We start from the raw sequence: 144179 nt of genomic DNA, 5'->3' as shown, positions 1-144179 counted from the left end.
CTCCTCATATAGGCTCCTCCAATACCCAGTCTCCTCTCGAGCCCTGATGCAGTAGTCATATCCTGCTATTGAGTCACCCTGCTAAGTTGCCCTAGTAGTCTAGATGGTCTCCTCAGTGGTTGTATACAACTCGATAGCCCTATCCCTCTCATCCCTAGTCTCCCGCAGCTCCCTCCTCAGTCTTGCCACCTCTCTCTCCAGGTCCTCGATCTCATTGGTCTTTCCCTAGGTAATCTCCCTAAGTATAGTAATCTCATCCCCCTCCTCATCCCCTCCACCTCTAGCCTCCTCCATCCCCTCATCCCTCATCTCCTACTATGGGGAATCCTCTATTTGTCCCTATATCTATACTGCAACCTGCACTAGTTGTCCTCCTCTACTCGTCAGTGGCCTCGATGGTCTACCTGCCCTGTCTTGTCCTCCCTCTCCTCAGCCTCCATCTCCCCCTCAGCCTCCAACATCCCCTCCTTCTCTCCCTTGGACTACCTCCTAGCCCCCCTTCTCCTTTGACTCCTATGTCTTCCTCTATCTGTCTCCACCATACTCATCATCAATCCCTGGTGTTGGCTCACCTAGTCCTGTAAGTCATGGAAATAGATGTGCAAGGAAAAAAGCCTCATAATTGGCCATAATACCCACCTCTACCACATCCCTCAAAAGATCCCATGGAATTGGTACAAGGGACTGGAACATTGTAACTGCATTATCATATGACAAAATTCAACCCCAGTTTACTTGCTCCCGAACTATCCAAGCAAACTCTCCAGACCCTCGAGCCATCTATTTTACTCTCCCAAACTGCCTAGATATCCTATCCACCAGCTACCTATCCAAAATGTAGGGCATCAGACCAATCAAGTATCTGGTCCTAAAACAAAATGGCAACTCAGTCTCATCCTCTAGCCACACCTCATAGTCTAAGTATGGTCACCATATCACAATGTCAGTGTCATATATCACTCGTCAACAGTACTCCAACTTCCCTAGTCATGGATGAGAATTGATCATACCATACACATGTGCATAAGACTTCTCATGCCCTCTAAATCGGAAGTGCATTGGCTTGGTCACAACTATATACTCATAGGCCCAAATCTGTATTAGAGTCACCCCACAACCAATCCCACAACCACTGAGCTACACAAATAGTGTAGCTCATTATATAGGTGTGCTAATACACATGGTCCCCATGCAAACCTCATCGTCTAACATATGAGAATCTTCGGTGCTCTCCCCCATCTAGTAGCCAATACATGAATGACATAACAACCCGCTGATAATCCCTGTTATCACTACAACTAGTGCATACCCACTAGTGTACATAGCCTCCCAACTCAAGTGTCCTTCCATGATCTCCAGATCTAGATCCCCAAACATCTGTTGTAGAGCATCCACATCCCCATCGCAATCATAGATGACCATCTCTCCTATGATAGGTATCCTCAATATCTTGTACACATCCTCAAGAGTGATTGACATCTCGCTAGTTAGAAAATGAAAAGAGCACATCTCGAATTGCCATCCCTCTGCAAAAGCAGTCGGCAGTTCTATGTTTGCCCGAATCTCAAGCATGAACATGCTATGTCTCAAACCCATGGCCTCTATCACTATGTGATCATCCGGTGTCAGCTTTGGTCATAACCTCTACATCATACGAAATCTCTCCCATGATTCCAATTAAGCTACATACTCCTGCAATCATACCAAATCAATTGCATCAATCTTAGTAGTACTCATGTATGTCATATAGTGTTGTTTATCCTATCCTAGCCTAGTGGTGCTTATGTTTATCACATGGTACTTCTCATCAGGCTCTATCCTCGTAGTCCTTATGTCTATCACATGGTGCTACATCATATTAATGTATATGTTTATCACATTGCACTTAGTCTTTATCCTATCCTGCTAGAGCACTCACCAGATTTTATAATTTTGATGGCTTATTCTATATCTTCTTAGCATCTTATCCTTTCTAGGGGCACTTGTCTGAGTTTATCATCTCGACAGTTTATCCAATTGGTTGTGTATGTTTATCACATTGTTGCTAATTCTTGCCCTGATTTTACCCTATCCTAGTTGAGGCACTTGTCTGAGTGTATCCTCTTGATAATTTATCCAATTGAAAGTGTATGTTTATCACAAAAATGTTGATTTTAGCCTTCCCAGACACAAGCATTCCAAAGCCAAACCTATACGCACTATAACTACACAAACACAATTTTATCTTGCACACATGCGATTTGCACATATACATGGCGTTGTTCTGCAACATGCACATTAGAATATCCTATACGCGACCTAAAATCACAAATGCAAAAATACTTTGCATAAACATGATTATAATCATATACACAGTTTTATTTGACCTATATGTGTTGTCACATCATATACACACCCTAAACAGACATAGATGCATTCAAAACCCTAAGCATCGATTTTGCACTTTTGTCTAAACCTACATTCTAGCCTAATAAATGCACATTAAATGCAAAATCACCAAGCAAGTTTGAGGTACATACAGACTCGCCCATGTCTACATGCCACTCAAACCATCAGACTCAATCGAAGCGGTGTAGTTTCACTCCCATTTCTCCTCAACTTTTGACTGCTCTTCTAAGCTCTATGGATGTTCTCTGCTCTAATCTCTCAAGGGAAATGGATGAAAATGAGGATGTTTTCTCCCTTTGGCCGCTATATATAGGTTGTGAAACCCTAATTGGCTCTGCTTGCCTCCCACTGTCATTTTCTTGTACGTTGATCCTTCCTTTTCACCCGTCAAAACATGTCGTCTTATCCTTGTCCCTTCTAGCCTTTCTTTCTTTTCGAGAGATTGTTTGCAATTTTTTGAAAAAAATTTACCCAATCTCTAAAAGGCGACATGTCGTCTTCCTTACCTAGGGTAAATGTTGTATCCGTTAATCTTATCTTCTTCGAGCTAACACGACAAGATGCATTGTCTTAAAGAGGGGCAAAACGTAGACACCTAGAATTGTCCTAGCCTAATTAAACAAATATTTTATTTAGTTAATTATTTTATCCTAAGCCTTCTATTAATTAAATATATTTTTATTTATTTAATTAATTCATTTATCCTCTTCTAACCTTTCCTCATTTAAATAAATATTTTTATTTATTTAAATTGTCCTTTCCCTAAATTAAATAAATATTTTATTTATTTAATTGGTCTCACTTCTTCTATTAATTAAATAGATCTGTATTTTATTAATTGATTCACTAGCTTTTTCCCTCTATGACACTTGTCATTCATCTCTTAATTTGCCTCTAACCACCTCTCTAGTATTTTCTCATTTTATATACCTTGTTGGATATTGTTGTTGGTATGTTGCAAATATGTGCTCTAATGTTATCTGACAAATGTGTTGTCATTCATGTCAACATATTTTCTTTGTCTAGTGTAGTGATGCAGTAAACTTCAGTTAGTTGGTTTATGTTGTATATTGATGATCAGTGTTTGTGGATTAAAGGGTTTGTAGAGTGATATCTCTAGTTCATTCAGTGCAAGTGTCAGAGGTCTGCATGAAGATTTAAGTGAGTGATGAGTATCTGTGTTGTGGCCAATTTTTTTGTTGTTTAGTATTGCTAATGTTCAACATTTTGATCTACATTGCTCCGCATTATGATATCTTGGTTTGAGGATTTGGAATTATGTTTGGGATATTGATGTGTGTCCTCAATTCAAGTGGTTCATAGTTTGGAGCTCTGCAAGTGATTTTTCCAAGTTGACAGTCACTTTAGTTAATGTTCTTGAAGTTCGATATGATGATAATGATGATTCTAGTCATTTGTGTTGGTGTGGATGTTATTATGGTAATTCATGATGCTTGTGGATGTTTCTAAATCATGTGTTATTCATTTTGGTGGTTCACATTAATCGATGAGTACGTTATTGATGATTTTCTTCAGTTCGGTGGTGTTCTTCATGTTTTTGGCTGACATGATGATTGTAGCGTGTTATGGATGTTCGAGATATAATTATTGGAGGTGTTTCATATTCGACATGGTGATTTAGGTCCATGTTATGTCTTAGTCGACATTTTTTTGGTCCGCATGTGATATTGTAGCATGTATAGTTATATTTTTGTAATTGAGAGATATGTTTTGAGCCGTCCTTGATGATATTGATCCAAGGTTGATGTCTTGTATAAATAAATATATTATCATTGTAATTGAGTGTGTCATGGATGAGTGTATGTGCAAATAATGTATTGATCTTTTGGAGGCCGAGAAGAAGTGTGAGAAGAAGAACTTATATGTGCTTAACTAGAACTGGAACCAAGCATTAGGAGATGGTATTATATCAGTTCATGATCTTTTGAATGTAATCCAAATGTGTTTGTAAGATAGTGAGTCTTCCCAGGGTTGTTGCCCTTTGTTGTTTTTAAGCAGTGAGCTCTAGGCAGTGTGCCTGAATGCATGTACATTCCCCATTGTAATAATTCATATACTTCTAACAGGGTATCATCATATTTTGGGTAGGTTCCCACCGTGGTTTTTCCCTTGACTGGGTTTTCCACATCAAAAATCTTGGTTTTATGTGTGTTCATATTATTTAGTTGATTTATGCTTCCACTGTTAATTATCATATATGAGATTAAAGTAAGTTGTAAGTTTTAGTGACAACTGATTCACCCCCCCTCTCCATTGTGTGCCCTATTTTCATTAGTTGATATCAGAGCGAGTTCCTCCAAAGAATTTTAACAACTTGAGGTGATCTGGGATGACGACTTAAAAGAAGGAGAGTCTGAGATTTGATGGAACAAATTATTCTCTTTGGAAGAACCGAATGGAGTGTCACTTGAGATGCATTGGTGAAGATTACTAGAAAGTTACTAAAGCCAAATATATTATTCCTGCAAATGGTCCTTCAACTCCATATGAGATTAAGGAAGTTCAATACAATATCAGGGCTAAGGAAGCATTGTTGAGTACTCTGACTGATTCAGAAATGACAAATGTTATAGAATTGAAGACTGCTCATGAGATTGGGAAGAAGTTGGAAACCCTATATGAAGGTGCCAACTATGTGAAGATTGCTAAGTTGCAGAGTTTGAAAGGGAAGTATGAGATGTTGAAGATGGGAGAAGATGAAAACATTACTTCTTTCATCCAGAAGGTGAATGAACTAGTGTGCAATATCAGACGTGTCAGTGGAAAGTTGGAAGAATCAAATATTGTTGCTAAAGTTCTCAGATCCTTGCCTACATCCTACAAACATAAAGTTGCTGCTATGGACAAGATTCGAACCATGACTGATGTGAATAGAGACCTGTTTATTGGTAAGTTGTCATCTTTTGAATTGACTGAATTTGGTAATTCTCTTCCTTAGGTAGAATTTGCATTCAAAGCCACTGTTTCCGGAAAGGACAAGCAAAGCTTTGATTCAGGTGAAAGTTCTTCAAGAAGGATATCTAGATATGAGAAAGAGATGAAAGAAATTGAAGAAGAAGAGCGAGAGCTTAAGGAGCTAGAAGCGTTGATTTCTAGGAGATTGCCTAAGGGAGCCGATAAGTATGAAGGAAAGTTGCCTCTTAAATATTTTTCATGCAATAAGATAGGGAATTTTTCTTCAAGGTGTCCAAAAAGAGTTCCTAAGAAAACTTACAAGCCTAAATTTTAGAAGAGATGTTAGTATGCTTCTGATGAAGGTGTGATAGATGATGAATATAACAAAGGATATTTAAGTGATAATGAATGGGTGTTTATAGCTATTAAGGAAGATGATCCAATACCTACTAATTCTACTAGTTGCATTAATGAGGAAAGAGCTTTGGCTACACAAATTGAAGAAAAAGATTAGAATGGGAGATTGATAGCAGATGCTCTCATCATATGATAGGTGATAAAAAAAAGTTTGTGATCTTGGAAAAGTATGATGGTGGTGTTGTTAGGTTTGTTGATGACAAAGCTGGTATAATCCATGGTAGAGGTTTTATTTCTCTTAATGGTAAGCATAATATTGATGATCTCTTGTATGTAGAAGGGCTAAAGCATAATCTTCTGAGTGTTGGATAGATGGTTAACAAGGGATATGATATTCAACTCATGATTGGGAAGTGTAGAATCTTGAGTAGTTTTGAAATATCTCTTGGCTATTCTACTAAAAGAAAGGCCTATCGGTGCTATAATAAGAGATTGAGGAAGATAGTTGAGAGGGCTAATGTCAAAGTTGATGAAGGTAATGAGTATAAGCCTAGATGCTCTGAATATGATTCAGATGATAAGAATGATAAGAATGATAGTTCTGATAAAGGAAAGCCAGTTCAGACCAAGAACCAAGTTTAGATTGCTCTGGTGAATCCAATGAATCAAGGAGAAGGAACTAGTGCAAGCACTGAAGAAGAAGGTCAAGAGTCTAAAAAAAAAGAGAATCCTAAGAATCCCAGATATGTGAGATTAAATCATTCAGAAAACATATCATAGGAGATAAAAATAAAGGTGTTCAGACCAGGAGAAGAATTGCACAAGAGTATTGTTTGATTTCTAAGATTGAACCTAAGGATGAGAGTGAAGCATGTAAAGATGAACATTGGGTAAAACCGATGGAAGAAGAACTTAATCAAATTGAAAAGAATAATGCATGGATTCTGGTACCCAACCCAAACTGAAAGACAAAAATGTAATTGGAACTAAATGGGTTTTCTAGAATAAAATGAATGAGGAAGGTGAAGTTGTTAGGAATAAAGTAAGACTTGTTTGTAAAGGATATTCACAAATGGAAGGAATTGATTTTGAGGAGACTTTTCCTCTGGTAGAAAGAATTGAAGTTGTTAGATTATTTATTGCTTATGCTGCTTATAGGGATTTCAAGGTATATAAGATGGATGTCAAGTCGGCCTTTCTTAATGGTGAGTTGGAAGAGGATGTATACATAGAGCAACCAGATGGATTTCAATTGACTGATGAAAAAGATATGGTTTTTTGAGTGAAGAAATCATTGTATGGATTGAAGCAAGCCTCCAGAGCTTGGTATGCCAGATAGGATAAGTATCTATTGAAGATTGGATTCAATAAAGGTATTGTTGATAGTAATTTGTATTTCAAGATTAATAATGATAACATTTTGATTGTTGAAGTTTTTGTTGATGACATTATTTTTAGAGGTAATGATAGTCCATGCAAGAAGTTTGTTGATGAAACGCAAAATGAATTTGAAATGTCTATGATTGGTGAAATAAAATTCTTTTGGGATTACAAATTACTTGGTCAAAAAAAGGTTTCTTCATATCTCAGTCAAATTATGTGAAGGAATTATTGAAGAAGTTTTGATTAGATGATTCAAATCCAGTTGGTACTCCTATGGTGATCGAATGTAAGTTGACTAAGGATGGTGATTTCCCTAAAGTAAATCAGACCAGATACAAATCTATGATTGGTGGATTGTTATATTTGACTCGGACTAGATCGGATATCATGAATGTTGTTTGTCTTGTTGCTTGATTTCAAGCTGATCCTAAGGAATCTCATGTTGTTGTTGTTTAAAGAATCTTTAGATATCTGAAAGGAACTGTTGATTTTAGTTTATCATACCCTAAGGATAATGATTTTACTTTGAGTGTCATTACTGATGTTGATTGGGCAAGAGATGTTGATGATCGAAAGAGTACTAGTGGTGGTGCATTTTTCTTGGGTAAGAGATTGGTTTCATGGTTGAGTAAGAAGCGGAATTACATTTCTTTATCTACTATAGAGGCAAAACATATTGTTGTTGTTGACAATTATACTCAGGTTGTGTGGATGAAGCAGATGTTGAAGGATATTGGAATAGTGTATGATGGCCTATTGTTAGTTACTGTGATTATTCAAGTGCTATAAACATTTCTAAGAATCTGGTGTTGCATTCAAAGAGTAAGAATATATCTATCAAGTTTCATTTTCTGAGAGAGAAGGTAAATGAGAAAGAAATCAGGTTGGAATATATATGCACAAAGGAACAAATTGCGGATATTTTCATGAAGCCTTTGACTAAGGATACTTTTGAGTATCTCAAAGAGAAGCTAGGGGTGATTGCCCCTCTTGATCAGAACTAAGGTGCATTGGTATGCATCAGTCATGTGCATTTCATAGTCATATTTTGTGATCCAAATTGATGAGCGGTGGCTACTACTCAGGGGGAGTAGTCAAATGTTCAGATTTGTGTGATTCTCTGTTTGCAAATATGTGTCTTTGCCATTGATGTCAAAGGGGGAAAGATTCATGTGAAAATTTGTGTAATAATCTAAGGGGAAGAGATATTTGCATTGTGGGAGTGAGTTGAGATATTTGCATTGTGGGAGTGAGTTATCCGATTTCTTTGACAATGATTTTTTTCACATCATATGTTGCCATCAATTGCAAAGGGGGAGATTTTTGGATATTGTTGCTGGTATACTACAAATATGTGCTCTAATGTTATCTGACAAATGTGTTGTCATTGATGTTAACATATTTTCTTTGTCTAGTGCAGTGATGTAGTAAAGTTCAGTTAGTTGGTTTATGTTGTATATTGATGATCGGTGTTTGCGGATTAAAGGGTTTGTAGAGTGATATCTCTAGTTGATTCAGTGCAAGTGTCAGAGGTCTGCATGAAGATTTAAGTGAGTTATGAGTATCTATGTTGTGGCCAGTTTTTCTATTGTTTACTATTGCCAATGTTCAACATTTTGATCTACATTTCTCCGCATTATGATATCTTCATTTGAGGATTTTGAATTATGTTTGGTACATTGATGTGTGTCCTCAATTCAAGTGGTTCGTGGTTTGGAGATCTGCAAGTGATTTTTCCAAGTTAACAGTCAGCTTAGTTAATGTTCTTGGAGTTCGATATGATGATAATGATGATTCTAGTAATTTGTGTTGGTGTGGATGTTGTTATGGTAATTCATGATGCTTGTGGATGTTTCTAAATCATGTGTCATTCATGTTGGTGGTCTATGTTAATCGGTGAGTACGTTATTGATGATTTTCTTTAGTTCGGTGGTGTTCTTCATGTTGTTGGCTGACATGATGATTGTAGCGTGTTATGGATGTTTGAGATATAATTATTGGAGGTGTTTTATATTCGAGATGGTGATTTAGGTCGATGCTATGTCTTAGCCAACATTTTTTTGGTTGGCACGTGAGTTGTAGCATGTATAGTTATATTTTTATAATTGGGAGATATGTTTTGAGCCGACCTTGATGATATTGATCCAAGGTTGATGTCTTGTATAAATAAATGTAATATCATTGTAATTGAGTGTGTCATGGATGAGTGTATGTGCGAATAATGTATTGATCTTTCAGAGGCCGAGGCGAAGTGTGAGAAGAAGAAGTTATATGTGCTTAACCGGAACTATAACCAGGCATGAGGAGATGCTATTATATTAGTTCATGATCTTTTGAATATAATCCAAATGTGTTTGAAAGATAGTGAGTCTTCCCAGGGTTGTTGCCCTTTTTTATTTTTAAGTAGTGAGCTCTAGGCAGTGTGCCTGAATGCATGTTCATTCCCCATTGTAATATTTCATATACTTCTAACCGGGTATCATCATATTGTGGGTAGATTCCCACCATAGTTTTTCTCTTGACCAGATTTTCCACATCAAAAATCTTGGTTTTATGTATGTTCATGTTGTGTAGTTGATTTATGCTTCCACTATTAATTATCAGATCTAAGATTAAACTATGTTGTTGTAAGTTTTAGTGACAACTGATTCACCCCCCGTCTCAGTTGTCTACCCTATTTTCATCATACCTAGCCTCCAATCCTAGTTGACCATTTATCCTTCCACCTCTTAATCATGTCCTTCCATTTTCTAAGGTGTTATCTATATAAGAGGATTCATTCATCCTGTCATAACCCTAACAAGCAAATCAATCTTCCATGCGATCAAGCAATCAAGCATCTACACAACCAAAATCCATTCTTTGTTGAGCTCTTATGCATAATACAAAATCTTAGAGCAATTATATCAAGAAAGATAAATGGAGATAGGAAAAAATGGAGATCAAACCCTACTAATCATGTGAATGGTATAATATTTCATGTTTTTGATAGGTTGCATGTTTTAGGTTCTTCATTGGTGTATGGTGGATTTTTAATTGTAGAACTAGGGTTTTATGTGGTCGGATATTTGTCAGTTTCACAATAGTTTACATCCCATTTTTTCCATATACAGGTAGTGATCAAGAGAGTGGAGAGAGAGGGGAGAGAAAAAATAGGAGAGAGAGAGAGAGAAGAAGAGGAAGAGAGGGAGGGATAGAGATGGGGGTAAGCAGGGAAGGTTAGATACATAGGGAGAAATGGTGGGAGAGACATGGAGAAATAGAGGTAGGGAGAGAGTAAGGAGGAGGTGTGTAAAGAGAGAGGAGACATATAGTAGTGAGTAAAGGGAAAGAGAGAAAGGTAGAGAGGCAGTGCTAGATCTTGGGAGATAGAGGAGAGAGTGAGATAGAGAGAAATAGAAAGGGGACATAGAAAGAGTGATAGAGAGAGATCTATAGTTCTATATTTTTGGGGAGATAAAGAGAGAGAGATAGAAAGAGTGGGAGAATGTTGATGAGATCATGTTGAATACTCAAATTTGACTAAGTCTAAAAATTATATGATCTTCTAAAACCTATAATCTAGATTACAACTCCTAGAAAACTAAAACCACTCTCAAACATGTTGCCAATATATACATGAAATATAACTTAAATCTTTTTCCTTTCTTATACTTAAATGTTATATTTCATGTATATATTCTTCTTTGGGGACTAGGTATAACTTATGTACAAACTAGAACATTTTCCCATTCACAACATCTATAAAATATTTTAATGCAAAACATTTGGCAAGCGCCAAATTTGGCTCTCGCCAAATGCAAAAAGTGCATTTTTCACATTTGGCGAGCGCCAAATTTGGCGCTCACAAAATGTGAATAATACACTTTTTTGAATAGGGCAAGCACCATATTTGCACTTGCCAAATTGTTTGCATTGGAAAACACCAACTCTTTGGGTTGGATTTGCCTTGGGCATCCAACCCAAATGTTTGGACAACCATTTCATGCAAATGACACATTTTTACGAAAAGATAAAAAGTGGCACCTTTTTGGTACCATATCTTGGTGTACTTACCCCGTTACATGATTGATTTGGGTACTTGATAGATTGGGTGGTTGCTATGGCATAATCTAGACCTATTATGCTTTGATGATTGAGATAGACTAGTATTGTGATTTAGAATTGCCATATGATAGATGTGGATTTAAATGTTGATTTGAGTATTGATTGGAATGAGATAAATGATGTGTAGTGTCATAAAATTGTGACCCTTGCAATTTTTGACCGCATTTGGGTCTTTGCATTAGTGAACGAATCCCTAAGCCTGATCGGAGACCCGAAACATGCTCAAAACATCAAAAACTTGCATTTTCCACCATTCTGCACTGCCTATTGTCACTGTCTTTCCTAAATTAGGGTAGCGCCCATGTCCTAGCCCTATTTTGGGCCCCCTTTGGTCCTATCTTGCATTGGGCTTGTCAATTATTGAGCAGGAAAAGTTTTCCTATGTCGGCCTAAGATGGAAAATTAGCTAAACACCCCTAATTGGCAAGTACATAAGGAGAACTTCCCATCCTATTTTCATAAGTTCAATAAGAAAAATTAAGTTCAACAAGTTGATCATAAACCAAAAACAAGTGCAAGCATTCAAACATCCAAGCATTCAAACATTGAGCATTTCAAGTCTCCTTTTAAGGCTAGGTGTTGCATTCAAGTCAAGGATTCAACCATTGAAGAGGAGATTCCTATCAACACTCAAGACATCCTATTTCACATATCCTTTCAATCAAATTCATTAACATTTCAATTGCATCCCCTTCTTCAGGTGGATTTTACTTCAGACATTTACTTGCAGCATTTTTCAATCACTTGGTTAATTCCAAAATGGGGTTTGACCTGAAGGAAAATCCCCAATCCCAACAACATTTTCCTCTCTTTTATATGTGTAGGTTGCAGGTGTGCGGCTGTAATTGCAAATTTAGGCTTCTTTTTCAAAGACGGAAAAACCCTTTCCGGCGCGCAAATTTTTTAGAGGACCGAATGTAACTTTAACCCATTCCTTGCAAATTTTTCTCAAATTTGCAAGGAAGCTTCGCCTTGACATTTTACTACTAGTTCCAGGTGCACAACTTCATCTCACATCTCCATCTCAAGATATAATTGCTTCTTTGTCATTTCTGCACTTAGTCTCAATCTGCTTGATTCAACTAGTCTATTATAAAAGAGGGTTACTTTACTTTCCTAATACATTCCAAATTACCTCCAATTCACTTAGTATCCAATCTTTTTTCATTGGGATTGGATCTAGTGAATTCAACCGCTCTTTTAAATGTAATGTGTGTGAAAAATTGAAGGGAATCCTTTGTAAAACCGTCATCCCTCTTTTGAGGGGAGTAAAGCTTTCCACTTGATCTCCCCTCATCACTTTTCACCATATTACATTTTGGTCAACCCGACGTCTTACATGCTTTACATTGAAAATTATTGCATATTTTTCATTTACAAGTTTAATTTTCTTGCAATTTACAACACTTCGTGGTTAATTCATTCACAACCCTAGTTATTAAAATTGAAATTGAACTTGTATTTTTCCAAAATTGCTATCTATTGTCTTTGATCTGAAAATTGTATTGCTTGTCAAATTCAATTCTTTCATTGTCTTGTTCAATTTGCAAATCAAAATTACAAAATTAAGTCGTTAATTGTCAAAACCCTAATTTTCAAACATCAACTTGACTTTGGGCAGAAAATTGGATTTACATTTAACTTTCAGATTTGTGACTATTTTCAGACTTGTATTCTTGCCTAAAATTCAAATTTTCAATTTCCCTCCTTTTCCCAAAATTCAAAATTTCAAAATTCAGTGGTTAGGTCCTAAAACCCTAATTTTCAAATTTAATTGGATTTTGTGCAAATTTCAATCAAATTCAACCAATTTCGACTTTCTAAATATTATTTAAGGTGGCCCTATCCATTAGTTTTGACCTTTTTCAAAATTGCAATTCAATTTCTTATCTTTTTCAAAACCCTAATAGGGTCTTATTTTGACATTCAAACCTTAATTTCGCCTATCTAGAGATCGTAAAATCAATCAATTTTTTGGGTTTAGCTCTCAAATCATCGTAGCTTTCATCCCTAAAAATTTCCAAAAAAGTTGGGAGGACCGGTGCAACTTCAACCTGGTCCCTGGCTTTTTTCTTGAAATTTCAGGAGTGTTTTTTATTAAGGGAAAACAGGTTTTGAGGGGACGAGAAACCTCGTACACCAGGTTTTAAAGGGACTCGAAACCCTCATATTTTTTTAGGATCTAGAACCTACAAAGAAACTTCTGCCAGAAAGATAGGCAACTAAAATCAGCAGACTAAATCATCAAAACTGGCTAGTATCAGCCAAAAGCCAGCACTACCACAAATAGAAAAAAGCCAACACCAAACCTGTTGGCATCACAACCTAGAACACTAGATGAAGTTGATAGGCTGCCACATCCAATCATCAGAGATTTTCCAAGATCCCCTACCCATATTCAGAAAAATCAAGCAGCAAAAGGCTAGCCTGACCCTTAACCAAAAACAACCACAAACAACCACAAACTAAGCTGGATCCTTCAAAATTGTCAGCATCCAGAAAAAGATAAGCAAGAGGGTTTTGAAAGGCTCCCCTAACCTTCAGATTGGCTTTTACAATGGCTCCCAAAACCACCAAAAATTGAACCATAACATGGGGGTTTTGAAAGGCACCCCTAACCTTAGAAATGGGTTTTGAGGTGGCTCCCAAAACCACAGGTCTAACACCAGGACCCTCGAAGCCTCTGATAACCAAAACTCCAACAACAAAGTATCCATCCACCTCTATAGGATAGAAATACCTAGGCTGCATTACAACACCCAACTCCACCTCAATAGGAGGGAGGTTAACTCCAAAACTATTCATCTCCACTGACAGAGAAGGAAGGGCCACCTCAATAAGGAAAACTGAAGAGAACCCAAGTTTCAAAGAGAAGGCAGGCCTAGAGATCTTACAGGCAAAAACACAACTAGACGCAAGAGAATAACCCATCATCAAAACTTCCACCAAGCTCCAGGGCAGAACAAAATCCAAAAGAACTAATAGAAACCCCAAAGGGCCAACCAGATCAATCAAAAGAAATGGGGAAAGGGGACCTGGAAGCAAACAATGCATCCCTATCCTCATGGCCTTAAACCAGGGTTCCATAAAAGATAGTGCCACCATAAGAAGGAACGGAGCAACATCAAACAACAAATCCCATACCAAGGGAAGAAGATAACCCATGGGGAAGGGAGAGCGCATGAACCCTAGGAAAATCCCAAATGCAGAAGATACACCTGGGTCCCAAATAAAAGGGAGGGCCTTCTGAAAGATGCAAAAAATCAGACCACACCAAGCCCAAAGAAAACAAAAGCATCCTCTACGAAGAAGGACAACAGAGCCAAGGAGAGGAGCAAGGCAACCCAACCAACCAGGGTGGGTAGCCAACCCCAAAGGGGCACACCACCAAGCGTAGGACACACCAAGATCCCCATCACAACTACCATCAACAAGCTCTGAAAGAGGAAGCAGAGACCGGTGGCCCACAAAACAGGGACCAGGAGAGGCATCAACACCATCCGATACCCATGATAGACCAACATCTTCCACAACCACACCCACCTACTCAGCATATCCATCACCATCCCCCCCATCAGCCTCCCCTGCAGCTTCATCCTAGAGGAAACCCTAGTCGACAACTGTATTTAATTGCTTAAATCAAGAAAATTGCCTGATTTTGTCGAATTTTGATCCCTCTAAAATTTAAAAAACACTTCCCAATTTCAACATTACAACTTTCAAGGAAACGGTTAAAATTAAGTGGTTAATTATAATCTGCCCTAATTTTAAGATTTTAATTTTGACAATTTGAATTTTAAAATTAAGTGGTATCCCATTGGCCCTAATTTTAAATTTCAATCTTTCTTGGAGATTGTGTCATTTATTCTTTCCACAAAGTCTCAATTGTATAATCATCATTTTCTTGAATTTTGCATTATACAATTTTGCAAACTTTGTTCCCAAAATTCAAAATTAATATTCAAATTCCAAATTTTCCCTCTAGTGCATGAGTTTTACAACTATTAGTCCTATCTACACTATCCATGTTAGACGAAGCATTAGAATTAAGGCTTCCCTGTTGGCATATGCACACTCCAATGAGACATTGTATGTGATTGAAGGTTTTGTCATTGATGGCAACCTTGCAATCTTATTACACCAGAAAAATAGTGCACCGGCATCGGCAGATCACACTCTACACCGGCACTCAGGACACCGGCACCGGCACAAAAGAAAACAAGTATACCGGCACAGAGGCCGACATGATTTTTGTTATACAATATTTTGTTTATTATTGTAAGCCGACTTGGCAAATTGTAAAATGACTCTTATATATAAAGGAGATCATTGTAGACATTTGAAAAAGTAGTAGAAGCATTAAGGAAAATATTAGGCAGACCTAATGTGTGAAATATAGGTAAAAGGGTATATGTAAAGAACAGAGCAGGAACCGGTATTGAATCTGGCATTGAAGATGCTATTGTAAAACAGTATAAGTTATTGGATTAGTATAATCCTTATTTGTAAGTCAGTGTGACTTCCCATTGAGCAGTGAGCTCTAGGCAGTTGGCCTTCCTGTATGTGCAGGCCCCTATTGTAAGTAATATTCTCTTATTGGCCAATGAGTGAATATTGTGGGTCACAAATCCGACTGAGGTTTTTCTCACATTGGGTTTCCTCGTTAACATCTTGTGCTATGGTGTACTTTTCATGTGGATGATCTTGATTCTATTTATTGCATTATTTCTTGCATATCGGTATATTGTTATATTATGTTCTGCATGTTTTTGTAGTCACTCAAAATTGGTCATCACTCTTACATTGCTAACCTAATTCTTAGCATGTCTTTTATGTCACATTTGATTTTCATCATATGTTGGCATTGTGTCATTCCTCTGGTTTCAATTCATTTCAAATCCAACCCTCATCAATCTCGTTCAATCACATTTGGTCCTAAATCATTATAATTGGCATTTTTTTTGTTTCATTTTTAAATCATTCGAATTGGTATCATCTTGACAATTAGACTTAATTCCCTCTTTGTTGATAATTAATCAGTCATTAATTATCAACCTCAATATCAATTAATATTATCAAGTCATTATCAATCAATCTTATCAGTCTCTTATCAAAATCATTATCAATTTTGGGTCTTTTTCGATCCTTTGTCCTATTTTGTTGTCAAATTCAGTCAATTGTCATTAATTTTCATCAATTATTAGCCAATCAATCATCACTATTGGGACTTAATTCATCATTAGGGTTGGTATCTTAATTTATTCAAATCATTTCCCCTAGGTTAATTAATTTAATAATTAATTAATCCCCTTTCTTACTAACATGTCCCTTTTTGAATAAATAAATATATATTTATTTATTCACCATTTTTTTGTCCATGTCACAATTAATATTTTTTTTAATATTAATTGGCTAATTTGATTTTATGAGTGAAATTAATAATTATTAATTATTAATTTCCACCTCACTCAAATGTCTTCACTTAAGTGATTCACTTTCTAAAAAGTGAATCACTTGTCTCCTCTCTCAAAGGCAAAGTTTCCATTTTCAACCAAGTGTCAAAAATGGAATTGTCCTTCTAACTCATCTTCCACTTGCCATCAAAATGGCAATTTCCCAAGAGACTCCCCTTTGCATGCGATGTCGACCGTCAGATTGAATTGATCTCATCCGTCGAATTCTTGTCTCATCTCTCTCCAAATTCTATAAATTGGAGGCCTCTTTCAATCATTTGAGGGACCACGTCTCTAGTATCCTTACGCTATCATTTCTTGAATTATAATCTTGCTTGCATACACTTGCATTTTGGAGGTGAGATCCACAACAATTTGGAGGAGAAAGAGAAATAATGGAGGTCAAGGAATGAGCTCAAATATATGGTTTGCATAGTATAATAGTGTTTTTATTTCCTTCTTCTTTTGAATGTTTTGCTAGAATTATCATATACTAGGTTATGTTTGTGGTTGCATAGCTTATGATGTATTTGATGTTTTACAATATTTTTAGCTACAGTTTTAACTTAAGAAATTCTTATTACCGGTTAGATACTGATTCACCCCCCCCCCCTCTCAGTATCTGTGGGACCCCTAACAATTGGTATCAGAGTCTGGTCCTCTATTTTCATAAGCCTAACAACTTGAGGAAGATCTTGAAACCAGTAAAGATGGAAAATCTGATGAAGCAACCTGAAGGAGCTCTTACAGACTATGATGCAGAGAAATTGAAAAATATCAAATTAGAAGATGATTTAAGGGTAGCTTAGGATATCATTCAGGCACTTCAAGAAAATTTTACTGTTGCAAGAAATAAGAGAAGAGAACTTTGTGAAAAATTGCAAAATGAGAATGATGAAAAGGAATCACTTAATGATATGATAAGCAAGTTGAAACAAGAGATCATGACAACAAAAAATGAAATGTAGGATATGACTATGAGATTTTGCGAAGAGATTGAGGACAGGAAGAAGAATGAAGAAGAATTGACTAGAAGACTAAGTGATGCAGCAAATGAGAACACAAGACTTAGCTATGAAAATGACATGTTGAAGACAGATCTGATGCATACTCAGAATGACTCAAATGAACTGATGAGACAAAAAGAAATATTGGAAAGAGAACTGGAAACTGCAAATCAACACAAAGAAAAATTCAAGAAAAGCTCAGAGGAACTTGGTACCTTGCTGAAGAATAAAAAACCTAAAGGTGACACTTCTGGAATTGGCTTTGAAGTTGGTGAAAGCTCCGGTACTGCAAATACTCAGGATCACAGCAAACCGGTAAGACAACCTAATGCTTATAAATTCAATGGAAAATGCTTTAACTATAATAAGTATGGTCATAGAGCAAATGAATGTAGATCTAGGAATTATCAGAATATCAACACACCCACCGATCAATGTTCAAAATGCAACAAAGTTGGTCAAAACTTAGAAACTGCAAAATGAATGTGAGATGTTATGTTTGTGGAAGATTTGGACATTTATCAAATCAATGCAGAACACAAACCGGCATAGGTTATGGGAAAGCTATTCAGAAGAATAATGTAACTTGTTATGCATGTAACAAGATTGAGCATATTGCTAAATTTTGTAGAAGTAAAGGAACACTGGTAGACAACAAAAGTGCTAGCTTGAAAGGTAAAGAAAAAGTTGAAGAGGTTAAGCAAGAATTCTCAAAACAATAGATTAGAAAAGTTGATCTAAATATTGGGAATACTTCTCCACCGGTAGAACCAACCAATGCTTCACCGAAAGGACAAAGTGATGCTTCACTGGAAGGACAGAGCAGTGCTCCACCGGCAGGAAGTTCTTCATCTAATTGAAGAAAAATTTTCTTGAGGGTTTGGCAATCTATTGATACATGTGCTAATTATTCCCTCGGTTAGAGATAAGAAGTTGAAAATTATCTATTACCGGCAAACAATGTTAAGTGAATACTTAACCGGCATGCAATTAATGTGGTAGATGGCGAAAAGACATTATAAAAATAAGGTTTTGGCTCCATTTCATTTCACCGTGATTTCAAATTTTCAGAGAGCGCAAAGATTCCGAGCTAAGGTATTTCGAGCAAGAAGCAAGCACACTTCAAGCAATCATCCATCCAAGGCAATAAAAGGTATTTAATCATGGCATCCACCTCTGCAATTGAATACATAGCAAACCCTACTGTTGTTGAAGTAATAAAAAGACCTAGGCCCATATTTCAGTTAGTTCCCGAGATAGCAAAGAAGGATGATACCTTAGGTGCTTTTTCTCAAATTCCTAAGGGAGTTGTATATGCTGAAGACCCCAGAATGTACATCCACTACAACATTGAAGAGTTAGGAGATGAGGAAATCAAAACCATGTATAAAACCATGATAAGTGATAAGACTGGCAATGTTAAAGATGAACACAAGATTATTGAGACCCTAGGATTTACAGAAATCCTTAGCATTCCTGAATTTCCAAAGGATGTGATTAGGATAGTTTTAAGTAGGGTACATGGAGAATTTTTCTGGTTAGATGCAATCCATAAGATCACCAAGGAAGCTGTGAAAGATGTCACAGGGTTACCGACCACCGGTAAGAGACCAGATAAAAACAAGAAGGTTCCCAATGACCTAGTTATAGACCTAACTGGTGCAACATTCGACAAGAGGTCTCTAAGGGTTAATGATGTAAAAGATATCAATGTGAGATTCATCAATATGATATTAGGTTATAAAGCTACTCATGCTAATAGACTTAATTCAGTTTCAAGTTTATGCATTAAGAGTGCTTATTACATGGTCACAGATAATGCAAAAATTGACATATGTGAGTGGTTAAAGGATGAACTAATTGACAATGAAAGATCAAGAAGGACAAGAAAGGAACTTTTAGATTTGGAAATCTGTTAGTATGCCTAATGCTACACATAACAAAACAGGTTCCCGATATAGGTTATAAAGAACTTGGATATGACATACCGATAGGAAAACAATTGACTGAACTATTCAATAACATGGGTGAGAATAAGGAAAACAATATTCATGACTTTTTCCAAGCATTAAAGACCAAAATGAAGAAAAGAGTAAGGTTATCTCAGAAAATAGTAGACAAATACAAAGATGATATATGCTTTGTCATTAAAAAAGATGAAATTTGGATGGAAGCGGTCATCCCAAGGACAATTTGGGTAACTAAGATGGGCTATGAAACAAATGACCACATAGTTGAAACATATGCTAAAGCACTTTTGGAAGCCCCAAATGAACCTAAGGAAGAAGTATTTGGTAGTGCTAAGACTATAGAAAGCCAAATACAATCAAAGAAAAGAGTAAAGAAGGTTGAGGCATTTGTAAGGAAGGGGTCCAGACAAGCAAAAGCCATTAAGGAAGATGTATTGAAGAAAACCGGCATAACAGAGGAGGAGTTGGTAGCTCCACAACCTAAAACTCACCTATCACCGGTAGGTACTTCTTCGGAAGGTGACATGCCAGCAACTTTTAAAAGAGTTGTAAGAAAAAGAGATCCCTCACCGGCAACCACACCTTCACCTAGAAGAACAAGGCAAAAGCAACAAGCAATGAGATCCCCGGTTAGAAAGGCCACACCAAAGAAGAAACTGACACCTAAGAAGAAGAAAAGGACAAACAGAGACTTGGCCCCTCTTGATATACTGCTAAATAAAATCACAGAGGAAGGAAAACTGAAGAACATAGAGAAAATTTATGACACTCTAACAGCTGATGAGAAAGAGCAAGTTGAGAACAGTGTTATATTGCACATGGATATGTACAAGAAATTTTTGATGGAAGTAGTCAATGAAATTCCTGATGAATTATTCAAAAGGCTAGAGGCAAGAAGACAGGCAGTGATAGAATTAGATAAGAAAATAAAAATTGAGAAACTACTTGTTGTATATCCGGTAAACTCTCCACAAGAAATTGATGATTTAATTGCTCAAGCAAACCAGTCAGTATTCTCTACTGCACACCAGCATATTTCACTAATGGCAGGAAGAGTTAATGAAGTGACAAAGGAAACAGAAGATGGATGGGATATATTCCTGGTTGAGAAAGAAAAACAAGAAGAGTACAGGAATCCCAAACCTATAAAGGTATATCAGAAAGATAGAGACAAGGGGAAAGGTAAAGTTGGTGGACCACCAAGCATCAAAGTTAAAGACAACCTACCCCCACCGGTGAAAATAACAACAACTGAAGATCAATCGGCAGCTGAGAGTATGGATGTAGAGGATAACAATCCTAATTTTGAAGTCCTATATATTGTGAATGGTGATAATCAGAAGATCAACATAATAGTAGACAAAGATACAACTAATAAGTTAGATATGGCTAATGAGCCTCCGGTAGCAGGGGAAACAAAGAAACCGGCAGAAGATAAAGAGAAAAAGGTAGAGACTAAGTCACAGACTGAGACAATACAACATACAGAGAAACCAATAGAGCTAAAGGCTCCATAACAACATCAACCGGAACAGGTACATAAGGAAACAGTGCCACCAGTAACTAGTTAAATAGGAAAACTAGTGCTTAAAGAAATGCAGACACAAACTGACCTACCAAAGGTCAATACAAGCATGGTTACTTACACCGGTACTCAGATTGTTGGATCATCATCAGCATTCAAATCAACAAATGTGACTGAGGTATTACTTGATTCTATCAAGAAAATAACTGCCTGCAGCTCACAGGCTTACAAAGCAATTGATGATTCCATACCAATTTTGAAGGTAATAGATCCCAACTGTAATATAGATAATAAAGATTCCTTAGGACAATTGGATACATTGTGTAAATATATCTCATAAAACATTGAGAAAATAAAGAAAGAGTCTGTGAAGGATAAGGTAGAAATTGAAAAACAAAAATTCTTTGATGAGGAAATAAAGAAGTGTAATAGAGATTTTGACACACTTCTATCGGAACTCTATAATTTGTTGAAAGAATACAAAAATCTGTATAAAGATACCTGTAAAACAAACTTTTTGACTGTAGATATTGACAATAAAATGTGCAAGGCATGGGATGAGATAAATAAACTTGCAGACATCTTTGTCAACTCACCTGATACACTATCAGTTTTTGAAGAGAATATAGAAAATTTTGAGGAAGAACTGCTCAAATTGGAAAGAGAGAAAGAAAGAATAATAAATAAGGCAAAACATTTGAGATCTAAACTAAGTCCAAGATTGGACTATTTAGCATCTCTGCGGAAGGAAATTTCTGAGGCATTAACACAGGGAAGCAAAACACTGGCAGAGCATTTGCAGCATCTCACCCGTACAGCGAAGAGAACTGAGACAGCAATAAAAGATAGTAAGAAGTTTATGGATAGTATAAACTTAATTTTGGGAGATCTTTTTCAGATTACAACTACCCAGCTACAAGGTTGAGGTTATGGATAGATGAAACTACAAAACTCTACTAACATCTTGACAACCTTTGTCATTGATGCCAAAGGGGGAGTAGTGGGATGAGAAAATTCAAAACACAGAAATCATATGCTCAGGGGGAGCTCTCACATTTTTGGTAAACATTTTTTTTTTGTAACATTTTTGGATACTTTTTGAAATTTCTCATGAGTGTTGCCATCAATGCCAAAGGGGGAGATTGTTGGCATATGCACACTCCAATGAGACATTGTATGTGATTGAAGGTTTTGTCATTTATGGCAACCTTGCAATCCTATTACACCGACAAGATAGTGCACTGGCATCAGTAGATCACACTCTACACCAGCACTCAGGACACCGGCACAGAGGCCTACAGGATTTTTGTTATACAATATTTTGTTTATTATTGTAAGCCGACTTGGCAAATTGTAAAATGACTCTTATATATAAAGGAGATCATTGTAGACATTTGAAAAAGTAGTAGAAGCATTAAGGAAAATATTAGGCAGACCTAATGTGTGAAATATAGGTAAAAGGGTATATGTAAAGAACAGAGCAGGAACTGGTACTGAATCTGGCATCGAAGATGCTATTGTAAAATAGTACAAGTTATTGGATTAGTATAATCCTTATTTGTAAGTCAATGTGACTTCCCATTGAGCAGTGAGCTCTAGGCAGTTGGCCTTCCTGCATGTGCAGGCCCCTATTGTAAGTAATATTCTCTTATTGGCCAGTGAGTGAATATTGTGGGTCACAAATCCCACCGAGGTTTTTCCCACACCGGTTTTCCTCGTTAACATATTGTGTTATGGTGTACTTTTCATATGGATGATCTTGATTCTATTTATTGCATTATTTCTTGCATACTGGTACACTATTATATTATGTTCTGCATGTTTTAACTTAAGAAATTCTTATTACCGGTTAGATACTGATTCACCCCCCCCCTCTTAGTATCTGTGGGACCCCTAACATTCCCAAGGTTTAATTCTCGACGAGATGGAGCCTAATTTGGGTGACTTCTACAATGAGGATATTTCTAATTCTTCCCATCCAAATAACATCTCTATTTACCCAATTGATGATTCCCATGATGAAGAAGAAGCTTTGACTAGAATTTCCATAGATCAACTTTCAAAATTGGACAATAAATTTGACAACTTCCAACAATGGATGTCCCAAGAATATCCTAATAGGAATCTCTTCCATTAATTGAAGACTTAAAATGCATGATTCAAAGTGATAAGAATGGAATTAATATATTGCGTGGTATTGCTCACATTGTTGATTCTAATGTTATGCCTATGAAGAGTTGTGTTGAGAACTTAGGTTATTCACAACCTTCTACACAAATCAATCATTCTATTCCTTTGAGCACTTCTATGGCTATTATTCCTACTTTCACTTCAAAGATCATGGCTACTTCAACTCAAAATGTCATACCTGCAACCATTAGTCATGGGGGTAATCCCTCTTCTTCATTCAATCCTCCATCTTTATCTATGCCTTCAATGAGTATTCCTATTGTCTCTCAACTAATCAATGTGACACAACGGGGCAATTCATCCAATCATTTTACTCCTCCTTTTAGTGTCCCATTCCCTACTCAATCATCACCTATGCCTAATTACCATAGTGTCCCACCACCTTACTCTCAATCAATGCCTTATTTCAATAACATCACACCACCTTCTCAATCAAACATGTCTAACATAAATCCCTCAACCGAAGCAACCATTAATAACCTTTCTCAAATTGTTTCTTCATTGCAACAACAAATTACTTCTATGAGTCAATCCAAGTTTATTGTGCCCACATATGATGTTGTGAGCCCACTTGCTCCTGATATTGTTAGAGTTGTCCCTCCTAAACATGTTGAAGTCCCTTAATTGGAACTCTACAATGGAAAAGGTGATCCTTTAACACATGTCGAAACATTCCAAACTTTGTGTATTGACTTTGCTTACGATCAAAGATTGTTTGCCAAATTGTTTACAAGAACATTAAGAGATAAGGCTTTACAATGGTATTGCTCTTTGCCTTCTTATTCTATTACTTCTTTTCAACAATTAGCCAATGCTTTTATTCAACAATTTCAAAACAACATAGGTCCCAAAATTACTTTGACTAATTTAATACATTGTGTAGTCACATAAATCTGTCCACTTAATTAAATGAATACTTAGTATTTATTTGATTATTTAACCATCAATTCATAATTAATTAAATTAATATTTAATTAATTCATCTTAACCCTCTTCTCCTATTAATTAAATAAATTATTCAATTTATTTGATTTAATTCACTTAACCAAATTCAGACCATTAATTAAATAAATAAATCATATTTATTTAATTAAATCTTCTCTCACATTTAAATAAATTAATATTTATTTAAAACCCCCAAAATCCCACCTCTCACATTTAAATAAATAAATCATTTATTTAAAATCACCTTTATCCTCCACCCACTTGCATTTTCCTACAAATACAAGTTGCACAATTATTTTAAATAAATAATTTATTTAAATCACCTTTATCCTCCACCCACTTGTATTTTCCTACAAAAGCAAGTTGCACAACTATTTTAAATAAATTATTTATTTAAAATCCTATTTATCCTCACCCACTTGAAACCTTTAATGGTTTCCCTTAAAGTATTCAAACTTGATGGCTTCCTTCTATAATCTTCTTAAGACTTTAATGGTTTTCCTTAAAGTCTTCAAGCCTTTAATGGTTTCCCTCAAAGTCTTCAAGCATTTTAAATGCTTTATCTTCTTTTTCTCATTTAAATAAATTAATATTTATTTAAATATTTATCCAAATTCAACTTACACCATTTAATTGAAATAAATGATTTTATTTTAATTGAAAATACCAAAATTTCTCCCACTTGCATTTTCCTACAAAATCCACTTGTATGCCTAAACCCCTTCTAGATTCTTCTAAACCCTTCCTAATTAGCCTAATCCATCCCCTAAATATTGTCACATTCCTAAGCAAATTGGAGTCACTTCTCAAAGACTCCAAAGTCTTTGAAAAGCAATTAATGCTTTGTGTGTTCAACAAATTAACCCTCAAAGTCTTGGATAACCTTTGAAAGCTTTCAACCTTCAACCACTTAATCCCCAAAGTCTCCAATAACCATTAATGGTTACCTCAAACCCTCCCACATGGTTAAAACATTTGTTTTGACTCAACCTCTACCCAACCCAAAGGTCTCATCAAGCCTTTAATGCTTTGACCATGATTATCTCTTAATCATTTGCACAAAGGTTTATCCTTGGATTAACTCTTAATCCAATGGGTAATCTTAATTTAGACTTGACCCTTACCTTCTAGATAACCATGAGGTCTTCTCAGGCCTTTAAATGTCTCCAACCTCTTCTCTCAATCCAATCCTATGTTGACACTTGTCACCATTTTATTGGTGCCAATTGTGCACATGGATCCCCAACTTTCAAACTTGGCCCTTGATTAAACCATTCAATCTTAACCCTTCATTTCCCCATTTCTTCTATAAATAGAACCCTTCTCCTCAAGCAAAAAAAGAAGCATTTTAGAGTATTGTTGTTATACTGGCATTAGCATAGAGCTTTTTCATAGCATCACTATCTACTCTTGCATAGTATTTGCTTATCATATTCAACCATCTTGAATCTCCATATGGCATCCATGGCTAGTGCTAAAAGCTGAGAGCTACACTCATTTGGGACTTGGAGAGGAGAGAAACAAGGGAGAAGCATCAAAAGGCATCATGGAAGCATCTTAGGGAGGCTCTTCTCCTTTCTTTTATTTTGTTAAACTTCTTTCATGCTTTTTGAAATCTCTCTTGATATGTTTGGAATGGTTTTTAGTTCTTTGTTTTGTTTTTATGGTTGAAACTAACTTATTAACATTGAACTTTGTTGTTGCCTTGTCCCCATTTCCATGACATCACATTGTAAACAAGGTGTTAAAGAAAAAGTGACTGATTTCATTAGTAGATACAAGTATGAGAAGGTACACTTGACGTGTGAATGTTTCAGTAACTACAAGTATAGTGCATCGATTCCACCTGGCTTCATAGGTCTTAGCATGCCCATATACCTAACGGTGGTTAATAGGAGATAACACACTAGCCAAATGCCTAAGCCAAAACCTATCATCCCTTAATAAGGGAAATTTCCTTGATTTTATTAAATTATATTATTTTATTATTTGAACCCCAACTACCATAGTAAGTAGCTTTTGAAAAACCTAATCATCATGTTTAGTCATCTCGTAATGACTATTTGTGCATAGTCAATCGATTGAGATATGTTGCCATTTATTGCATGCTCTAATGGTAATTTTATATCATTGAAGTAATCTAATATTTTGAGATATGTTGCCATTTATTGCATGCCCTTTCTATTGCCGCAAGAGTAGGAGTGCATGGACTGTCATCATTTACATTTCCTCCAAGGGTTTCTTCGAACTCATTGATATTTTCCTCCTCTTCCTCTTCAATTTCTTGTTGTCTAGACCTGGACCTAGTATGAGCCATTGTGTTTACAAGTTTTTTTTGTTTTTTTTTGTTGAAGTTGGGTGAAAATGATGATGAGTTGTTTATGAAATGAAAGATTTATGGTTGATGTGGTGTGTTGCATATGGATCTTTAGCACTTTAGAGGTAAATGTGACCAAAGTTTTCTTTTTGTTTTGCTTGTTGTGTTTGATTGACAAAGTTTGATGTGATAAGGTTTAGAGAAATCTAAGATGTTTTACGGACTTAACTACCTAGTAATGAGAGGATGCACTCATAGACTAGTTTTAACCTGCGTAGATATGTATCTTAGGATGAGCTTATCCTAGATGTAGAGACACTCTAAAAAGTGATTTGTTGTGTTTGATTCAAGCAATTTTGAAAATAGAACTTAGGACAGAAACCTCTTGAGTGTGTTGAGAGTTGGGATGGAGTTGATGAGATATGGATATGAGAATGGATGGAATGTTTAACCTCAATAAAAGCTTTGTGTCACATATGGGACAAATTCTTCCTCTTCTTTTTTGGGAGTTGGTGGCATTTCTCGAGCTACGTTGTATGTGATACAAATGTTTGGAAAGAAGTCGGGGTTGATCTTGCCTCCTTGGTTTTTGTGATAACTTAAAGCTCTATATTGCATAAAAGTGCAGCGGTTTAATGACTCTTGATCAAATTCGTTTGATTTTCCTTGAAGATAAAGACGCATGTGACGTAGAAAAGCACTATGAGAGACAAAGATTTGTCTATTAAGATAGAAAAATTTCCTCCTTTTGATAAGAGCCTTTGAGCTCAATGGTCTTTTCTTTAAGTTGATGTGTTGATGAAGATTCTTCTTTCTCAAGATGTGAAGAATGGTCATATAGTTTGATACTCTTGCTTTTTGTTTTTGATCTTTTTGAAAATGTTTGTGTTGGATGAATACTTGTTTTGAATTTTGGATTTTAGGATGTTTCTTTGACAAGAAAACAAAGCAAGCACACAAACACAAGAATGTTGCCTCAAAAGGCACAAATAAGTATGGGTCTAGATCAACCCAATCCTTGGACTTTTTATGACCCTTTCTTTTAAGTTTATTTTAAGGTGTTTTTCCAAAGCCTGAAGTCGGCTCAATTTGCACTGGTCTTGACACAAAATGAAAACACTTCAAACACTTTTTATCCCTAAAGTCAAATGGCCAGTTGCGATAAATTCAGCCCACATCTTGATATTTCTTCAACTTTGATACTACATACCTTATGAATACCACCATAGCAGGTAAGGATGTGATATACTAAGTCTTGCATGAGCATAACAAATAGATGATCCCTATGGCGGGGCAGACATCACTTTCATCAAGCCACAAGTGAATTTTCATAAAGCTATGTTTCTACTCAAGAAAATATGTATGGTGAGTATCTTGGGAGCAAAACCATCTATGCTCTTGCACTAAATTGTATCACAAATATCCTCAATCAATAGAACGGGTGGGCTACTACTTAAAGGTGTTTAGTAATTTTCGATATCTTTGGACATAAGTTCATTCTGCAGTGACTCACTTAAGAGCCTTGTAACTTGTGGTGGGGCCCATTTGTCCTTTCGGCAAGTTACACTGTACGAACAACTATACCCAAGGCTACAACTTTCGCTCTCACCTGATTTCTATAGCGGCTCGAAGGATTTACCGCGCGAGGTCATTCCCAAGAGTGATGTGTCTCTTGGCAGGCCTCTCTTGAAAAGATAAAACTTGAGTGTTACTAACACTTTTCTCTTGCACCTAGGACCATGAAAGCCAAGGGAGAGGATAGTGTGTGTTAGAAGTAGGACCACTCAACAAACTTTGCACAAGTGTGCCCATCACAAAAAGTACTTGTTCTTTTTAACTGATTTTCATTGCAATTTGATCTAACTATTTGGAGATGTTGCTCCAACAATCATGGTGTTCTTTTTAACTTTCAAAGGCAAAATGTGTTTGTAAACTAGGAACTTGAAATCCTGGTCAACTGAATTGAAAAACACGTTTTTGCTTGAAGTAAAATCGCTTGCAAAATGAGACAAATGGATTGTTCCTTTTATTTTGCACCAGAATTTGAAGTGTGGATTGTGAGTTTTACTTAAGTTTGATGCAATAAAGGAAATTTTTTTTGTCTTGTTTTAAGCACCAAAATGAGAGTGTATCCTAACTTGCAATAAATGAATTTGTTCAATTTTATAGCACCAAAACAGGTTTTGTCCTAACTTGAAAGAAATGAAAATTTGTTTGTTCAATTTTATAGCACCAAATGTAAAATTCTCATTTTTTAAACAAGTAAATGAAGTTAGTTTAGACCTGCACAAGGAACAAGTGGTTAGTAAAATCCAAAATAGGGAGGGCTTCCACAAGCCTAAGAAAAATTACTTTTCGATTACATGGTCTATTTTATACAATGTTATGTTACAATAGTGTCATTTTGTGTGCAAACAGAAGCGCTATTTAACACAAACGCGCTAATACGAAGACAATGACGCTAAAGAAAAATTCTAACAGTAAAGACAAAAGCACTAAAACGATCACAAATGCGCCAAAACAATCAAAAAAACGCTAAATAAAGGTCAATAGAACCAAACTTGAGATAATAGCGCTATTGTAAAAACAATAGCACTAGAATGTCAAGTTGCAATAGCGCTACAACATGATCAAAAGCGCGACCTGTGTGTCAAGTTTAACATGCAAACAAGTTAGTTGTGTTTTTTTTAAAAATATTTTTGGGTGTTTGGATTCATGTCGGGTTCACCAAATGATGCTCTGCAAAAAGGGTTAGAAAATTTGTTCGAGGACAACACACACAAAAGACCAAAAACGTTAGTGTTATCAACAAAAGATTATTCTAAACAGGCATATCAAAAGAGATACTAAAAGCATGAGAGAATATTTAACTAGGAAAGTAAATATGATGAGGCATCTCCAAATACCTCCTAACATGCTTTTAGCTCCTTCTCCTTTGTTCATCTCCTCTCCAAGTTCAAAACTAGTGTAGCTCTCAACAGTTTTTTGCACTATGGATGCTTATGGAGGTTTGAGATTGAAGTATTTACTCTAAATATGAATAAAAAGTTAATTCTAGATGCTATGATGCTAAGATGATTTATTTTAAACCAAGATGACAAGATATTAGTGATTTATGCTAAATGCTCTCTAAAATTCTCTATAACTTAGATGCATACAAGTTTTCAAGATCTGGATTATAAAGAAATGGGCTCTATTTATAGGGAAAATGGAGAAATGGATGGTTGAGATTGAATAATCTCAACAAAGGTCAAGATTGAATGATATTCAATCCATGTGATGGCTTTCAACCCAATCCCGGGATGACAAGTGTCCATATGAGATAGGTTGAGAGGAGAGGGAATAAGCATTAAATGCTTGACGTGACTTGAGAATTAACTTGGGAGTTAAGGTCAAGGTTAGGTTGAATGAATAAATTATTTATTCAAAGAATAAAACTTTTATCCAATGGATAAACTCTTATGCAAAGGCAAAAGGGATAACCATGGTCAAAGCAATAAATGCTTGAGGAGACACATGAGTGCAAGTTGAAATAACCATAAATGGTTATGTAAGAGCCATAAATGGTCATGTAAGAGCCATTAGTGGTTTTGGAAGACTTTGGAGGTTAAATTGTTGAACACACAAAGCATTTAATGATTTTCAAATACTTTGAAGTCTTTGAGAAGTGACTTCAAGTTGCTTAGGATTGTGACAATAATTAGGGGATGGATTAGGCTAATTAGGAAGGGGTTAGAAGAATCTAGAAAGGGGTTTAGGAATGCAAGTGGATTTGGTGGGTGAGGGAAAATAGGATTTTTATTTAAAATAAATTAATTTATTTCAATAAATGTGTGCAAGTTGCATTTGTAGGAAAATGCAAGTGGGCGGGGATTTACGATTTAAATAAATGTTTTATTTAATTTATTTAAAAGAGGAAAAGGGGATTAAATGAAATAAATATGATTTATCCATTTAATTGATTTTGTGAATTTGGTGTAATGAATTAATTAAAATAAATTGAATAATTTATTTAATTAATAGGAGAATGTTTGAAAGTGGATTAATTAAATATTAATTTAATTAACTAGTGGCTAATGGATTTTTAATCAAATAAATAGGGAATATTCATTTAATTAAACTGGACAGATTTATATGACTACATTTGCCCCTCTTTGAAACGGTGCGTTTTTTCGCGTCATTTCAAAGAAAAAAAAATAAGGTGTGAAGAAATGCCTCATAAAATATTAATTTAATGGGTGGTATGCCCCCTTGAGAAATGGGCCGATAAATTTTGAAAAATCAAGCAATTTCTCGAAAAAGAACGAAAATTGGCAGGGTGATAGAAGAGAAGAAGTTAGCAATACTGGTGAAAAATAGAAGAAATCGGGGATAAAATGGAGAAATGGGAGGCTCGAAAAGTTCACGGGGACTATGGTGGTGAGCGGGGGAAAGTTAGGGGTACGGTGAAGGGTTTATATGAGGAGAAAGGGGTGAAAACAGGTTCATTTGTTACCGCGACCATAGTGAATTTAGACCTCTAATAGTGACATTTTGGAGGAGCAAGCAGTAGTCAGGATGTCGGTACCAGTAGCAGAGCGCCGATTTGAGCAAGTCCGATGATTCCAGCGGTCAGATGACTATGGACTAGCGGTATGCAAATTTGAAATTTTGAATTTTATGCATTTTTTATGTGTTTGTTGCTGAGTCCAAGTTGAGTCGAGACAATAGCACTAAAACTATGCTTTGGCATTGTTGTCCAATTGATTATCGCTATTGTAGTCTTTTGAGCGCTTTTGTTAGTTTTAGCACTTTTGAATAGTTAGTATAGTGCTATTGTTGTTTGAGTGCTTTTGTATGATTGATTGAGCGCTTTTGCTATGGAGTAGCGCTTTTACATAGATAGTATAGCGCTATTATTGTTTGAGCGCTATGGTCTAGTTGGTTGAGCGCTTTTAATGCCAAACAGCGCTATTGCATAAATATTGTAGCACTTTTGTAGTTTAAGCGCTGTGGGATAGATGATTGAGCGCTTTTGCTAGGAGATTAGTGCTTTTGGATGGAATGAGTATTTTTGTTAGGCGATTAGCGCTTTTGTGTAGAAAGATAGATGCCCTAGTGTTTTGATCAGATAATCTTTGGATGCCAATGATGAATGGAAGGAGATGTGGAGTGAGAGTTGTTTTGAACCATAGCAACCCTGATGAGACTTAGGTCATTAGGATAAATGCCTGTTGAAGTCTAGGTGTGCCATGATTGCTTACCTATTGAAACCCAAAGATACTTGATCAAAGTATCTATTGATAGTCTAGGTTTAAACTTTAGAAAGTTTGAAACAAAACAACTGATGATGATGGTTGATGCACTTGTGTAGGAGGATCTGCACATCTTACAGTTGCACAAGAGACATCCCGCCACACAGGGGCTGCGTGATCAGCTGATAGAGGTCGAGATTGATTGCATTGCAGCAACTAGGTTGTACGACATTATGCATATGCCCATGATTCGGATGAATCACGGTTTGAATACAGTCTTGGCAGAGCGCTGGCACAGTGAGACATGCACGTTTCACTTGGCGTAGGGGGAGATGATGGTGACATTAGAGGATGTATAGCGCATCCTGCATATTCTGATTCAAGGGGAGTTGGTCACCTATGACAGAGCGTGGGGTATCTTGGCGGTACAGAGATTTTTTGATGAGGATGTCTATATTGATGATCGCTCCATAGCCTGGGAGGATATCGCTGCTTTGTACGAGCCATTACCAGCAATGTTGTCAGGGATTTTTGGGGGGCTACTGTGTCCTGATAGACGATCACATGGTCTGGACGTTGGTTGGGGGCAGGTTATTGAGCAGATGATGACAGAGGGGACCCGATTTGCTTGGGGACCGTGCGTGCTAGCACACTTGTATGAGGAGCTGCATGAGGTAGTGTACCGCGGGAGGGGCTCCTTGGCAGTGGGAGTGACACTATTGCATATATGAGCATGGGAGCACTTACCAGTTACTCGACCAGTGAGTCTTAGATTCCAGGCAGTTGACCAGCCCTATGTATTTATGTATAGCGGTATGATGAGTCAACCCCACCTGGGGAAGTTAGAGTGGTGGTGGCGGGCGCTGGATGACATGGATGCAGTTATTTGGAGACTGTATATAGAGTGCGAGCCTTGAGAGGATGATGCGGAGGCATTGCCGTATGTATTTATGACCTGATTCCTCATTGGGAGGACATGCTACCATGTAGAGAGACAGGTGTCAAGCAGACTTATGAGATAGATTGGACGGCAACGGGGAGTGCCTAGGGGATCAGGGGAGTATGTGAGGGTGGTACGAGAGAGATATGCATGGGGGCCAGTACTACCCTATGATCAGGCATTGGCGGAGTTCTGGATGTTATAGGCGAGGCCATGGGATATACGATCAAGAGTGGTAGATGCAGGGGTATCAGAGGAGTATACACAGTATATGGTAGCTCATTTGATTCCTCGGATATCAGATCCGACAGAGCCGATTCCCGATTTTGAGGAGGAGAGGGGACGAAAATGGAGGAGGAGAGGAGGTCGAGGACCAATGGGAGATGGAGGAGGTAGAGGGGATGGTGGTGATGGAGGAGGTGGCGGTGGAGGAGGAGGAGGGGGGATGGTGGAGGTGGTGGAGGTGGCGGAGGAGGTTCTTTAGGTGGTCGAGTCCAGCAGAGAGGGAGAGGCAGTTTGCCACTACGGATATCACAGGGACCGTTGATGTCGGGAAGAGTCAGATTAGGTGGTCGATGTATGGAGAGGGAGATACCGATGGATAGAGGGGAGGGAGCCATTGGAGAGGGAGCTACAGGTGAGGCACCTATGGATATAGGAGAGGGAGTGACAAGAGGTGGTGATCTTCAGGATCGTCTGATATTACATTTGCAAACTTGACCGATAGCAGCTGAGACACAGGTGGAGGATCTGGAGGCGGAGGTTGTAGCTAGAGATGTCCAGGTATTTGCATGAGAGTCAGAGCTGACTATAGTGATGCGGGAGAGGGATAGTGCAGTGGAGAGATTAGTGGAGCTGCAGGAGAGAGTCTGGGTTGGAGTAGGAGCACAAGGTCCTACTAGGGAGGTGATGAGGGAGATCCGACGAGCACAGGCTGAGATAGAGTATTGGCGGGGATTATTTGAGCGGGTGGTGCCAACTAGTCAGCGAGCACTGAGCTATTCACAGATGCGGCAAGCCAGATCAGAGCGGTCTCAGAGGGTGCAGAGCAGTGGGGGTGTGATGGGTCCTCTGCAGAGAGACAGGTCAAAGGGTGTAGGAGCTAGTGGGGGTTTGATGGGTCCTCCATGGAGATATAGATCGGATGGTGCAAGGACTAGTGGGGGAGCAGGTGGTGGTGGTTGTGCAGCATCTGGTCAGAGTGGCATCTGAGAGAGCATTTTGTATTTTTTGATATTGTCATTTTGGACTATGTCTTGGATGGCTCTTGGTAGCCAATTTTGTAGACTTCATTGTACTCTGATACATGAGATGATATATGTGAGGAGATCCCATATTTTTGTGATGATATGTAATTTGATGACATGTTATGGATGTTTATGCTTGATGGTGATTTCCTGATTTATGCTTTAGATGGAAATTTGTTTTATGCTATATGTATATGTTTATGAGATGATTCCTATATGCATGTTTTTATGATGATTTATTCTTACATGATGTTTATTTGTATTATGTTGGATGCTAACATGTGGATGCATGTTAACATATGGGTGCTTTTGATGGTTTGTGGGATAGAATGCCTGAGGTATGCAATGTCATGATGCTTATGTATGCATAACAAAATGATGATTTACGATGGTATAGATAGTAGTTTGTACTTTATATTAGCACAATGATGGGATAATGATATGCAATGATGTTAATGTAATGCTTTTGAATGAATGATTTATTTATGTATATGCATCTAGATGATTAAAAATAGATGTAACATGGATAAACAAATGTAAAGTACAAATATTTAAATGATGATTTCTAAATGAATGTATATGCTAAAATGTATGAACCAATGTTTGATACAAATGGTTTTTATGATTCTAAATGCCCAAATATGATGTAGTAAAATGATAATGTGATGATAATGTAACTTATGGTTAATAAAATAACTGCACCATAATGCAATTAAGAGGGATAATAAATGCAATCTAATGAATCCTAAGTGAGATAAAATGGATGAATGAATGCATTTTAACTAATGAAGAGATAAATGAAGGTATGCAATTTATGGAAACCTAAACAAATGTATGATATATAAGTGTGGAAATGATGATAAATGATGATAACTAACAGATGTTTAAATGAATGTATGAGTAATGAGTAATCATGATCGGAAATGTAGAATAAGTATAATTATCTATGCAAATAAATCTAAATGTCATGAGTGTAATAATGAAATGATATAATGATACTAATGCAAGTAAATGAGAATGAACTATATGTGGTAAGTGCAACTAAATGATAATAAATGCATGCTAATGAATGGCTAAAGAATAATGCAAATGCGACTAAAATGTAATGATGATGGGATGATGATAGATGAATGCAAGGTTTTTTTAGACTTTGCATGATGCATGTGATGATGTATCAGAGTACTCTGTCGCGATTGTATCCAAAAACCAGCTCAATTTTTGCAGAACTGCTCATTTTTAACTTTGTTCACACTTGGCATACAAAATTATGTAAATAAATGAGTAAATGGATGGACGATATGCAACGGAATGCAATATAAATAGATGAGATGAAATGACGATCCATAGTGCTTTATTTTTCATCATCGAGCTTTTAAAATGCTGCAAGAAAATACAAGCAACTTGACATAATGATTCAAGATGACTAGAGTATTCCTTAAATGGATTTTGATATAACAAGTTAATACAAACTGTATGCGGGAAAAGCGGGTCGATAGAACTCAAAATGTGAAAAACAGAGCTCTAGGAAGCCTTGCTCACACACCCACAGGACTTCTTGGTGCAAGCTATGGAGTCATGAAGTATGACTCAGCTTCCCAAGGTTGGTTCCATGGTTCTCTATCTTACATGATCCCTCAAACCAATGTTTTTGCTCTCAGATCACTGAGCAAAATGGTTTAGGGATGACAAATGCAAGAAAGAGGGATGCTTTTGTTGATTTTAAGATGAAATGCATCCTAAGCTATGCATGATCCTATAAGTGCAATAAGCTAGTTATAAGATGACAAGATTAGTAACAAGACTATCCTAGCATGCTATATTAGTCTATGTTTAAGGTAAGTGATAAGGAAAATACTCTAAACATGCATATATAGATTAATTCCTATTGAAAAGAAAGGCTAAATGATGAGCACAAAAATGATATTCAAATCTTGGATAGATTTTAGTATAAGTATGATGCTAAAGACTTGGATGATGAAAATGGAGGAATGAGAGCTCTATTTATAGCAAAAATAGGGCAATGGATGGTCAAGATTGAAAGAGTTAATCAAGGGTTGAGTTTGAAAGTTGGGAATCCATGTTTACAATTGGCACCAATGAAATGGTGACAATTGTCAACATAAGGTTGGTTGAGAGGAGATGTAAGAAGCATTAAATGCTTGAGAAGATCTCATGGTTATCCTGGGGGTTAAGGGTTAAGGTTAAGTTAAGATTACCCATTGGACAAAGCTTTTATCCAAAGGATAAATTCTTGTGCAAAGGTTTAAGGATAACCATGGTCAAAGCAATAAATGCTTGATGAGACCCCCAGGTTACATGGAGGTTGAGTTTATGGAAATTCTTTAACCATGTAAGAGGGTTGAGTTAACCATTAATGGTTATGAAAAATTTGGGGACAAATTTGCAAGAGTCCTTCCAAATTTGTGGGTATTCAACAAGTTAGCTTGTTGAATGGATAAAGGTTTTAATGCCTTTTGAAGACTTTACTCCAAATTTGAGAAGTGAACTCCTCAAATTTAGGGAAAAGGGATAATGGATGGGTTTGGGTTAATTGATTAGGATTAGATGGATTCTAGAAGAAATTAGGAAGAGGGTTAGGATGCAAGTGGGAGATGTAGGATTTTGCAAGTGGATGAAGGGATAATAGGATTTAATTGAATAAAATGAATTTAATTCAATTTGGTTGTAATTGGGGAAATTAAATAAATTAGATTTATTCAATTTATTCAATTTAGGATAACTATTTTAATTAAATTTGAATTTAATTAAAAAGTGGATAGGGGATTTAATTAAATAAAATGATTTATTCTATTAAATGATAAAAAGAGGCCTAGTGAATTTAATTGAGTAATTTACTTAATTAAATAGAGGAATGTGGGTTATTAAAATTGGATTTAATTAAATAGAGAAATGAACATAAAATATTCATTTAGGAATATGGTCATTTTTATACGTCTACACAAACAACTTGATATAATGGGTCAAGTTGACCTTAGTATTGCTTGCGGAACAGACAAGGATCATCTCCTTTCATGCATGACTTGGATCGTCCTCCTTGATCTTGGGTTGATCATATCCTGCGACAAGTTCATACCGTAATAAAAGACAAAAACATTTATCCAATTTGGATGAGGTAGAAGGAACCAAAGAAAGAGCATTGTACCTGTAAGCAGATAGTATATATAAAAAGAATAAAGAATATGGATCCTTAGTAATGGTTCATGCTCATATGGTCGAGGTATACGTTGTAGTCAGCAAGCCATAGTGATCTATGACTGCATTTTGCATAAGATCACGTAGCTTAGTGAACTTCCCACGTAGACACCATTAGGACATGCCCCAGAACTTCATCGGAAGAAATCGCAGAAGATACACAAACAATGTTGTAGGAACCTAATATATATAAACGAATGAATAACCCATAAATCAACCAGGTATTTTGATAGCTTAAAACAAAATTTTCTTGTCAAATAAAATGTCATCTTGTCTTTGTTTTGGTAAGGAAGGATGCATCCTTGTTGAAGACAGTTTGAGTTTTGATTGTTTTGGTTGATGTGATAAGTGTTCATCATTTGAGTTTTTCACAATGTTTGCTTGGTATCTGCTTTGAAAAAAAAGTATGTACAATGTGCTACCATGTTTTTGTTTGTCTTGATGTTTTATCATGTTTTTGGATTTTGTGAGATAGTTTTGAATGTTTTTGGTATTTTGTGATTGTTTTTCACTGTTTTGGTATTTTGTGAGACGATTTTCCAATGTTTTTGGATTTTGAACGAAGAATCAATGAATCACAAGTAATGCAAAATCCACTTCCATCAAATATGCTAAAGATGTTGCCCCCAATTTTAGGCATGACTCTAAAAAAGTGAGATGCAAGATACATGAAGTACTATCCTTAATTGTAGATCAATGACAAGCCATGGTTTGGATGGATGGATGAGCGAATGAAATGAATGTGATCGCAACAAGTCTAAAAGACAATGGAGCCATAGCTGCTACGAGTAGCGCCTGTTTGCCAGGTTTTCGCCATCATACTTACCCAAGATGCCACCAGAGTGGTTGTTCACCGTTTGGATGCATGATGTTTCTTTACTATTTTGATGTTTTTGTATTTTCTTCAGGTCATTTATCTGAATGTTTTTGTTGTTTTTGTTGGTATGTATGGGACCCTGATGCTTTGTGCAACTTATGTATAAAACCTTTTGAGGTGCATGATGTTGATCGGATCTGCTAGTGGTTCTCCTTCTGATGTAGCCAACTGATATGCCCCAGACCCAAATTCAGTAGTGATAACATATGGACCTAGCTAGCTTGATTCAAACTTTCCCTGATGTTTGCGGTTGGGTTGGTTATGAGGATTTTCTTGAAGAACAAGATCACCTACCTCAAATGTACGAGGTCTAACTCGATGATTATAGCTTTTGCTCATGCGCTACTGATAGGCCTTGAGGTGATTGTATGTAGCTTGTCGCTTCTCATCGAGTAGCTCTAAGTCTTGAAGACAAGATACTCTGTATGCTTCATCATCGATGAGATTGTGCAAGGAAACCCGTAGTGATGGTATCTCAACCTCGATAGGTAAAATAGCCTATGCGCCATAGACTAGTGAGTAGGGAGTTGCACCTGTAGGGGTTCGAATGCTAGTTCAATATGCCCATAGTGCTAGATTCAATTGTACGTGCCAATCACGACCGGCATCATTGACTATCTTCTTGAGGATTCTTAATATGTTCTTGTTTGATGCTTCAGCCTGACCATTTCCTTGTGGGTAATAGGGAGTGGAAAAGTGGTGTTGGATGTGAAATATCTCATAGAGTTCACGGACATCCTGATTTTTGAAAGGAAGACCGTCATCTGTGATGATGGACATGGGTACACCATACTGGCAGATGATGTAATTGAGGATTAATGAGGCGATCTGCTTGCCGGTGACTTGGGTAAGTGGAATAGCTTCGATCCACTTTGTGGAGTACTCGGTGGCGGTAATGATGAATTTGTGTCTGTTGGATGAAGATGGATGAATTTTACCCACAAGGTCTAGGCCCCATTGACAAAAAGGCCATGGTGTTGTGATTGGTTTTAATTCCTGTGCCGGTGCATGTATCAGGTCTCCATGAACTTGGCATTTCTTGCACTTTCTGACAAAATAGTAGAAGTCTTTTTCCATAGATGGCCAGTAGTATCCAGTGCACAGGAGTTTCTTGGCTAGTGACAGACCGCTTGCATGAGTTCTACAAATTCTTTCATGTACCTCTTCCAAGGCCTTTTTTATCTCATCCTGTTCCAAACATCAAAGGAGAGTACCATCAAGACTGCGTCAGTATAGGGTTTCAGCAATAATGGTATATCGAGCGGTTTGGCAAATGAAGGTTTTACGTTGGTTATTCGATTGGTTAGGAGGAAGGGTGTGATCGCGGAGGTAGGTGTAAAATTCACCATACCATGGGGATTTGGAACTGATAAGGTGACATATCATCTCAGATTCAGGGATATTATAAGCAAGAATCCAAAGCTGTTCTACCAAGAACTCGTAGCGTGTTGAATTTTGTGGAAGATCTAGGAGAGATGCAATGGTAGTCATAGCGTCAACAGCTCGATTATGATCTCTTGGTATTTCCTCAAAGGTGATAGTAGTAAATGATGCCTTTAATTTGTCCACCATGTGCTTGTATGGCATGAGTTTGTCATCCTTAGTCTGATATTCATCAGTTGCTTGTCGAATGACTAGTTGGGAGTCACCATATATCTGTAGTTCTTGTAACTTCCATTGTATAGTGAGCCTGAGTCCTATGATCAAGGCCTCATATTCAGCTATGTTGTTTGTGTATGGAAATGTAAGCCTGTAAGACTTCGGGATGCTATCACCTTGAGGTGTGACAAACAAAATGCCTGCCCCCGAGCCATGTTTAGTGTATGAACCATCAAAGTATAATTTTCATGGTTGTGTTGTTGTGATCATGAATATCTCCTCATCTAGAAAATTGGAAATGAGGGGATGATCGCCTATGAGTGGAGCATCGGCCAACTGGTCTGCAATAACTTGACCTTTGATAGCTTTACGGTCCACATACTCAATGTCGAATTCACTTAGAATCATCACCCATTTGGCCAAGCGGTCTGCCAATGTTGCTTTACTGAGTAAGTACTTGAGTGGATCAATCTTTGCAATGAGCTGTACTTTGTGTGTCAATAGATAGTGCCTGAGTTTAAGGGCTGCCAAGATTACTGCTAGGCAAGCTCGCTCAATAGGTGTGTAATTGAGTTCATAGCCAACGAGTGTGTGAGAAATATAGTAAACAACACACTCTTTCCCTTCTGCATTGTGTTGTGCCAATAGTACACCCAATGTTGTACTTGTTGCTGAAATATAGAGTAATAGAGGTCTGCTCTGATCTAGTGGGATCAGCAATGGTGTATTCATGAGATAGTCTTTAAGCATCTGGAATGCTTGCTGGCATCTGGTATCCCATTGAAAGCGGATGTTTTTGTGTAACAGGTGTGTAAAGTGGTGACACTTATCTGCCAGTTGTGTAATGAATCTTCGAATTGATTGAAGTTTGCCTTGTAATGTCCTTAGCTGACTAATGTTCTTTGGAGGTGGCATGTCTATGATTTCTTTGACCTTTGCTGGATCGACCTCAATGCCTTTACTTGAGACAATGTATCCTAGAATCTTCCTGGAGGTTACTCCAAAGACACATTTCTTTGGATTGAGTCGAACATGATATTGTTCCAGTCTATCAAATATTTTATCTAATATGTCTAGATGACCTTCTCTTGTGAGTGATTTTGCTAGTAAGTCATCAACATAATCTTCCATTATAGTATGCATCATGTCATGGAAGATGGTGGTCATTGCTCATTGATAGGTCGCTCCTGCATTCTTGAGACCGAAAGGCATTACATTCCAGTAGTATGTGCCCCATGGACATGTGAAGGTTGTCTTATGTTGATCCTCTGGTGCGATCTTTATCTAATTGTATCCTGAAAAGCCATCCATGAGTGAAAGCATGGCATGTCCTGTTGTTAGGTCCACTACTATGTCGATGTTTGGTAGGGGGAATTCATCTTTAGGACATGCTTTGTTCAGATCTTTGAAGTTAGTACAAATACGGATGCCCCCATTTGGCTTGCCGACAGGCACAATATTGGATATCTAATCTGCATAATCAATTGGTCTAATAAAACCAACATCCAGGAGTTTCTTAAGTTCTGCTTTGACTAGTACTGCAATCTGAGGATGCATCTTGCAAAGCTTCTGTTTGAAAGGTTTGGCTCCTTCTGCTACAGTGAGGTGATGCATGACTAAATCAGGATCAAGCCCAAGCATGTCTGCATATGACCATGCAAAGTTGATCTAATGCTTCTAGAAGAACTCTACAAATTTAGGTAGTTCCTCTGGAGTTAGAAGAGATGCCAGATGTATGTGGTGAGGAGTTTCAGGAGTCCCCACGTTGTATTCTTTTGTTTCCTCGATGAGAATCGTTGAACGTTCTTGTTGTGTACTAGCAAGGAGAATGTCAAACCTTTCATCCTTCGGTGCCTCAAAGAGGTTTTCACCGTTGGATACGCTCTTTCTTTTTACTTTTGTTGGATCAAACAGTGCCACTGTGTGGTTTTCACTAGAAGATCCATGTTTTATTATTATATTTTTGCAGCTAAAAGGTTTGGCATCCGCCCCAAAGTATGCTATGCTATTAAGTTCTATGGTGAATCCAACTTTGTGATCCCCGCTTGGTAAGTAATAAAAAGTCAATGATCGCCTCATCATTTTGGAAATGGTCAAGACATGGGGGATTAGGTTGGTTCCATTCAATGAGTTCAGGATGGATAATGAGCATTGATTAGGTTAAGTTCGTTAGATGTGTCAATGAGGGTCAAGACATTGTGGTGAAGGTCGTTGATGGTACTCTCCCTATCAGAATCAAGCGTAGGATGTGAAGTAGGGTCTGTGGAAGACGTTTCTAGCTCAAGAACCCAAGAGGTCTTTATCTGTGCTTCTCCGTAAATAGGGATGTCTTTGTGAGGTGGAGGTGGTGATGTGTCTTCCTCATCTGAAGTATTAAGCCGGATGGAATCAAATTCTCATTTATGTGAGTCAGTTTTTGAGTCGCTTTCCAGTAACCGGTTACTGTACCATACTGGGATGTCGTTTGAGTTAAACATTGTAGGTGTGACTGGTTTATGTACCTATATAGATAAAATAATTGGTGCTGCAGGAAGGATTATGGGGATCAACGAATCCGATACGGGGAGTATGGGCAGTGTTGACTCTGTGGTTTCTGCTGGAATTGCTGGTGTCGTAGATACTGGTGTGGGTTCCGATACAGTTGTTGCTGCTAACAATGATATTGATGTTATTGCTATTGCTGATGGGATCAGTGGTTTGATTGGTGGGATGATGGGTATTATAGATGGTCATGCTGGGATTTTTAGCCTCAATGGGGCAGTTGTGATGGTGTTTGATGTTGCTTTTATAATCAAAGGTGACCTCTTTGTAATAGGCTGATAGAGAGGTTTGTTGGGTTTTCCTTTAAATCGTAGCTTAGGAAGGATCTCCTTTTGAAATCCTAGGCCTGTATTATCCTTGGGCTTCAATTCCGGCTGCAGCGGTTCATGTCGTCCTTACTTGCAAGGTCCCAAAGCACTCTGACCATCGTAACCCATTCTTTGCATAATGAGAAGGCCTTTATTTATCATAATGAGAAGGCCCGTAGACACCTAAATTTGTCATGTCTAATTAAATAAATATCTTTATTTATTTAATTATTTTATCCTAATTCTTCTATTAATTAAATAAATATTTATTTATTTAATTAATTCATTTATCCTCTTCTAGCCTTATTTCTCATTTAAATAAATACATTTATTTATTTAAATTATCCTTTTCTTGAATTAAATAAATATTTTATTTATTTAATTGATCTCATTTCTTCTATTAATTAAATAAATCTTTATTTATTTAATTAATTCATTAACCTTTTCTACCTATGACACATGTCATTCATCTCTTAATTCCTACACTACCTACCCTCTTATTATTTTATTATTTTCTCTACCTACCCTCTAATCATAACCGACCATTTATCTTTTACACCTCTTAATCTTATCCCTCCATTTCATATAGTGTCTTCTATATAAGAGGATACTTCCTTCATTATCAAACCCTAATCAAACTATGCATCTTGACTGATCATTCGACTACACTACGCCTTTGAACTTTCATATGGGATCCTACTTGCAACCACATTTCCGTTCTTTATTGAGCTCTTGTGCACATATAAAATCTAAGAGCAAATATATCAAGCAAGATCAATGGAGATAGGAAGAATGGAGATCCAAACTCTATTGGACATGTGATGTTATAATCTTTGTGATTTCATTTGATTTGCATTGTCTTAGGTAATCTTCATATGTTATGGTGGATCTTTGTTGTTGCTAGGCTAGGGTTTTGTGGTTGAATTCATTTAGTCTTTCAATATTATTGTTAATCCACTTTCACCATATACATTTTGGCACGCCCTGTGGGACATGGATTTTTGTTAGATCTGTGTTTTTTTGCAGATTTTTCTAACCCTATATTGTTGTTTTGTAAAACAATTTGGAGAATAACCTTGTGCAGCTAGGGTTTTGGACACAAAATCAAGATCTTGAAGAGATTTGATCATATCTCACAAACGGATTAGAAATTTTGCACCAAATTATTTTTGCAAGTTGAAGAGAGTATCAAGAGCTTGCAAAGAAAAATTCAGATCTGTTCGAGCATATTTTAATTTTCTATGATTTTTTTATGAATTTTCATAAAAAAATAATTTTGAGAGAAAATGAGTGGATTTTTTGGATTTTCTTACATTTTTTGAAATCTCTCATAATTATACACAGGATCTATTCTTTGTGATTTTAATTTTGATGCAAAATATTTCCCTAAAATTTGGATCTTTAAAAATTAGGGTTTTTCCTTATTTTGATCAGATCTCACAAACGACTTTGAATTTTAGCATCCAATTTTTTTTGAAAGTCAAGAAAATTATCAGAAGTATTTAGTAAAAATTTCAGATTTTTTGGATCAAAATTTCATTTTATATGAATTTTTTATGGTTTTTCATAAAAAATTAATTTTGAGAGCAAATTAGTGAATTTTTTGGATTTTCTTATAGTTTTTGAAATATCTTAGAAGTATACATAGGAGCTATTCTTTGTGATTTTAAATTTGATGCAAAATCATTCCTCAAAAATTAGATCTTTGAAAATTAGGGTTTTACATTATTTTACTCATATCTCACAAACTGCTTGGATTTGTTGTAAAAAAAAATTTATGCAGGTTTGGAAGACCATCAGGACTCTCTAGTACAAATTTCAGATTTTTTGGATTGATTTTGCATTTTATATGATTTTTTTATGATTATTCATAAAAAATTAATTTTTGGAGCAAATTAGCAAATTTTTTGGATTTTCTTACATTTCTGGAAATCTCTTGAAATTTTACAAGTGGTCTTTTTTTATGATGAATCAGATCTTTGAATTGGTCAACAAAATGCATTGTTGAAGGCCCCTATTTTACAAAGTCTTTTGGATCTAAAATTTACCTAACTTGTATGCTTGCAGGAAGGGGTGATCATTTGAAACAATCCAAACTACTAACAAATCTTTGTTGCAAGACCTTAGTAAGGGTTTTTTATCTTTATTGTGTGCCTTGTTCTCATAGACTAGCAAACACTTCAATTGGTGCACTAAAATTGAACCATTGTCTTTTGTGTCTTGAGCAATAGGCTCTTTTTGTTTCATCTTTAAAGGGCCTGTCTCCCCGTGTGGTCATTAGGACTACTAGTGAGGAGAGAACGACCCAAGTGGTAGCGAGGAAAACCCACCTCTTCCAAACCACTATAAACAACTGTATTCATGGTGAAAACTATGGATAACATGTGCTGATTAGTTCATACTGACACTATGTCTCCCCATAAACCCGTTTCATCAAATTTATTTGATCAGTTGTAGGGCGTAACTCCTACCGGCTGGGAGCCTTCTGTATTTATAGAGCTGAAAGTGCCATATGTATGGCCACATGAGCGGATGCCCTTACTAGCACCTTTTTATTTTAGAAGCCAAAATCTTTCTAGTTGTTGGGGCAGGAGGTCGAACCTCTGGTAGCGGCCCACACACATACGGTTCTTAGTAGAGATACAAAGTTCGCCACGGGGAGTTTTCGTGGGGACTGATGCTTGGCTGCCCTGAGAAGTGAGTGTCGAGGGTGGAGCCAGTGGGGTCAAGCATCTAAGTATCCACTCTGAATAGCATAGCCTCGGGGGAAACTCCATGTGGGATCAACAACTATTGTCCTAGCCAACCATAAAAATTGTGCTTGTCTTATTTTAAACAATCAAACATTAAAGATCAAACATCAAAACATTGTGTCTTTAGTGTCTTCAAGTGTATGCAAAACATTTTTACATCAAACAACACACTTTTCCTTGAGTCATTTTGAGTCTAAACACTTGCAAACATTGATTCTTCATCAACATTGTGTCATCTTGTCATGAAAAATAGTCAAAAATTCAGATTTGGTCACAACAAACAACTTCACAAATTGGAAAAATTTATAGTCCAACAAACAAGAGCAATCAGTTTCAAAATTCTTGAGTTTCCTAAGATATCTCTTTAGGTTTTCATCTAGCATTCAGCCTATCTTTGGGTCTCACAAAGTCCATCATTGCTTTACACCTTACATTACATTCACATTTGTCTAAACTTGAGTCAAAAGGTCACTTGTCTGTCCTCATCATACTTTGTCAACACACTACATACAACAACATTTTGCTAAGTGGTCCCTCATCAAGGTCTATAACCTTTGGGTCTCATTTGGTCTTACTTAGAGTCAAGGTCAACTTACCTCATCAAAAGAAACTATCATCTCTTTGGAAGTCACACCTACTCTACTACATACATACTTAGTCTTACACTTTGGACATTGCAAGTAAACTCAGATTCATTTACATTCCATCCAACTCTTGGTCTTCCATACTCTTTCCATTTTCATCTAGTTTCTCAAATCTTGGTCAATACCTAGTTCATGGTTGAAACTCGTTCCCAAAAATCTAGGAGAGAAGCTAAAGAGGCTCAAGAGTCCGCAAACATGAGTGCCTATGAGTATGACAGTGATATCTTTTTCAATTCTGATCATACTACATTACCTGACATGGATGCCTATAGATACATTCCAAATGTTGAAAACATTGACACTACAAACAATAATGATACGCACAATGACAATATGGACAACATTTCAATACATTCAGTAGAAGTGGAAGACACCATTATGAATCCCCATTTCAATCGATTGGTTGAGGAAATAATGAGGAGAGATAGACAATATTTCTTACAAGTGATGGCACAAAGTGGAGCCAAGATCCCTCATGATTTTGACATGTCTCAAATAATGGAAACTTGACCTTTGCAACAAACTCACTCCAACATGGATCAAAGGAGGCCTAATAGTGGAGGCAATAGAGGACCACATCTTGTGCCTGAATCACCATCATCTTTGTTTCAAAAACCAGAGCTCCCATACACACATGGTCAAGCATATGATACTTACCTTCGCAGACCATTATGGAAGTCTTATGCAGAAAAATATGCTCAATCACATACCAATGCTAAGGATCAACCACCAAAACAATTGGATATTCAAAGGCATGCTCAAAATTTGGACACAAGGAAACCCCACATCAAATTGGGGGCAACACACTAGAACAAACTCATGACATTCCTATAGAGTATGGTATACATGGACAAAACAGATATTCTATTCCTCACCATGACTCTATACCAAGTGGTCCATATACGCATCATCATTATAGACCTCCTGCATATGAACATGTGTATGATCAATATCATCCATATATGCAACATGCTCCTCCTCCACCCGGTGGTTCAAGCATGGGATATGGTCTAAGAAGTCGATCTCCACCTAAGAGCAATTTGGAATAGAAAATCAGGGACTTACAAAAGAAAATGGAGGACATAAATACACCGAAGCCAACATACACAATGAGAGACATATGTCCTTATCCATTTGACAAGAGCATTTCAATGCCTCCTTTTCCTACACACTTTGTGACACCTAAGTTTGATAAGTATAGAGGAAAAGGGGATCCTAAGGCACACATAAGACAGTTTTTCATAGCTTGCATTGAGGTAGCAGCAAAAGAGACATATTTGATGAGATTATTCCCACAAAGCTTAGGTGATCAAGCTATGGAATGGTCCTCCCAACTTCCACTTGGAATTAAGTCATGGGGTGACTTAGCAGAGGCATTTATCCAACATTTCTCCTATAACATAGAGATAGACATATCAGTCACTACTTTGTGCAACACCAAGCAAAAAGATGGAGAGTCTTTTTCATCATTTTTACAAAGATGGAGGAATCTAGCCAGCAGATGCTCTTGTGAAATTCCACAAAAACAAATGGTAGAAATGTTCACCCAAAATGTTAACAAAGACATTGGTTATGACCTAAGAAAAGCTTGTTTGTCCACCTTCAAGGACGTTAATTGAACAAGGAGTCATCAAGATATTCAAGGAAAACAAAGATAACTTTAAAGGGAAAGATAAGCCAAGATTTTGGAACAAAAACAAGAACACAGTCAATGATGGTGTTGTGGATGCCAATACAATGCGACCCAAAATCATTTTTTCGGGATCAAGCTCTACAAATAATCAAGTGAATACTCAAACAACTTCCAGATCATGAAGGAAGTACACCCCATTGGGAGAACCACTTGAGTTAGTTTTCAAGAAACTAGTGGCAAACAAAGTAATCACTATTCTAGATTTTCCTCCATATGAACCAAAGGTTAAACCAAATTGGTGGAATGATGATGAATATTGTGAATTTCATAAGAGCAAGGGTCATAAGACGGGAAATTGTCATCGACTGAAGAACATCATACAAGATCTCATTGATAGAGGTGACATTGAAATTGAAGGACACTCATCCAACCAAGAACATGAGATGTTTAAGGAACCATTCCCAAAGCATGACAAGGGAAAAGCTGCAACCACAGATGACCAAACCAACTATACCAGAGCATCTTATAACTATGATTCAACTATCAATCACATTTCAATGGATAATTATGTCTCTACCATTATCATCGAGGACAAAACACCTGAAAAATCTACCCAAAGACCCAAAATTGTCCTAAAAGGCATTGGATCTTCTTCCGAACCTACCTCTGAATGTCATGTTACAACCCATCGAGGTAAATTCACTTTGCAAGGTTCTCTAGCTAAAAACACCGCTTCCTCATCGACCAAGCCTGAGTATGACCTTGTAGAACAGTTAGGGAAGACACCCATGCTAATCTCCATCATTGAGCTTTTACGCATATCCCCCGCACATAAAGCAATTCTTGACAAAATCTTGAGAGACACTTCTATCCCTACTAATCTAAATGTGGACCAGTTTCAAGCCATGGTGGGATACCTTTCCATTCCACACTCCCTTACATTCATAGAAGCTGACGATGCCTCTGTGAGCCAACCACATAATGCACCTTTACACATTGAAGCTTTCCTACATAAACATCGAATAAAATGAGTCTTGATAGATGGAGGAGCAGGTTTGAACATTTGTACATTGAGAACTGTTAAACAATTGGGATATTCTGACAAAGTTGTGAATTCTACAAACAAAATTACCATCAAGGCATATGATGATGAAGAGCGTTCATCCAAAGGCACAATCACCTTACCTTTCAGAGTTGGGCCAGTTACAAAGGATGTGGTTTGTCAAGTCCTAGACTTAGATCTCACATACAAGATATTGCTAGGACATCCATGGATTCATGAGATGAGCGCAGTCCCATCTACATACCATCAATGCATTAAGTTTCCACACAATGGAGTTGAAGTGACCATCAAAGCTGACCCAAATCCATTTATATATTGCAACAATCTCCAATCTAGATCAGAAATAACAATACCAGTCAATCGAGAGGCTATTCCTTCTTTAGCATATGTTGATCCAGAATCCCTGAAAGCTTCTACATCAAAACAAGCAGAGATCAAAGAAAAGATCAAGATTAGAGACCTGGGATGTGGTGAGTATATTTTTCATGTTGATCAACTCCCACTATCTCCTAAGGTATTTAGTCAACATGAACAATCTATAAACAATTTGCAAGGAATTGGGTGTGAAGCACCTAGTGTTGTGGCTACTAAGTCTGAATACAAATCTCCTCTAGTGGTGCAAGCATCTCTTGATATCAATAATCCTAAGAGTGGTTCCAACAAAGAATCTATTGAGCATATCACCAACCCTATTGAGAACTCACATAGTTTACCATTCCATCCACTCATTCCATTTTCACTCCACTTCCAGACTTGGATCAACAAGAATCACAAAAGCCCTTAGTCATTAGGGATAAAGAATCAAGCTTTGAAAAGAAAAATCTAAAAGTCAAAAATAAAGAAAAGTGCTTTAGTCCAAGTAAAAATCAAAAGTTATTGGACTCTAAAAAAATCAAAGTCAAGGATAAAAATCCTATGAAAATAAAAGAACAAGAGTTGATCTCCCCTAATATCAAAATAACTGGGGGCAAAAGTTCTAAAATTTCAAGTCAAAAAGCATACTTTTTTATCCTAAGTCTCCATCATGTTATCCTACTTTCACTTCTTTTCACAATTATAAGACTTCATCACTCATCCACTTGTTCCACACATCCATCCCCTTTTGGCGATACATCATGGACCTTTAATGGAGGTTCCTTGAAGCACTTTGTTATCAGGGATGCCCAAACTTCTTCATGTGACACACATACGGGCCTGTGTAGTCCACACACTAGTAATTCTATCTCAATTTCTTCATCAAGGAAGACAGTCACTCGAGCTACACATCATTTAGTCAAGGAATGACGTAGCTGCAATCATAAGATAAAGCCTCACACATTCGAGGTGGGTGACTTAGTTCTCAAAGAAAATCCTAAAAATCAGCAAGACAGAGAGAAGAAGGGCAAGTTCGAACCAAATTGGCTTGGTCCTTACATCATCACAACAGCATATGGATCTGGTGCATATCAGCTCTCAACCGCAGAGGGTGAACCTTTGGAAGATCCTATCAACAGCATGCACCTTTGCAGGTTTTACGCATAGCTCTTCAAAGTATCCTAATTCAAAAATACAAAAAAAATCAAAAAAATTCAAAAATACAAAAAAATCATAAAACATAAAAATTCGTTACTTGGTGAAAACCTAGCAAACAGGCACCTTGTGACACAAAAAATTTGAAAAATCAAAAAGTAAAGAAAAAAAAAACATTTTTCATCCAACGGTGAAAACCACTTCGGTGGCGCCCTGGGCAAGTACCATGGTGAAAACTGGGTCACCAGCGCCATGCATAGAGACATTGCTCCTCCCTCCTTCAGGATTCCATTTCATCCTTCACTTTGCACACACTCACAGCCTATCTATCCACAATAAACTTTACACATTCCCATCATGGCTTTTATTGATCTACCCAAGATTGGTTCACCATTCATAATAAACGTTCCTTTTCATCCCTTTCCATCCATAATAAATCAGCTCCTATATGTGGCTAAGGCAAATCCTACATCTAGTGATGGGTGTGGAACTAAGAGCATCACTTGTTTCTGAGGAGTACGGTTTCTTCCAACTTTCTTCAGTCTATCCATGCACAATGCACAATAAAGCAACATTTGCATCGTCAGTCCGCAATAAAGTTTCGTCTTCTCCGCAATAAAGTATCAGTTTCATGGATTCAGCCAGTTTCAGATGAGACACAACAGCAACAATGGGCTTCAACAAATCAAATCTTTCAACAAACTCAGACAACATTATGGTTCAGTGCTATCTATCCTTTTTGTGAAAGTAAACATTGTGACCACAATCAAATAAGACTTATACAAGTGACAAGAGACACTAAACTTGAGGACTCCAGTGGATGTTGGTGTCGAGTCTTGGTTTTCTTTGATTTTATCTTTTGGTGACATGTCTTTTAGCTTTTCTAGGATGTCTCTGACTAGAGATTCTATCTCCAGGATGTCTTTGACTAGAAAGGTGAGGATGGGGTATCGTCACCTATTTTCTTTTGTTGTCTGCAGATTGTCTCTTAGTAATGTTGTGACTTGTCCAAGGATATGAGGACACTGAGAGTCTAGTATGAACTAGGGAATTCCTTGTTTACAATTGTCTTATCTCCATGCAAACGGGTACAATGACTTTCTGGGTCGAACATATGCCTCGATTGTCATAACCTACTTGCCATAATAAAGCTCAATGATGATAATAGACAAGAAGCTCTTTTCACTTTCATATCTTCTATCTTTCATCCCCCTTTCTTGATTGACTTTCATCATCCTTCTTGAGTCCATGTAGCCTACTATCACATGATTGAGTATAATGACGCACCAAAAACATTTACATTTTATGTAGTTGCACTTGCATTATCACATGTTAGCATTTCATACATACATATAGATATCACAATTGCATCACATCCTGCATACCACACATGTTAGCACATCTTACATTTTCATCATGTAAATAGTTATTTGCATTATCATATTCATTTGCATTTCATACATTCACATTTGCATTGGCATAACATATTCAAAACATAAAAGAACAAAAATATTGCATTCCATCATGTACATATTTGCATCCATATCATAAGCATCACATAAGAACATACATCACATAGGTACATATGCATATAGCTACGGCAAAGATGAATCATCTCATATATATGATCATAAATGTCATGATACAATGATGTCAAAATACATATGGCTACAGCCAACCCTCGTGTCGCCCTATCCGGACACAAGAACCTACTGATCACTCCTCCTAGTATTACTGGTAGTGCTAATCCTGTCCATGTCATGGTATCCCATGCCACGTGTCCAACCCTCATCTCAATTCGGGATCCTGAAACACTCGTCTCAGAGCATCCCTGTCTCCATCTCGATCATAGGGTACTAATGACCCATCGATCGGTATCCACAGTATCATGTATACATCCTCCAAGGTGACTGTCATCTCACCCATCGGCAAATGAAATGTACATGTCTCTGAGTGCCACCTCTCAGCCAGTGCAGTCAGCAACCCCATGTTCGCTCAAAACTTAGGCACATACAAGATGTATCTCAGACCCATAGCCTCAATAGCAGCTTGGTCCTCGAATGTCAGCTCTGGTCATAATCTCTATGTCGACGGGAATCTCTCTCGTGACTCTAGCATAGGCAAATACTCCTGCAGTCAAGCAAAGCAATCATGTCAGTCAAAGTGACACTCACTGTTCATCACAAAGTGTTGCTTCTATTCTAGTGACACTCACTGTTCATCACAAAGTGTTGCTTCTATTCTAGTGACACTCACTGTTCATCACAAAGTGTTGCTATTTTTTCCTAGTGGTACTCCTTGTTCATCACAAAGTACTACGTGTTTTTGCACTCACTGTTCATCACAAAGTGTTGTTCATATTAGCACTCCCTGTTCGTCACAAAGTGTTGCTCATATTTGCACTCACTGTTCATCATAAAGTGTTGTTCATATTAGCACTCCTTGTTCATCACAAAGTGTTGTTCATATTTGTACTCCCTGTTCATCACAAAGTACTATGTCTTGGTGCTCATTGTTCATCACAAAGTGCCTCGATCTATCCTAGTCTTCCCTAGAGGACTTGCTTGAGTGTATCCTCTCAGCAGCTTATCCAATCGATAGTGTATGTTCATCACAGAACTGTCGATTCGACCTTGAAGACATAAATGTGCCTTCATTACATAAACGCACTTGCATACTTCCCAGATGCGCCTGGCACAAACACAGACGCGCCTAAGTGTTTTTTTGACCTTGTTTGACATACCTAAAATGCATTTATTGCACTACCTAGCATGCATTTATGACAACATTTATTGCGACAAAGTACAAGGAGGTTTTGTGGTACCTACCGACTCTCCTGCATCGGCTGGCCTCTGAAATCAGCGAACACGATCGAATCTATGCACCAATGCCATCGCTGCTGACTGTTGTTGCTCTATTCTCTCTCTGCACTCTGATCTCTTAGATGTGTGGATGACAATGAGGATGTATTCCCCTCATGGTCTATTTTATAGACTACCTTGGCCCTTGCCCTAGCCCTAGCTCTCGTTTCCCGAGTCAGTCTTCATTATCTCGTGACTCTGTCACTCTATCCTATCCGGTCAGTCAATTCTAGCCTTTATTTCTTATCGAGAGATTGTCTGCGATCTTTCCAGACATTTTCATCCAATCTCTTGAGGGGGCATATTATTCCCATCTTGGGGCAACTTTGTATCAGTTCATCTTATCTTCTTTGAAACAACGCGACAAGCTGCATTGTCTCAAAGAGGGGCAAAATGTAGACACCTAAAATTGTCATGTCTAATTAAATAAATATCTTTATTTAATTAATTATTTTATCCTAATTCTTCTATTAATTAAATAAATATTTATTTATTTATTTCATTCATTTATCCTCTTCTAGCCTTATTTCTCATTTAAATAAATACATTTATTTATTTAAATTATCCTTTTCCTGAATTAAATAAATATTTTTTTTTTAATTGATCCCACTTCTTCTATTAATTAAATAAATCTTTATTTATTTAATTAATTCATTAACCTTTTCTACCTATGGCACATGTCATTCATCTCTTAATTCCTACACTACCCACCCTCTTATTATTTTATTATTTTCTCTACCTACCCTCTAATCATAGCCGACCATTTATCTTTTACACCTCTCAATCTTATCCCTCCATTTCATATAGTGTCTTCTATATAAGAGGATACTTCTTTCATTATCAAACCCTAATCAAACTATGCATCTTGACTGATCATTCGACTACACTACGCCTTTGAACTTTCATATGGGATCCTACTTGCAACCACATTTTCGTTCTTTGTTGAGCTCTTGTGCACATATAAAATCTAAGAGCAAATATATCAAGCAAGATCAATGGAGATAGGAAGAATGGAGATCCAAACTCTATTGGACATGTGATGGTATAATCTTTGTGATTTCATTTGATTTGCATTGTCTTAGGTAATCTTCATATGTTATGGTGGATCTTTGTTGTTGTTAGGCTAGGGTTTTGTGGTTGAATTCATTTAGTCTTTCAATATTATTGTTAATCCACTTTCACCACATACAAGAGGTTTGTTGGGTTTTCCTTTAAATTGTAGCTTAGGAAGGATCTCCTTATGAAAGCCTAGGCCTGTATTATCCTTGGGCTTCAATTCTGGCTGCAGTGGTTCATGTCGTCCTTGCTTGCAAGGTCCCAAAGCACTCTGACCATCGTAACCCATTCTTTGCATAATGAGAAGGCCTTTGCCATACTGATCTGTGGGAAGCTTAGCTTGCAGAATATTGGTGGTGATGGGATCTTTATAGATCCATTCTACTAAGTCCTCATCTTTGCTCTCTTCTTCTTGACTCTTTCCCAGGATGAAAGGCGTCAAAGTACATGCTGGCTTGATCAGTGGTTGTTGAAGTAACCGCTGAGGTTTACCATGTGTTCTAGGAGAAGTGGGCATTTGTCCCACACAAAAGAGTTGACTCAAATTGTATTCCCCAGGACCTTCCTCTGTTATTTTCATCTTAAGCTTTTCTTGCTTGGGTATAGTGGTGTTTGAACTGGAAAGAGAGGCTGGACTTATGTATGAGGTGGATGAGATGGCTTCTCTATTGTTGGGAACGGTAATCTCTAGTTGATGACTTATATTATGAAAATATGCAAAGGGATTTGTATCGCTTAGGATTGTGATCTCTACACCATTATGTGGGAACTTGATACACTGATGGTAGGTGGATGGAACAACTTGCATGGTGTGTATCCAAGGTCTTCCTAACAATAGATTGTATGGCAGAGGAAGGTCCAGGACTTGACAGATAATGTGTTTCACCATAGGGCCCACTCGGATTGTTAGTACCACAACTCCTTTGGATGAACGCTCGACATCATCATAGGCTTTGATTGTGATCTTCTTGTGGGGATCCACTGATTCAATTGCATATCCCAAAGCTGTGACTAATTGTAGAGTACAAATATTTAGGCCTGGTCCATTGTCGATCAAGACTCGCTTGATCCTATGCTGGTTGATAAACCCTTCAATGTGGGGTGAGGTGTTATGAGGTTGCTGGAAGAATGTGTTGTCACTTTCAAAGAAAGTGAGACAAGGTGATGACCTTAGATTTCTGACCATGGCTTGGAAATGATCTGTATTTAGGTTTGCAAGGACTGACGCCTCTTGGAGAGCTTGATCCAAGATTGTTTTATGGGATGGAGATAGGCACAATAGCTCTAAGATAGATATTAGTGTGGGCATTTTGTCTAACTATTCCACAAGATTATACTGCTTTGGGATAGATGGGGTGTCTTGTGGAGCTGCTTTTATGGTAATCTTGCTGCGGTGTGTAACAACATTGCAAGTGGAACTGGGATTTTTGATGGTTATAGTTGCAATCTGTTCGTTGGCATCATATAGGTGATTCACAGTATAATTATACACGGCTTGCATATAATTGGTGGTATCTGTGTTTCTCCCTGAAGTGGAAGGACCCCTTTGATCTTGTGATGGAAGTGGAATTTTAAACATAAGATGATCATTGTTTGTTGTTTTTGGGTCATGTCCTTTGATTTCGATTTCACCTCGTTCAATAAGACCTGAATAAGATCTTTCAATCTATGAAAATTGCTTGTCTTATGCCCTCTCCCTTGATGGAAATCACTATGTTCAGTATCCCTCCACCACGAAGGTTTGACTTGAGGTTCATAATTTGATGTTTTGGGTAGGGTTACCAGATTTTGAGAAACCAGTTATCGTAATACTGTTTCAATGCGTTCCCCTAAGGGAGTGTATGTTCACTTTGGTTTTTGTTGACGTGGTCTGGGTTCATCCTGAGATGTGATGTGGTCTTGATTTGGAGGAGCAACTATGTTAGTCTGAGGTGGGGGATTCTGTCCTGCAAATCGAACTACAGGTTGTGCACTTTTGATAGTTCTTGCATCCACAACCTCGTCATTGATGATATTTTTGTTTTTGTTCCAAAAGCTTGGTTTGTCACTATTGAAGCATGGACGAGGGCCATCCTTTGGTTCATTGAAGATTTTGATAAGTCCTTTCTTGATGAGAGCCCGCTTACATTTTAAGCCTTTTGTGATCATGTCATTGAAAGAGTCTGTGTCTTTTACATCTAGGTGAAATTTCATTTCTTCATTTAAGTTGGAAATAAACATTTCCACAAGTTCTTGTTCAAGTAATTGAAGAGAACGTCTACTAGACATTTGATGCCATCGTTGCAAAAAGACTGAAAATAGTTCACTTGGTTTTTGTTTAGTGTTACATAGATCAGCCATGGTGATATCACGTTCAATATTGTGTGAGTAATGTGCCAAGAATTTCTGGACTAACTCTTCAAATGTCCTAATGCCACCTGGTAATCGGGAAAACCATGATGTGGTTGTTCCTCCCAAGCTTTGGGGAAAAAGGTGCATTAGGTATGTATCCTCATATGCCACTTCGAGGCAAGCTGAATGGAATTCTCTAACATGATCACAAGGATCTCCTTTTCCTATATATTTTTCAAACTTGGGTGTTTCGAACCCTCGTGGAAAAGGTGGCATATGAAGATTCCTATCAAAGGGATAGGGACAAATGTCATTGAGTGAAACTTGATTAGTTTTCACACCACTATGAAGTTGTTGGGCGAGATTTTTGACTTGTTGCCGCAACATATCTATTTCATTTGGAGGAGGAGGTGGTGGATTACCTTGATGAAGGTTGTATCTGATGTGTTCTCTACCTCTTTCATCCTCATTATGACTTTGGCGTTCTGATGCTTGTCTTAGTTTTGCAACATCAAAGTCAGAGGGTAGTTTGGCTCCTCCTTGAGCAAGTTTTAAAAAGTGAGCATCAACATTACTCTTGAGTATCTGATCAAAAAGCCTATTGAAGAGAGGGTTGTGTTGTGCTCTTTCTATTGCCGCAGGAGGAGGAGTGCCTGGATCATCATCATTTACGTTTCCTCCAAGGACTTCTTGGAACTCATTGATATTTTCCTCCTCGTCCTCTTCAATTTCTTGTTGTCTAGACCTGGACATGGTATGAGCCATTGTGTTTACAAGTTTGTTTGTTTTGTTGAAGTTGGGTGAAAATGATGATGAGTTGTTGATGAAATGAAAGATTTATTGTTGCTATGGTGTGTTGCATATGGATCTTTAGCACTTTAGAGGTAAATGTGACCAAATTTTTCTTTTTGTTTTTCTTGTTGTGTTTGATTGACAAAGTTTGATGTGATAAGGTTTAGAGAAATCTGAGATGTTTTCTAGACTTAACTACCTAGTAATGAGAGGATGCACTCATAGACTAGTTTTAACCGGCGTAGATATGTCTCTTAGGATGAGCTTATCCTAGATGTAGGGACACTCTAAAAAGTGATTTGTTGTGCTTGATTCAAGCAATTTTGAAAATAGAACTTAGGACATAAACCTCTTGAGTGTGTTGAGAGTTGGGATGGAGTTGATGAGATATGGATATGAGAATGGATGGAATGTTTAACCTCAATAAAAGCTTTGTGTCACATATGGGACAAATTCTTCCTCTTCTCTTTCAGGAGTTGGTGGCATTTCTCGATCTACGTTGTATGTGATACAAATGTCTGGAAAGAAGTCAGGGTTGATCTTGCCTCCTTGGTTTTTGTGATAACTTAAAGCTCTATATTGCATAAAAGTGCAGCGGTTTAATGACTCTTGATCAAATTCGTTTGATTTTCCTTGAAGATAAAGACGCATGTGACGTAGAAAAGCTCCATGAGAGACAAAGATTTGTCTATTAAGATAGAAGAATTTCCTCCTTTTGATAATATCCTTTGAGCTCAATGGTCTTTTCTTTAAGTTGATGTATTGATGAAGATTCTTCTTTCTCAAGCTGTGAAGAATGGTCATATAGTTTGATACTCTTGCTTTTTGTTTTTTATCTTTTTGGAAATGTTTGTGTTGGGTGAATACTTGTTTTGAATTTTGGATTTTAGGATGTTTCTTTGACAAGAAAACAAAGCAAGCACACAAACACAAGAATGTTGCCTCAAAAGGCACAAATAAGTATGGGTCTAGATCAACCCAATCCTTGGACTTTTTATGACCCTTTCTTTTAAGTTTATTTTAAGGTGTTTTTCCAAAGCCTGAAGTCGGCTCAATTTGCACTGGTCTTGACTCAAAATGAAAACACTTCAAACACTTTTTATCCCTAGGGTCAAATGGCCAGTTGCGATAAATTCAACCCACATCTTGATATTTCTTCGACTTTGGTACTACATACCTTATGAATCTCGTCGTAGCAGGTAAGGATGTGATATACTAAGTCTTGCACGAGTATAACAAATAGATGATCCCTATGATGGGGGAGTCATCACTTTCATCAAGCCACAAGTGACTTTTCAAAAAGCTATGTTTCTACTCAAGAAAATATGTATGGTGAGTATCTTGGGAGCAAAACCATCTATGCTTTTGCACTGAATTGTATCACAAATATCCTCAATCAATAGAACGGGTGGGCTACTACTTAAAGGTGTTTAGTAATTTTTGATGTCTTTGGACATAAGTTCATTATGCAATGACTCACTTAAGAGCCTTGTAACTTGTGGTGGGGCCCATTTGTCCTTTCGGCAAGTTACACTATAGGAACAGCTATACCCAAGGCTACAACTTTCGCTCTCACCTGATTTCTATAGCGGCTTGAAGGATTTACCGCGCGAGATCGTTCCCAAGAGTGATGTGTCTCTTGGTAGGCCTCTCTTAAAAAGATAAAACTCGAGTGTTACTAAGACTTTTCTCTTGCACCTAGGACCACGAAAGCCAAGGGAGAGGATAGTGTGTGTTAGAAGTAGGACCACTCGACAAACTTTGCACAAGTGTGCCAATCATGAAAAGCACTTGGTCTTTTTAACTGATTTTCATTGCAATTTGATCTAACTATTTGGAGATGTTGCTCCAACAATCATGGTGTTCTTTTTAACTTTCAAAGGCAAAATGTGTTTGTAAACTAGGAACTTGAAATCTTGGTCAACTGAATTGAAAAACACGTTTTTGCTTGAAGTAAAATCGCTTGCAAAATGAGACAAATGGATTGTTCCTTTTATTTTGCACCAAAATTTGAAGTGTAGATTGTGAGTTTTACTTAAGTTTGATGCAATAAAGGAAATTTGTTTTTGTCTTGTTTTAAGCACCAAAAGGAGAGTGTATCCTAACTTGCAATAAATGAATTTGTTCAATTTTATAGCACCAAAACAGTTTTTATCCTAACTTGCAAGAAATGAAAATTTTTTTGTTCAATTTTATAGCACCAAATGTAAAATTCTCATTATTTAAACAAGTAAATGAAGTTAGTTTAGACCTGCAAAAGGAACAAGTGGTTAGTAAAATCCAAAATAGGGAGGGCTTCCACAAGCCTAAGAAAAATTACTTTTCAGTTACATGGTCTGTTTTATACAACGTTCTGTTACAATAGTGTCATTCTGTGTGCAAACAAAAACACTATTTAACACAAACGCGCTAATACGAAGACAACAATGCTAAAAGAAAAAGACTGACAACAAAGACAAAAGCACTGAAATGATCACAAATGCGCTGAAACGATCACAAATGCGCCAAAACAATCACAAAAGCGCTAAATAAAGGTCAATAGCGCCAAACTTGAGACAATAGCACTATTGTAAAAACAATAGCGCTAGAATGTCAATTTGCAATAACGCTACAATGTGATCAAAAGCACTAAAGCGCGACCTGTGTGTCAAGTTCAACATGCAAACAAGTTAATTGTGTTTTTTTTAAAAATGTTTTTGGGTGTTTGGATCCACGTCGTGTTCACCAAATGATGCTCTGCAAAAAGGGTTAGAAAATCTGTTTGAGGACAACACACACACAAGAGCAAAAATGTTAGTGTTAGCAACAAAAAATTATTCTAAATAGGCATATCAAAAGAGATACTAAAAGCATGAGAGAATATTTAACTAGGAAAGTAAATATAATGAGGCATCTCCAAATAACTCCTAACATGCTCTTAGCTCCTTCTCCTTTGTTCCTCTCCTCTCCAAGTTCCAAACTAGTGTAGCTCTCAACAGCTTTTTGCACTATGGATGCTTATGGAGGTTTGAAATTGAAGTATTTACTCTAAATATGAATAAAAAGTTAATACTAGATGCTATGATGCTAAGATGATTTGTTTTAAACCAAGATGACAAGATATTAGTGATTTATGCTAAATGCTCTCTAAAATTCTCTATAACTTAGATGCATACAAGTTTTCAAGATCTGGATTATAAAGGAATGGACTCTATTTACAGGGAAAATGGAGAAATGGATGGTTGAGATTGAATAATCTCAACAAAGGTCAAGATTGAATGATATTCAATCCATGTGATAGCTTTCAACCCAATCCCGGGATGACAAGTGTCCATATGAGATAGGTTGAGAGGAGAGGGAATAAGCATTAAATGCTTGACGTGACTTGAGAGTTAACTTGGGAGTTAAGGTCAAGGTTAGGTTGAATGAATAAATTATTTATTCAAAGAATAAAACTTTTATCCAATGGATAAACTCTTGTGCAAAGGCAAAAGGGATAACCATGGTCAAAGCAATAAATGCTTGAGGAGACACATGAGTGCAAGTTGAAATAACCATAAATGGTTATGTAAGAGCCATAAATGGTCATGTAAGAGCCATTAGTGGTTTTGGAAGACTTTGGAGGTTAAATTGTTGAACACACAAAGCATTTAATGATTTTCAAATACTTTGAAGTCTTTGAGAAGTGACTTCAAGTTGCTTAGGATTGTGACAATAATTAGGGGATGGATTAGGCTAATTAGGAAGGGGTTAGAAGAATCTAGAAAGGGGTTTAGGAATGCAAGTGGATTTGGTGGGTGAGGGAAAATAGGATTTTTATTTAAAATAAATTAATTTATTTCAATAAATGTGTGCAAGTTGCATTTGTAGGAAAATGCAAGTGGGCGGGGGATTTATGATTTAAATAAATGTTTTATTTAATTTATTTAAAAGAGGAAAAGGGGATTAAATGAAATAAATATGATTTATCCATTTAATTGATTTTGTGAATTTGGTGTAATGAATTAATTAAAATAAATTGAATAATTTATTTAATTAATAGGAGAATGTTTGAAAGTGGATTAATTAAATATTAATTTAATTAACTGATGGCTAGTGGATTTTTAATCAAATAAATAGGGAATACTCATTTAATTAAATTGGACAGATTTATGTGACTACAGTATGGTTTTCATATGGGGTTATGATGTTAAAATTTTATGGGAAGGGTATAACAGCTTTTTGAATGCATTGGTATGATGTGAAATTGATGTAAATCATTAGGTATTTATGTATTTAGCTTGGTCAATTAATCCCTTGAGTGTTTAGATTGATTCAATTTGATTTTTATCCCTTTTGAGTCTATTAGGATAGCCCAACACATCTGACACCCAGAAGTATGCTTCTGATTAGCAAAAGTGCACATATGATAGACAGAAATGCGCATTTGATATCCTGATGAGCTTTTGAAGCATTCTAATGCATTTTTTATATTTTGATGTAATTTTGATTATATGGTGTTAGTACCCTCAAATTTTCTCAAATTTTGAGAATCTAATAGGAAGGTCTAAGTCATGTTCCTACAAAAAGTCAAATCTCCTGTTGCCAGGTATGTTTTATTTTATCGGTGACTTCTTGTTCTAGTTATCTTTGCCTCAAGATTTTGCTTTTATAGGTTTCTCATCATTTGAATTGTCCCTAGAATTATAGTGTACCCTCTTGGTTGGTCATGTTCTCAAAAGGTCCCCGATATGGGCTGGAATAATTTGAGAGTTTCATCAAAATTCTTGTCTGATGTGGCAATGTGAATGTTTTATGGAGTATAACTCAGGACTTAGTGAGGGGAGAAAAGATTCTTTGCAGAGCCCCGAGTAATTGTGTGCCCAGACAATCAGTGAGGTGTTCTAAGAATTTAAGCTGAGAGGTTGAAAAGACATTGCAACTCGGGCCTCGGTGAAGTAAATTTAGTATCTGAGCGATCCCCGACTTGTCTTCAAACTAGCATGAACTCAGCAGGGGACTTTTGGGAACCTCACCGAGATCCTGAGTTATTCATGCTTTGAATAAATATCTAGAGGTTTATGGTAAAGTAGTGATGAGTCTAAAAGGCTTGAAACTTGTTGTGAAGGATTTCTTTCCCTAATCAAGTGTTCGAGTAGGCAGTAGGTAAGGTAGTGTGATGAACTGGAAATAATGTATCATCTTGGAATTCATAGGTGGCATTGACTCGTTAGGAGGAAGAGTAGGATAGAATAGCTAGAAATTAAGCATGGAGTTGTTATTCTATGCAGGTGATTTGTGTGAATACAAATAATTAACCACGCCATCAGAATTGCAAAATTATCCTAGTAGAGTTGTAAAAGTCCAAAAAACATCGGTGTAACAACTGTTGAATTATGTGCAGATGTCAAAAAATCAAAGTCATCATGGACATCTCACACAAGTTTCATGATGTAGAAAAGCCAAAAAGGTTGATTGACAACAGTTAACGTCATAAGAAGATAAGATCAAATGTGTGTTTGGTGGTTGGCCATCACCTTTTAATGTTTTAAGCAAAGTGTTCAATCAAAGAAGCATGATAATGTTACATATATGCATAGTATCATGAGGGAAAACTTATGTTTGTCAAATTGTGCTCAGAAGGTTGCAAGATGAAGACAATAGAAGTTATAGTCACATCCTTGCCCAAGAGAACATGTCTGCAACAAATTGTATTGCTGAGAATTTACGAAAATCTTGAAGGAAAGAACATCAAGGGTTTACCTTGTATCCAAATGGGTATTGAAAATGCATACGGTTGCCAGAGAGGAATAAGAAGCTCAAAGTGCAGTTGCAATACTTGCTTGCAACTTGCAAATTATTTTGATCTCTTCAGCAACCAACATTTCCCCTCCAAGTGAGAGAACTATGGAGGCAATGAAGGGTGGGAATGCTAAATATGTGGGTTTGGAGCCATACAAACCTACTTGTTAGGAGTTCTCAAATTTCTCCCCTGCCAGGATGAGTAATGGGAATTACTCATCTTGGTTGTCTCCACATCAATAACCACCCATGGTTGCTGGCAATTCAGTTCACCGGGTGGTTGATTTTCATGCAAGCTCTTTGACCTTGGCACTGAAGCTTTCATGTATCACCAACCGGGAAGTTTCACTTCAAGACAAAGAAGAGGCAATAGACTTTATTGGGTCATACTTTTGCAAATGGGCTAATCAGGTAAAAGGAATTGGACACATGTAAGCAACCTAAAGCTTGTTGCATTCCTTGTTGTATAAAAGGAATACCAAGGTTGTAAAAAGGATTCTAAAAAACAAATCTATATTCTGGGTGGGTAGAAGCAGGGCTCTACTAATATAGGGTTTATAGTAGTCTCACAAAGAAGGAGGACCTTCTTTCCATATTATGAATTTCAATTAGCAATGGATATAATGCTTAAATATTATAGAGATTGTCTCCATTTGTATTTTCAAAGTTTATATGAATTAATATATTAAGGATATTTTGGTTCAACCTAGTATTTCCTATCAATGTGTGATTATGTTAATGGTTTCCTTCAAGGAAGGAACTAAATTTTGTTTACATGTTGCAATGAATTCTGGAATTGCAAAATGGATTAATAAGAATGGTTTATTTAATAAACAGATGGAGTCATATTAATGTCAAGCATTAATATTTCAAAATCTCCCTAATTAGAATTGTTTTACAATGTGGGTTTATCTTCTTAATTTGTGGGTGTGACTTTGTTCCCTTGGACATGCACTGGACTACAAAATATTACCTAGGGTTGTTTTCAAAAGAATCTTTTGAAATAATCTCTCTCTCTCTCTCTCTCTCTCTCTCTCTCTCTCTCTCTCTCTCTCTCTCTCTCTCTCTCTCTCTCTCTCTCTCTCTCTCTCTCTCTCTCTCTCTCTCTCTCTCTCTCTCTCTTTAAGAAGCATGAAGGGAAGATTTCAGCATGCATGCTTGGTATTTTCTTGTACCCTTTAAGTGATGCATGTATTAATTTCTTAGTCGAATCTCAAATCTTACAAGATTAAAAGTATGTGCAGAGTAATTGTGAAGGATCCCCCCGCAACTGAGAAACATCTACCAATTGTGAGCTTGCATGATTGCAACAGATTTAAAACCATATAGGGTATGAAAGCTTGAGATAGGAATACCCTCCTAAGTTAGGTAGAGCTAGAAGTGAAGAAGGCTTGATAAGGCCTTATCGTGTTGTTTTTTCTTGTCTTTAACCTGTCGACAATGCAAATTGTATACTGAGTTTAGTTTCCTAGCTTAAGGCTAAAATTTTCCTTAGGGTTGGAGGTAACAAGAAAAATCGTCAACAAAAATGGCAACTCTGTTGGGGACAACCCAAAATCTCTAGTTGATAACTTGTTTAATCCATTGAAAAGAAGAGTCCAGAAGTTGAGGAATTTGAAAGTCTATTTCAGATCTGAAGTTTTAGCCTGGAAGGGTTTTACTGCAACTCAATTGAGAATATTTGTGTGACTCTGTTGTTGATAAAAAACCTAGAATGAATAAATTGAAGCTTTAAATGGCTCTCTGTTGTTTAGAGATTATTCCTCTATAAGGAGGTGATGAGTCTAAGTGAAGGAATTAATGGAAGTATGTAAAAGGTTCTAGATCTAACATACTTTTAGTCAAAGAAAGATAATATGATAACTGCTGCAAATCTACTAGGTATTCTCATAATTATTAAAAGAATGATGTTATACTTAGTAGTTATGGGAATGTAGGATGTTAAACGTTCCCTTTAAGTGATTTTAGCACGAAAAATAGGGTTGAATAGTCAGTAGTTCTTTAAGAGCTTCTCATGTGTTTAATTGTATTCATTATATAGGGAGAAGTAAATTAGTTCCATCAATTTGTGTTTATTAAAAGGGGATCTTAGTTGTTGTTGTTGTATGTAATGTAGTGTAACGGTGAAAATGGGAGGAGGGATCAAGTGGAAAGCTTTACCCTCCTCAAGGATGCAGTGAAATTTTCACAAAGGATCCATCTTCAACCTCTTTCACACATTACATTTAAAAAGAGGGGGGTTGAATTCACTAGATCCAATATCAATGGAGAGAGACCGAATGCAAAGTGAATTGGTAATAAATTTGGAAAGTAAAAGTAACCCCTCTTTTAGAATGGATAGGATGAATTAAGTGAATTGAGACTAAGTGTAAAGACAACAAAGAAATGATTATAACTTGAGACAGAAATGCGGGATGAAGTTGTGCACCTAGAATTAGCAATAAAATGTCGAGATGGAGCTCCCCTGTAAATTTGAGCGAAATTTGTCAAGACCGTGTTGAAAGTGTACTCGGTCCTCCAAAAAACCCGCGTGCCGAAAAGGGTTTTTTCGTCTAAAAAAATGAAGCTTAAATCTGCAAATATAGTTGCACACTTGCAACCTACACATAGTTTAGAGGGAAATGTTGTTGGGATTGGGGGTTTGCCTTCAGGTCAAACCCCGGTTTTGGAATTAACCAAATGATGAAAAGTACTTGTAAGTAAATGAAATTAAATGACTGAAATAGAATTAACCTGAAGAGAGGATGCAATTGAAATGTTGATGGAGTTGTTTGAAAGGATATGTAGAATTGAATGCTTCGAATGTTGATAGGGATCTCCTCTTCAATGGTTGAATCCTTAACTTGAATGCAACACCTAGCCTTGAAAGGAGACTTGAGATGCTCAATGCTTGAATGCAATTTCGCTTAGGATCACAATTTTCACTTGTTTGTCCAATTTTTTCTTATTGAACCTATCTTGTACTCATCCAACTTATCCAAATGTGAGGAGAAAATGCATCTTATGTACTTGCCAATTAGGGTTTATCACTAATTTTTCGTCTTAGGCTGACATAGAAAACCTTTTCCCAGTTCCCATTGACAAGCCCAATGCAGGATTTGAGTGGAGGGGGCCCAAAATAGGGCAAGGACAAGGGCACCATGCCCCCTGGGGATAGGGGTGCCATGCCCATGTCCTGCCCTAATCCAAGACAGGAAGTGCAAGATGCGAGAAAATGCATGTTTCAGGAGGTGCAAGCATGTCTCAGGTCTCCAATCAAGCTTAGGGATTCGCTTCGCCAATGTGAAGACCCAAATACGGTCGAAAATTGCAAGGTTGCAATTTTATGACGTTACATTTAGCCCCCACTTTAGCGGGAGTATAAGCGTACGCCAATACTACCGGTAAAGTACAAGGAAACAAGATTGAAAGACTTTCACCACGTCAAGGAGGCAAGATACACCAAGCCCCCAGTGGACTAAGGATCTTACAACTTCAAAAGTAAAAGGGAAGATCGAGAAGGAGAGAACCATGATGTAAGTAGTAAGGTTCCCCTCACTATGAGTCAAGAAAAAGAAAAGATACCAAAAAATTACAAAGTAAGGTCAAGTTCACTAAGTAACTTTAAGTATCAAGAAGGAAAATATGAGCGGAGTGTATGCCCCCATGTTAAAGCGATTGCACATGCCTTATCGGGAGTGATTTATTTAAGGTAGGATACACCCAAGAGAGAGAGAGATAGAGAGAGAGAGAGAGAAGAAGAAGCACGTTATCGCAAGGATTTAGCCCCCAATCAAGGAATAAACCCAAGGAGAATGAACACAAAACACAAAGCATGAGGTAGTTTCGCTTTCCTCGGGGTCAATATTGTAATACCCTAAAAATGGTCATCTAAACCATGAGCCCCTAATCTCGACAATGTCACCAAGGTCCTAACCAAAAGAAATTAAATAAATCTTGAGCAATAAATTAATTCTTTAATCATCAAATGTCACATGGCAAATTAATCAATAACTCGATATTAATTAAATATTTATTTAATTAATTGATCATTCCAAGTAAATCATTTTAAACAATTATCTTATTTATTTTAATTAAATATCCTAGCATATTTAATTAAATAAATCAATTTGCCATAAATCTTCAATAAAGGAAACAAATCAAGAAAGAGGAATTGGAAATTATGAGCACAAATCTTCAAAAATGGAAATAAATCAGAAAAAGGAATTAATTGACCAAGAAAGAATTAAAATTTGAGAAAAGAAATCAATTGGAGATAATCTTGAAAAAAACAAATTAAAAATTGATGAATAATCTCAAAGAAAGCAATTAAAACAATTAAATATTAAAATTGAATGAAATAGAGAATAAATCAGTTTTTCCTGATTTAATATTAATTTTAGTTCAATTTCCTTTAAAACTGAGAAAAGTATCCAATCACATCAATTCACCTGGATTGTGCTTCCTCTTGGAAAATCTTGACCACTCATCATCATTTGATCTTAGCCTTTGGTTTCTTTCTGAATTTTCTATAAATTCAGGCTCTCATCTCTCATTCAAAAGATCCTAGAGGCTAGAGAATATATTGTTATTATACTATTTTTTCTCTAGGTTCATTGAGAACATTGCATGTTAATTGTTTCATATTGATTAAATCATTTAGCTTAATATTGCTTAAATCTTGTTAGATCAATATTGCATCCATCTAGCTTAATATCATGCTCATATAGATTAAAATCCTTCGTCTTGGTGTAGTCTAGTCATTGGTATTGCTTATACAAATCTGAGAGCAATCTTATACTTGCATCTTTTAGAAGGCAATGGGTTGATTTGTTATGGTTTTAATTTTCATGATTATATCTGTTTAACCATGCATGTAATGACTTGATTGAAGTGTCGTGTCTTGTAGATACAGATTCTAAATCCACTTTTCACACACACAAATATGTTGTATGATAACTCATGTATATCATCATTCCCCAAAGAAAGGAAACTGCCTTGGAAGAAAGGGAACACAGGTGTCTTTCGAGTCAACATGAAAGAGACCAAAAGAGATCTCAATGATTTGCATCATCCTCAAGTAGACATTACTAGGAACAACAAATAGAAGAACAATTATACACATAGAAGAATGGTCACAAAAGAGCAAGAAAAGAGAGAGAGGTAGAGGATCTACAGTGCTAATGTAGCTAGTCTAGCACGACATCCACCTCCCGATCTTTCTGATCACTATTTTTGGAAGGCAGGAAACACGCCAGAGGAGTGACATCGAGCACAACAGATGGAGCTCACACAAGATTCAAACAAGGACTATGCTCATGTACTAAGTCACTTTGTTAGATTCTAGAAGATATGATTAAGGCTTTTCAAAATTTTGCAGATAAATGCTTGTCAATATCAACATATTCATATTCACTATCAGAAGCATTAGGAGTTGTATTACCATCATGAATAAAATTTTCACCTATTTCTTCATCAAGATTTATAGAAAGAGGAGCTCTAACATGACTAGAAGTAAAACCATCACATGTTTTTTGCAACTTATGATTTGGAGATTTAGGTTCAACATCTTGTTTAGGAGAAAAGGGAATCATGTCAATTGTTGGTGTTTTGGGAGACTAAATAGTTTGAGGAACAACTTCACGAGCTCTAGCATGACGTTTTCATCAGCGATCTCTCGCACAATGATTCCGTCGAGTCTTAATGGAAGGCTGAGAAGAAGGAGGAATATTTGTTGAAGGAAAAATATTCTTATCTTTGGTAGTTGGAGGTTTAGGTTGAGGTCTCTTAGGTTGAACAAGAGGAGAGGCATGTCTCTTCTCTCTATAAGAGCAAGGAGGCGGAACTACACCATATAAAGGAGGAATGTTTGGTGTAGGAAGGAGACCAAGTCCACCATGAGGAGGAGGTACAGGTCTATTATTGTTCTTCTTAGGATAAGGCATAGTTTCATCCATAGGAATAGGTTGGGAATCTTCCTTAGGAGGAAGATTAGTTCTATCCGTTAGAGGAAGAACTTCATCTTCAAGAATGATGGGAATATCAAGTGTTGGAGTTCAAGGTTGGCTTAAGGATAAGATCATATCTTTCTTCCATTTCTGATAAGATTGAAAGAGAGCATCGCTTCTCGGTGGAAGAGATTGAAATTGTTTAGGCAAAAAGAAATCAATAGGAACACCTGGGCTTCTTTCGGTTGGTCGAAATAAGCTATGGTTAACAGTTATGATCTCTGTATTGTGGGGAAATTTCAAACACTTATGGATTGGAGAAGCAATAGCCTTCATGGAAGATAGCCAAGGGTAGCTTGACTTCATATGAAATTATTCAGATGAAGAAATGACAACAAAGTTGACATCCAAAGATTTAGTGTGGACCTCAATAGGGAGTGTGATAGAACCAATGGTAGGACAAGAAAACACATAAAATAACTTAATGACCACATTAGTATCATCATAGATTGGATTATGCAAACGCAAAGTGAAAAGATACTCCTCAGTGATAACATTAACCATGCAGGAGGGATCGATAAGCACACCACCACAAGGTTTATCTTGAATCTTCGCAACTATATAAAGGTCCATCGAGTCCTCTAATGGTCTTGCTAGGATCAAATGCGATACATGAATCCTTAGGTGTTTCTTGTTTCTCTACCATATTCACCAAATTTGGAACCGTGGTAGTAAGGTCAGAGGGAGAGAAAGAGCTATGTTCAGTCTCAATCACGTTAGAGGTGTGAGAAGGTAAAGGATAAGTAAAAATCTTAAGATTTTGATTAGGAGGAGATACTGATTTGTTTCTCATATCATTCACACCTACTACAAATATAGTATTATTATCAATCAGATCTTGAATCTTACTTTTTAATGCAAAATGTTTCTCAGTATCATGACCAGGTTGATGATGAAATTGACAAAAAGAATTATTGTTAAAGTATGGTGAGGCTGCCTTAGAAGGGTCAACTGGTTTTATTGGAGGAAGGTTGATAACATTTATTTGTAACAATTGAGACATAGTGCTATGTAAAGATTCATTCAAAGGAGTAAATTGTCTTTCTCTTCTGAAAATTTTAGAAATAGGAGGCACACCTGTTGTAGCATTCACATTGTTGTTGTTGATGGTGTCATTAAATTTGATGAAGCCTTTATTCGGTTTGAACTTCACAAATGGTTGTTGAGCACTCTCGCCCTTATCACTCGAAGCCATAAGAGTAGATTGCTCCAGTTGACTCACAGTTAGTTGATAATTGTGAAGTGTTGCGCACAACTGCGGAAAGGAAGTAAACTCATAAAGGAGAAGTTTGTCCCTAATTTATTTTTGCAAATTAAAAATGAAAATTCTTTGAATATCATTATCAGGATCTAAAAAATAAATTTGAGAATACAAATGCTTATATCTACCAATGAAATCAATCACTTTTTCTTTAACACCTTGTTTACAATGTATTAAATCGGTCAAAGTGATTTTAGGACCTATGTTGTTTTGAAATTGTTGAATAAAAGCATTTGCTAATTGTTGAAAAGAAGTAATAGAATAGGAAGGCAAAGAGAAATACCATTGTAAAGCCTTATCTCTTAGTGTTCTAGTAAACAACTTGGTAAGTAATCTTTGATCATATGCAAAGTCAGTACAAAAAGTTTGAAATGTTTTGACATGTGTTAAAGGATCACCTTTTCCATTATAAAGTTCCAAATGAGGGACTTCAACATGTTTAGGAGGGACAACTCTAACAAATTCAAGAGAAAGTGGGCTCGCAACATCAAATGTGGGCACACTAAACTTGGATTGACTCATAGAAGCAATTTGTTGTTGCAATGATGACACAATTTGAGCAAGATTATTAATGGTTACTTCAGTTGAAGAATTTATGTTAGACATGTTTGATTGAGAAGGTGGTGTGATGTTATTGAAAGAAGGCATTAATTGAGAATAGGGTGGTGGAACACTATGGTAAGTAGGCATAGGTGACGATTGAGTAGGAAATGTAACACTAAAAGGAGGTATAGAATGATTGAATAAATTGCCCCCTTGTGTCACATTAAGTGGTTGAGAGACAATATGAATACTCATGGAAGGCATAGATAAAGATGGAGGATTTAATGAAGAAGAGAGATTGCCCCATGACTAATGGTTGTAGGTATGACTTTTTGAGTTGATGTAGCCATGATGTTTGAAGTGAAAGTAGGAATGCTAGTCATTGAAGTGGTCAAAGGAATAGAATGATTGATTTGTGTAGGAAGTTGTGAATAATCTAAGTTCTCAGCACAAATCTTTATAGGCATGACATTAGAATCTACAATATGGGCAATGCCACACAATATATCAATTCCATTCTTATCACTTTAAATCATGTGTTTTAGACATTCAATTAAAGGAAGAGCTTCACTACTAGGATATTTTTGGGACATCCATTGTTTAAAGTTGTCAAATTGATTGTCTAATTTTTAAAGTTGATCTATGGAAACTCTATTCAAACCTTCTTCTTCATCATTGGAATCATCAATTGGGTAAACATGGATGTTATTAGGATGAGAATAATTAGCATTATTCTCATTGAATAAGTCACCCAAATTAGGCTCCATCTCTTCGTGAATTAAACCTGGGGAAGCCTTAATTCTAATGCTTCGTCTAATGGGGATAGTAGAGGTAGGACTAATAGTGGTAAAACTCATGCACTAGAGGGAAAATTTGAATTTGAGTTTTGAACTTGGGGAACAAAGTTTGCAAAATTGAATAATGCACAAGTGATGATTATACAATTTGAACTTTGTTGAAAGAAGAAATGACACAATTTCCAAAATAATGATTTAAAATTTTAAAATTAGGGCCTATGGGATACCACTTAACTTTAAAATTAAAATTGACAAAATTATGAAAATCAGGGCAGATTAAAATTAACCACTTAATTTTAAAAAAATTCTTGAAAGTTGTGATGTTGAATTTGTGAAGTATTTTTAATTTTAGAGGGATCAAAATTTGACAAAATCAGCCAGTTTTATGGATTTAAGCAATTAAATACAGTATAACAGTCTCCTGAAATTTTGGGAAAAAAGCCAGAGACCATGTTGAAGTTGCACACAGTCCGCCCAACTTTTTCGGAATTTTTTCAGGGATGAAAGCTATGATGATTTTAAAGCTAATGTAAAAAAATGGTTGATTTTACGTAGTTTAGATATGTGAAATGAAGGTTTGAATGTGAAAATAAGACCCTATTAGGGTTTTGAAAAAAGATAAGAAATTGAATTGCAAATTTGAAAAAGGTCAAACCTAATGGATAAGGCCACCTTGGATAATGTTTTGAAAACTGAAATTGGTTGAATTTGATTGAATTTTATACAAAATCCAAGTGAATTTGAAAATTAGGGTTTTAGGACCTAACCACTGAATTTTTAAATTTTGAATTTTGGAAAAGGGAGGGAAGTTGAAAATTTGAATATTAGGCAAGAAAACAAAACTGAAAATAGTTCTAAATCTGAAATATAAATCCAATGTTTGCACAAATTCAAGTTAATTTTTGAAAATTAGGGTTTTAACCATTAACCACTTAATTTTGTAAAATTGATTTGCAAATTGAATAGGACAAATAAGAAATTGAATTTAATGCAATTTTCAAATCTAAAACAATAGATTTTTTTTGCAAAACACAAGTTCAATTCCACTTTTAACAACTAGGGTTTTGAATGAATTAACCACTAAGTTCTGTAAGAAAATTAAACTTGTAAATGAAAAATATGCAATAATGTGAAATGTCAAGAATGTAAGACATCGTGTTCACCAAAATTTAATGGCAAAAATGGGAGGAGGGGATCAAGTGTAATTCTTTACCCTCCTCGAGAATGGAGTGAAAGTTTCACAAAGGATCCATCTTCAACCTATTTCACGCATTACATTTAAAAGAGGGGGGTTGAACTCACTAGATCCAATATTAATGGAGAGAGACTGAATGCCAAGTGAATTGGTAATAAATTTGGAAAGTAAAAGTAACCCCTCTTTTAGAATGGATAGGATGAATTAAGTGAATTGAGACTAAGTGTAAAGACAACAAAGAAATGATTATAACTTGAGACAGAAATGCGGGATGAAGTTGTGCACCTGGAATTAGCAGTAAAATGTCGAGACAAAGCTCCCCTGTATATTTGAGCGAAAGTTGTCAGGATCGTGTTGAAAGAGTACTCGGTCCTCCGAAAAATCCACTCGCCAAAAAGGGTTTTTCTGTCTCTAAAAATGAAGCTTAAATATGCAAATACCACACCTACAACCTACACATAGAAAAGAGAGGAAATGTTGTTGGGATTGGGGGTTTGCCTTCAAGTCAAACCTTAGTTTTGGAATTAACCAAATGATGAAAAGTACTTGCAAGTAAATGAAAGTAAATGAGTGAAATAGAATTAACTTGAAGAGAGGATGCAATTGAAATGTTGATAGAGTTGTTTGAAACGATATGTAGAATTGAATGCTTCGAATGTTGATAGGGATCTCCTCTTCAATGGTTGAATCCTTGACTTGAATGCAACACCTAGCCTTGAAAGGAGATTTGAGATGCTCAATGCTTGAATGCAATTTTGCTTAGCATCACAATTTCCACTTGTTTGTCCATTTTTTGCTTATTGAACCTATCTTGTACTCATCCAACTTATCCAAATGAGAGGGGAAAATGCATCTTATGTACTTGTCAATTAGGGTATATCACTGATTTTTCATCTTAGGCCAACATAGAAAACCTTTTCCTGCTTCCCATTGACAAGACCAATGCAGGATTTGAGTGGAGAGGGCCCAAAATAGGGCAAGGATAAGGGCACCACGTCCCTGTCCTACCCTAATACAGGACATGAAGTGCAGGAGGAAAGTGCAAGATGTGAAGAAATGCATGTTTCGAGAGGTGCAAGCATGTCTTGAGTCTCCAATCAGGCTTGGGGATTTGCTTTGCCAATGTGAAGACCCAAATGAGGTCAAAAATTGCAAGGTCATGGTTTTATGACGTTACATGTAGATCGAGAGAGTAAGTATATAGATGTGCAACAACACATATCAGGCTACAAGATAGTATAATTTTTTTAAAAAGAGCATAAAGGATGTAGTGGCAACATATAGGTTTTGTCACCAGTGGCCTAAATCTACTTGTATTGACCAATGTAATTTGGAATCAAGGTTTCACCAATTACAATAATAAAACCACTAACTATCCAAATTAACCAAACATTAAAAGAGGGGTGAATCCAATAGATCTAGCCACAATCCAAATAAGGAAAAGGGCTAAAATTATGATTAGATTCACTGGTTATTGTTAGTTACCCTATTTCTTAGTTGAAATTGGAAGGTAATTATGAAATTAGGATATAATAATGAATAACTAAAGCAACTTGGCAAAAACAAACTGCTACAGATATCCCATGGAGCCATAAATTAAGATCTGGGCAAAAGAAGATGTTTAGAACTTGTTCCCAGAAGTTTGGCCTTATTTTTCAGGACCAGGTAGTACAAATTTTGCTTGGTCCTCTAAATTTCGCTTCATCAAAAGCTGAACTTGTTCATTGCTGACAACTTTATCGAAATCCCTGAGCAGAGCTCCCAAGCTTATTCCCTGCACACAGAAAGATAAGAAAGATGTTGTGGATAGGGTTTTGCCTTAGGTCAAACCTCAATTTAGGAATTAACCTTGAAATTGAAATAGTAATTGAAATAGAAATTATAGAAAGATGCTTTCCTTTTGAGGGAAAGACCCAGATCTGAAATGAAATGCTTGTAATTGAAATGTATACCTTGTTGAAGCTTGCTTGAATCCTCATACAAGGGTTTTAAGGTTTCATATAGAATGTCTTCAAATAAGGTTAATCCTGGGTGCCATCTTGAATGCATAAACTTGACTTCACTTCTTCTCCAATGCTTGATGAATGTCTAATTGCTTGCTCACTTGAATTGAATTTAGGATCTTGAATGAGGCACTTAGAAGATTAGGTTTCAAATGAGAGGGGTAGACCTCCTTTTATACTTGACTGGCTGAAAACTAATTGAATTTTTGGAGTAGGCCGATAAGAGATCAAATTTCCTGGTCATCTAAGATGACCATTATGAAGACCAAAAATGGGCCCTAATTAAGAGGACCAAGGTGCCCAACACCTTGGTCCTAACAATCAAGACTCATTCTTGGAGGGAAGGTAGGGAAGAAGATGGAAATGCAAGATTGCAGGGGGTGTGAGTAGAATTAGAATAGCCATCAGGCATCAAAAGTCAAAGCACTAAGGTGAGGTCTAAGTGAGGATGAAATTGTATGCGGATATAATTTATAATGTTACATTGCTAAAGATATTAAGGAACAAATAGATATCATATGATAATTTTTTTATAATTATCTAGTAATATAGACTTGAAGAAGGATGTCAATGGTAACGGAAGGCTTTGGATAGAAAATTTGTACATGCAATTAAATCTATTGACTAATCAGAAGGATAAGATTAAGAAACAATGTTAGGAATTGCATGCGAAAAATATCAATTATATGTAGATAAATATTAACACAAGAATGAAAAACACAGAAATAATAACAACGATGCTTGACAATATTTAACGTGGTTCACCCAATCTCAGGCTACATCCACCAAACAGAGAGTCAAATATTATTATCCAATAAATCAAAACCGATTACAACCAACAATCCCTTGCAACTCAATACCGCTGTAAAATGCTATAAAATGCTATAAAATACTCTATCGAAAACTCCTAACCCTTAGCCTTTTATCAAGACTTATGTCGGTTACAAAATTAGAGTTACAACATGTCAACCAATAGAAAAATAACACCCGATGCCTTTATAAAATAATAATAAGTCTTTTTGGCCTGGCTAAGGGGCGCTGCCCCTTGACCCTACCTTGGGTGCGCTGCCCCCAAACCCTCGTCGAAAAATATGGGGGGAAACTGTGTCGATAGAAGTAGGGAAAATTTAACCTTCAAGTTTGATTAGGCTCCATATAACAACAAATAGTTCAGTCATTTGAGAGGTATTGTGGACTTACAACTCACCAGCATGGTGAGACTTCTTGAAGACTCTCAAAAGTTCGGTGAGGTAGTAAAGGTTCCATATAGTTGTAGCAACGTAGAGGGTCATCTTTTGAAGATTGAAATTCAGTACAACATTTTAGCCTCTGCAAAAGAAGATTGGAAGACCACTTGGTCTCAACTAAAGTTCGTTCACAAGGGCATCATGCCCCCGACTATGCAAGCTCCTTAGATTTTACCGATAAGACATTTTGTTCCTATACAGTTATATGAGGATGAGTAAAAGATTATTAGAGTACAGTTTTGAGCTTTCATTTTTATTCATACCCTAAGGGGGAGTTGTTATAGATAGGGGGAGAAATTTTGCAGAGAGAATGATTTTGTACAATGAGGTGGAGTTGCCCTTTGTCCCTGATGTCAAAGGGGGAGATGTATAGTGGTGTTTGGGAGAGATATACTAGTGTTTTGGTGGTTGCGCAAGTGTTGCCATCAATGAAAAAGGGGGAGATTATTGCAAATATGTTTTTATGTTGTCATTGATGTCAACCAAGGTCTGGAAAATGGTCTAGAAGTTTATAATCAATGGTGTTATATCAAGTGTCTACTCAAAGGTTCATATTGATCTATGGAGATTGACGAAGGTGACACTAGATGATATATCCATTTGTATTATGGCCATTTCAGAGTATTGAAGATAAATTCAAGTGTCTGTAGTAGATTTTGACTAAGTGTGATTATTTCATTGAATATGCTAGGTTTATCTTTCTGGTCCACTTTGTGTCGCATTGTTTCATCTTTTGTTTGTGGTTGTAATATGATGTTGGTGGATGTAAAAGAATATTATATCCAAGGTCTCATGTTCTCATTTGATCCACATCTGATTTGGTGTTGGTCTAAGTGTCAGTTCTATAGTAGCAATGTACCTATTTCCAGGAATTCTTTGTATTCCTTAGTTTCCTAATGTTTTTGGTGTTGTGTTTCTCTAATGTAGTTTTGTGAATGTTATGTGATGTACTATGTTGTACATCCACAACTTTTGTGGAGGTTTATGTTGTATTTTGAGAATATTTGAATAGGTTGCATTATCAATTCTATCCTCTAAAACCGACTTGAGTATTTTTGGTCTGTGTGGTAGTGTGCGGAGTTGACGTTAATGATTTGGGAGTAATAGGAAGGTGTGTTGAAATGGTGTGATTCTTCACACATATTGTTTCCCTTTTGTATTACTTTGGAGAGTATTTTGGCCTGTCTGTTTATACTCTACACATTACATCTATTTAGGCCAACCTAATTGATGTATTTTCTTTGTGTGGATGATATATAAAGGATTAGATATTTTGGAGGATGGTGTGTGCATGCATGAGTTGATTGTGAAGTTGTATATGGTGTATGGTGTGATTGTGAAGGTGCTCCATTACAGATGAGCAATGATGAATTTAGTTTCAGATGCTTAACACCGTGAACTATAATTAACATTTCAGAGGATGTGCTTCTACTTAGTTCAACAATAATTACTCTTTGTTATTAGATCTATTATATCTTAACTTAAAGGATTGATCTTTAGTGTTTTTCATATCCATTATATCTTTTCCTAAGGTTGTGTGCCTTGGCATGCAAGTCCAGATTAGGAGCAGTGATCTTCCTTGTCTTAGAGCCTAAAACTTTGTAATCAATTTTCATATAGTGAGATAGTTTTCATCGTGGTTTTTCCCTCATTGGGTTTTCCATGTTGGTGTTATTTAGATGAGAGGGGGGGGGGTCAATCAGATAACCTCAATTGTTATTTTTCCAATCAGATTCAACCTCGATAGCATTTACTTGATATGCAACTTATGACTGTAAATCATTCAAACTCATAAATAGATAAACATTGAACATTAATCACATTTGACACCAGATTTAATGTGGAAACCCTAATAGGGGAAAACCACTGTGGGATTTCAGACCCACAAGAAAATATACTCTTCTAGAGTATGCTTGGTTAAAAGCAAATCCTATTAAAGATTACATACACATTGCTAGATGTGACCCGGTTAAGGGATTTCCCTAAGATCTGTTAGAATCTTCACTTTTTTAGAAGTGACCTTGTCAAAGGATTTCAAACACTCATTCAGAATGTTACCTTCCTAGAGGTTTTACAAATAAGACTGTTAAGTCTACTCGATTAAGAGATTTCATGTCACTTGCAAACATAAATAACAGTAATAAAATATATCTGCAACTTCACATCTAAAATGTTAAAGCAGATTCTATGTGCTCAATATGCTCAAGATAATCTTGTCATAAGACTTATCTTTCTCCTTGTTGGGCTTCTCAATCTATTCGTCAATCAGATCTTCAATCTTCTGTACTCGATAATCACCTCTGTAGCATCACTGTGCTTCAGTTTGCCCGCGCTCTTGTTCTTCAACTACTCTTTATTTATAAGCAATTCCCAACCGCTTAATCTCCTTAATCACATTTCCCATGATTAATCTTAGCCATCAGATCTTCAAACTTGACTAGGTTCATTGTATCCTTCAATCTAAAAAATGTTTTATCTTGCCTTGAAACTTGTATCCTTCCTTGGTACTTGTGCTCAGTTAGGACTGTTCAATCTATGTTGTAGATCTTACTCTTGAATTTTAATTGTCGTTGATCCTTAACAAACTTCTTGCACGACATTCCTATCTTCAATAAACCTCTAGCTCATTGGCATCATTCATTAAATAATGTATACACTTTATTTAATGCATTATGTTACTGCTTGGTTGATACTCGGTTAACACTGAACTTTACTCAGTAGACAGTCTCTTCTCGATGACTTTTTCATTCATTAACCGACATCGGTAACCTTGGAGTTTACCGACTAGCTCCTTGCTCGGTAAAATAGAATAGTATCAAACCTTTACTCATTTTATTTCATGAAATCTTTTCCCCTTCTAGTTCAGTCTTGAATACATATATATAGGATATCAAAACAATCAAAACATCATAATCTCATCACTATCAAACTCGGTAATAGTTGCCGATTGAATAACTTATTGCTCCCCTTCATTTTCACATTCTTTCTGTATCAATTATTGACATCTTTATACTCATCAAAACATACATTTTAAGATATGGCAACATCATACTGAATTAGAAAATCAATTGCTTGACATCAATGACAAAATAATAATATTAAGACAGTAATCATCCTTTATCAATTATATCATTCATCTCCAACAACCTTCTCAATATCATCAACCATCAAACTTATTGTAATGCCAACAATCTCCCAGATTATTGTAATGCCAACAATCTCCCCCTTTGGCATTGATGGCAATACCAACTTGATTTATTCCAATCTCTTTAATCTTCTCCTGTTATCCTTGAACTGTAAACAATAATCTCTCTATTGTAACCTTTTCCTATTTGATAATCTTCTCCCCCTTTGACAACAATGCCTAAAGGAAGACTGATCCATAATTACTCCCTCTGTGAAGTAATTTCCTGGCAATTAAAACATATACAAATGTATCTCGGTCAGAGCAACTTGTCTTCATTCACTATATCATGCACAACTTTAGACATCCTTCTGAAGTGTGTAAATCAGCACCAACTTACAAATAGTATTCTTTGGAGTCATAGAATTGATGTTGTCACCAAACTCTGTCAGTGAGTGCTAGATAGGGGTAGGACCCCTAACTTACTTATGAGATACTCATAAGTGTCCCTTGGCAGTGTCTTTGTGAAGATGTTTGTGTTTTGTTCCTTTGTGCTAACATATTCCAGTGCAACATTCTTTTCTTTAACTTCTTCTCTAAGATAATGATACTTTATAGAGATATGTTTTGTCTTAGAGTGCATTACTAGATTTTTTGAAATGTTAATAGCACTTGTATTATCACAAAATATAGTTACTGGCCCGGTAACTGTCTCATTCATTCCTTCCAACAGTTGTTTGATCCATGCTATATTGGTACAATTCAATGTTGCAGTGACATATTCAACTTCAGTTGTTGACTGTGAAATGCATCCTTGTTTCTTGCTAAGCCAACTTACTAGTCTTTCTCCCAAAAAGAAAGCTCCACCGCTTGTGCTTTTTCTGTCATCAATATTGCCTGCCTAGTCAGCATCAGTATAGACTTTTAAGTCAAAATCATTCCTCTTTTCATATAGTAGACCATAATCTTCAGTGCCTCTCAAATATCTGAAAATTCTCTTAACTGTTGACGTATGAGTTTCTTTGGGATTTGCAGAAAATCTTGCAGCTATACCTATTGCATGTGCAATATCAGGTTTGTTGTGAACTACATATTGCAACTTTCCAATCATAGATCGGTAAAGTGTCTCATCAACAGATGCAGATTCATCATTCTTTGATAGTTTACAATTAGTAGTCATAGGAGTACTTACAGGTTTAGAATCCTCCATTCCAAATTTCTTCAAGATTTCCTTTATATACTTGGATTGAGTAATAAAAATCCCATTTTTCATTTGCAGAATTTGTAAACCTATAAAATACTTTATCTAACCAATTAATGACATCTCAAATTCTTTGCACATTTCATTTCCAAAGTTCTTACATAAAGAATCATTTCCACAAAAAATAATATCATCAACAAATATGGCTGACATCAATATTCCTTTCTCATCATTCTTCATATACATGTTGATGTTCTCACTAGTCCTTATAAATCCAATCTTTAATAAGTAAGAGTGCAACCTTTCATACCATGCTCTAGGTGCTTGCTTTAGACCATATAGAGCTTTGTTCAACTTACATACCTAATCTCTATCCTTCTCTTCAATAAATCCTTCAGGTTGTTCAATATAGACTTCTTCTTCTATTATACCATTCAAAAATGTAGATTTAACATCCATTTGATATACCTTCAAATTTGTGTAAGCAGCATATGCCAACAATGTTCTTACTCCTTCAAGTCTTGCTACAGGTGAAAAAGTTTCTCCATAGTCTATTCCTTCTTCTTGAGCATAACCTTTGCAAACTAGCCTTGCTTTATTCCGAATGACCTCGTCTTTTTCATTTAGCTTATTCCTGAAAATCCACTTTGTACCGATTACATTTTTCTCTTCTGGTCTTGGAACTAGTGTCCATGTTTCATTTTTCTTGATTTGATCAATCTCTTCTATCTTAGCATTCACCCAATCTTCATTGCTTAATGCTTCTCTTACTATCCTCGGTTCAATTTCAGATATTAGACATGTGTTGTGTCTCAGTTTGTTCCTTGTTATTACTGAAGCATCCTTATCTCCTATAATCTGACTTGATGCATGATTTCTTCTGACATATTTTGCTAAAATAGGCTCGGTAGGCTTTGGATGATCTTCTTCATCACTCAGTAACTGATTATTTCTTCATTGGCTTTCTCGGTAAAACTGGTCGGTTGTACATAGACAAACTCTTCATAATCTTCTGGTTCTTTGGAGTTTCCTTCATCATTCCTTTTTGCAAATTCATCAATTTTCACATTTGCACTTTCCACAATTTTGTTAGATGATTTGATCAGACATTTAAATGCTTTACTCCTAGAGGGATAACCAAGAAATGTTCCTTCCTTGCTTTTCTGATCAAATTTTCCATTTCTATCATCTTTGTGAACATAACATCTACTTCCAAATATTTTAAAATAACTTACATTTGGTTTCTTGTCATACCAGATTTCATAAGGTGTCTTCATAGTTCCTTTCTTCAGTTGTACTCGGTTCAAGGTGTAAACTGCAGTGCTTATTGCTTCTCTCCAAAATATTTGAGGTACACTCTTTTCAATCATCAAAGTTCTGGCACAATCTACAATTGATCTGTTTCTTTTTTCAGCTATTCCATTTTGCTGTGGTGTCCTTGGTGCTGACACTTGTCTCTTTATACCATGATCATTGCAATATAAGTTAAATTCATCAAAAATAAATTCTCTTCCTCTATCAGATCTAAGACATTTCAACTGTCTTCCTGTTTCTTTTTCAACTCTTGCCTTATACCATTTGAACATTTGAAAAGCTTCTGATTTCTCTTTTAGAAGCATAACTGACATCATCCTTGAGTAATCATCCACAAATAATATGAAGTATTTATCACCATAGTAACTTTGAACTTTCATAGGACCACAAAGATCAGTGTGTACAAGATCTAAAATTCCTTTAGAAGTGTAAGACTTACTTGTAAAGCTTGATTTTGTCATCTTACCCATCTGGCATCCTCGGCATATTGCATTCTCAGGTTTTTCCAAGCTCGGTAGACCTCTTACATGATGCTTCTTACTTATTTTGATCAGATTATCAAAATTTACATGACAAAACCTTTTATGCCATAACCAGGTATCTTCTATTTTTGCATACAGACAATTGTTCCTAGTTGAGTCAAGGTGAAATGTATTACCTCTTGTTTGAGTCCTGGTAGCAGCCAACTTTCCATGTTTGTCATGAACTTTGACAATTCCTTTATGAAATTCTATTCAGTATCATGTATTATTTAGTCGTGCTACACTCAACAAATTGTATTTCAGACCTTCAACCCAATATACATCATCACATTTAGCATTGTCAAGAAGTGTAATAGAACCTTTACCTTTCACAGGACATGGTGCATCATTACCAAATCTTACATAACCTCCATCATAATCTTCTAATTTAACAAACTTGTGTTTATCACCTGTCATGTGATGTGAGCATCCACTATCTATGATCCAAGAATCATTTTTATTTATGTGTGATATTAAGGCTATTTCTTCATACCTTTCTTCATCTGATCCATCTTTGATAACCACATATACAACTTCCTCAGTCTCAGTCTCATCAGATTTATCACTATTGGATTCCTCATCAGCTACTAGGCATGTCTTTCTTTCTCTCCTTTTGAAGTCTCGATGTCTTCTGTATTGGTTGTCTTTCTGTCTGTCATCTCGGTAATCTTTCTTTTCATCATCTTTTTCAGGACAATTAGAAGCCATATGTCCAATTTTATCACAGTTAAAACATTTTAAAGGTAACTTCCCTTTATACTTACCTTTTCCTCTCGGTAACCTTCTAGCCAATAATGCTTCAAACTCTTCTTTCTTTCTGATTTCCTCATATAGTTTGTGTACTTCTTCCATGTTTTTGCGAAATCTCTCACTTGCTCCATTGTGATTTCCTTCAGCATACTTAGTCATTCTATCATTGTAATCTTCAGATTCACTGAGATGAAAAGAATTGAATGTAGATTCAACTTTGTTTACCGAAGACCCACTGTTATCAAAATTACTTAACTCAAAAGCATGTAGCTTACCGATAGTAGCATCCAAGGAGACTGGCATGTTTGGTACAGACCTCAATTCATTTATTGTAGAGACTCTAATGGCATAAGCAGGTAGAAGTGTTCTCAACAACTTACTTGTTACATCCTTTTCTTCAATAGTTCCTCCTACTCCTTTGATTTGATTGACAGTTTCCTTTAACCTTGTACTATATTGGATTATGTTCTCACCTTCATTCATTCTCATCGATTCAAGTTGTCCTCTTAGACTGTTTGCTTTTTCTCTTTGAACATGTTCATCTCCATCATACACAGATGTGAGCTTATTCCACATTGCTTTGGCATCATTACAACCTTCTAGATTATTAAACTCTGAGTTGGTCAAAGCTGATGTGATTTCTATCATTGCTTGAATGTGTTCTTTCTTTGCCTTTATTTCTTCCATTGTCATAGGGTAGGTGCTAGGTGCACTGTAATCATTCTCCAGATAATATGTTGCATATTCTCCAATTCCTGATAAGTGCTGCTTCATCCTTTTCTGCCATGTGGTGAAACTTGACTTGTTCAGCTTTGGTGCATCCCTTTTATACATCTTTGGATCTTGCCTCAAGTTCCTTTAAACTTTTTCTTCCGGAGTCCAAACTCTGATACCAATTGTTAGTTAGATGAGAGGGGGGGTGAATCAGATAACCTTAATTGTTATTTTTCCAATCAGATTCAACCTCGGTACCATTTACTTGATATCCAACTTATGACTGTAAATCATTCAAACTCATAAATAGATAAACATGAAACATTAATCACATTTGACACCAGATTTAACGTGGAAACCCTAATAGGGAAAAACCACTGTGGGATTTCAGACCCACAAGAAAATATACTCTTCTAGAGTATGTTTGGTTAAAAGCAAATCCTGTTAAAGATTACATACACATTGCTAGATGTGACCCGGTTAAGGGATTTTCCTTAGATCTGTTAGAATATTCACTTTGTTAGAAGTGACCTTGTCAAAGGATTTCAAACACTCATTCAAAATGTTACCTTCCAAGAGGTTTTACAAATAAGACTGTTAAGTCTACTCGGTTAAGAGATTTCCTGTCACTTGCAAACATAAATAACAGTAATAAAATATATATGCAACTTCACATCTAAAATGTTAAAGCAGATTCTATGTGCTCAACATGCTCAAGATAATCTTGTCATAAGACTTATCTTTCTCCTTGTTGGGCTTCTCAATCTATTCTTCAATCAGATCTTCAATCTTCTGTACTCGGTAATCACCTCTGTAGCATCACTGTGCTTCAGTTTGCTCGCGCTCTTGTTCTTCAACTACTCTTTATTTATAAGCAATTCCCAACCGCTTAATCTCCTTAATCACATTTCCCATGATTAATCTTAGCCATCAGATCTTCAAACTTGACTAGGTTCATTGTATCCTTCAATCTGAAAAATGTTTTATCTTGCCTTGAAACTTGTATCATTCCTTGGTACTTGTGCTCGGTTAGGACCGTTCAATCTATGTTGTAGATCTTACTCTTGAATTTTAATTGTCGTTGATCCTTAACAAACTTCTTGCACGACATTCCTATCTTCAATAAACCTCCAGCTCATTGGCATCCTTCATTAAATAATGTATACACTTTATTTAATGCATTCTGTTACTGCTTGGTTGATACTCGGTTAACACTGAACTTTACTCGGTGGACATTCTCTTCTCGGTGACTTTTTCATTCATTAACCAACATCGGTAACCTAGGAGTTTACCGACTAGCTCCTTGCTCGGTAAAATATAATAGTATCAAACCTTTACTCATTTTATTTCATGAAATCTTTTCCCCTTCTAGTTCAGTCTTGAATACATATATATAGGATATCAAAACAATCAAAACATCATAATCTCATCACTATCAAACTCGGTAATAGTTGCCGATTGAATAACTTATTGCTCCCCTTCATTTTCACATTCTTTCTATATCAATTACTGACATCTTTATACTCATCAAAACATACATTTTAAGATATGGCAACATCATACTGAATTAGAAAATCAATTGCTTGACATCAATGACAAAATAATAATATTAAGACAGTAATCATCCTTTATCAATTATATCATTCATCTCCAACAACCTTCTCAATATCATCAACCATCAAACTTATTGTAATGCCAATAATATCCCAATTTGTTGTAATGCCAACAGTTGGTGTCCTTATGTGAATTTTCTTTTGTTTTCAATTGTTTACTTTTGATCATATGATAGTTTAAATGAATGTTGAATGAATGGTTAAGTTTTAATATATGTTGATTCACCCCCCCTCTCAGCATCCAAAAGTGTTCAACACATTTCTCCCCCTGTAATTTAGTTGTTGTCACTATTGTCCTCAGTAGTAAGAAATGCATCTCGATCACAACTCAAAAATACATAATTAATAATTGAAAAAACTGACATTGAACATATTTGGTCTTCATAATATCTCTATTTTATTTTTACTTCATCTATATCTTTTCATTCCCTTAATTATTAGATATCTCTTTATTTTAAATTTAAATTAACAACTAATTTAAAAAGAAACACGTTGCCAATCAAAATTATGACAAGAACACATATTAAATTTAGATTCAAAAATATAATTGTTTTTATATTTAATAAATAATAATAATAATAGGAAGTTGCTTTTTAATTTAGATTTGTTTCTTTTAAATATAGATTTAAACATATATTTTTTGTATTTAATAAATAATAATAATAGAAAGTTTCTTTTTTAATTTAGATTTTAGTCTTTAACTTATTTTTAAATTAGCTGTTATCTAGTCATAATAAATATAGGAAGTTGCTTTTTGATTTAGATTTTAGTCTTTAACTTATTTTTAAATTATCCACTATCTAGTCATTAAAATTACATGGAAAAAATAGCTGGGTGGGTGCCATTGTAGTGTTATGCCTCTTAGCATAATTAAATGGTTAAATAGGAGGGGACAATTATAAAATAAAAAATATTTGAAAATCAATTTTGACTTACATTTAATTAAATACTAAATTATTTTTTAATTAAATAGATAAAGAGATAATTATTAAATGATCATCAATCAAAATGTGATAAATGAAAATTAATAAATGATGTATTAAAAGAATAGTTAAAGAGAAATATTTTAGTGTCTATATAAATCACTAGCATGAACTAAATACAACGCGGTGAGACACATTGACCACATCATTGATCCAAAATTCATACTATTATGACATTAATTTGGAACTATTGAAATTCACAACTATATGCATTTTAAAATCTCTATCCTCCTACTTGACAAAAATAATTATTATTTCGAAAACTTTATCTCCTCTAAATATACAAACTAATCAAGAACCAAACCTAATGCCTCTCTTATTTTTTTAATCATCATGAATGTTATATTTTGCATTAAATTCAAGACTTTGCATATTGTGAGGTTCAAACATAAAAGATAGTGAACAAGCCATCAACATACCAATGCAAGGTTGTTTGGTAATTTTCATACACCAATTTACATAGCTTTGTATTATGTCCTCTTATTGTTAAATGCATAGAAAACCTTTGCAAACAAGAATGCAATATGGATATCACATTGCAATTATTAGTGTGACCATGTGAAAAAAGTAGCTTGTTTGGAAGTGAGAGCAACTAATGCGATCAAATGTGGGTGAGGTTAAGACTTGATTGCAGGATGCTCCACTATAATGTTTGCTAACTGCCCTACTTCTTTCACACATTTTTGGAGGGAACTTATCAATGAACTTCTTTTGTGCAACATTCACATTTTAGACTTGCACATTAGTCCACCTTAATCCTTTTTCCTTTGCTTCTTTTTTTTGTCGGGTGGGGATTTTTTCAGCTTCTCAATCCAAGGAATGCCCATCATGACATGTTAGGTCATCCACATGGTATTTTGTTTCTTCTGTCTGTAAGAACTCATTATAAGAAGTTATACTAAATTGGAACTTTTTACTAGGCTCTTTAACACATTGAACATTTAATTGATCTGTTGTTGTTTTAATACCATCTTGTATACCATTATAGCAGTGTCTCAATGGAAGGAATGACTCCCATTCAATACTATATACTAGTAAATCTTCATAACATTCAACAATCTAGGTTACAAAATGAATGAGGTTAGGCTATTAGTCCTCAATTAACATGGACACTAAAAATTCAAAGTCAAGTGTTTGAATCATATACTCAAAATAAAATCTAAAAACTATTTAGACATAGAGAAGTAAAATTAAATACATTCATATCCATATCTCAATTATTTTATATTTTGATTTTTACATAAGGGAAAGGATCCAACAGTTGTCCATGTACTAATAACTATTATGTTCTTGCCTATCTCGTAAAAAAAAATTAAAAAATGTTCTTGCCCATCCACCCCCTCATAAAAATAAAATAAAAATGTTGTTGTCCATCTAAACCCCCCAATTACTATCTTTGAAAAAACCAAAACATGATAATTAGAAGTCCACTAAATATTCTACATGTACCAATAACTTCTAATTACTTTAAAAAAATATATATTAGATAAATTGTGCAATTTTTTTGATGTTTGAAACATACAATAATTAGAACGAAACGTCTATGAATAGGTATTATCTAATATCACTCTAAATAACCAATCCTCTACTCCTATAACACTATTTTTTTTATAATAAAACTGATCACTGCAAGTAAGGAAAAAATACAAATAAAGGAAAATAAAATAAAATATAAAAGTGATGTTCGAGAACTTAGAACTGAGTGGACAGCTACTTGATCCGTCTATAGCTACCATGACCCTTACGCTTCCTTTAGATGCAAATGCCTGTATTTATTGAACTTCAAAAAAACGCTGGAGCTCGGTAAATACAAAAAAACCTGTTGAACGCCTGGAAACAAATTTTAACTCTTCGTTGAAGACCGGAAGACCAATATTTTCACGTAAAACAATTCGAAAGTCTTTCTCGGGCTCAAGATTACAGGAGCTCTAAAAGTCCCATTTTTTGGTAGCTCTTAACCCCCTATATTTCTACATCTAATTCTAAGCAGCAGCTGCAGGGAGGATTGATTTTGGTTCGTCAGATTTTAAAAAATTCTTTGGTAGGGTTTCGTAATATTTCTCTTTCAAACTGTCTTTTTTTCTCATCGACATCGTTGACAGCACGACGCAATTTCTGCAGAATCTTGAGGTAAGTTACTTCGCATGGTTTCAGTGACTCTTTATTTTGGGAATCTACACGCAGCCGGATCAATTGTTTGGTGTGTTTCATATCATTCTAAAACAATTCTGTCGTTACATGTTAAATGAGGATATTGAATATTTGGTTTTATTTATAGTTGTTTTCACATATGATATCATTGTAATACCCAGTGTTAGATCGGGATTTGTTTCTTTACGTAGAGGTATTGATGTAGGAAGAAAAATAAAAAAATCCTCCTGCCTGAAACCTCAAACTCAAACACAAAGCACTAAAAGAAACAGAGACTCTCTGTTTATGAATTGCCACAATTAAATACAGTTCTATTTACATCAAACTCAATCATCAGATAATTCATTTACAACTAAGCCCTTTACACTGGCTTCTCAATGCTGCACTCCATGCTCTACAGTCATTTCACAGCCCGTCAAACTATTCTTGGATCGCCTCTTTAGGTCAGTGCCCACACACCACTCTCAGTCGATACCTCTTCTCTCTTATATGCGGATCCTGTGTCTTTTATCTCCCTCGACCCCTCACATTCTGCCATTGTACATCGATTTACATACTCTTCTTCATCGATTCTTTTTCACATTAATTTGTCTACTTCTTGGGTTAATATCACCCATACCTCCCTCGGGTTACTTCTATCGTCCACTCTTCGTTTTAACTTCTCATTGCAATTATGTTATTTTTGCTCATTATACAATTGAATTGTAATCGATCCCCTTCCTGTAGCGTTTCATTTTTTTACTTTGCCAAATGAATGCCTTGACCCTTCATTGACCCCTTTGGTTGTTTGTTTTCCTTGTTCCATCCATGCTAGGGAATTGAATCGTATTCCATGAGATGATATCGGTTGAGGCATTTTGTTGAAGTTCACGTGCCTTGTCTAATTCCCTTTCCATCATGCCTTGGTGGTCGTTCATTCCCTGTTTCAATGTTTCCATTTTGCAACGGGCAGGAAGGATATTGTCGGGGGCTATGGAATTTGGTTCTACGTCCGACAATCTGATCAGCAAATTTATTTTGTGTATATCCTACAGTCACTGCAGTCCAAGAGATTGCATCTCTTTAAGGCATTTTATCAAACAATTCACATATATCATGACTCTGCTTCCACACATGTCGCGTGGATGCTAGCTCCAAAGCTCCTTCAACATTCAACACACATCAAAGCTTCTTCTACAGGTGGCGTGAAAGTGCTAAACCACTAATCATTTAACCCAGTGTTGTCCACACCATCGTATCTTAGTATTGTCAGACCAAGCCGTGGAGATAACATATTTAGCAAGGGTTATGCAAAAGTATCAAAGTTGACTGTGTGTTTCATTTGGGATGCGAGTGACTTTGTTTTATATTGTCCTCAGGCCAAGTGTCACTTGATCCATCATTAGAACTAGCACAAACTTTGCAAAGCTAAAAGAGAGATGCCCAAATGAACCAAAACTAAAACTTGAAGCAAACAAACTAAAATAAATTATCTTTTTTTGGTGGTGCTGATCGCGGATGCACCCGGGTGCTCTTGCACTAGGTATTTTACTATGAGATTAATTTTAACTATTTTTTATGGTTCTAAATTTTTGCTTATTTTGTTTTCCTTGTTCTTGAGGTTATTTTGTGAAAATTATCCCGATTCTTGTTTGATTTGGGGATTTGGGGTGGTGTAGGCGAGGAGGTTAGCCTATAGGATGAACTAAGTCCAAATAGGGTGAATGGAATCTTAATGGGACAACAAGAGTGTAAAGATGAAGGGTGGAGAATACATAGTATAACAGACTATTGGAGCTCAATATGCTAATGTACAAAACCTTCTCTTTTGCATCACCTTTTTGTCTTTAATTATTACTGATGATCTCATCAAGCTTCTCATACCATTGTCATTGCACATAGTAAATAAACCAATTCTAATACCTAAAATTATTCCATTGCACTCTCCACATATTCTGGAAAAGGGTTTTTGTCATCTCTAATCAATTAGGAGACATAGGACTACTAGTATCTAAATCCTCTCTTTTTTATGCTTGTATTTGTTAGGAAACAATCAAGTATTAAGGAAGGTCATAGGTCTTACTGTTGAACCTTACATTGAAGGGAGACCTACACATAATTACACAAGGCAAGGTGACTTCAATTGTGAAGTTAGTTGGATCTCTTGTTTTTGTAAACTATTGAATGAATTAATGAAATGATCAAACGATCAAGCCTCATCCGGTACCCAACCCGGTTAACTCAGCCACGCCCAAGGTGGGTCCCTTGCGGAGCTCCGCATGGCCTCGGAGGATTAGTCTCGCCTTATCTCGCCCCGCCTTGACCCCAACTTGGCAAAAAGTAAGACCAAGGTAAGGCAAGTTGGGCGCTGGGCTCGGTTGTGGGGATACCTCCTATGGGTAACAAAATAAAAATAAAAATAAAAATAAAATGATCAAACAATCATTTAAAGAATTGCAAAAGCGATGTTTGTAAAAGAAACAATTGTAAATTAGAAACTATCTAATATTTACATTATGTTACAATATTGACCATTTATAATAAATAATCAAGATATTATTCTAATACCCTCCCTTAATTGTCAATCTATCAACTACACCAAGTTGCCCCCTAATTTTTACAAACTTGTCTGGGCTCAGAGACTTGGTGAGAATATCTGCTGCTTGTTTGATCTGCCGTCGGAACATACAACAACCGAACTGATCCCTAGTCAACTAGCTTCCAAATGAAGTGACAATGAAGTTCAACATGCTTGGTTCTCTCGTGGAAGACCGGATTCTTGGCCAGTTTGAGCACCCCTTGATTGTCATAGTAAAGGGGAGTGGGATCTACTCGAGACATCTGCATGTCTGGAAGAATCCTCTGAAGCCAAATTGCCACACAAGCTGCCTTAACTGTTCATCGATACTCTACTTCTGTCGAGGAAAGAGCTACTACCCGTTGCTTCTTGCACCAGATTCCAAACTGAAAACATACCCAAATGTTGTTTTTTTTGTCATCAACGGAAGCTGCCCAATCCGAGTCTGTGTAACCAGTGAGTCTAGGATTGTGACTTCTACTGTACAAAAGACCAAAATCAGAAGTGCCCTTCACATAATGTAGCACATGCTTTGCTGCTACCCAATGATCGACCTTTGGGGTTGTCATGAAGCATGAAATGTAGCTCATTGCAAAACTGAGATCAGACCTAGTAGCAGTAAGGTAGAGGAGACTGCCCACCATTTGCCTGAATGCTGATTCATTCACCATAGGTGAATCTGATTTGGTTGTCAGCTTCAACCCTTTCTCCATAGGTGTGGATGCAAGTTTGCAGTTTTGCATCCAAAACTTGTCCAGCAGATCACGAGCATACTTGACTGAGATATGAAGATACTACCTGCAGTCTGCCAAACTTCAACACCTAAACAATAGTGTAGAAGTCCCAAGTCTGTCATGTCAAAGGATTGACACAAATTCTGTTTGTTCTGATCGATCAAAAGTGTGTAACTACCAGTGATAATTAGGTCATCAACATAGACAACAAGGAGAAGAATATCACTACCAGTGTTTTTGACATACAAATTAGAATCAGATGGACTCTTCTGAAAGCCATTGTCTGTTAGGTACTTGTCAATCTTGATGTACCAAGCCCGAGGAACCTGTTTCAGGCCATAGAGTGCTTTCACCAGTTTGCACACTTGATGTTCCTTTTTAGCAACCTTAAACCCTGGAGGTTGCCTCATGTAGACCTCTTCCTGCAACTCGCCGTTGAGGAATGCACTCTTAACATCCATTCGACAAACTTTCCAACCAAATTGAGCTGCTAAGGCAAGGACAAGCCGAATGGTACTCATCTTGGTTGTCGGAGCAAAAGTCTCCTCATAGTCAATGCCTTCCTTCTATGAGAACCCCTTAGCAACGAGACGAGCTTTGTACTTGTCAAGGGTTCTGTTAGCTTTGTACTTGTCAAGGGTTCCGTCAGCTTTGTTCTTAACTTTATACACCCATTTGCAGCTAATGGGCTTCTTCCCTGGAGGAAGATAAAAAATGACCCAAGTGTTATTCTTCAGAAGACTGGTGTTTAGCTTTCATAGCCTTTTCCCACATAGGAATTCCTTTAGCCTCAAAATATGTTTGAGGCTCAAAAATACTATGAATATTGGCCATGAGAGCAAATTTGACTGTATTTTACTACTTGCTCTTGTTTCTGGAAGATCTACCTTTGATGAGCTCATCAAGACGAAGATCACTTATGGTCTTAGCCCACCATTTAGGCCAAAGAGTAGAAGAGCCAACATTAGATGGAGGAGGAATAATTGGAACAGGTTCAACAGGAGGATGATCAACATCATCTGGAGGAAATTTAGATAGTGCATCATTCCTCCCTTTAGGTGAACCAAATGGAAGACGAACATCCAAATCAATAGCCTTCAAAGGTTGATCCTCATAATTCTGCACAGACGAGGAGAGTTGAAAAGGTCCTCGTTCTTCATCAAAGACAACATCACGACTGAAGATAAGACGATCAATGTCTACAATCAACTGGTAAGCCTTATGGTTGTCATTGTATCGTGTAAACATAAGTTTTTGACCTATTGGAATCCAATTTGCAGCGCTTGGCATTTGGAATCCAAACATATGCTAAAGATCCAAAGACTTTTAGATGATTGATCCTAGGTTTGTGACCAATACAGGCTTCCTCGGGAGTCATCCCCTTAACAACCTGTGTGGGAGACCAATTAAGAAGATAGACTGCAGTGAATACTGCTTCTACCCAAAATTTCTTAGGAACACTTTTGTGTTCCAACATTGACCTAGCCATTTTAGTTATAGTGTGGTTTCGACGTTTAACAACGTCGTTTTGTTGAGGATTGTAAGGTGTGGTTGATTGGCGTTTGATGTCGTGTGTATCAAAGAAGTTGGAGAAAGCAGTAGAACAAAACTGCCCCCCGTTATCTGATCTAAGAGTGACTATGGGACAACTTGACTCTTTTTCTACTAAGGCCTTAAACTTCTGAAATACAGTAAACACATTTGATTTCTGTCTAAGAAAGTACACCTACATTTTATGATTGAAATCATCAACAAAAAGCAAGAAATACCTAGAGCCAGTAACATAAGGTGTATTCATTGGACCACATACATCAGCATGAACCACTGCAATACCTTTGAGGCTCGCCATGAGCCACCATTCTTGAATGGTGTCTTGTGCTGCTTCTCAGCCTGACAAGCTCCACAAACACGTTGATTTTGAGTCTAAATCTCAGGTAAGCCAAGAACTAGATCCTCCCGAACAAGCTGAGCAAGGTAATGAATGTTCAGGTGGTCGTACCATCGATGCTAGAGACTGTTGATAGAAGATGATTTAGCTGCAAAGGCATGCTCCAGAGAATCGCTCGTATCCACAAGTTTGTATAGACCATGATCCTCGATAGCAACAACGACAGTAGTGCGAGTCGCACGATCAACAATCCAACACTTGTGTGAACTGATTACCACATCAAGCTGAGGAGAATGCCGCATAATCTGGTTCACGGAGAGAAGGTTCAGTTCCATGCCAGGAACGTAGTATACATTGAGGAAAATGAGATTTCTCCCACTAGACTGAATCTTAACATTGCCCTTGCCGACAACAGTATACTCTTCACCTCCTCCAAAAATGATTGAATCGGTGAAAGGTGAGAAGTTTGTGAACCAATCACGCCGATGAGTGAAGTGTCGAGAAGCACCAGAGTCTATGTACCAAGTAGAAGACTTTACATGATTCGTAGGTCGTTTCACCATGAAAGCATAAAATGCAGATTCTTTCTGCTCTGCGACATTGGCCTTATTAGGCTAAGACCCTCCTTTCTTCTACTGTTTGTAAGTAATCTGATTTCGACAGTCCTTTACCAAGTGACCAAATTTGTGGCAATAGTTACACTAAACATTCTTCTTCTTCAAGCTATCTTGAGACTGACTGGGGCCTTTCTGCTGAGATGATTGAAATTTACCTTTATCCTTGTGAAAGGATTTGGCTGCAAAGGCTTGCTCGATGGAGGCACTACTACCAAATTGTTGTTTTCAACGGTCCTACTGCAGAAGTTTGGTGCACAACTCTGGAAACTTCAAGTCAACATTTGTTGCAGTAATGTTGAACTTTTCTATAAAGTGCTCATAGGATTTAGGTAGTCTCTCCAGGGTTATAACTACCATATCCTTTTCCTCCATTTTCCAACCAATGGGTTCCAGCTGATCCCGAATGTCCTTAATCTTTGTCAGATGCTCCTGTAAGGGCATATGCTCATCCATCATGATAGAAAATAGCTGGTTCTTCAGGAAGAATGCATGGCTCTTATCTGATGACTCGTGGAGATCCTTCAAAATAGTCCATATCTTTGCAGCTGTCTTGTCAGATGGCACTTGTGGCAGCTGATCATCGGTAACTGAAAGTTTGATAAGCATGACCACTTCCCGGTTGCACTCGTCAAACTTATCTTGATCTTCTCCAACTACAGTATGACGAGTCTCTTTACCCAAAAAGAGATCATCAAGGCGATGATATTCAAAGATCGTCATCATCCGCTGCTTCCATATGTTGTAATTTTTGCCTTTGAATTGCTTTTTGCCCTCTAACATTATGTTGTTCAAAGACGCCATCATGCACGCTTTTCGAGGTGCAAAAAATGAGAAACTCTGAAGAGGCGAAAAAGTAGTTACAAAATCTGAGGCACAGATCCCAATGCAGAAACAAAGGCAAATTTAGGTACAGACTTCGAGAAGTACTGTTGGCATGAATATTGAGTTAAAATTTTTGACAAACCCAGAAAATTCTAACAAATTTCCAGAAATCTTCGTAAAAAACCCACAGAATCTGTAGGTTAAAATTTATTCTGACTAAAAAATATGAGGATTTTAGAAAAACTCTAGGTCAAATCTGTAACACCCAGAAAATCTGCTGAATCACACAGAGTATGCATGAAAAATGGCAGAAAATGCAGGGTCGAGCTGAAACCCTAGCCGTCGATAAAACCAAGTCGCAGAAAAAATATTTCTGTCACTGAAAAAGATCCGTTAAAACTGCAAAATCGCGTCACAGAAAATGGTGCCAAAAAAAAATGCAGATCGCAGCATAAGAAAGAAGAAATGCTGTTGCAGGTTGTGAAAAATGTGAGCAGAGAAGACGCGCCCGTTGCACGAGAAGAATGCAGGTCATGCGACAAAAAATTGCGGGAGGTCGCGCAGGCTGAGCGACACCCACGAAGGAAAAATACAGATGCCTTCGACCAATAAAACCCGAAAAAATTCTCGTTGCAGGAGAGAAAGAATCGCGCAGAGCGACACAGGAACCGACGGAGGAAAAAAATGGTACCTGGAATCATGAAAATAACATACGCCGAAATAAATCCGTCACACAAAGTCGCATGTTACAGGTCACACAAAAAAAAAAATTCCCCCCCAAGAAATTCGTTTTTTTCAAAAGAACCTAAAAATTTCATTCGGAATTTTAGAAAAAAACAATTTTTTGTGTTTTCTTGCTCTGATACCATGTTTTGGTAAAATATTGAATGAATTAATGAAATGATCAAACGATCATTTAAAGAATTACAAAAGCAATGTTTCTAAAAGAAACAATAGTAAATTAGAAACTATCTAATATTTACATTATGTTACAATAGTGACCATTAATAATAAATAATCAAGATGTTATTCTAATATCTCTGCCTTCTTGTGGAAGAAATGCTTCTTCCTTTGTACCGTATACATTATAAAGTGTCAATAGATTTGACAAACCATAATGTATCAAAAATGGTAATATTTATATTTGCCAAAGAATGTTACAAATATTCTCCGATGTTATGAGTATCCAGCAAAATTTTCTTCCTTGTAGAATGTGTTTCCAAGTGTAATTGGCAAACAAGCAGTCAAAGAAGAAATGTTTCACAAACAATCATTGGCATTCATTCCAGATATTTTAAGGTTCATAGACATGAGTAATCTATTCCTAAAGAAGATCCACTTAATGGCAGAATTTTTGGGGTGATAGGAACTCCAATTGAGATAAAATCTCTTGGACCATGTTTGAGAGGTATAAGGCATACTCCAAATATCATTCAATTCAGGGGAAATGCCAACTCTCCAATCAGCATCCTAGACAAGTCTCTTGTAGTAATTTCTAATTAATTTATACCACTTATCCACTTCAGATATACGGTGTTTAGAAGGGAACCTTTACCATATGAAAAAACATATCACCGAGTATAATTTCTTTAATAGAATGTCAAGGAAGCCCCACTCAATTCTTTCTTTTCCTTTCAAATTCTATCAAAGCCATACAAACATCGTTTCATTTTGTTTTTGCCCATGCTATCCCTTCCTAGATTGCTATCAAATTATGTAGAAAGTATATTCTTTCTACAAAACCTGTTTGTGCCTTTATCACAAAGCATTTAGTCTATGAGCCATTATTTTGCATTGAATCTTATATGAGAATTGTAACTAGTCTCCAATTTTTCACATAGTTTCTATCTCCTTCAAGGATTAGTTTTACAACTCAATTATCAAATTTTTGACTTAAGGGTGCCCACGTGAAATGTTGCCTTTCACAAGGTTAGCAGCCTTATCACAATCTAATACTTATTTGCCTTGCCAAATTCAAGTAGAAAACCATTAAATCCTATTGTATCATCTCTCATTGATCTTATAGCCAATTTATTTCATCTTTAAATTCAAATCTTTAGCTTCCTCCATTGAAATTTCTTTTTGGCTAACTCTTTCACAACTCTTTCTTTTATCTAATATTATTATCATCACATCTTTCTCAAGAGAAAATATCTTTGTTGAAGCCATAAAATCCATTTTTTAATCTCTTCAAGATTTGTTTTGAGTATCTCTAGTGTAGTCATGGCTGGAGGGTCCATATAGGACTGACCAACCATGCTGCATAAAGTTCAACACCACGGAAATAATACAAGAAAATGCTTATCAATAGGAAGATTGTTATATTTACCATCAACAACATTCATTACATCATATGCCTTATATGCGAAATAAAGGTGGGTTCATAGGCCCGCCGCAAGGCATCACAAGCTATACACTGGGTGCATTGGCTTGATTATAGTCCCTTGGATGGGCGGATTGAAAAACTTGATTCTACTGATCAAAATTACTATCTATTTACTTAATTGACTTTGAATGATTACAAAATGATCTTATATATGTTTCTCTAGCTCTGGCAAAGATTTGCATTGGCCTTAAGGGTCTCAAAACCTAAAGAATGATGAAATGTGTAGGTCTGCCTCAAATATAAGAAGATACTTCGCAAAAGATGATAACGTGTTGCGGACTATGGGGAAGGTTCCCCTAGGATCCAAAATGCCATGGATGATGTTCCAATCAGATTTGACGCAATAGGAATGGTTCACAAGCGGGATTTTTCAATTGGTATAGAATGCCCTAACAAAGAGAATGACAGAATTTCAAGGAGCAATAACTTAGCAATGACAAATGCAAATCTCAAGATTTTTTCATATGATGTAGATGACATCGTGTTGAGTTTAAATCCAGATCCACAACGCATGAAGAGAAAAATGCGGCGAAATGCGGAAGAAAGTGCCGAGACAACTACAAATTGAAATGCAAGAAAAGAAATTGTTTTTGGTTGAGGTGGGATTGCTTGATAACCGGGGATGCTCCTGCATCAATCTCCTGAAACTCTATACAGGATATTTCTCTGCAATTTTTGGCTCTTAACATTGACAAATATTTTGACCTTGTTTACATTCAACTGAATTTGTTCAGACCTCATTTTAGCTCCATGTACCTTATATTTTACTTATGGATACCTCTGGTTTGGTTGTTACTGGTTATATTAATGCTTAGTGAGATAATCTCTTGTCTTTCTCTATTTATTTTAATTTCTCTTAAGCTCTTCTAAATCACCTTTTCTTGTCACGAGCCTTACATTCTCATTAACATTTGCAAGGCTTCCATATTAACTTCAAAATATGAATTTTTGACCTCGAACCTAAAATCTTTATAGCAATTTTGCATAGCATTTTGAATCCTTCAATTGAGATACATTCAATTTGCAATGTCCTCAAAATTTTCTTCTTTAGTACAATGTCTTGATCTCAATGGAAACTCTATTTCAATGTGAAAATGATTCCATAGTGCATATGGAAAGACTCAAAAACATTATTTTGGTCATTCTCCTTGATGTCAAAGTATTCTCTATCATCCAATCTAGAGTACACTTTGTCTATTCTTTTTTGATTGTTACCTAAGTGTATTCGAATTTCATTGTTTTTGTTTCTTCAAAAAAGATCTCTTATTGTCAGCACTTTTCACTTTATGCCAAAATAATAGATCATTCCCTTCTAATCAAATTGTAATCCCCCTGTAGAGGGGAAAAAGCAAACCACACCGATAGGCGAAGACCAACCTCTTGGGGACTCACTAGTCTACCTCTCCACTCAGGATGAGTACAAAGCCTAAGGCTATCAAGTATCCCGTAGATGACACTAAATATGTCATAGAGATCTTCTGACGACCTCTACGGCTCTTTGTCCAAGGACGCATGCGCAGGTCGTAGACAACAGCGCGACGCACTAGCGTCTTATATGGACAAAGTGCAGAGTTTGTATAGAAAGTACAAAGCGATGGGTACATGTTCCAAGTGAAGTAAAACTAGACAAATATATAACAAAAAGCAAAAAACGACTATGGATATTGAAGAAGATAAATGAAAGAGAGGAAGGAAATAATCTTACAACTGGTCCATGATTGAAGCCTCCAACTAAGCAACTCTTATCCAATGAAACTTGCACACAAGCCAAAAAAGAAAAATGTTGGTGCTGTATCGGAGTTTGCCTCAGTCAAACCCCCGCTTTGGTGTTTCCACCTCCACAGATAGCTAGATAGATAGATTTGGATAAAACAGTAAATAGATAACGTAATAGAAACAAACCTCGCTTAATGAAGGAAAACTCCTATTACAAAAGAGACAATGATCAAATAGATAGTGTAATAGAAACAAACCTCGCTTAATGGAGGAAAACCCCTATTAGGAGAAATACAATGATAAAATAGAGAAGATAAATGATTTGATAGATAAGGGATGTGATAAATCCCAAGATGCTTAAAGACGAGATAAATAGATAGAGAGATACTACCAAAGAGGCTTGAGGAAGCCAAGAGTGCTATGCGAGATTGTTGTAGCAAGTTAGAGAGAGAAAGAGAAAACTCATGAGAGCCAAGAGAGATTGCATGAGGAACTAGAGAGATTGTGTCAAGAATCTAGAGAGATTGAATGGAGAGAAAAGATAGATTTAAAAGAGAGAATAGGAGGGAAAAAGAGAGCTTGCAAGCCGTTTCGGAAGATTCTAAGCCGTTTTCACCGACTTGGGCAGGTGACAAGTGTCAAACCGCTCAGAACCGACATTTGAATGTCGAGATGTCACAGTACGAATGCACGACGTGGAGATGTCCGCATAACATGTTAGTGTACAGATGAATCACGCTCAAAAACAACTTGTGGCAAGAGAAACACGTGGTCAATGCAAAATTGAAGCTGAAGGATAGCTGCTGAAAAGGTGTCCTAAGCATCCTGAGAGGGGAAAGGCTGATGCAAGGGCTGAAATGAGCCTACTCAAATGCTAGGGGAATGGACACTAAAGTGGATACAAAAGTGTAGGTGGAATTGCAGAGGGGTATGCAATTTTCGACACTACATCCCCTTTCTTGCCTATTTGTTTTCAACTAATTGAAGTCCCCTCCTTAACCCATGAAATCCTTTTAGGATGATCAGCCATCATATTCCATTACTTTAAAGTTTAATCCTTAATGGAAGGTGTAGTTATAGCACGCAGGAAGTGGTGGAGACAGAATAACATTGCATCATGGAGTGTTCAGCTTACAAGGATATCCGGATCAATTATATCGAGACACTAAAAGTGAACAACTTGAGTAATCTGTTTGAAGAAGAAAAGATAATAAGAGTTGCAGATATCTTGGTCAAGATACACAATAGAAGATCCAAGATGCAGAAGGAAAAGGAGATTTAGGCACGGTGTTTTGGGCTGTGCATGCTTTTCTTTTGCTGGCTACCCGTGGATCCCCTAGGCTGCCTGGCCTCATGGACGTGATTAAAAACATTCACTCATTCATTCAATGATAGTCATTTGGGGGATAAACTAAAGCAGTACCAAAATTAAATCCATTTTTAAGAATTATATAGATTCCACATAACCTATTCTATGGAAAGACCACACTATATAATGCACTCCAATTCAGGATTGCAGAAAATTATACACTGGTTCTTCCATGTTCATGTTTTTTGTTATGTCCCCTTTATTAATTTGCAGCTATTTAACACTTGGATTATCAGCATAGGATTAGCAATTAGATAAGCTGGTATACTTCTAGTTTTTATTTAGAAATGTATATTGCATTTTAAGAACAAGGCGTTTGAGTCTTGTGTCCTCCACTTGAGAAGCAATTAAGTATTTATAACTTTCAGCTAAGCAGCGGCTGGGTCTTCAGTGCCTATCATTAAACTCCACTGGTTGAGAAGTGGACTGACCAGTTAACTGCCACCAATTTACAAGTAATTGGCTATGATGTGGATTGGCAGTTTTTAGGGAGTATTGTTCAGTTAGCTGCCTACATTAGACAAAACTAATTCTTAATTAGTTGCCACTATTTGTGCACTGACTTCCCATGATTTAGGGTTGCTGGGAGCTAGGTTTGTAAAACAGAGCATAAGACAGAAGAGAAGGGATTTTTAGAAAATTCAATTCTCAATTCAGTGTTTGTGGCATTGCTACAACAAGTGCGTGCTTTGGAGACAAAACTCTTCAAGCTTGAATCTATTATCTTGGCGATGACAACCCTCAGGAGCAGCACATATCAGTTAGTATAGAGTTTGTAAGTTGGAAGCCCCAGTAAGCTCTATCAGATTGTTATACATCCCTTTGAATGTACGTTAGCAGAAAAATGTAAAAATTATAAAAATGTATAATTGTTGCTGGTGTATTTTGTATCTGTTATTTGTGCCTTTATTAAGGGTTACTATAGCAGCATCAGATTTGTGATCTTGCCAACCTGTGAAAAGGGTTAAAACAACAACAAACCAGATTTCAGTACTGCATCAACCCAGGGAAATTAAGGTTAAAGAGAGAGAACTCTTCAACTTGATGAATTCCTTGAAGTATGGGCAGCAACAACTTATCAATCTCCTTGCTGGGAGTATGCAGATGCCTAGACCAAACCATGCCACTATGCCTGCGTATAAAGGGAACCCTCATCTTCACCGGGAAACCAGAACACCTCATTGAAATTAGTCATGGGTACTAGACTACTGCAAGTCATTTACTTGCAGAGATTTTTTTACTGCTTTGAAGAAATGGATGAGTTTGATAAAGATACAAACTCTTCAGCTCATGAATCTCTAAAGGAGGATATGATGAATGCCAAGTTTTTAACCTAACAACAATGAAGAAATGATAAATCATTCAGATGACTATTGCAGAGAAAATAAATTCCTTCAAATGCAGAATACTATGTGGGTGATGGAACTCTTCATATTGCTGAACTGACAGTTCTAGTTGGTGAAGATGGTCAACAAAATATGGAACAAAAACAAAGATACAATCATAATGATGGAGCTGCAGAGCAAGATGTTATGGAAGTAGATGCTGCTCCCCAAAACGAAATTCAGAACCAGAAACTGAGGATTCGTTTTGTGCAATAGAACTAAGGTGGGCTGAACAAGTTGCTTCCTTTTAAGTCTGATAAACAATCCTCGGCTTCTTAGCAAAGGCCTCAGCCTAATAATGAAGGCAAAAGTGATGAAGAAAGAACAGACTGGGCTGGTCCATTTTCTATTGTCAAGCACTTGGTAGAAGAAAGAGCAACATTAGCAGCTTAGAAGAAAAAATTTACTGGAAGTGGGAAATATGCTTTTCTAATTGAATGGACACTTGCACAAGATGAAGACTTTTGTAGTGTAGCAAATTGCATCCTGTGCAATTCCACGTCACATAATGCCTTCGCTTTAGCTGAATCAAAGACGATTTTTGAATTTCCACCTCATCTGCTGCTCAGCCTGCTTTGCGATATGTTTTGTCCAATTTCCTAACCATTTGAACTGATTTATTTATGGACACCTGCGTGCCATGCATTTGTCCCGCGAATATTTGGACCGAAGGTGGCCGTTGAGATGTTACACCTGCTAATTCTGGTAGTGTAATGCCTCCTTCTGTGCCCACCAACATCGGGATGTCTTCCAATCTCCTCTAACTTGCTGTTTTGGTTCATTTTTACCTCTCTTCTTGCAACTTCAAGCTCTCGGATTACATTCTCTTCTCTTGATCTCACATAACTTCTTACACTTGTTGATTTTACATTATCTCCATTATCATCCACAGGAAAGCTTCATCAACCCAGGAGGTCTATGCCTTTCTCTCATCCCAACAAGCTCTCAGTTTCTTAGTGTTGAAGGGAAGTTTCTCCTCTTTGGTTCATTGCACTGTTCATTTTATTGTTTGTGGTTTTGCATATATCAATTACGCTTCCATTATCGTTTATCCAAGTCAATGCATCATGGTTGTCTGTGGAGGTGGAAACACCAAAGCGGGGCTTTGACTATGGCAAACCTCTTATCATAGACACCCAACATTTTCGTCCTCGTTCGTTTGTGTGCAAGTTTGGCAAGGAAAGGGGTAGCTTTAGCTGGAGGCTTTATTGCTGGACCCCTTGTGATACTCTCTTTCCCTTTCTCTGTCTTTTTGTTAGTTTATGTTATCTAGTTATCAATTTCCTATTTTCGTGTTTATTGCATTTGGCATCCAGAACTTGAGTTTTGGTTATCCTGTACTTTCTAGTACAGATTTGCTCGTACAGGATGCTTGCGTGCCACTCTATCGTCCTCGGCCCACGCATACGTCCTAGACAAAAAGCGTACAAATCTTACCAAGTGGTCCTGATTATCTGCACTTTCAACGTCTATAATCAAAACATTTTTATCTTTTAGTATCATAGAGTTATACACATTTTATTACCCTAGTGATCAAACTTAGAGGTTGGAGAACCTCGAAGGTTTGCTCGAAGTGGAGAGAAGGCAATTGAGTCGTCGAGGGGTCTAATCGCCCTTTGCAGTGGTTCAATTTTCCTCCTCTACAACTTCAAAATTGAGACTTGAACTCCTCCACTTGATGAATTGTGCTTGAGTGATTTGGGCAAACATGCTGATTCATCTTGTTGCTGGAAGGAATCCCCCATGCATCAAAGAACAAAATTGAGCATGAGATTTGGTATGGAATCTAATGGGATAAGATTGAGCATGAGATTTGGTATCCTTGTAGAAGAGAGTTATACTCCTTCAAAAATGCTATGTGGATACACACTTTTAAAAAAACAATAAATACTAGAATTAAAATGAATACAATTACACAAGTATTACCAAAAAATTTGTGTGCACTGAGCCGAGAGTGAACTCATCTTTCTCCCCAAAAATTTGTTGTCTTCAGCCGAGGGTATGTGGGTATGGTATGCCGGTACGACAAAACTTTTTGAAGGGGCTAGGTACGTTTGGGTACGCTAGTATAAAAAAATATAAAAATCATAAATATGTATATTAAAATAAGTATATTAATTATAAATTAAAAAATATATATTTATATATTAAAATTACATATATTAATATTAAATATATACCTTATAAATTTTATATTATGTTTAAACTTATAATTTTATTATATAACTATTAAGATATAGTTTTACGAACAATATATTAATATAAAAAATAAACTATTTTATTTATTTCATTATTAAAAATTAAAAATTAAATATATATCTTATAAATTTAATATTATTTTAAATTTGTAATCTTATTATATAACTATTAACATATAGTTTACCAGACAATATATTAATATAATGTATGATACTTTTTAAATAAAGTATTTTATATATTTCATTATTAACTGTGAAGGTTTGCGACAGCATCTATGGATTCCGTCATGGTCATAGTTTTTGTTTGAAACATTATCATTCGGGCAGACTATATTGGCGTTGAGTGAGTATATAGTTTGGATGCAGCTATCTATGGTTGTTGAGCTGAGCCAGCATATGGAAATTGCCCTCATGCCCTTGAAGCTGAGTTTGGGAAACACGTTTATTATTTTTGGGAGTAAAAAATTAAAAATTTAGGGTTTTCAGAGGTTGCAAAGTGGGCAAAACTGAGTGAACAAACCCTGGCCGTTTCCCACTGATTCCAAGCCACCTCCAATTCCAAGACGTTTCATACCCGAAATCAGCCTTATTTTACCATGATTCAGTAACTTAGGGTTTTCCCTCCCACAAATCTGTATAAATTGGAGTCTCGGGATATTAGTTTCATATTCACTTATAGGTATCTAGTTTTAGGTTTTTTCCATGTAAATCTAGTGTTATTTCTGGCATTGCTGTTTTTATGCTTTTGTGTTGAATGTGCAACTGCAATCACATTATCTACTTGGGTAATCTCTGTTTTTAGATGTACAAACATTTTGTTTTTGTTATTATTGCAGTTTGCTTCAGCTTGTTCTCAACAGAAAATCTAGTTGATTTGGTTCAATGGCTAGCTTACTATACTATTAATGCTGTTTCAAGACTTATTTGTTTTTGTTTAGAGGTAGCTTAAAAGTTGGTTCTGTTAAATAGATAAGCCTTGATATCATGAGAACAGCAAAATGCCTTTGAGTAACAGTTTATAGCATAACTTTGTTGCATACAATTTGTTATTACAATATAAAATGATGAGATCTTATGGTGGGATTATGCTGGTATATTGATCAATTATTCTATATCATTCCTGACTCCTATTTAAACTGATGTTGTCAAGCTGTTTGCTAGGTTGTTAGACATTTTTCAAAATGTAGCTCATGAGTGGAAATTAAATAACTTGTAGAGTTCAGTAGAGTCTTGCTTTGCTTAAAATATGTTCTTTTATACTACTTGGGGGTTTAAATATTTGCTTCATTCTTAATCAGATTGTTTTTTCTACTTTCAGATATACTGTTACTCTACTTCTCAAGGCACGTGAGGGTTACTGCTGTCATGTCTGGGGACCTTGTCCTTAAATCATCATGTGGTGGCTGTGGGACAACATCAGATTTATATGGAAGCAACTGCAAGCATATGACTCTATGCCTGGCTTGTGGGAAATCAATGGCAGAAACTAAAGCATCTTGTTCCCAGTGTGGAGTTCCTGTTACCCGCTTAATTCGTGTAAGTTGCATAATTATTATGCAAGCATTTTTTGTGTAGTTCAATACATGCAAGCAAGGGTTTTGACTGAAAAATCTTATGCAGTATTCAGTTTCTTGATTATTTTATTTCATATCATTTTATTTCTGTCAAAGATTGAAAGGGGTTTATCTATTTTGCCCTTTCTTTTCAAGAACTTTTATTTGGCATTAGTTGTTGCTGATGTTAATGGTACCCTTTTATACACTTTAAAGGCGAAAATGTACCTTAGGAATTGTAATTAGAATTTGTAAACCATTGGTTCAATGACTTTTAACATTATTAAAATATTTGATATATTGAATTTGTGTGAGCTATATGCAGGAGTATAACGTCCGAGCAAGTAACAGTAGTGATAAAAGTTATTCTATTGCAAGATTTGTACAAGGTTTACCTACTTTTTCCAGGAAGAAAGGATCTGAAGCAAAGTGGTTTCTAAATAAAGAAGGTCTTAAAAGCCGCCAGTTGACAGATGCTTTGCGGGTACATTGTCTATCTTGACAGAAAATAGATAACCTTTGTTGAAATTTTTTGACTAGCCGATTTCTATGAGAAACATTTATTCCTTAAGCAATTTCAAACATAAATATTTTACTTCTTATATAGTGGCACTGGATTGTGCCTTTGAATTCTGGATTTAAATTTTCTACAGTTTTACTAATGTGCTGCCTACTTCTCTGTATGTAATATGTATAGTGCAGTTTATGTTGCTCATGGTTGTACCAATTCCACATTTTCTTGGTTCAGGACAAGTACAAAAATAAACCATGGATATTGGAAGATGAGACAGGGCAGTACCAATTTCAAGGACAACTTGAGGGTGCACAACATGCGACTTACTACCTGTTGATGATGCACGGGAAAGAATTTCTTGCTATTCCTGCTGGTGCATGGTATAAACTGGTTTTCTATTTTTTTGATATCAAATGCCTATCTGAGGTTTTGATGTAAAGCTTAACAACATATCCAAACAAAGATGTAGAAGCCTTACCAAATTCTATGTTTTTGCTATTTGTAATCCTTAATTGTAATGAAATGGTTAGTTACACAAATTTAATGTGGACACAACTTTGGTTCAAGACACCATTCCCAATTTGATATTCAAAAACTGTGTCATATTAGGTTTGATGTTTATATTTGTAATTATATCTTTGTCAGGTACAATTTCAACAAAGTGGCTCAATATAAGCAACTCACTTTGGAGGAAGCAGAAGAGAAAATGAAGAACCGAAGGAGAACAGCTGATGGCTTTCAGAGATGGATGATGAAAGCAGCAAATACTGGCGCTGCTGCATTTGGTGAAGTAGAAAAGCTTGAAGGTGGTGGGGGTGGAGGTGGAGGTGGAGGTGGCAGTGGGGGTCGGCGTAAAAAGGGTGACGATGATGATGATGACACCGTTCTATCGGACAAAGCAGAGGAGGATGAAGATGAAGAGGAGGAAAGAAAAAGTAGGCTTGGTCTAAACAAAAGAGGTGGTGATGATGATGAGGAAGGTGCTAGAGGAGCTGATCTGGATGGGGATGATGATGATGTAGAGAAAGGCAAGCTCTTCTCTACTTTGACTTTTTTTTTTCACTGTATGTCTGTGCTCAGTCATGTAAGAAACAGATTGTTTTTTTCTGTATTCTCTGTTTTATTTTGGTTTTCTAAATCCATGGAATTGGCCTTTTTTATTCTATAGGAATTTATAGTTAATGCATTATACTGAGGATATCTCCTAATATACTTGCTTTGCATTTCATTAATATTGAAAGGGCTGTTTGTGTATTCTTTAGCTGATGCATCCTACTGTGCAGAAAGAGAAATCTCTTCTAATTGCTAGCTAATGTATTTTACTCTTCTGGGAGAGAATTAAATGATACAACCTGAAAAAAAATCACGAAATAAACTTTGTTATATGTTTTTAAACCAAAGGTGAATTAATGGCTTCATGTTTATCTTTTCTTTCACGTTGGTGTAGTCTCAGTCATATAAGAGAGTATCTCTACGCCTCCTTATCAACTATAATAAGTAACGAGGACAAGCTCATTGTTTTCATTTAGCCTCCAAGAACACTGTGGAACCTGTCTGTTGAGCTATAATAGGCTGTCTTTGCATTAAAACTCACTTAAATGAGCTTCCTTTATTCCTACACTCAGCTATACAAGCAATCTACAACTCTAGATGATTTTATATGAGTTCAGTGAAAGTATTTATGCTCCTACAATATCAGACAAATGGCATAGAAGTCACAAAGAACGTTTCCTTTCTACAATTCTAGATGATTTCAGATGAGTCCAGTGGAAGTATTTATGCTTCTACACGATCAGACAAATGGCATAGGAAGTCTCAAAACACTTTTCTATGCTAAATATTGGAATATGGAATGCCATGGCTTCTTTTTTGATCGGTCGTTCTTTTTTGTAATATGGACCTATTGGTTGAAGCTAATGTTGTGTGATTTACCTTGTCACTGTTGACATGCACATTCAGCTGGAGTGTAATGTGCATATTACAAGGTTATGTCAACGTCCAGGTGACATGTTTTACTGGAGTTGAATGTGCATGTTGCTAAGTTGTGTGCAGGTTACACATTCTACTGGAGTCAAATGTCACTTACCCCTATTTCTTCTATTGGACAGTCTGAGGGTCTGACCAAGTATGACTGAATTTGAAGTGTGACTGGAAATATGTCTTTAGTTCATTGGTGATCATAAAACCATGTCTGAATTTGAAACAAATAATGCTTACTGAGATACTTAAACGTGGATGATCCTATTTGGAAATTTGAAACAAATAATGCTTACTGAGATACTTAAACGTGGATGATCCTATTTGGATAAGATCTATGTGCTTGTATAACACCCAGTGATGCTCGGCATTCTTGGGGATGGCAGAGGTTTCTTGGGTTTCATCTGGGAAAAAATGTTTATCTGCAATGTCAGAAAGAAACTGAAATTCTTTGGCTTACAGATGTTCTCTCTTGATATATTTGGGGGCAACTCAAGCTCTCTGACCATCCAAAATCTAGTATAAAAATATTGCATAAGTATTCATAACCAAACTAGAAAAATAAATGTACAAGAATGTAAAAATATAGGAACAAACACTTGGCACTTTATCCATGTAATATAATATGCACATGGTTTCTCTATAACATAGACAAATTCAACTTGGGAGAATATATGAGAGAGCTGCCTGAACTTGAATGATCATCAGAAGGTATGTTAGCTGGACAATGAGCTGCAACCATTTCCCATATTGGTCACAATTACTATACACAAATAACAACACAAAATTGAAAATGCCTATCCACATAATTGGAATACATGCTAACCTTTTTTACTTGAGGACAAGAAAACTTAAAAACTCTTGAGTGAGAAAGGACAAACTAGCATATATTATGCCATATAAAAAATGGTTAACAAAATTATATATATAAGTTAACTGGTATCGTTAAGCTTGTTATTTATTAGTGTACATACTTTATTAGAATAATATCTTTATTATTTATTGTTAATGGTCAATAATGCAATCTAGTGTAATTAGCGTCTTTCTATTTTGGACAATTGTTTCACTATAGAAACATTGTCATTGTAATTCTTTAAATGATCGTTTGATCATTTTATTAATTCATTCAGTTTTTTACCAAAACATGGTATCAGAGCGGGAAAGAAAAAAAAATTCGGTTTTTAAGGTTTTTGAAAAACTGTTTTTTTAGTGAAGATTTTTTGATAATAATACTTTCTGTGAGATTTTTTTCTGAAATTGTGGCCTGTTTCCATGTGTTCAAGGGTTTCCGTGGCTGTTTCTTTTCTGGGTGTTGTTTTTAGAGATTCCAGCATGTGTGTGAATTTGTTGGGGTCATGGTCACTTTTTTTCCTCTCTTCGCATCGTTTTTTTGAATCTCCATGTGTATTTTGTGTTGCGACAAATTTATTCCACACAATCTTTGTTCTCTGCACACGATTTTTACTGGGCAGTGGCGGTGCGACCTGATTTTTTTCCCTTTGCAACCTTCCGCAACCTGAATTCTGCGACGACATCACGTTAGTCTCTGCAGCTTGCGATTCTTTTTCGTCTGCGTCACGATTTTCATCTGCCTACGTTTTTTTTAATGACTTCTTGCATGCGATTTTTCAGCGGCTAGGGCACAATTTTTTGTGCTTTTACAGATTCGACCTAGGGTTCTGCTTTCTGCCAACTAGGCTTTTGCAGAAAATCCTCTGATTTTTTGCCAGAATTAATTTTCAACTCCAGATTCCTTGTGGGTTTTTCTCATACTTTATTGGATCTTTGTCGGAATTTTTTGGGTTTATCAAAAATATTTGCATTCAATCTCGAAGTTTGTTCCTAAATCTGCCTTAGTTTTTGCATTGGGATCTGTGTCTCAAGTTTCGTGCTCTTCAAAAATTATTTTTCTCCTCTATTGTGATTCTTGTTTTTTGTGCCTCGAAAAGCGTGCGAGATGGCATCTTTGACCAACATAATGTTGGAAGGCAGTCAGCGATTTAATGGCAAAAATTACAACACATGGAAGCAAAGGATGATGACGATCTTTGAATATTGTCGCCTCGATGATCTCGTTCTGGGTAAAGAGACTCGTCCTACCGTAGTTGGACAAGATCAGGATTAAGTTTGACGAGCTGTAGAGATCTGGACTATTTTGAAGGATCTCCATGAGACATCAGACAAGAGTTGTGCATTCTTTCTGAAGAACCAACTATTTTCTATCATGATGGATGAGCATATGTCCTTACAAGAGCATTTGACGAAGATTAAGGACATCCGAGATTAGCTAGAAGCAATTGGATGGAAAATGGAGGAATAGGCTATGGTAGTAATCAACCTGAAGAGTCTACCTAAATCCTATGAGCACTTCATAGAAACGCTCAACATTACTTCAACAAATGTTGACTTAAAGTTTTCATACTTGTGCACCAAACTTTTGTAGCAGGACCGTTGGAAACAATAGTTTAGTAGCAGTGCCACTTCGTCCTCCACCGAACAAGCCTTCACAGCCAAATCCTTTCACAAGGATAAAAGCAAATCTCAATCATCTCAGCAAAAAGGCCCCAGTCAGTCTCAGGATAGCTCGAAGAAGGAGAAAGTTCAGTGTAACTATTGCCATAAGTATGGTCACTTGATAAAGGACTATCAAAATCAGTTGGCTTCTGAACAGCGGAAGCAGGGAGGGTCTTAGCCTAAGGTCAATGTTGCAGAGCACTCTGAGCATAGAGAATCTACATTTTACGCTTTCATGGCGAAGTGCCTTGTAGATCATGTGAAATCTTTTGCTTGGTACATAAACTCTGGTGCTTCTCGACACTTCACTCATCGGCGTGATTGGTTCACAAACTTCTCACCTTTCACCAATTTAGTCATTTTTGGAGGAGGTGAAGGGTATATTGTTGTCCGCAAGGGCAACATTCATATCCAGTCTGGTGGGAGGAATCTCATTTTCTCAATGTATACTATGTTCTTGGCATGGAACTAAACCTTCTCTTCGTCAGCTAGATTATGCAGCACTCTCCTCAGCTTGATGTGGTATTCAGTTCACACAAGTGTTCAATTGTTGATCGTGCGATTAGCACTACTATGGTTGTTGGCATCGAGGATCATGGTCTATATAGACTTGTGGATACGGGTGATTCTCTTGAGCATGCCTCTGCAGCTAAATCATCTTCTATGAGTAGTCTCTGGCATCAACGGTAGGGCCACTTGAATATTCACTATCTTGCTCAGCTTATTCGGGATGATTTAGTTCTTGGCTTATCAGCTTATTCGGGATGATTTAGTTCTTGGCTTATCAGCTTATTCGGGATGATTTAGTTCTTGGCTTACTTGAGATTTAGACTCAGAATCATCGAGTTTGTGGAGCTTGTCACGGTGGGAAGCAGCACAAGACACCATTCAAGGATGGTGACTCAGTGCGATCCTCAAAGGTACTACAGTTGGTTCACGTTGATGTATGTGGTCCAATGAATACACCTTTTGTTATTGGGTCCAGATGTTTCTTACTGTTTGTTGATGATTTCAATTGTAAAATGTGGGTGTACTTTCGTAGACAGAAATAAGATGTGTTTATTGTATTTTAGAAGTTTAAGGCCTTACTAGCAAAAGAGTCAGGCTATCCCATAGTCACTCTTAGGTTAGATAATAGGGGGAGTTTTGTTCTACCGCTTTCTCCAACTTTTGTGATACACACGACATCAAACGCCAGTTAACCACACCTTACACTGCTCAACAGAACGACATTTTAGAACGTTGCAACCGCACAATAACTGAGATGGCTAGGTCAATGTTGGAAGACAGGATTGTTCCCAAGAAATTTTGGGCAGAAGTAGTATTCACTGCAGTCCATCTCCTTAATCGGTCTCTGTAATGTCCCCACTTTAGCAGTTGAACAAGTGTGTGTGCGTTAGCCTTGTTCTACATGGTCCCGAGGGCTAACGAAGGGTTTAAGGGGATCCTGGAGTGTTTTGGCCTAGTCATTTCCAGTTTGGGCCAAAACGAAGTTGATTTACTCAGTTTCAGGCATACTTACTATTTTTAGTAAGTCAGCAGGACATAGTGGAGGCCAGTTCTGGTGTTTGGATTTGATACTCCTTGGTGAGAGCTTTCCGACGAGCTATCACTCGCATTATTCGGAGTCCGATTGCTAATACATTTTAATGCCTGAAGTTTTATTAAAGTAACATTTAATTTAATTGTAAAATATTAAAGTGTTACTCTAATATTTATTTTATGGGATCTATACCCAAGGGAGACATAAGTGAATATTTTAATATATGTTTTATATTGCTCATCTTTTATCCCACATTGCCGATGAGAGTTGAGTGGACCCTTGGAAAGAGAATAAAAGAAAGCGTTTGTGGCTTCATTAGATATGTTGGATATGAGAAGAAATTGATGCAATGAGTTGCAGACCCGTTCTTGGCATCAGAGGACGTCTATCCTCTCTTGTGACATTCTAGACGTCATTCCCCTGGGGTTTGGCCTTTGGAATCCATTGCTACCAGCTTCATTATCAGGCAGTTTGGGCACGTTTCTAGCTACAGGCAGATTGGATGTTTTGCTCATAACTTCATCTCCATTTGTCCGATGCTTATGCCACTTTGAGGGGATGATATATGAAGACTTTGGACTGACTGAAGATAAAATATTACTGTAGCAGCAGCATACTGTAGCAGCCACATCACTGTAGCAGCCACGCACTGTAGCAATCGCGTACTGTAGCAACGTCACTGTAGCAGCTGCGTACTGTAGCATCTTGTTAGCAGCAGCCTAATGCTATGGCCCAGGCCATCACTCTTTGAAAACAATATTCATGCTATTCTATTGCTGGAGTATTTAGTGAGTTGTTTCATTGCCAATATCGCACTTAATCTGAAAATCATTATAAATACAGTGTGTTGGTTATTTCAGTTGTGTGTTTATGCTTTCATTTTCATATTCATGTTAAATGCATAGATCCTTGTTAAAAGGGCACAAAAAAACAATACAACAAACCATTCTGGAGTCATAAGGGTTGTAACACAAAACAGAGAAATTAGGGACTGCAAGCAAAGTGTTTGACGGAATTACTTTATAGCTGTGATTTCATTTAGAAGTGGATTTTGGGGTACCCATTACAGTCTCCCACACAGGCTGCTAAGGCGAACACTCCTGAGGAAGCCTAGACTAGTCACAAACCTAGGATGAGTCATCTTAAAGTCTTTGGCTCTTTAGGATATGTTTGGATTCCAAATGCCAAGCGCTCCAAGTTGGATTCCAAGAGTCAGAAACTTATGTTCACAAGGTACAGTGACAACCACAAGACTTATCGGCTGATTCATGTAGACACTAATCATCTCATCTTCAGTCGTGATGTTGTCTTTGATGAAGAACGAGGACCATTTCAGCTATCCTCGTCTATGCAGAATTATGAGGATTAGCCTTTGAAGGCTATTGATTTGGGTGTTCGTCTTCCCTTTGGTTCACCTGATGGGAGGGATGATGCAAAATTTGAATTTGATGATGCACAACTTGATTTTTCTTTGAATGATGTTGATCTTCCACATGTTGAACTTGTTCCAGATCCTATTCCAATTATTCCTCCTACATCTGATGTTGGTTCTTCTTCGGCCTAAATGGTGGGCTATAAGACCATAAGTGATCTTCATGCTAATGAGCTCATCGAGGGTAGATCATCCGGAAACAAGAGCAAGCAGCAAAATACAGTCAACTTTGCTCTCATGGCCAACATTCATAGTATTTTTGAACCCAACATATTCTGAGGCTAAAGGAATTCCTGAGTGGGAAAAGGCTATGAAAGCTGAACACCAGTGTTCTGAAGAATAACACTTGGGGTCCTTTTTGATCTTCCTCCAAGGAAGAAGCCCATTAGTTGCAAATGGGTGTATAAAGTTAATTACAAAGATGACGGAACTCTTGACAAGTACAAAGCTCGTCTTGTTGCTAAGGGGTTTTCATAGAAGGAAGGCATTGACTACGAGGAGACTTTTGCTCCTACAACCAAGATGAGTACCATTCGGCTTGTCCTTGCCTTAGCAGCTCAATTTGGTTGGAAAGTCCATCAAATGGACGTTAAGAGTGCATTCCTCAATGGTGAGTTGCAAGAAGTCTACATGACGCAGCCTCCAGGGTTCAAGGTTGTTGGAAAAGAACATCAGGTGTGCAAACTAGTGAAAGCACTCTATGGCCTGAAATAGACTCCTCAAGCTCTGTACATCAAAATTGACAAGTACCTGACAGATGATGGCTTTTAGGGAGTCCATTTGATTCTAATCTGTATGTCAAAAACACTAGTGGTGATATTCTTATCCTTGTTGTCTATGTTGATGAACTGATTATCATTGGTAGTTTGACATTTTTGATCGATCAGATCAAACAAAGTTTTTGCCCATCTTTTGACATGACAAACTTGGGACTTCTGCGCTATTGCTTAGGTGTTGAAGTTTGGCAGACTGAAGTTAGTATCTTCATATCTCAGTCAAAGTATGCCTGCAGTTTGTTGGACAAGTTTCGGATGCAAGATTGCAAACTGACATCCACACCTATGGAGAAAGGGCTGAAGCTGACAGCCAAATCAGATTCACCTTTGGTGAATTAATCAGCATTCAAGCAACTGGTGGGCAGTCTCATCTACCTTACTACTACTAGGCTTGATCTTAGTTTTTGCAGTGAACTACATTTCACGCTTCAGGACAGCCCCCAAGGCTGATCATTGGGTAGCAACAAAGCATGTGCTGCGTTATGTGAAGAGCACTTCCGATTTTGGTCTTTTGTACAACAAGTCATTATCCTAGACTCAGTGGTTTTACAAACTCAGATTGGGCAGGTTTTGTTGATGACAGAAAATCAACATTTGGATATGTTTTCAATTTGGGATCTGGTGCAGTCAAATGGACTAGCAAGAAGCACCAGGCAATGGCTCTTTCCTCACCAGAAGCAGAGTAACGAGGAACAACTAAGGCAGCTTGTGAGGCAATTTGGCTTCGAAGGATGCTTTCAGACATGTAAATGTCTCAAGCAGATCCTAGTCCCCTTTATTGTGACAATCAAGTGGTGCTCAAATTGGCCAAGAATCCGGTCTTCCACGAGAGAACCAAGCATGTTGAACTTCATTGTCACTTTATTTGGAAGCTTGTTGAAGACGGATCAGTTTAGTTGTTGTATGTTCTGACAGAGGATCAAACAGGAGATATCCTCACCAAGTCTCTGAGCTCGGACAAGTTTGTAAAATTTAGGGGGCAACTTGGTGTAGTTGATAGATTGACCATTAAGGGAGGGTATTAGAATAATATCTTTATTATTTATTGTTAATGGTCAATAATGTAATTTAGTGTAATTAGCGTCTTTCTATTTTGGACGTTTGTTTCATTATAGAAACATTGTCATTGTAATTCTTTAAATGATTGTTTGATCATTTCATTAATTCATTCAGTTTTTTACCAAAACATACTTTTCACCAAAACAATATGTCAAAAAAAATTAAAATGAATATCTCTGTTTTGGTTCAAAATTTATGAAAGGAAATTGCCAAATTTTGTAAATTATGATGAGATGACAAAAATCAGAAGTTATAAACTTTAAAATAATAAAAAACATATCAAGTCATTAGATTATTTTTAATATTATGGATGAAGTTCTTGAATCAATAACAGGCTCCTGCCTACTTTATACATCAAAAACTAACATATCATCAATGGCAGATGGCTCCATATTACCATCACTAGTCATCATTGAGTTCTTTATGATAAAATTTGCTGTCATCTCCATCTATAACTTTTGGAACTGTCCAGAGCTGTGCCGTACATGATTCTCTTGCCACTTGCTGATAGAAAACTGTAAATTGGTGCAAACATAAACAGGATTTGCCAACTAGGTAACAATCTGTTACTCTTCTTCAATTGATTATTGTTAAAGCCGCTCACTTGCTTCCTGACTCCATACTTAGAATGCGAAGGGTTGTTAATAGATGTTTGGAACCTTGAAGCATTATCAAATCAATAATTTTTTATTTGGCATGCGGATATTCTTGTTTGGTTGTTTTTCTCCTTAATTTCTCAAAATGGAAACTGACATCTATTGCACTCCATTGATATGCCATTGCCATGTATTAACTCACTTCCTTTTACCATGCTAGCAGTAGAGAATGTTAAGTTCTGACATTTGGGGTGCAGCATAGGGAATGTGCATTGACACACTGCAATTGAAAGATATACCACACATGTTTAGTCGTATCAGAAAAGAAGGTGATTTAGAGAAGAATAATTAGTAGAAATGCTTTCTATTCCACTGATATTCATTTCATGTTCATTGTCTATTTATAAATGCCAAAAGGTCCGCAACCAATATGTTTTGACATACAAGTTTTCATAGTGCCCATTTAATAAATAAATTATTAGTGCTGAGAGCCATTCTAGATTGACAGCAAGGGGTAAAATGTAATGGTGTTAGCTTGTTAACAAAAACTCTTACCTTTTGCTTTGATTTTGGCAGCCATTTACATGTCAAAATGTTAATATTTAATAATAAACACAATATTTCCAAAATAAGCACATAAATTTTATGTCTCCATGTATTTAGTAAATAAAATATTTTCGAAGTAAAATAAATTAACTTTTAAGTAAATAAATTCTTCAAAATTGATATCTCGGCATTTTCTAGATAGATATATTTTGATATCTATACTATTTGTAGAAATTAATTCTAGTTTGGGTCAATTGTTAGACTTATGTCCTTATGTTGTTTTCTCTTATATTTTGTTATCTGAATCATGTGAAATAAACATATTCCATTCAATAGAGATTATGCAAGTGAAAGTTGACAAGTAACTCCCATTCCACTTGTTCTCACACCATAAAGGACTATTGACTCTAAATTCATGTATTTGAAATATTTTTTTAATAACTTATGCTTCATTTTTCACTGCTTCCCCCTTTTATTAATTTCATGTCTATTCTTTAGTCCAATAGTCTACAATGGTTGTAAAGATAGAGATCATCATTCTTTGAAGGTTTTAGTTGTATGTTGAGTTTTTTGTAAGTTTTGTCATCACAGTTAATAAGCTGAGGAGTTTTTATTTCCATATAGGTTTTTCTTCTCTTTAAAAAATCACAATTGCTGGTTTGACATTCTTACAGGTATTGTAGTTTTTGTTTGATTAATTCTGGGGATATATCTTGGGGTCCCAACCCAAAAAGCAACATAATGATGAACAAGAAAACAACACAACTTCTACAACTACTCCAAAATGATTGAAGCGGTCTTAAGATCCTCACCAAATTCCATGCCTGCAGAAATCAAGCTAACCCATTTTCCTACGATAATTAAACCCATTTTTGTAGGAGCAGCTTTTCTATTAATGATAACATCTAGCCTACAATATGGTTTTTCACATAATTTGACAAAATAGGAGATGTAGATAGAGATAATAGATTGATTGATAGTGTTCAATAAGGAGTATAGAATGTTGGTATTGTGATGAGCTAAAAATGACTCAAGCACTATGCAACTGAGTCAGTACCATGGTGTCATATTTGCTGCATTCTTGCTGAATATACCTGCCTAGTCACTCGTGTTCTCGTGGCAAGAGCTTGTCGAGTGGTGATGGAACAAATGGGTTGTTCTCTTTGTGTGGAAGAAGAACATCATGAATGGTAGGGATATTGTTGTTATGTTTGACAGAAATCACACCTACAAGCTCACTCACTTTTCTAGAGAGGAGGTCAAGGTGGGAGGCTATGGTGTTTATTGTTGGGGTGGAGTTGGATATTGGCAATTGAGTCGAGTTGGAGTGTGATTATTGTGATTTTGGCATTCATAAGCTCAATGAGTTCCTCTAAAAGAACAAGTTCTCTTATTTGGAACTCTTCATTTATGTGCCTTAATTGGTTTTCTTAATGAATGAGCCTTAAGATCTTAGTTTGTCTTTGGTGTAATTCTTCTATGAGGGTTACTTGAATGAACACATTTTCTTGGATCTCGCTCAATAGTAAGCTAATTCAATTTTCCTATAGTCCAAGATACACATGAAGTGTGAAATGCTGAGCAAGGAAAAAGAGGAGTAAAAAAAAGTGACTAGTACTTTGTTTTATTGTTTGATTTGTTGAGTTTGCTTTGCGCTTGCTGTAGGCTTTGTGACATTACCAAGGCTTATCCTTCCTCTTTTCTTGGTGTTTTCTTGGTTGAAATAATAAGGTTTCTAAATGCAAAAGCAAATCTTCTTTGTATGTTCGTATTTTTTTGGAAATTGAATGTTTTCTAAAAAAATTGCTTGCATAAAAGAAATCTTTTTGTAAATGAGTGCAACTTGATGGCTTTTTGCTAAATGCAGCTTCTATGTTTTTGTTTTCATGTTTTTTGATGAGAATGATGGAATCTCTCATTTTCTAAGTTGCTTTGTTTTGGTTACCTCATGTCAAGATCGAGGGCTTTCTTTGCTCAAGGTCCCTTGCGTTGGGATCAAGGGCTTACAAAAATAGAACTATATGTAACTTAATATATTTTAATCTAAAGAAAAACAAACAAATTTTCTAATCTATGAAAGCAATAACAATTTTTGTTCTAATCAACAAATAATAATGGAATATTGCTCTCTAGTTACTATTGAATCTAAATCTTTTTTCAAAATTAGAATAATTTGTGAAAATCTAAAGCTTCAAAGAAGCATTTTGAGAATCATTTATTGTCATATGTCCTCAAGAAGTTCTGTCTCCATATCCTCCTTTGCCACAATAGGGAGCTCCTTGATGATAGTGGGAAGGTTGGGGTGCTCTAGATCTGCGAATTTATTTGGAAGGTAAGGGAAGCTTTGAAGCTTCTGAAAGATACCAGATAGGGAAATGTACAATATTTTCATAATAACTATTGTCGCAAAACAACAGTTTCCAAAATATTGTTCACGAAACTTGAAATCAGATTCCATTATTGATTAAACCAGTCTGATGCACTTATACTCATCACACACAATATATTTTCTGATTTGTTTTCGATTGATTTCACTTACAGAATTGGACTCCACAAATGTAATTGCAGGACGGCCTTATGAATGCATACTTGTGTCCACTCTGTGTTATATCTGCTCTGAGTTATATTGATCACCAAATATTGGCTTGCATTTCAAAGCGCAAGCAATATTAGCATGTCCAACTTGACTGAGAACCCGTGATTCTTTAGAATGGCATAAAATACTGGAGTGTCTTCTATTGTGACATTTTCACACATCATTCCATTGCAAAAGGGGACCCCTGTTTTCGCTGGCTAGGCTAGGTGTTTTGGTTAGTATAGTGTTCGCTTGGCAATATTTTGTAGTCTTTAGCCTTGGAATGAAAAGATTTTCATATTGACAGGTTTGAAAATGAGTCTGGGATTGAAAGTGAAGATTTTGAAAGGTGAGGTTAGATGTCTTGCTTTAGTTGTTGCAAAGGGTGGAATTGCAAGGTCCCCTTGTTGCAATTTTGCCCAAATACTACATTTAACCTAGGTATCCCCAATGTTGCCTTGCAAAGATTGCTAATTGTGTGAAGTGATGAGTTTATGCGTGAGCCCTTGAAAGTCCACTTTTATACATGAGGGAGTGAAAGTTCCACTTTTATGCATAAGTATGGTGAAAATTTGCTCAACTTCAATTCTTGTTCATGTTGCAACCACTTCAATTCATACATGAGCACTAGTAAAATCTGCCCTATTTACGTGAGATAAACTTGCACCCTTCTATCAAGAAGCTTTTTTGGGACTTGTTGATTTGCCCAACAGCAATCCACAGTAATATGTCCTATTTTGTGACATCTTCTCTATTTGAAAGCTATATTTTCATAATTAAGTATTTGTTTTTAAATACAATGTTGAACTTGAAGCCTATTCTCATTAGGCAGACCTTTTTAAATTTTTAGCTATGACTGAATCCTATCTGAAATAGAGTTGTATCAATCCATTAGTTTCTTAATCTAAATCTCAAAATCTTCCTAATGCATTATGAATACCCTGAAGATAGGGGTTGACGCAAAACTGAAGTGAGAGATAGGTTAGCTGCACCCAAACCAGTAGGACATAAAAGGATTCTGTCATAGGGTCAAAGGCAGGGGGACACTGTGGTTTAACCAGTAGAACATATTTATCCCAGAATCACAGACCTTTTTCCAAAATTAAAGATTGATCTTCATGCAAATTATATTGGGAAAGATTTCCAGCATAATTTGAGGGCTAGTGTTCCAAGTTTTAGAAATCTAAGTATGCAGATTAGTGAGGCTTGACCAAAAAGAATTGAACTTACAAATCAGGCTAAGCATCTTGAGTTCCAGTGTCTGGGCCTGATGTGCAATGTGTGATAGTTAGTGGGTGCTGGGTGCATGACCCTTATGAAGAGTTGAGTCCAAGAGGCCATGGTCTATGGGTATTTACAGATTGGATAGGAGTGTCAGGGTTGGTGTTGTCCACAAAGGCATTTGCACCATCAATATGAAAGTCTCTAGTGCTTCCATCAACAGAAAATTAGGGTTTGCCATAGGAGACATAGGAGCAGGACTAGCCATCACAATTTTTTTGTGAACCTCCTAACAGGTATTCTAATTTTATTTATTACTTATATGTTGTATTTGAATTTCCTTTTTTTGATTAATATTCAATTTCTTGGCATAATCTTCAATTGGCACAAACATTTCACAATTACTTCATAAATATGCATAAAGAAGACTCTTCTTGAGTTTTCTTCCTTGCCCATCCTTTACCTTCCACAATTCAAATTTTGCACATAATTTTGGCTCTTCAACTCCATGCACTGTATCTTTGCTACTCTCACGGAAAATGTTATTGTCAGCATCCATTTACAACTAAATTACTTTTATCATTTCAGCAACGTGATGTTTGAAGATTACTCCTAGTTACTGCACCCAACTTTAGTGCCTGGAATGTGGAGATGGGATTCTTTATATATATAGCTTTAAAAAGACTATTCTGATATTTCATTATGTAATTTTTTCTTGATTCTTCATTTTCTGATGACGTTTGTTCTGACCTGTTGATCAAAACTGTGGAATTAAATCAGTAGTCTTCTATGTTTCAAAGCAATATGAGAATTGGATCATCTTTCTTACTTGTAAAGTGGAGTATACAATGATACTGGCACTAGGATGGACATTACAGTTTTGTGCATGCATGCATTTGCTTGTCTGTGGTGACACAGACAGACACATTTATACATGGAGAAAAAATTATCAAGCAGCTATGCTGAACATGGAATATTTGAATTCATACTGGAGTTCATTATGGCAAAGAAAATTAGGTAAATTGAATCTGTTACTGATGGCTGGGATGATTTATTTTACATTGCAAGCAATATCTCATAGATTTTGAAGAATGTAAAGACACACCAGAGAGGTATGTGGAGTGTCCTGCATTGCAAGGTTTTCAATATAGTTTAAGAACTACGTATGCACAATTTCTCTAAAAAAGATATTGATCATTTGTTGCTTTGCTGAAAACTCTTGAGGTGAATCCTCAAACTGTAACTTCAATCTGATATGGCTTACTTTTCTCTGAGGATAATCATTTGGTTTTTTAGGTGATGATTGGGAGCATGAAGAAATATTCACAGATGATGATGAAGCGGTTGGAAATGATCCTGAAGAGAGAGATGAACTAGCCCCTGAAGTTCCAGCCCCACCAGAAATCAAGCAGGTTTTGTTGCATCCATAAATAAATTTTATCAGGCACATCCTTGCTATTATTTATTAATTAGTAGATTTTTTTTAATGATTTAACTCTCTGCCAATGCAATCAGTCTTGATAACTATACATTCCTAATCCTATAAAACAATGTCTTGGAATTGTGTTTATTGTTGAGAACTCGGTTTGTTTAAATATAGATTATTGAATTTATTGGCTGCTTGACTTGTTATTGAACACAACAGAAAATTGCAGAAATAAATAGAATTTTTATTAGTGCCCACAGATGACTGATTGTACAGCAGTACTGTACAAAGGACCAAGTACAAAGAGACCAAAGGAAGTAGCAAAATTAGGTCAAGAACTAGCGATTGAAGAATGCTATAGCTCATCTTCTCTCCACAAGGGAAATATTATATAAATGAATCTTTAGGACACTGAAGATGGTCATTAGAGTTTTACTAATGCTGATGCCAACAGTGTGTTCTCTGATCTCTCAAGGTCAAGAAGTAGTTTTCCTGGGATTATGCCAACTAGAGCTGTAAGTCATTTAGACTTCAGGCCTTCTTCCCACATTTCATTATCCCTTGTTTCATGTTATAAATTTATTAGTTTTTATTATTTTGAATCTTGTTTGTGTGGTATGAACTGGTAAAGGTGTGTCTTATGCTCATCGTACTTGGAGATCTTCAAAAGGCTTAAGTGAATCATGGGAGTCTATAAACAGTAAAATTTACCTTGAATCTTGTAATAGAGGTTGCACCTGAAGATGCAATGCTTCTTCCATTATGGGTCCAGGTTACATATCTTAAGTTCTTATGGTAAATGGCTGTAGTTTTTTGGTGTGTTAATACATAATTCATTGCAATTTTTATTTATTGTTGTTTCAAAACATTTTTTTGCAAAATATTAATGAAATGATATTGATCTGGACATTGAGGTTATGTTAGTGTTGTATTAATGTAGATTTGGATGTTATAGGATGAAGATGACGAGGAGGGTGAAGGTAACGAAGAGGAAGGTGAAGGTCTAAGTAAATCTGGAAAGGAGTTGAAGAAATTGTTAGGAAGACAATCTGGTTTAAATGAATCAGATGGTGAAGAAGATGACGAGGATGAAGATGTATGCTTTTGCCCTTCTGCTTTTGAGAGTATTTACATCATTCTGCCAAAAAAATTATTGTCAACATTGCACATTCAATTTTATGTTCTTATGTGGAAATGGATGATAGAAAATATTACTGCTGAGGAAACTTATTTTTTTCTTTTAGAAGATGCTCCAAAGATAAGGGGTAATATTTTCTTGCCATTTAGTTACTACTTGTTACTGCGGTCAATCAATACAATCTATATTTCTTTAGCAGGACTGACAAAATATATGATGTATTTTAAATTGTAACAGGATTATATGTGCTACTGATTTGTTTGGCTTTCACATTTACTTTAAATCTTCTAATCAAAGGTCCACTTGCAAATAATAAAACTCTAGCTGGACACAACCCAAATGGTTGGCAAATTCATTCACTGGTAAATGAGGAAAATCATTGGAAATATTTGAGAAAATTTAAAATGTATTACAATCTATAAGTTAAACCCACGCTCAGGCTAAGTTTGCAAATGAGGAATTTATAAAAATCTTTGGGACCCACTGTTAGCATTACATTCCAAGCTTATTTATGAATAGAATGTCCAATCATTGGACCATCCCATGCCTTGACTTCGATTTCCACACCTCTTAGTTCCAGACAAACATACTTTGTTTTGAATATCAAAGTCCAAAAAGATTTTACCGCATGTTGGCAATGGTGTACTTGTCACATTCTAGTCAAATACAATTTTAAATAACAATCCCCCCACAACATAATAGTGTATCATTCCTTCATGACTTAACTAACCTCAATAATGACCCTTTTTGTCTTAATATCAACGTCACAATAGTAAGCATAGCACATTTCAATTCTTTAAATCAAAGGTCTCCTCTCAAAAAATAGCACCTAATTGAACTCCATATTATATGGACAAAGAGGACAAATAAATAATCAAATTACCTTCTGTCTTCCCACACCTCTAGTGCCACACTTCAAAGATGGCGTCCTCTCCAAAAGACACAGCAGTAGCTGATATTGAGGAGACTGAAATGAATTCAACAACTGCGTGTTTGGGAAATGCAATTTCTTTTTTTCAAATCTATGCATTTATATTAATATTTACATAATGGCAGGACAATCTCAGACAAATCGTTGAATTAGGATAGTGTTGTGACCATTTCACACATCGCCCCATCGCAAATGGGGACCCCCTCTTTTTGCTTGTTTTTTGTTCGTTTTCGCTTTCGTTTTTAGGGTTTTGTTAGTCCGTTAGTTGTCTGGATTTAGGGCCAAGCCTTAGGGTTTTAAATATTGCCTTTTCAAGCCAAAATCCAGTCGCTTTTGAGAGCTTTTTGAGCTTTCTTTTCTAGAATGCAAATTTTGAATGCAATAAATTCGCCAAAATGGTCTAATTTTCAATTGGAATGTTCATGCAGAGCTTAAACTTGTCTAAATGATGACCGTCAATGTGAATTTTTGTCTGATTGAATATTTTGACCAAATTTTGACTTTTTTGAAGTTTGATCCTGGGCATTGGAATTGATTTGTTTTCGCCTCGTGAAGTGTTAAAATGTGAAAAATCTTGTTATTTTGGCCTGTAGGAGCAAAATCGCTCCTGTCCCTCAGTGAAGGACGGGAGCTCATTTTCAGATATCTCATCATTCTTGCAGAGTCCGGACAAATTTTACGTTTGAAGTGATAGAGAACGACAAGATCTTTCATTTGAATATAAATTGAAGATTTTCATGAGCGCGGAAAGGCCTCCAGGAGGAAAATCGCTCCTGTCCCTCAGTCAAGGACCGGAGCTACGATTCAAATTTCGCCATGTCCATGCAAGATTTTGATAACTCAGCAATTGGAGGACGTCCGAAGGAAGATACTTTGCCAAATGAATATAATTTGAGATGCAAAAAATGAAGGAAAATGACCTATATTGACTAAATCGCTCCTGTCCCTCTCCAAGGGACCAGGGCGAGGTACCTTGTAGCTCTCGTCCCTCTCCCAGGGACCAGAGCGATTTCCCTTCATTATGCAAAATCCAGACAAGGGTCAAGGCAAGTTTACGTTCAAAAACGAAGGAGAACATGAGATGAACGCATTGAATATAAATTGAAGATTTTTGGGACGTCCATACCAGCATTAAATGCCTAGTTCGCTCCTGTCCCTCTCCAAGGGACCAGAGCGATTTTTGATATAATTGCCTTTGTTGCAAAATTACAAACAATGTCAAGGCATGGGCGGATAGAGTGAAGAAGGACGACTCCGTTGAATATAAACTCAGAGCATGGCAAAGTAAGATGAAAGCCACAAGGAAAAAATCGCTCCTGTCCCTCTCCAAGGGACCAGGGCGATACAATGGTGAAGATACGTCCCTCTCAAGTTCAAGGTCGTCCCTCCAAGGCTCAAGACCGATCCAAGCCAGGACAAAAGGTGGCGAGGACATTTCAAGGCGCTTTCATCATGCGTAAACACTTAAAGGACGTTAAAATGAAGAAATTGACACCCTATAACATAGATCGCTCCTGTCCCTCAGGAAGGGACCAGGGCGATGTTAGATGCATTGGCCATTTCATGCAAAATTTACGTAAGGACAAGACATTGCAATATTTTAGAGGGTCCATGGTACGACAACAAGATGATAAACAAGAGTTTTGAACGTTAAATAATCACCAAAATGGATCTAGGAACCATATCGCTCCTGTCCCTCCCCAAGGGACCAGGGCGATTTGCTTTGGATTCCTTGTTTGTTTCAAGTTCAAGCTAAGTCAAGACGTCCTAAGATAGCATATGGTCCAAGGCATCGTTTGAAGATAATTCGCAAGGGTTTTGAACGTCCAAACATCGCCAAATAATGTAAAAGCCTCACATCGCTCCTGTCCTTTGGACAAGGACCAGGGCGATCCTATCAAAAGCGCTCATATTCCTCCAAAATCGAAGCAAGGCGAGGTTAAGCAAGACAAAGGACGGCGTTTGGAAAACATCACAATGAAGGATCGAAGGTCAAAAATGCATATTGAACGTGAAAAAATCAAGATCGCTCCTGTCCTTTGGACAAGGACCAAGGCGATGCTATTAAAACACTCCCGTTCCTTCAAAGATCAAAGCGAAGCAAGGTTAGGTAGTGCGAAGGACAACGTTTGAAGGACATTGCAAAAGGGATCGAAGTTTAAAATCGCCAAGACCAAGGAAAACATGCGGATCGCTCCTGTCCCTCTCCAAGGGACAAGGGCGATGATCCTTATAACATCGAAGGTACCTTGCAAAAGCAAATGGAAATAAGCGCAAAGGACACAAGCAATGATATTTCGAAGGTCAAAAATGCAAGGTGAACGCAAAAACATGGAGATCGCTCCTGTCCCTCTCCAAGGGACCAGGGCGATAATGGTCATGGGACGCACTTGCTCGCACAAGAGAGGCATTCAAATTCGAAGGACCACCAGATGATCGATTTGGGACGTGAAAATGAAGGAGTTGATCGTGAAAAAATGCAAAACCAAGACAAAATAATGGATCGCTCCTGTCCCTCTCCAAGGGACCAGAGCGATGAGGTACGTCCCTTTCATTTACATATTTTTTGGCGCCAAATTAAACAATTTGAATTTTCTTTAAATGCTAAATCAATTTAAAAAAAATTGAAAATCCATTTTTTATTGGCATTTAATATGGCGTTAACATTTATTAATTATTTTTGCCTTTATTAAAATCGAAATTTGCAAATAAAAAACGCAAGGCATTAATAATTAATTATTTAATCAATAAAAAATCGATTTCAAGCGCTCATATATGGAAGTCGGCCTTGTTATGTCATTGCAAATCATTTAAAAATCGTTTGAAATTGTTATATTTCATCAAGTCGGCCAAAGAGATAAATCGATGAGAGCGCTATATATATAGGGGGGTGAAAACTATTATTTTCACATCATTATTTTACCTCTCTACATGCGAATCAAGGAAGACAAAGGAAAGTGTTAAGTGTGTTTAAAGATAGTGCGAATATTATCCAAGGTGGTGCGAGTTTCATTCATCCAAGGGTGGCGCGCTTAGCTATCAAAGGTGGTGCGATTCCAAACCAAAGGTGGTGCGAATTTGAAGATCACGCCTAAGGCGAATTTGCTAAAGACTTGGAGATTTATTTGTGCGAATTTGAAGATCCATTTGAGACCACGTCCAAGGCGATAAGTGAAGATCACATTCTATCCAGAGGTGGCGAAGTCAATCTTGAGGGAATCATATTGAAGATTATCTTATACCTCAAATTTTGCCTAGGCAAATTTTGTTTTTGCATTCTAGAGTTAGCTCTCTGTCGAGGTATGGCGATTTAATTATTATTGTTTTATTCATTCATCGTCATATTTCAAATTTTGAATTTTAAATCTCTTAGCTCAATCGTTGTATTTTAGGAAATGATAACTCTAGGGACTTATCATGAGGTTTCCTAAAATCTATCTCTCTTATCTGCGTTATTTATTGCAAAAATCTATTTCTTATAGTGAAATGTTGTGTAGGTATGGCGACCCCAAAGGCGGGAGCATCCACCAGTCGCTCGGCTCTCATGAAAGAAGATCAGAAGACCGAAGAAGTGGAGACCAAGATCGTGTCCAAGTGGAGCAATGTTGGAGATACAAACTTGGGAAACTTTAGTACAAAGAAGTTCCGAGAGGTCCCTTACATCGGCAAGCCATCACCTGTCGCCCGGAGAATAATAGAAAGTGGCATTATCAAGGCGGCCGGTTTTCCTCCAGCTATTCAGTGCCACGAGTTGATGATCGAGTGTGCTCGTCATTACAATCCACAGTCCAGGACAATTGTGTCCAATGAGGGAAACACTTTGGCGTACCTTTCAGAGGAAGCCATAAGTGAAGCCTTCCATCTTCCAGAGCACAGGGACATGATATATAAGAGCATTGAAGGAGCCAGATCAGTGTACGATGATGATCCAGATGCTTGTCTAAGCATAATCAACAAGAACTGGCTACTCAAGAGTCGTCCCCGTCTGAGCAAAGTACCGAACACACCACACCGGATCGATTTCCAAGAGGAGTACAGAGATTTGATCACCATGCTCAACAGAGTTACAGGAGCACCTCATGCCTTCTATTTTGAGAAATGGATGTTTTATTTCATCCAGGTGATTGTTCAAGGAAAGGGTACAATACATTGGGCTAGGATGATTAGCCATTGCTTAGACGTACAGTTGAGAAGACTCAGGGCTACTAAGTCCTTCCACATGAGTTCATACGTCATTTATGCCTTAATCAGGAGCGTTGAGTACGCAGGACTACCTCACAGAGGAGTGATTGGAAGAGGACCCGGCGAGGTCAGAGTTTGTGAATCCTATACCTACTTGCATCATCCACCAGGGAAGAACTACAAGTTAATCAATGATACTTTCACGATGAACATCACAAGGACGTTGCAAGGAGGGATTCACAACAGATTATCTCAAGATGCCCAGGAATTAATCAAGAGGTACGGTGCTTGGTTCATTCAGTTTCCTAAGTTCACTTACATTAGAGTGTATGGATGTCCTTTACCTCCATATATGTTGCCGAGATACCCGACAGACAGGATTGTGTTACTTGAAGTAACAAGGCAGTTGGCAGCATATGTGAAGGCATTCAGACACAGACATCAGAATGGAGTTCAGGTACCTATTATTTTGGGTAATTCAGTTGAGGTATGTCCCAATGTCTCAGCCATGGATGACGCAGAGAGGGAGTTAGCCTTGTATCCTTTTTCATCTTTTGCTTGGAGGAATAGTTTTGATCCTCATGGACATTTAGAGGAGACAGTCGGTAGAAGATTTAGACATGAGTACCAGATTGAAGATTTTATGATGAATCTCCTAGATGATCTCGAAGTGAAACGAAAGATACATTCTAGATTGCCTCTGGATTTCATCAGGAAATGTAAGATTTACAGAGTAGCCGACCAAGCTCAGGACAACGGCAGGCACATCCAATCTTCATATGATAGAGAAAGCAAAACAATAAGTTTGAATTGGAATGAGCCCGAGGCCGTGGATTTAGATGATTTGATGGCACCAATCTTGTCTTGTACTCGCAGATGGGTAGACATTCAACATCAGAAGTTGAGAGAACAAGGCATAGCCATGTCTTTTACTTTGGAAGAAAAGCCAGCCGAAGGTGGAGCCAGTGTTAGTGAAGGTAATCCTAATCCTAGGAATTCAGGTGAAGGTAACCTTCGATGTACCAGTGAGGGCAATCTCCATTCGAGAGGTTCAAAGAGAAAGGAAAGATCAGAAAAGAAAGACCCTTCCAAGAAAAAGCAAGGTGCTAACAAAGATCAAACACTAGGTACTTCTTCCAGGCCAGAAGATAGAACAGTTCGAGTGGAAGAATCCATGGAATCGATGGTACAGAATGACAGGCAGGAGGAAGAACAGGCACAGCATGTTTCATCCGATGGATCTCTCCAAGACTATGATTTAGATAATGATAATGAAGTAACATCTCCTCCCAGACAAGAAGAAGTAGTACACAAAGAAATTCAAGTTCAAGAGACAAGATCAAATATCCCAGATTGGTTGAAGGAAAGATTGACTAAGGTGATCGTAATTGAGGACGAGGACAGTGCAATCGATCTAGAGAGCCTTGTTGGACGCTCACATATGACAACAGAGAAGAAGAAGGCTACAAAGATGTCCAAGATGATTCGAGATGAGACTGGATCTAGAAAACTGCAGATAGCTACACCGGCAGCAGACAAATATGAGGGTGAGATCTTAGCAGAGGACTATCACATACAGACTATTGAGTTAGGACCATCCACAGCAGAGCAGACTTTAGATGATGCCACCGACACATTTGAGGCATTGAAGGATAAGTTTAGAGAAGAAGTAGAAAAGAATAGAAAGCTCGAGAGAGAGGTCGGTGCATGGAGGACATATTTCAGTCACATCAATGAACCTTTGGGACGTCAGGATCCAGTTAGATCACCATTGCAGGCATTGCCCCTTCAATCAATCAATGAAGCAGAAAGATTCAGGAATATGGTTCAGCGTACATGTAATTGGATGGATAGATCTCACACGGTGGCCATTGAGTTTATTACAAGGATGTCGAAGATCACCCATCAGGCTATCCAAGTCCTTGAGATAATCCACAGACTGATGGCAACAGTAGATGCATTTGCCCATACCAAGGACGTTGTCATTCCTGTCTTGAAAGTTATAAGACATACATCCAGAAGAATTTTAGCACAAGAGAAGATCTTGGAGGGCGATTCTCACAGTTTGTTTCAGTGGTCAACCTTACTCCATATAAAGAGTGTTCTCTTTGAGGACATCAGTATTAGATGTGGTCAAGTTGAGGAGGTGATCAATCCGATCCAGGACAGAGTATTTGAGGTACTTCGTACCATTCTTGGCAGGAGGATCGAGGTCGAGACAGATGTGGATTTACAAGAGTTTGAGGATAGGATCACTATCATCTTTCGCAAGGACGCAGATGTTACAGATGAGCAGTATGATCAGATGTATGCCACCATGCTCCTGATTGATAGAACAAAGGAACTTGAACCTACTTGGGACACAGCTCTTCTAGATGCATTTGATCAAGTTATCCACTTAGAAGAGAGTATCAAGAATCTTCCCGAGATTCCAATCACAGAAATCGAAGGAATTGTGACAAAATTCATTGCATATGCTAAAAAGGAAAATTGGAAAGGGAATAAGATTCTAGATGAAAGGTTGTTACAGATGACATGACATCTTATTTCTCATTAGTTGATACCTCCTAGATTTTTGTGCCAAATTTAATATTTGGCTATGTATTTAATGTTGTTTAGTAAAAAGGAGGTCATTTGTAACAAACCCTAATTAGGGTTTAGGTGTCATGATCTTGTCCATTGATTTACTTTCAATCTGGACCTTTCATTGTAACTGGGGATGCTATTTATACCCCCATTTTTCATTTCATTTGTAACAGAATAGTCAATAGAGAAATAGAGAATAGAGTTGTAAGCAATTTTTATTTTGTAGCAAGATTGAGTCTTGAAGAGAGAAGTTCAAGCAATTGTTGTATATGATGACTTGGAAATCAATAAAATATTGAAGTTATGGTGTTTTGTTGCAAGTTTCTTGAGTTATCTTCATGGTTGTTGGATGTACTTGAATCACGCTCAATCAAAGTAGTTTGTTAATTAGAAAGACTAAGTGTGAGATTTGATATTTGGTAGGATTCGCAATCCAAACCACTAGCTTCTTGCTGATTGTAGGAACGCCTTGCGTGGTCGACTGGAAAACGTTTTGAGTCCTTAACCTTCAAGCATTTTCGCATCTAGGATATGTACCTTCGTAGTAGTGTCCTTGGTCTTTGATGCATTGAACACCATTATTACCTTAGAAGATCGCACTAATTTCAGTTGAGTTGTTATCTTATGGCAAAATTGAAATTGGTTGAGTCTTGCCGAATCTCATTCATGCTAAGTCATTCATAGGATTAGACTAGATTAGATTTACTCAAACCCTGTCCTTTTTTCCTTTTTTTTTTGAAAGTTCCTTTTAGATTAGTAAAACCTTCGAACTATTGAATCCGTAAGAAGCCTTGAAGGAAACAGCAAATCACATCATACCACTAAAAAGCTTGTCCACACGTGGAGACCCCACTAAAAGAACCTTGGAGTCCACCTAACTGATCCTTTTTGCAGATCTTCAGCAGTTAGAGACTATTTTCTCAAGAGAGGATAAGATGCCTAATGGTATTTTATTCTGTGTATGATTGTGTACAAAATACACGTCAACAGATAGTTTGGCAGAGAACTAAGCCAGATTCAGATGATGTTTTCTTCTATGCAGTCCACATCAGCAGCCTAAACTCTTTACATGATAAAAGTGCTCCACTTTTGCTTGCTTCCTTCAGAACCATCTCAGTCTGAAGCAACCTGCGCTGTCAGAATAGTGACATCCCATTCCATGATTTTTTGATGAAGCTCTTAGGTCAGCAAGCTTCTGCATATCTATGTATCAGAGGCAATAAATTCAGGGGGTCATATCAACTGGATCTTCTAAAGCTAGGCACTTCTGTGCACGTAGTGATGCAAAACAGAGAGGAATCTCATCCAGAAATACATGAATGGCAATCTGTATAATGAGTGCCTCCAGAATCCCGACACTCCTTTTAAGGTTTACAGAAGAAAGAAAATTCAAAGGGACACAAGATGCAGAACATCAAGAACACAACAAGGAATGGAGCATTACAAAGGAAATACAAACCAGAGATAGTGTCTCCACAATCTCAACGCTCCAGTGAAGTTTGAAGTTTTACAAAAGAAAATAGATTTCTTAGGCACACAAGATGCAGAACCTCAAGAACACGATAAGGAGCGACAGCACTGTGGAAAGAACACAAACCAAATATGTGGATGAAGAGGAGCTACTATTCCTTTGCCAGCTGCTTAATAAATCTACATATTAAAGCCCTGTTAAACAGTTAAGGGAAACTCTTTCCTAGCCCCACTATCTTGGATCACAATAATTCTCTATTCAGTGCTTTAGGGAGTGAAGGTGGCACAAGGTCGACCCAAGTGTTTAATCCAACCCCTCCTAACAAGGGCATTAAGCAAGATTCAATTCGCCATATTTAGTCTCAGTACATCCTAAATTTTCTGGACCACCCTGCTGTTGTGATCTATGGAACTCCCCAGACCTACCTCAACCCTGGAACTTTAACCTACTTAATAAACCCCACCTGAGAGGGATCTCATCAAGGTCCAAACAGCTTCAATGCTGTCAATTCGTTGAACAATCCCTGTGTATCTGGCTAACAAAAAGGCAAATTGTATCTAGTATTTAATCAACACCAATGTAGCTATTTGAGAGGTCCTTAAGAGGCCGAAGGCTCTGATAGAGAATTCACAATAGTCTATATATGCTCCTGGTCCACATCAACAGAATAAGTGCATCCATCATCTTCGAAGGGTCAAGGAAAACTCATTGGTTGCCTCCACTATCTTGCACATAATTTCAAGAACTTGCAGAATAGAGCTGGAGCAACCGATGCCATCGTCACATTGGAGAAATAAAAACCAACTAGCTGAGCTAATGCAGCACACTATATATGCAAAGGGATAGGGCATGACTCACCATACACCTGTAATAGATCAACAGAAGCAGAAGGGTGAATGCTCTCAAAGCCTTTGCCAAGGAGGGAAAATATGGAGGTCACAATGAGCGAATATGGTCACACAATGGATGCCAAGGCATCAAGGCAGCTGCTGCATAAGTGTTGTGCACAACTTGCTTTGCTATCTTTGCTTCACTTTATATGTCTGCTGGGAAATGATGTTCTATTCAGATGATAACTAATTTTGTATTTAACTCACTTCCTTGTTGCTTTTCATATTAAAATGGATACAACCGGCTATTGTAGCTTTGTATACTGCTGCTTTTTCCCTCTAATCCGCACCTCCCTATTGAGGGATTATGACTTTGTATAATGCTGCTTGCTATAAATAAAATAATTTTTCCTGTTATCCAAAAGCAACGTGATAGATTTAAATGAATTAATGAAAGAGAATGAGAGATAAAAAAAGAAATATGTAGGCATTCAACACAGCTAATAATTTTGATAACAAAGATTGAACTAGATATTCTCCACATGATGGTTATAACTTATATTATACTGGAAATCTCTGAGAAGGGAGGTAGAGCTACATTCCTTAAATCTTGCAACATTATACGTTGCATCTATACAAAACTGTATACAACAAAAATTGAAAGAGACATTGATAGAGAAAGGAAATGGTTCATCATCTTACGGTTACTGGAAAATTTGTGCTACATCCAAAAGATTGACTTGAGTTGGCAATGAATTGGAATTTTTGTTGCAAGACTGTTTTCAATAGTCAATTTGTTGGGGCCATAACTGTTTTTAATTGCTCCAATTTTTGAATAATCTTGCTTTGAAAATAGGAAGAAGCCAGGCCAAGCAAAGGGTATTACCCTACCAACTCTATTTTTCTGGATTTTGGTTGTTTCTTCAGTTATTTATATAATGGCCTTTTCGATTTTTATTTAAACCACATTAAAGTAGTCTTCTGGGCAGTAACAAGTGGACAAATTAGGTCTATGCTGTCTTCTTGATCCCCAAATGCGTTTTGTTTTAACTTTTACTAGAAAGTTGAAAACAAGGTCCTCACCTAGCTTCAAACACCCAAGAAGTATGTCTAAGGTAGTAATTAGGAAGCTGCTGGTAAAGTGGGTGTTAATACTCAATAAATTTAGGTAAGTGTTTTATGAAACTTAGTAATTTCAGTGCTGTAGTGTAACCTTGTGTGATGCTTAATAATACTGAACTGATCAGATTGTATCATCTTTTCATAAATATTTGAAGATAGTTTGCAAAACATTTTATATTCTCATCGGTTATTATTGTATGTGTTGAAAGGCACCACCTTCTGATATATTTTAAATTTTCAAGAAAGTAATTCAGCTCTTTGCCATCTACAACAAAGGTAACTTTCCCATAAGTCAACAAATTACATGATCAGTTGCATCTTTTCTGGGATTCTGGCCTCAGAATCCTAGCCTTCCTGTGTTTCATTTCTGAAACTCAACTTAATGAACAAGGATAAAATAATTTTTTTTATTATAAATAATGAAGTTTAAAGAGTATGCATTACATGATGCAAACATTTTCATTTCCAATACATAGATCTCTTGTAGCTATGCTTTGCTTATCGATCTCTTAAAATATGTTGCCACTCTAGCATAAAAAATGTATATCAATGTTGTCTTTCACTTGCTGGATGCAGTTTCCAAGCCCTTGCTGGCATGATATTTATATAATTGCAGCAAATGCATGTATCATTTATGTCCCCTTGTCTGTTCTGCATTCGTTTGTTACTCTAATAGTCTGATTTGTCTGAACCACAATCCAAATTGTCTGTTCATTGGCTTGAAATATTAATGTAGGGAATCTAGAACTTTCAAACATTGAATACTTCAATATTGTGATTTACCTTTCCTTTGATGACCTGTATGCAAAATTAGTGCTTCACATTGCACTTGCTAATATTTCATTTCTCCTCATTTTTTCCCTTTTATGACAGGTAGATGATGAGATCGGTTTTTCACCAGTCTTAGCTCCCAAGCATAAAGATATCCCAAAAGAGGAGCCTGTAGACACAACACCCACTAAAGAGAAGACTTCAGCATCTGCTCGTGCCTCACCAGCGACAACAAAACCAGCTAAAGGAAAAAGGAAGTCAGGTAGTGATGATGCAAAGCCAAGTGGATCTGTAACTACAAAGAAGACAAAAACAGAGGTAAGCGATCACTTTGCCAAGATACATGAACAAAAATATTCTTAATTTCACCTGGAATTGCTATTTAAATTTTCATGATCTAACATGCTCATTTATTTTTGCTAGATTTCCTGCTCTGAATATTTTAAGTTGTATATGTAATAGGATTCGAAGTCCACTACACAAGCCACCATTAAAGATGAAAATATACTTGCAACAAAAAATGTTTCACCATCTGGAAAACAAGTGATCCCAAATTCTAGCAAGGCCACCGTTTCACAAGCAACAGGACCAGTGACAGAGGAAGAAGTACGGACTGCTTTGCGGCAGATGGCTCCAGTCACCACCCAAGAGCTAGTAGCAAAATTTAAGGCTAGACTCAAGACACCAGAGGTTTGTATTGTATATTGTATTCTCGCAATGACGAAATGTCATAATTGTCAACAAGTAAATAAACAAAATAAATCCACCTATACATTATTTGCCCAACTCAATTTTTTAATCCCCTCGTATGACCTTCACTACTATACTGCAAAAACTTTTTTAGTGAAAGGTTGCATTATGTACTCATTTGATATGTTCTCTTCAATCCGTAAGTTTCAATGTAGAGTGCAGGATACCTGGTATGTCAGTTGCATGTAGACTAGACTTGACATATTCTTTCTTTGTTTTATCTGTAATACAGGACAAGTCATCCTTTGCAACAATCTTGAAGAAAATTTCTCGCATTCAGAAAACAAATGGTGCTAACTTTGTTGTATTGCGAGATAAATGAAGCTTCTAATTGTATTTAAATGTGGCTTATTGCTCCCATGTGGCACTGCTACAACTAGTTTTGGTATTCTTGTGGCATCGTCAGTGCACAATCATTGGATTCAAGGGATTTGGTGGGTCTCTTACTGTTGAGAATTGAATTTGAGGTAGTACATCCATGATTCTGTATAATTGTTGGTGTAATTAATGCATTATACCTTGTTTATGTGGAATTGTAAATAATTTGTAGTTTATCGATAATTATTATCTATATATTTTAGAAACTACTAAGTTATGTAAGTTACTGCATTTGGCTGTAACTGTGTAAGTTATCTTTTGCATTGTTTCAGATCACACTTCATGTTCCATCATTAGAATGAGAAGATAATAACGTGATAGATTGCAGATTTCAGTCCTTATACAGAGGGAAGGAGAAGGTTGATGCAGAGAGTGAGAACCCTTAGGAAAAATGAAACTAGACATAACACAAAAGGTGAGTAGAAGAAAGTTACGTAATGTTTAATAATCAGGTTATAAAATTATAGATATTACAATGTAGAAGATTGTAAAGTAAAAAAGTGTGCCAAGAATTACCACAAAGTGTTAAGATTACAAATAACTAAAATGTAAGAATTATACAAGATATATTATGATTAAAATTCTAAGTCCTCTTATGGCTCTAGTTCTCACCCTCCCTTTTTATAAGAATCTAAATCTGAAATCTCGCATTATCATCTTCTCATCCTGATGATGGATCATAGAGTGCTATCCAAAATATTGATGCAAAAAATCATACACAGTTACAGACAGAAGCACTAACTTACACGGTATATATTGTGAAAATATTGTCTCCAAGAAGAAAAGCTATTTTTATTTCCCAATTATGTGTAGATAAGCTTTTAGGAAACTCCTATATTTCTTCATTTTCACAAGATTATTTTGTGAGAATCACATTTTTAGGAGATTGAATTGTTTTATCTCATCGTGTATCTTTACTAGGATACAACTTGCATTTTATAGATGTATTGGAAGCTGGCTTTAAACACAAATTGTCAGCTTAGTTTGAACTTTGATGAATGAGATGTTGCTTTGTTCATTCTTCCGTTCATGCTTGTATTAGAATATCTTTAGAGAGTATGTAGATTGTTTTGATTTTGTTTTGTTCCTTGGAATCTGATAAAACAGCTGTTTAATTTTACATGTTATCATATAGCATTTTTGCTATAATCTTATGACAACTTCGAGCCATAATCTTATAAAAGTATCAAAGCATTTTTGTAGCCACCTTGCAAGAACTTTTGGGTCATAATTTAAGATGGTATATGTCAGATAAGGTTAAATATGTTCATTTGTGTAAAATGAAGTCATTTCTTTCTCGAGTTTATAGTAGTTTTTTAATTCGTCTCGAAGTCGCTTATTACAGGAGTCCTCTAGGAAAGAATTATTTCATTGATTCATCTCGAGTCACTTTCCTTTAGAAGAGCACTTTTTAAGGATTGACTATTAGTTTGTCAAAATTTGAGAACTTTGATTTGGGCCGTTTTTTGGGCTTATACCTCATCGTACTTATATTTGTGCGACACATGAATCGAGTTGATATAGAAATTCGTACAACACGAATAGACAAAATTTTCTGTGCATAAGTTTCAAGAGTTTTTTTTCTAGTGCCATGTTAGTAGATCCAGTTACGCTACCACATCACCCTAAACAGTGAGTCTGCCACACCCTGTTAGTAAGTTTGGTTAGCTTGCCACATCATCTTGCATAGGTAGATTGTCATGTTATCTTGCATAATAAGCCTGTCACATACGCAGGTCTAGTTAGCAATGCTCCATTTGTCTGAGGGTTTCTCGCTTACAAGTATATACGTTTTAATTTGAAAACCTGACTTCGGACGGAATGCTTTCACTCATTTGAATTTCAATTGAGGTCAAAATGTTTTCAATTCTAGCTGTTCTTTTAATAGTTTGCAGTGGTAATATAAGTTTTTGGTATTTGTACCCTGAGTTTCAATACTCGTTGTTTTATTAGATTCTTGCTAGGCAATTTTCAGTTGTAGAAATTCCTCTTTTACTGTCATTTTTAAGTGTTTCTTTTTTCCATACTTTGATAGCTTCATTTGGTTTCTATTTTGACGCAATATGGTGAATTTAGTTCTTGGTACTTTTATTGGAATTAAATAACTTCCGATCTATGAGCTGCAAATGTTTATTAAAGGCAATCATATAATCTAAAATTAAAATGAAGTCCTACAAATTTTTGGGAGGTTTCCATTGTGTGTTATAATTGCAAGTTTAAAAAATCTATAATATTCTCAAATTGTCAAAACTCTTGATATTAGCTAGATGTAGATTGTAATCATGTTATAATTCAAGTTTACATATTTACAGTTGTTGGAAATAATTAGTGTTCCACGGGCGTTGGGGACGGGGGGACGGGGGGACGGGGGGGACGCGTTTCCGGGACGGGGGGACCAAGGGCCTAAATTTGGGGACGGCGGCGGGACGGCGGCGGGGGGGTGGCGGGGTGGTGGTGCTCATATACTTGTACATATACATATAGTACTTGAAAAACTAGTTTTGAAAAGATGTATGACAGTATTACAGTGTAAGAATTACATTTGAAATGAGACTATAGGAAATTTGAAATACTAAATCTAAATACCAAGATTTCTAAGTTGTGTTGTTATATGGAGCCTAATCAAACTCGGAGGTTAGATTTTCCCTACTTCTATCGGCGCGATTTCCCCCTATATTTTTCAACGGGGGTTTGGGGGCAGCGCCCCCAAGTTGGGGTCAAGGGGCAGCGCCCCTTGCGCGCTCCCTGTCGCGATACAGGGCGGGGTCGAGGGGCAGCGCCCCGCGAGGCCAAAAATACTTTTATTATTTTCTAAAGGCGTCGGGTGTTATTTTTCTATTGGCCCACGTCCAATTAGAGTTACCCCTTAACCCTCAAAAAACTTAAAAACTCACTTTTTTTTAAAATTTTAATTTTAAACATTGCATATAAGTGGGGGCGACAGGAGACGTCTGGGCGTCTCCCCGTCCTTGGAGAGACGTCTGCACGTCTCTTGAAGGACAGGGAGACGCCCAAACGTCTCCCAAGGAGACGTGGAGGCGTCTCCATGTCTCTTTGGGAGACGCCCAAACGTCTCCCAAGGAGATGTCTCCACGTCTCCACGTCTCCCTGGGAGACGTGGGGACGCAGGGACGTCTCCGCGTCCCGGCGGCGTTTGGGTGGCGGTGGCGGGACGGCGGGGGACGTCGCGTCCCCGTCCCCCCGTCCCCGAGACGTTTCTGACGGGGGGACGCGCCCAAAAAGGGGGGGGACGCGTCCCCGTGGTTCACTGGAAATAATGGAGAGAATTGGTACTATTGTAATGCTTTCACACATTGCTCCATTACAAAGAGGGACCCTCCATTTTGCTTAGCTTTAGTGCCTTGGTTAGGTTGTAGCCATAGTTGTTAACCTTTGCTTACGAGAGAGAGTGCGTGTTGTGAGTGTTAGGGTTGAATGGTTGAGGTTGTGTTGTCAACATTGCAAAGGTTGTCAAAATTGCTTAAGTTGCTTAGTGTTGTCGATTGGCAAGGGGAGCAAGATGTCATTGGAGATTGATGTATATGCATGTAGTAGTAAGCTTGCTTGTAGTTCCATCAGGAATGACAAGCACATAACCTTGGAGCCATGAGTTGCAAGTCTACACTATGTAGGACCTAGGGGGGAAATTATGGAAATTTGGATAAGTGAAAGTTAACCCCCTTGATTCATGCATAAAGTTATGCAATGCAACCCTTGATTCCCGCCAATGCATGGAGGGGTCTCAAATGTGCCTATCAATGTGTGTAGTCAACTCAATGTGTGCTCTAGCAACTTTCATACAAGCCCCATCTTGGTATGCACTTAGGTCAAGGAATTTTCTATGCAGGGTGCCACCTCTCATTTGCTCGATGTTGAGGAAGATTGATGTTGCCCAAGGTTGTCAAGGGTTTTGGAACTTGAGGATGAATGATTCGCAAAATAGAGGGAAATCAACACAACATCATCACAAGGGATTTTAGGTTCAAGAAAGCATACCTCAAGGATGTGAGAGAAAGAAAGGACAACATTGCACGTGAGGATCGTCACCTTACAAGGAAGGAATGCCTTTGTAGGTGAGAAAATCTGATCTGAGATCTTATAAGGGAAGATTCAGATTGATCAATCACCCAACAATGAAGTACCTGCAAAGAGCATGCATGCAAACCAAAAATCAAAATTGAAACACACATGCATGTTATAAAAGCTATGAGAAAATGGAGATTAAATATGATTGCAAAGAAATGTGAAAGTGAGCATATGCAAGAAAGAAGGATCAAACTAAAAAAATGCAAGAGCTTGAATGCAAAAATTGTGGATGGAAGAATGGGAGAGAGGCTTGGTTTTTATAGATGTTCTCCGGGTGAGTCCACATTGTGGGATGAATATGAGATAAATAATAAGGCTTGAAAGTTTTAATCCCACATGCGTAAGGTGGGTGCAAATAGATAGATGGAAAGGCACAAATAAGTGGTAAGTGGTGGTTGCATAGTGTAATATGTTTGTGATGATAGTGTGTACTATTAATATAAATGGGTAAATAATATTATGGATGATAATAATAATAATATTAATGATGCAAAATAAATAATGATTTATAATAATGATATTAATGGATAAATAATATTATAAATGATAATGATAATAATAATATTAATGAAATATATGATAATATTAATGGATAAAAATATAATAGATGAAATAATGATAGATTATGAAATGATTTCACTGGGGAATAAAATGTTAAATTTTATGTGTCTACAGCCTCAACCAAGCGAGGGGAGTGATCAACATCATGATAAAAGCTACCTCAATGATGCAAAAGTCAACATTAGGTTTTAATGCAAGGAGGGAGTTGACATATTCACTTCACAATCTCAACGTCACACTACAAAGTAAGACAAGTTCAAGGTCTTCAACATGAAGGATATTTTGCAATTGCCTTCCAAGGTTACAATCAGGACAAGGGGGGATCAATGGGGATTACTTCACAATGAGGACCTTTACATCAAGATAGGCTGGGTCAAGGGAAAAATTGTAACATGAGGATACCCCCACACGTCGAGGCAAGAAATTCAAGTCAATGTTACAAAGAGGATCAAGGTCAAGTACACCATGAACAAAGGGTTCTTCATCAAGCTTGGACATCATAAGGTCAAGATTAAAATGTCATCAAACATATGTTTCATCAAGCACATGTTCACATTTCAAGACCAAGGGCTATAAGGAGGTAAGATGTTTAGGATAAAGTACATCACAACGAAGGTTCCCAAGTGATTGGAAGAGCAAATGTAATCAAGGAGAAATAGTTTTAGCAGAGTTGAGCAAAGCTAGAAAGTCAACTTGATCATACAAAGATGATACAATTTGGGAATATGCCCCATCTTCATCACATTGAGCAATTGGATCATGTTGAGTATCAAGAGATATTGTTCAATCACATACATTTTGTGATGATCTACAAAGGCGTAAGCTCAGGTGGTATCAAGACATTATTCATCAAGTCAAGCCACTCCAAGTTAGCGCATCCAGGTTCAATGTACTTGATTCATCCAAGGAGGGAGCTAGTGACACATGATGTTGCATCAAAGTTTGTTCAGCATACCTAACCTCATCTCTCATTTGTCAAAATTCAAGGGAGGACATGTTCCCCTAGTATTGTAATTATTTCATTGGTCGAAAGGAGTTAGTTATAACTAACCCTTATTAGGGTTTTATCTTATAATCTCAACCGTTGAACTTGAATTAATTTGAGCCATTGAATTGCAAAGAGACCTCTATATAAGGCTCAATCCTCTAATTTGGAAAGGTTAGTGGTGGATCAATAGATAATAGTGAATAGATAGTTAGTAGTAGTCGATAGCTAGAGTAGGAGAAAAGAAGATTGTTGCCAAGGCTTGTTGTAATAAACATACTACTTTCATTAAGAAATGGTGAATCTTGGGTGCTAATTCAACTTGTTGCATGGTCTTCACTTCTCATAGTTTAAATGTGTTAGATGAATGGTGAAACCTCATGTTCATACCATTTGGAGTTTGTTGATCGCAAATTGCAGTGTGTGGTTAGACTGAACCTATCTAAAAGCTTAACTTCAATTGCTATATTATCATTGTTCATAGCGTTGGTGTGCATAAGTGATATGAAAATCATTCACTCATCCTTAGGAGATTGCACTATCTTTGTATAGTTGTTTCCTCATGGCGAAACAAAGCTTGGTTTGGTTGCACTATGTCAACAATGGTTTCTTACATTCTTAGGATTAGATTGGATTTCCTAACCCTTTCATCTCTTTTGTCCTTATTTTTCAAGTTAGTCTCACATTCAGCAGGGTCATAAATTTAAGTACCCTTGTGATTCCAACAATATTACATCATACATCCATGTCTCTATCCAAAAATCAAAGCCTTGTTTGCATTGTAAACCTTGGAGTCATCTCATTTGATCACATCATTTAGCATATGAGGTTTTTTTGTTAAAGGGAGGACAAAATACTTAGTATTTTATTCCTGTGTTTGAGGTGTCCTAAACAACACATCAACATAATTGGTGCTAGAAGGAAGGTTGAATGCGAATCTTGAACATATGAACAATTGAATGTCAAAGCCTGTCAATTCAATGGAGAATCCGTGGAGTCATCTTCTATGCTCGATAGAATTACCACAAGAAGGAAGGTGAAAATGTTGGATCATCAATCAGACTTACAAGAGGAAGGGGGAGCAGTTCACGTTCAAATCAATTGTAGGCTTGAACCAGTATGAGCATGCAAGCTACATTTTTGATTTGTTAGATCTCTTTTATGTTAAAAAAATCCCCCCCAAAAAAGTGAAAATTTGAAGACCTTATAGAAATAAAATAATCAAAAATTTCAAAAAAGAAAGATTTCTCAATGGATGGGCATCAAATTCATCATTTGTGTGAACAAAGTGATCAACAAGTTTGATATTCTTCATCTTTGGTGGACTCTGAATGCATAGCTACACTCACGTTGTTTGCCCGAATTTGTAGTACCAAGGAAGTGTAGAATCAATGACACGATTGAGCATGATGAGTTACATTGCTTGGCATTCTTGTCAAGAGTCAAGCTAGTGCTACAAGGAAATTTTTTCTTTTGAAATATAGCTAAGCCAGAGGTGTTCGTGGAACTTGACGATTTTAATGCTCCACAATGTAATGACGAATTCACAAGATTTAGAGGGTTGATTGAAAATTAGTCAAGTCTCGATGAGGAATTGTGCTTAGAAAGTATATTACTGCCTTGGTGGCGTAGGATTCACAACACTCCCCACTCGGGATTTACTTGTTCATTGTGCCAAGAAGTCCTGAACTAGGTCAGATGCCAATATGGATTACTAGAATCATCAAATGAGTGTATCATAGACAAAATTTTGAGTGCTTATCTTGTAGCTGAGGAGTATAGGTGAACAAAAGATGAATAAGGCATTACCATATCATCCAATGGTGAAAGGGATGAGTTGCAAGAAGATAACACAATTGGGCCTAATGAATGTGTAGCAGTGAATGATAACTTCGTATCCCTTGCACCTAAGAAAGAGTGCGTTGAATTGGGAGTTGAGGAAATAGTTGAAGATATCCAAGCAAACACGACGGTAGCAAGTGAAGATCAATAAGTGGAGATGTTAAAACATGATGAATTACAAAGCAAATGCCCCTGTGAAGAGCATCATCAAGGAATTGAGAAGGATAATGTAGTAGAATGCAACAGTAACTTAGAGGGTCATCGTGACTCACTATCACTTGATGCTTGACCACTTCAAGAACAAGGAATTGAGTTCTTTACACTCCAAGAGGAAGCAACTCTTGATGAAGATTCAAACATAGATTTATCACCTATTCAAGAGGAAGTAATCCTTGGTGAGGAAGAGGAGGAATCAAATGAGGAGCTTCAAGTTGTCTCAAAGGAAGAAATCTCAAACATCATTGATATTGAGCTAGAGAATGATAAGTAAGTCAAAGGGGTGCTCCATCAATGTCGGCATTTGAAGACAAATTGGGAAAAAAATTGTAGATCAACTTATTAGGGAGACTCTAATTTTCGAAGATATGCTCACAAAGCTACACAAGGATGCCTAGTTTATGCAAGACAATGAACTTGGTGTTATCATGGAAGCCGAGTATGAAAAGCAATTTGAATTGACGCTAAGTCCATTGCCAAAGATTCAAGAGGAACTAATAGGTGAAATGTTCTATGGTTACAATCCAAGAGTTCCATTTGAATTCACCATCATATGATCACTAATGATGATACTTTTGATTTACATGTTTTGAATGCCTGAGG

At 36.7% G+C, this 144179-nt stretch overlaps 1 protein-coding gene across 1 annotated transcript; it reads left to right on the top strand.

The window, feature by feature from the left end:
• Window positions 1-87877: 87877 nt before the first annotated feature.
• LOC131029500 (transcription initiation factor IIF subunit alpha) lies at window positions 87878-136034 on the top strand. The gene is made up of 10 exons (XM_057960008.2): window positions 87878-88302; window positions 105314-105531; window positions 105874-106032; window positions 106297-106442; window positions 106708-107090; window positions 121598-121713; window positions 122683-122823; window positions 134861-135076; window positions 135221-135448; window positions 135741-136034. The coding sequence occupies exons 2-10, from the start codon at window positions 105361-105363 to the stop codon at window positions 135828-135830; spliced, it is 1650 nt and encodes a 549-aa protein (XP_057815991.2). The 5' UTR covers window positions 87878-88302; window positions 105314-105360; the 3' UTR covers window positions 135831-136034.
• The last annotated feature ends 8145 nt before the right edge of the window (window positions 136035-144179 follow it).

Source organism: Cryptomeria japonica, chromosome 10, assembly GCF_030272615.1.
Source record: "Cryptomeria japonica chromosome 10, Sugi_1.0, whole genome shotgun sequence".
Lineage (NCBI taxonomy): Eukaryota > Viridiplantae > Streptophyta > Pinopsida > Cupressales > Cupressaceae > Cryptomeria > Cryptomeria japonica.
This window is presented reverse-complemented; position numbering and strand designations above follow the sequence as displayed.

Excerpts from the sequence above, each read along its gene's own strand:
- LOC131029500 (XM_057960008.2), top strand. The coding sequence starts at position 105,361 with ATGTCTGGGGACCTTGTCCTTAAATCATCATGTGGTGGCTGTGGGACA. Across the intron at positions 106,443-106,707 it reads GCTATTCCTGCTGGTGCATG|GTACAATTTCAACAAAGTGG; the intron begins GTATAAACTGGT and ends TATCTTTGTCAG. Across the intron at positions 135,449-135,740 it reads CTAGACTCAAGACACCAGAG|GACAAGTCATCCTTTGCAAC; the intron begins GTTTGTATTGTA and ends TCTGTAATACAG.